Here is a 119520-nt window from a genome sequence, read left to right on the forward strand (position 1 = left end):
GATTCAAACCTGTGTCAGTATAAATAAAGATGTCTTAAATCACAACTGTAGAGTACTTTGTAAAGTGCCATATAAACAAGAGTACTCTTACTAGAAATCTAAAATAGAAAAGACAATATAACATGAAATTTCTTTTACAGACTCAGTATGATAATGAGTATGGGAAAAATTAAAAGTGAATATTTGGTCTTCCATAGGGCTAGGAAGTAGGGAAATGTTGATGATGAGGGAATAAGGGGTATCACTAAAGCCTCTGTCAAGGACAGCAGTAACATAAAGTAATTAAAGCCCAGTTTCAACACCAGATGGGTTTGGATTTTAATCCCAGCTCTGCCACCTGCTACCTGTGCAATCTTGAGCAATTTATTTAACCTTTCTGAGAATTAACTGAATGTTTTGCAGATTAACTGAGATCATATAAAGTTTCTGGAGCATCATAGATGCCCAATAACTATTAATCTTTCTACCCCATTCAAACCCACTTCCCACAACGAGGAGATGGAAGGAGTAGAATCCTGGGCAAATAAAACTGAAAGTACAGAGGGAAAAAGCCGAGATCCAGGCAAAAGTACAAAATAAAAGAGTGAAGGATAAAATACTTTACAGAAGGCTTTGTAGCACATGCATTCTGATAAATCTGAGTAAATGTTTATGTCTAGTCTGAGAAGCCAAGTATTCACATTATTATAACACCCTCTAGATCATCTCCTACTTCCTCAACAACCTCTGGAATCCATAGGACACCAGTGTCCAAACTGGGGACTCTGCTAAAATGATGATTCCCCAGCCCCATGCCCAGAGGTTGTGATTCAAAATATCCTTCTGCATTTTTACAAAAGAGACTAATATTTTGAAACAATAACTGAGATTTCTCTCCCCATTTATCACTCCTATCACCACATTTTCTTGTTGTCCTTTCCCTATTCAGTCAGGCAGCATTATCTCAGGACAAAAAAATTAACAAGAATCTAATTATTAGTTTTTTTTTTTTAATTATTAGTTTTCTTTCTAAAGATTTTATTTATTCATTTGCGAGAGAGAGAGTGAGAGTGTGCCTGAGCACAAGTGGGTAGGGGGCAGAGAGACAGGGGAAGCAGACTCTCCGCTGAGCCAGAAACCTGGTATGGGTCTCAATCCCAGGGCCTGGAGATCATGGCCTGAGCTGAAGGCAGCTGCTTAGCCATCTGAGCCACCCAGCACCTCCAGTTATTAGTTTTCAAGAGAAATTTTAATTCCACTGAGCCCACAACTTTAAGAGATGGGGAACCTAGTTTGAACAGTAATAATCCAGGGATTACAACATAGACAATGGAATTTGGGTAAGAGTCAGATAGCATCCCCATGCTCCCCAACCTCCAAACCAAGAGTAGATGAAATCTGCCCAATTACAGAAACAGAAACCTTGCAGAAGGAGAATAGAATTAGCCGTAATGTGAAATTCCTGGCAGCAAGAATCAAGTTTAGTGGACAATTAAGATCAAAGCTCTGATGCCATGGAATCATTAAAAAAACAATTTTGGAACTTAGATACAGCCTTAGGAAAAGGGGTGGAACATAATACTGAATATGAATAAATTTAAACCTACAATGACAAAACAATTCGTGAATTGCTTTAACTAAATGTCAGTAAATTAATATTTCTGTCATCTATTGGGGATAGTGGCTCTAAGCATAAATTAAATTCAGGTACATGAAAATTTTATGTAAGTTATATTTTCCACAGATGTTGGGAATTGCATTACCTACTACATTTTTAAAAGCTACCTAGGTACTTTTGATGCAGGTGGCCTGCAAACCACACATTGAGAAATATCATGAACTCTGAGTAATTCTAAGTCCCCTGCAGTACAGATCTTCAGTATCTCTTCTAAAATAATACCTACTTCATAGAATTAAGGTAAGAATTTAATGAAATAATACTCGTTACTTGGCATTTAGTAAGTTATCAATTATTAATACATGCTATTAGCAGTGAAATATTTCTTACTTCTTCCTGATATTTTCCTCAATATTGAAAGACCTTAATTAGTGCAACTGCTGTTGTCTTTATTTTTTAAAAAGATTTTATTTATTTGGGCAGCCCCGTGGCCCAGCGGTTTAGCTCCACCTTCGGCCTAGGGCATGATCCTGGAAACCCAGCATCGAGTCCCACGTCGGGCTCCCTGCATGGAGCCTGCCTCTCCCTCTGCCTGTGTCTCTGCCTCTCTCTCTTTCTGTGTCTCTTATGAATAAAAAATAAAATCTAAAAAAAACACAGAGAGACAGAGAGGCAGAGAGAGAAGCAGGCTCCATGCAGGGAGCCCAACATGGGACTGAATCCTGGGTCTCCAAGTTCAGGCCCTGGACTGAAGGCGGCACTAAATCTCTGGGCCACCAAGCTGCCCTGCTGTTGTCTTTAAAAAAACATCACTCCATCTATCCCAGGGAGTGAAATGACTTATCTGACTGGTAGATTTGGGAAGAATAAACTGGAGTTGTCACGTCAGTTCTTTTCCCGTTTCCTCTTGGAAAACTGTTGCTAGTAGCTTCCTACTGGGAACATGCCACCCATGTCTCCCTGAGAGACAAACTCTATCCCTATGGTGCAGTTCCGTATGCTCCAGCACTATTTGTTCTTGGGCAATTCTACTCACCTGGAGTGCTGTAAAAAGGTTGACTTACTTAATCTTCACATGATATAACTTACCCTATCTAGGCAAAAGAGATGCTATTTTGGCCTATAACTATAACTTTTTGCATTAGTATATTTGTTCAAAATTTAGGTAGTGAAGAAAATGGCTACATCACGTGAGTTTCCAAGGAATTCCAGTATTTTTTTTTTTGGTTTATTTTATTTAAGTTTGATTTGTCAGCATATAGTATAACACCCAGTACTCATCCCATCAGTGGTCTCCTCAGTGCCCGTCACCCAGTTATCCCAATCCCCCCACACACCTCCCCTTACAAAACCCTTTGTTCATTTCCCAGAGTTATGAGTCTCCCTCTCTAACTTTTCCCACTCGGTCCTTCTCTTTTCCCTTATAATCCCTTTCACTGCTTCTTATATTCCTTGTATGAGTGAAACCATATGATGATTGTCCTTCAATTGACTTCCTTCACTCAGCATAATACTCTCCAGTTCCATCCATGTCAAGCAAATGGTGGGTATTCATCCATTTGATGGTTGAGTAATATTCCATTGTATATATAGACCACATCTTTATCCATTCATCTGTCAAAGAACATCGTGGCTACTTCCACAGTTTGCCTATTGTGGACATTGCTGCTATGAACATTGTGGTGCAGGTGTCCTGGAGTTTCACTGCATCTGTAACTTTGGGGTAAATACCCAGTCGTGCAATTGCTAGGTCATAGAATAGATCTATTTTTAACTTCTTGAGGAATCTCCACACAATTTTCCAGAGTGGCTGCACCAGTTCATATTCCCACCAACAGTGCAAGAGGGTTCCCCTTTCTCCACATCCTCTCCAACATTTGTGGTTTCCTGCTTTGTTAATTTCGCCATTCTCACTGGTGTGAGGTGGTATCTCATTGTTGTTTTGATTTGTATTTCCCTGATGGCAAGGATGCGGAGCATTTTCTCATGTGCTTGTTGGCCATGTGGAGGTCTTCTTTGAGATATTTCTTTTCATGTCGCTGCCCATTTCATGATTGGATTGTTTGTTTCTTTGGTGTTGAGTTTAATAAGTTCTTTATAGATCTTGGAAACTAGCCCTTTATCTGATACGTCATTTGCAAATATCTTCTCCCATTCTGTAGGTTGCCTTTTAGTTTTGTTGACTGTTTCTTTTGCTGTGCAGAAGCTTTTTATCCTGCTTAAGTCCCAATAGTTCATTTTTGCTTTTGTCTCCCTTGCCTTCATAGATGTATCTTGCAAGAAGTTACTGTGGCCAAGTTCAAAAAAGGTGTTGCCTGTGTTCTCCTCTAGGATTTTGAAGGATTCTTGTCTCACATTTAGATCTTTCATCCATTTTGAGTTTATCTTTGTGTATGGTGTAAGAGAATGGTCTAGTTTCATGCTTCTTCATATGGATGTCCAATTTTCCCAGCACCATTTATTGAAGAGACTGTCCTTTTTCCAGTGGATATTCTTTCCTGCTTTGTCAAATATCAGCTGAAAATAGAGTTGAGGGCCTGTTTCTGGGTGGGTTCTCTATTCTGTTCCATTGATCTATGTGTCTGTTTCTGTGCCAGTACCACACTGTCTTGATGACCACAGCTTTGTCATACAGCTTCAAATCCGGCATTGTGATGCCCCCGGCTCTGGTTTTCTTTTTCAATATTCCTCTGGCTATTCGGGTCTCTCTGATTTCACACAAATCTTAAGATTATTTGCTCCAACTCTGTGAAGAAAGTCCATGGTATTTTGACAGGGATTGCACTGAATGTGTAGATTACCCTGGGTACCATAGAGATCTTCACAATATTTATTCTTCCAGTCCATGAGCATGCAGTGTTTTTCCATCTCTTTGTGTCTTCCTCAATTTCTTTCAGAAGTGTTCTGTAGGTTTTAGGGTATAGATCCTTTACCTCTTTGGTTGGGTTTATTCCTAGGTATCTTATGCTTTTGGGTGCAATTGTAAATGGGATTGACTCCTTAGTTTCTCTTTCTTCAATCTCATTGTTAGTGTATAGAAATGTCACTGATTTCTGGGCATTGATTTTGTATCCTGCCACACTGCCGAATTGCTGGATGAGTTCTAGCAATCTTGGGGTGGAGTCTTTTGGGTTTTCTATGCACAGTAACATGTCATCTGTGAAGAGGGAGAGTTTGACTTCTTCTTTACCAATTTAAATGCCTTTTATATCTTTTTGTTGTCTGATTGCTGAGGCTAGGACTTCTAGTATTATGTTGAATAGCAGTGGTGAGCGTGGACATCCCTGTCATGTTTCTGATCTTAGGGGAAAGGCTCCCAGTTTTTCCCCACTGAGAATGATATTTTCTGTGGGCTTTTAATAAATGGCTTTTAAGATATTGAGGAACGTTTGCTCTATCCCTATAATCTGAAGCATTTTGATCAAGAATGGATGCTGTCTTTGGTCAAATGCTTTCTCTGCATCTATTGAGAGGATCATAGGGTTCTTGTTTTTTCTCTTGTTGATGTGATCTATCACATTGATTTGTTTTACAAGTATTGAACCAGCCTTGCATCCCGGGGATAAATCCCACTTGGTCATGGTGAATAATCTTCTTAATGTATTATTGGATCCCATCGGCTAGTATCTTGGTGAGAATTTTTGCATCTGTGTTCATCAGGGATATTGGTCTATAATTCTCCTCTTTGGTGGGGTCTCTGTCTGGTTTTGGAATTAAGGTGATGCTGGCCTCATAAAAGGAGTTTGGAAGTATTCCCTCCCTTTCTATCTTTTGAAACAGCTTTAGTAGAATAGGTATTATTTCTTCTTTAAACGTTTGATGGAATTCCTCTGGGAAGCCATCTGGCCCTGGACTTTTGTGTCTTGGGAGGTTTTTGATGACTGCTTTAATTTTCTCACTGGTTATCGGCCTGTTCAGGTTTTCTATTTCTTCCTGTTCCAGTTTTGGTAGCATGTGGTTTTCCAGAAATGCATTCATTTCTTTAGATTGCCTAATTTTTTGGCATACAGCTATTCATAATATGTTTTTAAAATCATTTATATTTCCTTGGTATTGGTGGTGATCACTCCTCTTTTTTTTCATGATTTTATTTATTTGAGTCTTTTTTCTTTTTAATAAGGCTGGCTAATGGTTTATCTATCTTATTAATTCTTTCAAAGAACCAACTCCTGGCTTTGTTGATCTGTTCTACAGTTCTTCTAGTGTCTCTTTCATTGAGTTCTGCTCGAATCTTTATTATCTCCCTTCTTCTGCCTAGTGTAGGTTTTACTTGGTCTTCTTTCTCTGATTCCTTTGGGTGCAAGGTTAGCTTGTGTATTTCAGTTTTTTCCAATTTTTTGAGGGAGGCTTATATTGCAATGTATTTCCCTCTTAGGATTGTTTTTACTGCATCCCTAAGATTTTGAATGGTTGTATCTTCATTTTCATTAGTTTCCATGAATCTTTTTAATTCTTCTCTAATTTCCTGGTTGACCCATTCATTTTTTAGTAGGATGCTCTTTAACCTCCATGTGTTTGAGTTTCTTCCAAATTTCTTCTTGTGATTGAGTTCCAGTTTCAAAGTATTGTGGTCTGAAAATATGCAGGGACAATCCCAACCTTTTGGTATCAGTTAAGACCTGATTTGTGATGCAATATGTGGTCTATTCAGGAGAAAATTCCATGTGCACTTGAGGATATGTATTCAGTTGTGTTCATATGGAAAGTTCTGTATATATCTGAAATCCATCTGATCCAGTGTATCTCTTAGGGCCATTGTTTCTTTGCTGATGTTCTGCTTAGAAGATCTGCCATTTGCTGAAAGTGCCTTGTTGAAGTCTCCTACTATTACTGTATTATTATCTAAGTATTTCCTTACCTTGATTATTATCTGATTGGTATACTTGGCAGCTCCCACATTAGGGGCATAAATATTCATGATTGTTAGATCTTCTTGTTGAATAGACCCCGTATGTATGATATAGTGTCCTTCTTCATCTCTTACTACAGTCTTTGAGATAAACTTTGATTTATCTGATATGAGTATTGCTACCCCAGCTTTCTTTTGAGGACCATTTGAATGGTAAATGGTTCTCCACCCCTTCATTTTCAGGCTTTAGGTGCCCTTAGGTCTAAAATGAGTCTGTTGTAGACAGCAAATAGATGGGTCTTGCTTTTTTATCCAGTCTGAAACCCTGCATCTTTTGATGGGATCATTTAGCCCATTCATGTTGAGAGTAACTATTAAAAGATATGAATTTCATGTCATCGTATTACCTATTTAGTCTCTGTTTTTGTGGATTGTTTCTTTGGGCTCCTTCTTTCTTTTACAGGGTCCCTCTTAATATTTCCTGGAGAGTTGGTTTGGTGGTCATATATTCTTTCACTTTCCACCTATTCTGGGAGCTCTTTATCTCTCCTTCTCTTCTGAATGGCAGCCTTGCTGGATAAAGTATTCCTGGCTGCATGTTCTTCTCATTTATGACTCTGAATATATCCAGCAGCCCTTTCTGGCCTGCCAGGTCTCTGTGGCAAGAGACACAGAGACCTATACCTGTTATTAATCTGATATTTCTCTCCATATAAGTTAAGAATCTCTTGTCTCATGCTTCTTTAAGACTTTTCTCTTTATCTTTGAAATTTGTAAGTTTCACTATTAAATGTTGAGGTATTGAATGGTTTTTATTGATTTGGGAGGGAAACCTCTCTATCTCTTCGATCTGAATGCCTGTTTCCTTCTCCAGATATGGGAAGTTCTCAGCTATGACTTGTTCAGATATATTTTGTGGTCCCCTCTCTCCCTCTCTTTCTCTCTCAGTCTTTTCTGGAATCCAAATGAGATGTATACTATTCTTTCTCAAGCTATCATTTATTTCCCTAAGCCTTTCCTGTGGGTTCTTAATTGTTTTTCTCTTTTTTCCTCAGCTTCCTTCCTTACCATCAACTTGTCTTCTGTGTCACTCACTCTTTCTTCCATCTCATTAACCCTAGCAGTTAGAACATCCAGTTTGGATTGCATCTCTTTTAATCTTTTTGTAATTTGGGCCGATTAGATCTCAATTCTGCAGTAACAAAGTCTCCTGTGTCCTTTATGCTTTTTTCCAGGGCCACCAGTAGCTTTATAATTGTACTCCTGAATTGAATTTCTGACATCAAATTGAAATCCATATTCTGTAACTCTGTGGCAGAGAGTGTTGTTTCTGGTTCTTTCTTCTGTGGTGAATTCTTCCTTCTAGTTATTTTGTCCAGTGCAGAGTGGGTGTATGAGTAGGCTGAGTCAAAAATATCAACCATGACCTAAATAAAATACACCCTAGATGATTCCAAAGAGGTCAGAGTCCAGAAAATAAAAGGAAAAGATTAACAGAAAAAAATAAAAGGACCACTAAAATGAAAAACAAATTTTAAAACAAAGGAGTAAAGATTTAAAAAAAAAAAGAAGAATAAGAAAAGAAAAGGCAAAAAAAAAAAAACAAAGGAGAAAGAAAAATAGGGGAAAAAGGAGAAGATGGTGGTGGTGAGGAAGGGGTAGTGGAGAGAGAATATAGTCTACCTGAGTGTCCTAGAGGGTGATCCTCTTGGTTCTGAGTTTATTTTGTTCTATATTTAAAAGATGCTCAATCCTAAATTTATATAAACCAACAATACCTATAGAAAGCCTCAACATTGACCACCAAAACATAAACAAGATAAAAGAGGGGGGCAGAATGGGAAGGAAGAGAGAATATGATCTCATAGAATAAACCAATATTGTATTCCACTTGGTTCTGGGTGTATGTTGGTCGTGTTTTAGAAGGCACTAACTTCCACCCTTATAAAACAGAATGATGCAGGAAAAAAAAATCCCATATCTAGTATATCTACCAGCATTATTTTTAAAGATTTTATTTATTTATTCATGAGGGACACACAGAGAGAGAGGACACAGATGCAGCCCTATCTACCAAAATTAAATCAAATACATTGAAGAGAATCCAGAAGTCAAAAATATATCTACAACATGTAATTGTAGAAATACAAAAGTCAAGAAGGAAAAACCTTAAAAGTGAAGATAACTACAAATAACTACAAAATATTGTAGTTAAGGTGAGAAAAGAGAAAAAGTATTGGAACATTTTAGTCTGAAATAAAAACGAGTCATAATGGAAAAAGAAAAAATAAAAAAGACCCTTTGGTTATATATATTATTTTCCCTCAGTCCTGGAGCTTTCCAGTGCTACTTGATTGATAACCTTGCTCTTCCCTAATTCTTCCAGCTGATCTTCTGGGGAAGGTGGGTCTGCCTTGCTGACTTTCAGGTGTGTGTACCTGGGGGAGATGTCCCCCCTGCCAGGTGCCGGGATCAGTGTGAGCTGTTTACCCTGTGAGTCCTCTGTTCCCTGGTGGCCCCGCCCCTCCCAGGCACACGGTGAAACAAAAAGGAAAAACAAAATGGCAGCAGCCAGATCTCCAGACCTGGGATCAGCTCCCTCTGAGTAACCAACTGCAGCTCCCAGTCCACACTGGCCCAGATACTCCTGGGGGAAGGCGTGAGTACACTGATCTGCACAGATTGGGGACACCCAGTGGCAGGAGAGTTCTTGCTTTCCTGTGCCCATCACACTTTTGCCTGTTCCGGAGGGCATGGAAGATTTCTGACCTTGTCCACTTGGGCACCCTGGGATCCAGGGCCCTGTGCTGCTGGACCCACATTCCCAGGGACTGCCTTTCCCAAAGGGAATGGGGGGCACAGCTACCTCTTTCCACTGCCAGGATATACGGTAAAGGGAGCTCCATAACTGGCCTGCCTAATTGACTGGCTTCTCCCAAATGACCCCAGAGGGCTGTGGTGCTCCAGCTCTTTACTGAAATCGGACCTCGGTTGAGGTCTCCGGGGTGCCCCTCCTCTTGTAGTGACTCTAGCAGTTTTGAGGCTTCACTGACCCCCCTTCTTGCTAAGCACTTTTCCATCAGGGAAAACTCTGGCGCTGATTTTTAAAGTTCCAGCTTCTCCAGGGCGGGCTTTCCTGCCACGGAGGCTCGCTAGTCACGGTTCCCCACCCCGACTTTATTCCCCCTCCCCCCCACCTTCCTATCTTGTTAAAAGTGAAAACTTATCTCTGTAGCTTTCCAACTATTCTTTCTTAAAATCTAAGGTCAAATTCATAGGTCTTCAGGATGTTTTGAAAGTTATCTAGGTAAGTTAGTGGGTCTAGGTGAGTTGAGGACCCTTACTCTTCCACCATCTTGCCCCTCCCTCCGAATTCCAGTATCTATTTTAAGAGAGAAAAGTAATATCCATTCAGTTTACCAAAGAGCCTTGGTTTTTATATTATTTGACCCATACATTTTTATCTAAAAAAAATTAAAGAAGTGTAGTCATATGTATGCATAATTATTTTCTTAATACTTATACATAAGAATTTTTATGATTGGAAAAATGTAAATATCCAACAACAGGTAGCTAGTTAAGTTGCAGTATATCCTTAAAATGGAATTCTATGAACATATTAAAAATAATATTGTAGACTTCAAATTCTGACCAGATGAAATATAAAGACCAAATTTACTCTCCTACTTTAAACGACTAAATACATGGGCAAATAGAAGAAACAATTTCCAGACATAGCAACAAGCAGCATAGGACTGTGATCCTTGAGGGATGGGAAGCAAACATGTTGAGCTGTACATTCTCATCAGCTTACTGCTTGCAGACTGCCATTTCCAGTCCACAAAATAGGAAGGAAGGACAGTAACAGAAATCAAAGCAACAATAATTTGCTGGACAAAGTAATGAAGATAAGGAAGCTCTATACAGAAAGCCCCATAGATCTATAGATGAATCCCACTGAGTCTTTGGCTGAGTATTGATCTGCAAATATGTAAAAGAAAATTATTCAAGGTCAGGAGGAAAAAATACCAAAGAGAGAGAGGCAAAACAATTTTGGAGTTCACACAAGACTGAAATAATCCATCTTCTCAGCAGTCAGAATGGAAGATTTCATAATACATGGTCACTAGATAGAATTCTCAGTAGGGCATCACCTTAGTAATAGAGCTGAATTAGTTCCAGATTAAAGGATTCTTTATATTTACAAAGGTTAACCTAGACAGGATACCACTGATTAACTGTGTACCTGCACAAAATCTATCATTACTTAAAAGAATAAATAAAAATCCATGAACCTACAACTATATGGTCAACTAATCTTCAACAAAGCAGGTAAGAATATCCAATGGAAAAAAGATAGTTTCTTCAACAAATGGCATTGGGAAAACTGAACAACAACATGCAGAAGAATGAAACTGGACCACTTTCTTACACCATTACAAAAATAAATTCAAAATGGATGAAATACCTAAATGTGAGTCAAGAAACCAACAAAATTCTGGAGAAGAACACAGGCAGAAATCTCTTTGACCTTGCCATAGCAACTTCTTATTACACACATTGCCAGAGGCAAGGGAAACAACAGGAAAAGTGTACTGAGATTTCATCAAGATAAAAAATTTCTGCACAGTGAAGGAAGCAACGAAACTAAAAAACCTATGGCATAGGAGAAGATATTTGCAAATGACATATCTGATAAAGAGTTAGTATTCAAAATCTATAGAGAATCTATCAAACTCGATACCCAAAATACAAATAATCCAGTTAAGAAATGGACAGAAGACATAAATAGCCACTTTTTCAAAGAAGACATACAGATGGCTAGTAGACACATGAAAAGATGCTCAACATCACTCATCATCAGGGAAATATAAATCAAAACCACAAGGATATACCACTTCACGCCTGTCAGAATGGCTAAAAATAACAACACAGACAACAACAGATGTTAGTGAGGGTGTGAAGAAAGGGGAATCCTCTTACACTGTTGGTGGAAATACAAACTGGTGCAGCCACTTGGAAAACAGTATAGAGATTCCTCAAAAAGTTAAAAATATAACTACCCTATGACCTGCAATTACACTAGTAGGTATTTACCCAAAGGATACAAAAATATTGATTCGAAGGGGCACCTGCATCCTGGTGTTTATAACAGCATTATCAGCAATAGTTAAACCATGGAAAAAGCCCAAATATCCATAGACTGATGAATGGATAAATACATATATACATATATGTAGAAATAAATAAATACATAATGGAATATTACTCAGTCATCAAAAAGAATGAAATATTACCATTTGCAATGACATGGAAGGAGCTAGAGTGTATTAAGCTAAGTGAAATAAGTCAGTCAGAGAAAGACAAATATATGATTTCAATCATATGTGGAACTTCAGAAACAAAACAAATAAACATATGGAACATATGGAAAGGAAAAAAAAAGACAGGGAAGTAAACCATAAGAGACTCTTAACTATAGAGAACAGAGTTGATGGAGGGAGATGGGTGGGGGATAGTTAAATGAGTGATGGGTATTAAGGAGGGTACTTCTTGTGATGAGCACCGGGTATTATATGCAAGTGATGAAAGAACTAAATCCTACTCCTGAAACCAATAGCATTCTATATGTTAAGTAGCTAGAATTTAAATAAAAACTTGAAATAAAAAAACACCCATCAATCAACCACATATTTTTTAAAGATTTTATTTATTTATTTATTTATTTATTTATTTATTTATTTATTCATGAGAGACACAGAGAGAGAGAGGCAGAGACACAGGCAGAGAGAGAAGTAGGCTCCCTGCAAGGAGCCCGATGTGGGACTAGATCCAGGATTCCAGACCCTAGGATAATGCCCTGAGCATAAGGCAGACACTCAATGGCTGAGCCACCCAGGCATCCTAGCCAACCACATATATACATGTTTGGCATCTAATAAAAAATTACAAGGCATGCAATGCACATAAATAAGAAAATATGACATATAACCAGAATAAAATCAAACTATAGAAACACAGAGAGAAATGACATAAATAATGGAACTAGCAGACAGGAATATTAAAACAGTTAATATGAGTAAGCTCCATATATTTAAGAAAGTAAAGAAAACTAACCATGATGAGGAGAGAAATAGTGGGTATATATTTAAAATTATACTGCTGGAGATGTAGAAATATTATACCTGAAAAGAAAAAAAAATGATAGAATGTAATCAACAGTGGGTTAGACACTGCAAAGAAAATATCAATGAATTAAAGACATAACAATACTAACATTCCAAAACAAAAGACCAAAGAGAAAAAAATACTGAAAAAATTAATGCAAAGAGCATTTGCACTCTGATCAAATATACAAGTGATTAAAGCCCCATAAAGAGAGAAGGAAGTGGAAACAAAACAATATTTGAAAAAATAGTGGATAAAAATTTCTAAATCTGGGGATGCCCGGGTGGCTCAGCAGTTGAGCATTTGCCTTTGGCTCAGGGCGTGATCCCAATTCGGGGATCGAGTCCCACATCCAGCTTCCTGTGAGGAGCCTGATTCTCCCTCTGCCTATATCTCTGCCTCTCTCTCCATGTGTCTCTCATGAATAAATAAAATCTTTTTTAAAAATTTCTGAATGTGATGAAAATACTGATCCCACAAATCTAGCTTAATGAACCCCAAGCAGAACATTCAAATGAAGAAAAACATGCCAAAACGTAACAATCAAGTTGTTGAAATGATCATTCAATATGTGCAAAAGAAATGGTTGACTAAATTGAACACCCATTTATTTCTTTTATTACAGAGGATTTTTATTTTATTTTATTTTATTTTTTTATTGGAGTTCAATTTGCCAACATATAGCATAACACCCAGTACTCATCCCACCAAGTACCCCCTTAAATGCCCATCACCCAGTCACCCCAACCCCCCACCCACCTCCCCTTCCACGACCCCTTGTTCATTTCCCAGAATTAGGTGTTTCTCATGTTTTGTCACCCTCACTGATATTTTCACTCATTTTCTCTCCTTTCCCTTTATTCCCTTTCACTGATTTTTATATTCCCCAAATGAATGAGACCATATAATGTTTGTTCTTTTTCAATTGACTTATTTCACTCAGCATAATACCCTCCAGGTCCCTCCACGTCGAAGCAAATGGTGGGTATTTGTCTTTTCTAATGGCTGAGTAATATTCCATTGTATACATAGACCACATCTTCTTTATCCATTCATCTTTCGATGGACACCGAGGCTCCTTCCACAGTTTGGCTATTGTGGACATTGCTGCTATAAAAGGTACAGGTGTCTTGGCATTTCAATGCATCTATATCTTTGGGGTAAATCCCCAGCAGTGCAATTGCTGGGTCATAGGGCAGTTCTATTTTTAACTCTTTGATGAACCTCCACACAGTTTTCAGAGTGGTTGCACCAGTTCATATCCCCACCAACAATGCAGGAGTTTCCCCTTTCTCCACATCCTCTCCAACATTTGTTGTTTCCTGCCTTGTTAATTTTCGCCATTCTCACTGGTGTGAGGTGGGATCTCATTGTGGTTTAGATTTGTATTTCCCTGATGGCCAGTGATGCGGAGCATTTTGTCATGTGTTTGTTGGCCATGTCTACGTCTTCCTCTGTGAAATTTCTGTTCATGTCTTTTGCCTATTTCATGATTGGATTGTTTGTTTCTTTGCTGTTGAATTTCATAAGTTCTTTATAGATCTTGGATACGAGCCCTTTATCCGATATGTCATTTGCAAATATCTTCTCCCATCTGTAGGTTGTCTTTTAGTTTTGTTGACTGTTTCTTTTGCTGTGCAGAAGCTTCTTATCTTGATGAAGTCCCAATAATTCATTTTTGCTTTTGTTTCTCTAGCCTTCATGGATGTATCTTGCAAGAAGTTGCTGTGACCAAGTTCAAAAAGGGTGTTGGCTGTGTTCTCCTCTAGGATTTTGATGGAATCTTGTTTCACATTTAGATCTTTCATCCATTTTGAGTTTATCTTTGTGCATGGTGTAAGAGAATGGTCTAGTTTCATGCTTCTTCATGTGGCTGTCCAATTTTCCCAGCACCATTTATTGAAGGGAGTGTCTTTCTTCCAGTGGATAGTCTTTCCTGCTTTGTCGAATATTAGTTGACCATAAAGTTGAGGGTTCTCTTCTGGATTCTCTGTTCTGTTCCATTGATCTATGTGAACACCCATTTATGATAAAATTCTCCATAAATTATAGATAAAAAGGAACTTCCTCAACCTCCACAAATTATAGGTTATAAGGAACTTTCTCAACCTACCTAAATGGTGATAGATATTTACTTTTAGTGGTGAATGACTGGTTCATTCTTAGTGGTGAATGACTGGTTACTTTACCTGTAACACGAGGAAAGAATGACCACTATTAGCACTTTTATTCAACATGACCTTGGAGATCCTACCCAGTGAAATAAGGCAATAAAAATAAATACAAGTCGAGGATCCCTGGGTGGCTCAATTAGCACCTGCCTTTGGCCCAGGGTGTGATCCTGGGGTCCCGGGTCAAGTCCCATGTCGAGCTCCCTGAATGGAGCCTGCTTCTCCTTCTGCCTCTCTCTCTCTCTCTCATGAATAAATAAATAATATCTTTAAAATAAATACATACATACATACAAGTCATTCACGTTGGAAAGGGGGGAAATCATTTTTTAATAGAAGACACATGGTCTATGTGAAAAATCCTAAGGAATCTCAAAAAAGCTATTAGCTTCCATAAGTGAGCTAAGCAAAGTCACAAGATAAAAGGCCAGTCTACATATACCAATTTTATTTCTATATTCTATCAAGACACATTTGGAAATTGAAATTAGGGAAGCAATACCCTTACAATAGTATCCAGAAACAGGAAATATTTTAGGATAAATCTGACAAAAAATGTGCAAAACCTAATATAGGAAGCTATAAAATACTGCTGAGAGAAATTTTAAAAGACCTAAACAATTAGATAGATATACCATATTCATAGACTGGAAGATTCAATTATTGTTCAGATGTCAATTTTCCTCAAATTAATCTAAATATTCAACTGAATTCCAATCAACATCTCAATAGTCTTCTCTGTTTAAACTGACAATTTCTAATTCTAATAGAATGTATGTAGTCATGCAAAGAAACTAGAATAAACAAAACAATTTTGAAAAAAACCTCCATGGCAGAGAGAAAGTATGTTCTATAAGATTTGGAAAGAACATTTGTAGAAATCTTCTGAGAATGCCTGAAAATTCCATTCAGTGATTACTCATCATAAGTAAGGCATTCAACTCCAGAAAATGCATAGCTGATAATTGCTACTGGCTTAATTAGAAATGCTAAGACTTGAAACTAATATTTGCTTTGTGCATTTTGTCGGTTTCTTAATAATCCTGACATTTACATATAATTTTAAAATAATTTTTATTATAAGAGAATTAACGTTTAGTGCAGAGCATTATGATTAAGAGAACAAGACATAGAGTCAAATTGTGTGTGATTAAATTCTAATTTCATTATTCACTTGGACAAATTATTCTTACATTAGTCAAGTTACTCACCAATACCTGGTTTCCTCATATATATAATGGAAAATATGATGACATTTATGTCAGAGTGGTTGAGATTATTAAAATGAGATGTTATATGTAAAGTATGCATTTCTCAGTTGATAAGAAATAGAGCCCCTGCAATGTAGACCAGAGCAAGCAAGAGCAAACAGGCAAATAATCCACACTTAAGAGAGCATGGTTCTTTGGTGGATAGTTAGTCATCTCAGCCACACTTTTTATATGAGAAAAATTACATACATAATGATATGTAGACCTTAGCAAATAGAGACTCCATCTTGCTGCAACATGAAAAGAATATGTAGTTGAGCAATCAGTCACATAACAAATTATACCAAATATACTAAAAGAATGAATGTTCCTTTTCTAAATCCAATAAAAGCAGAGATGGATTTCCCATGAAGATAATGAATGTTAAGCTTCAAGACCCTCCCTTGCATGAACCCCTTCCAAGCTCATGAGAGAAACTTTAGAAATATATTTTTTTGGTGATATATTTTGTAAAATTTTTGAAAAAAAAATTTGAACACCTCTATGGAGATATAATTAATATATGAGAAGTGGAACACACTTAATGTATACAATTTCATGAGTTTGGAGATATGCATACTTAAGAAACCATCACTACAATCAAGGTAATAAATCTATTCATCACCTACAAAAGTTTCCTCCCGTCCCTTTTCTTTTTCTGTTTTGTGGTAATAACATGAGATCTACAGTCTTAAAAAATTATTAAGTGCACAATACTGAATTGTTAACTTTAGGCACCATGTTGCACAGATCTCTAGAATGTGTTCACCTTGAATAACTGAAATTTCATACCTATCGAACAATGATTCCCCATTTCCCTCCCCCTCCAGCTCTTATCAACACTATTTACTGTTTTTCTAACTTCGACTATTTTAGATAACTTATATAGTGGAATTATGCAGCTATTTGTCCTTTTGTGACTGGATTATTACACTTAGCATAATGTCTTACAGGTTAATCAATGTTGTCACATGTGGCAGGATTTCCATCTTTTTTTAATTTGACTGTAGTTGACACACAATGCTACATTAGTTTCAGGTGTACAACCTACTGATTTGATAAGTTTATATATTATGCTATGTTCACCAAAAGTATAGCTACTATCTGGCCCATTAGATTGCTATTGCAATATCATTGACTGCACTCCTTATGCTCTGCTTTTTATTCCCATGACTTAGTCATTTTTTATATTGGAAGGCCTGTATCTCCCACTTTCTTTCACCCATTTTTCCCAGCACCTCCTGCCCCTCTCCCCTCTGGCAACCATCAGTTTGTTCTCTGTATTTATAGTTCTGACTCGCTTTTTGTTTATTCATTTTTTTAGATTCCATTTATGAATGGAATCCTATGATATTTGTCTTTCTCAGTCTAACTTATTTGACTTTGCCTAATACCCTTTAAGTCCACCCATGTCTCAAATGTCTCAAATGGCATAACCTCATATTTTTGTGGCTGCGTAACATTTCATTGTATGTATATACCACATTTTCCTCATCCATTCATCTATTGATGGATACTTAGGTGGCCTGCATGCCTTGGCTATTATGAATAATGCTGCAATAAACATAGGGGTGCATATATCTTTTTGAGTTACTGTTTTCATTTTCCTGGGTAAATCCCAATAGTGGAATTATTGGATCATATTGTATTTCTATTTTTAATTTTTTGAGGAACCTTCATACTGCTTTCCACAGTGGCTGCACCAATATACATTCCCACCAACAGTGCATGAGCGTTCCTTTTTCTACACATCATTGCCAACAGTTTTTTCTTGTCCTCTTGATTTCAGTCAGGCTTTCTTTTTCTTTTTCTTTCTTTCTTTCTTTCTTTCTTAGCTACATTTTTTTAAATTTAAATTCAAGTTGCCAACAGATTGTATAATACCCAGTGCTCATCCTATCAACCACCCTCCTTAGTACCTGTCACCCAGTTACCCCATTTCTTTCTTTTTTAAAGCTGAATAATATTCCATTGTCTGCATATATCACATTTCCTATTGAGTGTCTTTCAATTGACCCTTAGGCTGTTTTCATATCTTGGCTAAGTGAATAATAGTGCAATGAACAAAAGAATGCAAATATCTCTTCAAGATCTTGATTTCAGGGGTTTTGTTTTGTTTTTCAAATCTACACCTTTAACTATTTTTCAGTAAATTTAAACCTTTGAGGGGTACAACATCACACAGATTCTGTGGCTTTTGCAAGAAGGTTGCTTTGCAATTTGGCACAAACCAAGCCACTGTTTCCATAAGCATGAATTGCTTTTCCCTAGATTACTCTGATTTTGTTCAGTTTGCCACCAGGAGTCACTGTGTTATTCTTTGCTTTGTACACATAAGTACATCTTCTTACCTAGATAGAATTCAGTTTCATCTCTAACATAAACACCTTCACTTTTATGCTCCCTCTGGTTCTGGACACCCCACTTACAGCCAGCAAAAATGGCCTTGAACCACTGCCTTCCAGATATATTTGTCATTTAGAAGTTCTGTTCCCACTCTGAGAAAGAAACTGAGAGTTGCTGAAGGGGAGGTGGGTGGGGGATGGGGTAACTGGGTGATGGGCATTAAAGGAGGCATATGATATGATGAGCACTAGGTGTTATATGCAACTTATGAATTATGGAAAAATACATCTGAAACTAATGATGTACTATATGTTGGCAAATTGAAAAGAAAAGAAAAGAAAAGAAAAGAAAAGAAAAGAAAGAGAAAGAAAGAAAGAGAAAGAAAGAAGAAAGAAAGAGAAACAAAGAGAGAAGAAAGAAAAGAAAGAAAGAAAGAAAGAGAAAAAGAAAGAAGAAAGAAAGAAAGAAAGAAAGAAAGAAAGAAAGAAAGAAAGAAAGAAAGAAAGAAAGAAAAGAAAGAAAGAGAAATAATAGTTAAACAACAACAACACCTAAGTCCTGTTGCCAGCAGGCCTCCATAGGCTCCAAGGTGGCAGGGAAAAAAAGACCATTATTTTGGATATATACCCAGAAGTAGGATTTCTGGGTCATATAGTAGTTCTATTTTTAATTTTTTTAATTTTTTTTTATTTATTTATGATAGTCACACAGAGAGAAAGGCAGAGACATAGGCAGAGGGAGAAGCAGGCTCCATGCACCGGGAGCCCGACGTAGGATTCGATCCCGAGTCTCCAGGATCTCGCCCTGGGCCAAAGGCAGGCGCTAAACCGCTGCGCCACCCAGGGATCCCCTATTTTTAATTTTTTGAGGAGCCTTCATATTCATTTTCATAGAAGCTATACCATTTTACATCCCCACCAACAATGTAAGTTTTCCAGTTTCTCCACATTCTCATCAACATTTATATTTTTGGGGTTTTGTTTTGTTTTGTTTTGTTTCTTTGTTTTTGATAATAGGTATCCTAATGAAATGGTATCACATTTGGTTTGGATTTGCATTCCCTGCTGATTGGTGATTTAAGCACTTTTTCACATATTTCTTGGCCATTGGTATGTCTTCTTTAGAGAAAAGTCTTTTCAAATCCATGGCCCCTTTTGTAATTTGGTTTTTGGGGCTTTTTGTTTTATTTTGTTTTGCTATTGAGTTGTAGGAGTACCTTATTTATTTTGGGTATGAACCTCTGATCAGATATATGGTTTGCAAATATTATTCTCATTCCATATGTTACTTTTAATTCTATTGATCATTTCCTTTGTTGTACAGAAGCTTGTCTATTTTTGCTTTTGTTGCCTGCACTTTTGGTGTCATATCCAAAAAAATCATTGCTGAAGCCAATGTCAAAAAGGTTTTCCCTATGTTTTCTTCTAGCAGTTCTATGGTTTCAGGTCTTACATTTAAGTAAATAATTCACTTTGAGTTGATTTTTGTTTACAGTTTAAAATAAGGATCTCATTTCTCTGGAAGCTTTGCGGTTCGCGCCGGGCCGGAGTTACTCCTGTCACGAGGGACGGGCTACAGCTGGGCTGGCGGCGAGCAGCCTGCCGCATTGGCTTGTTTTGCCTCTCAATCCGAAACCTTTTCCGAATGGATTAACAGGAAAGCCAGTAAGGGTGAAACTGAAGTGGGGAATGGAGTACCAAGGTTACCTCGAATCTGTAGATGGCTATATGAATATGCAGCTTGCAAACACAGAAGAATACATAGATGGAGCGTTGTCTGGACATTTGGGTGAAGTTTTAATAAGGTGTAATAATGTCCTTTATATCAGGGGTGTTGAAGAAGAGGAAGAAGATGGAGAAATGGGAGAATAGCATCTTTTGTGGAGAATGTTTTTTATATATATTTCTAGACAATAAACATTTTTTTCAACTTGAAAAAAATAAAATAAAATAAAATAAAATAAAATAAAATAAAATAAAATAAGGATCTAACTTCATTCTTTTGCATATTGGATATACAGTTTTCCCAACATCATGTGTTTCCCAACATTATTCTTGGCATCTCTGTCAAAGATTAGTTTACTGTATAGCCATGAATTTACTTGTGGGATCTCTATTCTGTTCCATTTGCCTATGTCTTCCTTCATGCCAGTAGAAAAATATTTTAAATGCAATTGATTAAGACTTCTGCATCTTTCCACTCCAACTCAACACAAAATTGAGATATAAACCCTATGTCAATGCTATGAACTAAATTGTATGCCCCCTCAAATTCATATGTTGAAGCTTTATGTCCCAGAATATGATATTTGGAGATGAGGCCATAGGAGGGTAATTAGGTTTAGATGAGGCCATGAGGACCCTCATGATGGGTAATACCCTCAAAAGAGATATCAGAAAGTTTGACTCTCTTTCCACTGTGGGAGGAAACAACTGACAACAAGCCAAGAAGAGAGCCCTCATCAGAATCCAATTATAATGGCACCCTGATCTTGGGCTACCAGCCTACAGAACTGTATGGAAACAAATTTCTATTGTCTAAGCCACCTGGCCTATAGTATTTTGTCAGGGCATCCTGGACAGATCAATACAGCTATCAAATGCCAATTTTTAAATTATAACCCACATTATAAAGTAGAGATCATGACCACACACACACACACACACACACACATATTTCACACGCAAAAAAAACACTTACAATATGTTTTATATATATATATATATATTATATACATATATATATATATATTATATACACACACACATTCTCTCTCATAGTTTTCTATTCAACTTCATTTTATAAAATGCTGATCACGATCCTATTAATTGATTTATAGCCTCCTAATAGATCACAACCCATCATTGGAAAAGTACTGTTCTTTGTGACTATTTTGTCTTATGTGTGGACTTAAAAATCCATTTCTATAACTTGAATGATAGCCTCCATTAGCTTTAAGAAAGTTTGAACTCTATTGAGTGGGAAATAAAGATATTCAAATCCTAACAGACTCATTCTGCCAATTATTCATGTACATTTTATATACATATACGTTGTATTAGAGGAAATACCTCAACTGTCCCTCTGTATACATACACATGCACACATGCACAAGAACACACACACACACTCACTTATTCACTCACATACTTTCACTCCCTGTATTTATATGATAAATTTGATTGCTTTTTCAGTGACAACTGCAATGAAAGCTCCCTGCAGCGAATCACAGGAGTCTGAGTGAAAGGGTTATTTTAGTGGTTCTTCACCATCCGAGAATTGCACTGAACCACAAGAGTTTTCTGACAGGACTTGGCAAGCTTTTCATTATATTCAAGATTGTTTATTCTGTTGGCAAATTTATCATAAAGGGGTTTGGCTCTTCTCTAAATTACACTGTGCATGTTTGGGTGTATTTGCATATATGTGTGCATGTGTGCACATGCGCACATATATGTAAATATTCTATAAAATATATAGACATAGATGAATATATAGAAATATTTTCTTAATCATTTAATGACAATATTTGTGTCTGAGTTATTATAATGTTAAATAATTATATACTTACAGGGCACCTGGCTGGCTCAGTGGTTGAGCATCTGCCTTCAGCTCAGGGAGAGATCCTGTGGTCCCGGGATCAAGTCCTGTATCGGGCTCCCTGCAGGGAGCCTGCTTCTCCCTCTGCATCTGTCTCTTCCTCTCTCTCTGTCTGTGTCTCTCATGAATAAATAAATAAAATCTTTAAAAATAATAATTATTATATACTTAGAAAATACATAATGTTGATGGAATAATGCTAAAATACTACCTCCTTACTACAGTATATACTTAAAATGCACTTTTCAGCATCAATTCTGGATGTCATAGAAGAAAATGACCCATGAGAACATGTACAGTCATAGTGTACACAGAAAGGATGTTTTAAAATACAAGAATATTAATAAGCTTCTATTTTTCCAGTAGATGATCAAAAGATTTACTCAATTCTTTTCTTTCTGCATCTGATGAAGAAATACCTTTGCCCTTCCTCTTCGTATTTTCTCTTGACTGGAATTCACCTGCTTATTTGCTCACTTTGGTCATTTCAAGAATGGGCAAAATGAATTTGGAGTAAGGGCATGATCAGCAACTTAAGGCATCCAATAAAAGTCCTTGGTGTAACTCCTGGAATCATGCACAGCAATCTGCAATAAAATTAGATGCTCCCAAACCCCCAGCTGTTTAACCATGCCAGAGTACCATACAGAATAGCTACAGAGATATGTAGTCAGGTAAGGGTCAAGAGATGAAGGGAGTGAAGGGCTAAAGAAGTGGAAGAAAACTCAGAATTATATTCACTATCTATTGTCATTTAAGAGCATACCCAATTTGTTCCAATTTTAAGTCAATTTATGCTTTGTACCTACTAGCTGAGTGAGCACAATAACTGGGCCATTAATAATTCCTTACTTTACAAATTACTAATCAAATCTAATTATTGCATTTTCCAAAATACCAAATCTCTATTTTATCTTCATCTGCCTAGTTATCTTTTCTCTAATCCATATTCTATATAAATCTCAATCATTTTTTTCTTGCTTTTTCCAATATAACTCTTTCAAGCTTTCAAACTGCTACATGCTATTTCCTTTGACTATAGTGTCTTCCCTCCTGTTCTGGCAGGCTACTACTCACTACTACTCATCTCTAACAATCAACCTGAGATAATTCTCTTCTGTGAATCCTCCGACCACCCAAGCAAAATCACTCCCTACCTTTTACCACAGCTATGAGTCCATTATAGTCTTTGATCTTTCTCTTCTTCTTCTTCTATTAGATTATAAGCTCCTTGAGAGTTGACACTGTGTCATATTTATATTCCATCTTCAGTGCCTCTTATAGGAGATGGTTTTAGTGTATTGGATTAATTAATTGATTGATCCACTGATGAACATATGTGTTCTAGGTTCTTTACTCTTCTTGGGAGCCCTACTTTATTATGAAGCATTTATCTCTGTCCTTTCTGTATTTTACAAAATGTGTTTATTAAAACTTCATGAGGTTACTTTGTACTTCTTTTGAGGTCTGTCTTCTTTACCTAAGATTGAAGCAGACATCATAATCTAGTCTCACTTGAGAATTGTTATCATCAATGGTGTATTCGCTGGAGTATGTTTACATTATGTTGGTTGCTTTGAATAATCAGAGACAAGTTGTTTTGAAAACTTTCATCACCACTAGTACCTTTATTTCCTAACAAAGGACTTCTCTAGCAGAGCATATATCTCTAATAAGTCTTAGGTCAATAATAAAATCAGGATTAACTATTTGTCATAGTTTCTGCTGAATTTGAGAATGCTTTCCTCTCTAAGCCAGACATCTCTGTCTGAAGATAAAACATTTTAATTGTTAATGGTCCTAGAATTAACATTATTTTCTCAGTAATTATATCCCAATGATAGGGGATTACTTGTTCCTAATTGCTGATTCTCTGCATGTTTGTCCAATATGCCATACCCAGAAGGAGAAAAAGTGCTCTTATATTTATGATTTTTTATAGTTTTTCCAGGCTGAAATTAGGAACTATTTCTCCTACAGTAAAAATTATAATTTCCTTTTGCTTTGTTTGGAAGATAGAGACAAGGTTTTCCTTATTTTTATATGAGGATATATACATATCAAAATACTAATCAAGTATAGTTCCTAACCAAAGGAAACTTTAGAAAGGAATCTTATTCATTTTTTCTTTCAATTCAGTGATGGAACATTTCAAAAAGGAGCCCAGCAACCTTGAGTCACTTTGTTTAAGAAAAATAGGGGGGGGGCAGGGCAAGATGGTGGAGGAGTAGGGTCCCCAAATAACCTGTCCCCACCAACTTACCTAGATAACTTTCAAATAATCGTGAAAACCTATGAATTTGGCCTGAGATTTAAAGAGAGAACAGCTGGAATACTACAGAGACAAGAGTTTGCCCTTCTAACAAGGTAGGAAGAAAGAAAGAAAGAAAGAAAGAAAGAAAGAAAGAAAGAAAGAAAGAAAGAAAGAATCAGGTTGGGGAGGGGCCCCGCGAGGAGCTGGGCTAAGGCCAGGCAGCTAAAGCCTCCAGGACAAGAAAGCCCAGCCCTGGAGAAGCAGGAGCTTTAAAAATCCACACTGGATTCTTCCTGGATGGAAAGGCGCTTGCAGGGAACTCAGGCAGGATCCCAGGAGGGGCAGTGGAGCCTCCAGGTTCCCAGGGTCACTAACAGAGGGTGTGAGCCCAGGGGAGAGCACCCACACCACAGCGGAGCTTGGTAAATGGCTGGAGTGCGCCTGGTGGGGCCTCGGGAGCAGCTCAGACGGCAGCTCTGGGCTGATGGGGCTGTGCAGCCCTGGGAGCCAGATTCCAGCAGTAGGGTCCCCAGATCCCAGGGTGCCAGAAGACACAGCCCAGGATCCTGTGCTCCCCTAAGGACAGGCAGTGGCGGGAAGGGCACAGGACAGTGAGGACACTCCTGCCACTGGGCACCCCAACCTGTGCAGATCAGCGTCCCTACCCCGGGATCATCCAGGCCAGGGTGGACTGGGAGACTGTGGTAGTTACTGAGGGAGCTGACTCTAGGGCTGGAAAGCTGGCCGCCGCCACTGTTGTCGTTCCTCCTGGTGTCACCCTGTGCCTGGGACGGAATGGGGCCCCAGGAAACAGAGGCCTCACAGGATAAACAGCTCCCACTGAGCTGTGCACCTGGCAGGGGGTGGGGCAGCTACCCCAAGTGAACATACCTGAGAATCAGCATAGCAGGCCCCTCCCCCAGAAGACCAGCTGGAAAGACAGGGGAAGAGCAAGTTCTGGACTGAGCAGCATTGGGAAACTCTAGGGGATGTCAAGGGATTTACATTATATAGAACCAGAGGATACACCTCCTTGTTTTGTTTTTTGTTTATTTGTTTGTTTTTCTCTTTTTTTCTTCCTTTTTCCAGTACAACTCGTTTTTAGCCACACTGAACTGAGCAAAATGACTAGAAAGAAGAGCTTGCCACAAAAGAATCAGAAACCATACTCTCTCCCACAGAGTTACAGAATTTGGATTAAAATTCGATGTCAGAAAGCCAATTCAGTAGCACAATTATAAAGCTACTGGTGGCTCTGGAAAAAAAGCATAAAAGATTCAAGAGACTAAATGACTACAGATTTTAGATCTAATCAAGTCAAAATTAAGTACCAATTAAATGAGATCCAATCCAAACTGGAGATCCTAACGATGAGGGTTAATGAGGTAGAAGAAAGACTGAGCAACATAGAAGACAAGTTGATGGCAAGAAAGGAAGCTAAGGAAAAAAAAGAAAAACAATTAAAAGACCATGAGGAAAAGTTAAAGGAAATAAATGACAGTTTCAGAAGAAAAAAAAAATCTACATTTAATTGGGGTTCCAGAGGGCACCGAAAGGGACAGAGGACCAGAAAGTGTATTTGAACAAATCATAGCTGAGAACTTGCCTAACTTGGGGAGGGAAACAGGCATTCAGATCCAGGAGACAGAGAGACCCCCCCCCCAAAAAAATCCATAAAAACCATTCAACATCTCAATATTTAATTGTGAAACTTGCAAATTCCAAACATAAAGAGAAAATCCTTAAAGCAGGAAGAGACAAGAGATCCCTAACTTATATGGGGAAAAGTACTAGATTAACAGCAGACCTCTCCACAGACACCTGGCAGGCCAGAAAGGGCTGGCAGGATATATTCAGGGTCCTAAATGAGAAGAACATGCAGCCAAGAATACTTTATCCAGCAAGGCTCTCATTCAGAATTGAAGGAGAGATAAAAGAGCTTCCAAGATAAGCAGAAACTGAAAGAATATGTGCCCACCAAACCAGCTCTGCAAGAGATATTAATGGGGACTCTGTAAAAGAAAGAGAAAATCCAAAGAAACAATCCACAGAAAGAGGGACTGAATAGGTATTGTGATGACACTAAATTCATATCTTTCCATAGTAACTCTGAACATGAATGGGCTTAATGACCCCATCAAAAGGCGCAGCGTTCCAGACTGGATAAAAAAGCAAGACCCATCTATTTGCTGTCTACAAGAGACTCAATTTGACCTAAGGACACCTGCAGCCTGAAAATAAAAGGTTGGAAAACCATTTACCATTCAATCGGTCCTCAAAAAAAAAAAAGCAGGGGTAGCAATCCTCATATCAGATAAATTAAAGTTTATCCCAAAGACTGTAGTAAGAGATGCAGAGTGGCACTATATCATACTTAAAGGATCTATCCAACAAGAGGACCTAACAATCATGAATATTTATGCTCCTAATGTGGCAGCTGCCAAGTATATCAATTAATTAATAACCAAAGTGAAGACATACTTAGATAATAATACACTTATACTGGGAGACTTCAACACTGTGCTTTCTGTAAAAGACAGGTATTCTAAGCACAACATCTCAAGAAACAAGAGCTTTAAATGATACACTGGACCAAATGGATTTCACAGATATTTACAGAACTTTACATCCAAACACAACCGAATACATATTCTTCTCAAGTGCACATGGAACTTTCTCCAGAATAGACCACATACTGGGTCACAAATCAGGTCTTAACAGATACCAAAAGATTGGGATTCTCTCTTGCATATTTTCAGACCATAATGCTTTGAAACTGGAACTCATCACAAGAAGAAATTTGGAAGAAACTCAAACACATGGGGGCATCCTGCTAAAAGATGAAAGGTCAACCAGGAAATTGGAGAAGAATTAAAAAGATTCATGGAAACTAATTAGAATGAAGATACAGCCATTCAAAATCTTGGGAATACAGCAAAATCAGTCCTGAGAGGGAAATACATCGCAATACAAGCATTCCTCAAAAAACTGGAAAAAAAACCTGAAATACATAAGCAAACTTTGCATCTAAAGGAACTGGAGAAAGAACAGCAAATAAAACCTACACCCAGCAGAAGAAGAATGCTAACAAAGATCCAAGCAGAACTCAATGAAGTAGAGACCAGAAGAACTGTGGAACAGATCAACAAAACGAAGAGTTGGTTCTTTGAAAGAATTAATAAGATAGATAAACCATTAGCCAGCCTTATTAAAAACAAAAGAGAAAAGACTCTAATTAATAAAGTCACAAATGAAAAAGGAGAGATCCCCACCGATACCAAGGAAATACAAACAATTTTAAAAACATATTATGAGCAGCTATACACCATTGAATTGGGCAATCTAGAAGAAATGGATGCATTTCTGGAAAACCACATACTACCAAAACTGGAACACGAAGAAATAGAAAACCTGAATAGGCCAATAACCAAGGAGGAAATTGAAGCATTCATCAAAACCTTCCAAGACACAAAAGTCCAGGGCCAGATGACTTCCCAGGGGAATTCCATCAAACGTTTAAAGAAGAAACAATACTTATTCTACTAAAGCTGTTCCGAAAGACAGAAAGGGATGGAATACTTCCAAACTCATTCTATGAGGCCTGCATCACCTGAATTCCAAAACCAGACAAAGATCCCACCAAAGAGGAGAATTATAGACCAAAATCCCTGATGAACACAGATGCAAAAATTCTCACCAAGATACTAGCCAATAGGATCCAATAATACATTAAGAAAATTATTCACCATGACCAAGTGGGATTTATCCCTGGGATGCAAGGCTGGTTCAACACTCATAAAGCAATCAATGTGATAGATCGTATCAACAAGAGAAAAAACAAGAACCATATGATCCTCTTAATAGATGCAGAGAAAGCATTTGACAAAAGACAGCATCCATTCCTGATCAAAACTCTTCCGAGTGTAGGGATAGAGGGAACATTCCTCAGCATCTTAAAAGCCAGCTATGAAAAGCCCACAGAAAATATCATTCTCAGTGGGGAAACACTGGGAGCCTTTCCCCTAAGATCAGGAACACGACAGGGAAGTCCACTCTCACCACTGCTATTCAACATAGTACTAGAAGTCCTAGCTTCAGCAATCAGAAAACAAAAAGAAATAAAAGGCATTCAAATTGACAAAGAAGAAGTCAAACTCTCCTTCTTTGCAGATGACATGGTACTGTACATAGAAAACCCAAAAGACTCCACCCCAAGATTACTAGAACTCATTCAGCAATTCAGCAGTGTGGCAGGATACAAAATCAATGCCCAGAAATCAGTGACATTTCTATACACTAACAATGAGACTGAAGAAAGAGAAACTAAGGAGTCAATCCCATTTACAATTGCACCCAAAAGCATAAGATACCTAGGAATAAACCTAACCAAAGAGGTAAAGGATCTATACCCTAAAACCTACAGAACATTTCTGAAAGAAATTGAGGAAGATGCAAAGAGATGGAAAAATATTCTGTGCTCATGGATTGGAAGAATTAATATTGTGAAAATTTCAATGCTACCCAGGGCAATTTACACATTTAATGCAATCCCTATCAAAATACCATGAACTTTCTTCAGAGAGTTGGAACAAATCATCTTAAGATTTTTGTGGAATCAGAAAAGACCCCTAATAGCCAGGGGAATGTTAAAAAAGAAAACCAGAGCCGGGGGCATCACAATGCCAGATTTCAGGTTGTACTACAAAGCTGTTATTATCAAGACAGTGTGGTACTGGCACAAAAACAGACACATAGATCAATGGAATAGAATAGAGAATCCAGAAATGGGCCCTCAACTCTATGGTCAACTAATATTCGACAAAGCAGTGAAGAATATCCACTGGAAAAAGGACAGTCTCTTCAATAAATGGTGCTGGGAAAATGGAGAGCCATGTGCAGAAGAATGATACTGGACCATTACACAAAGAAAAACTCAAAATGTATGAAAGATCTAAATGTGAGACAAGAATCCATCAAAATCCTAGAGGAGAACACAGCCAACACCCTTTTTGAACTTGGCCACAGCAACTTCTTGCATGTTCTCCTATGAAGGCAAAGGGAAACAAAAGCAAAAACGAACTATTGGAACTTAATCAAGGTAAAAAGCTTCTGCACAGCAAACAAAGCAGTCAGCAAAACTAAAAGACAACCTACAAAATGGAAGATATTTGCAAATGACGTATCAGATAAAGGGCTAGTATCCAAGATCTATAAAGAACTTATGAAACTCAACAACAAAGAAACAAACAATCCAATCATGAAATGGGCAAAAGATATGAACAGAAATTTCACAGAGGAAGACATAGACATGGCCAACACGCACATGAGAAAATGCTCCACATCACTGGTCATCAGGGAAATACAAATCTAAACCACAATGAGATCCCACCTCACCCCAGTGAGAATGGGGAAAATTAACAAGACAGGAAACAACAAATATTGGAGAGGGTGTGGAGAAAGGGGAAACTCTTGCGCTGTTGGTGGGAATGTGACCTGGTGCAGCCACTCTGAAAACTGTGTGGAGGTTCCTCAAAGAGTTCAAAATAGACCCAGCAATTGCACTGCTGGGGATTTACTCCAAAGATACAGATGCAATGAAACGCCGGGACACCTGCACCCGATGTTTCTAGCAGCAATGTCCACAATAGCCAAACTGTGGAAGGAGCTTTGGTGTCCATCGACAGTTGAATGGATAAAGATGTGGTCTGTGTATACAATGGAATATTACTCAGCCATTAGAAAAGACAAATACCCACCATTTACTTCAACGTGGATGGACCTGGAGGGTATTATGCTGAGTGAAATAAGTCAATTGGAAAAGGACAAACATTATATGTTTTCATACATTTGGGGAATATAAAAATCAGTGAAAGGGAATAAAGGGAAAGGAGAGAACATGAGTGAAAATATCAGTGAGGGTGACAAAACATGAGAAACACCGAATTCTGGGAAATGAACAAGGGGTAGTGGAAGGGGAGGTGGGTGGGGGGATGGGGTGACTGTGTGACGGGTACTGAGGGGGGCATTTGACGGGATGAGCACTGGGTATTATACGATATGTTGGCAAATTGAACTCCAATAAAAAAAAAATTTTAAATAAATAAATAAATAATAAGAGGAAACAATATAGAATTTACCAGTCTTACCTGTAGTTCCATGGGAAAGAAAGTTATTATTACATATTAGCATTTCAGGGACCTCAGGGAGCCCCATTTAGGAATATTTCCATGGAGCGTCCTCTAACATAACTCTATCTACTTTTCTGATTGAAAGACCATGTTCTCAAGCTTTCCTGAGAAAACTTTCCTATCAGTTTTCACTTGTAAATAAGAAGAGGTTTATCCCCTAATCCCAATGGCTGACAGTGAGACCCTAGGACAGGCAATTTTAATAACTGTTCTTTTTCTTTAAAAAAAAAATCTATTCATGAGAGACACTGCAAGAAAGGCAGAGACACAGAAAGAGGGAGAAGCAGGCTCTCGAGGAGGAGCCTGATGTGGGACTCAATCCTCCATCCCGGGATCTCACCCCGAGCGGAAGGCAGATGCTCAACTGCTAAGCCACCCAGGCATCCCATTAATAACTGGGTTTTTAAAAGATTTTATTTATTTATTTATTCATTAGAAACAGAAAGAGAGAGTGAGGCAGAGACACAGGCAGAGGGAGAAGCAGGATCCATGTAGGGAGCCCGATGTGGGAATCGATCTGGGGACTCCAGGATCATGCCCTGAGCCGAAGCAGATGCTTAACCCATTAATAACTGTTCTAATGCAGGTTCTGTTATTTTGTCCTAGAGCTCCCTCATTCCTGATCTTATCTTTTTCTTGTAGAGCTCATAGCATCCGCTTCCTCAGTATTGTTTCTCCTCCCACCTTCTGTTAATGTCCTTTACATCTCTTCATAATTATATCTTGGATCTCAGACTAAATCTGGAGAGAGTTTCCTGATCCTGCATTCCCTATGCCCTAAAATCATTATTGCTGCTGCCACAGAGAATTGCTAGGCTGAATGTTAGATGGAAGAATATTTCAACAATCTAAACAAGAAATGAAGACCTGGACTGAGTCATGGCAGTGGAAATGAGAGGTTCACATTGGTGAGGCATTTCAGAGTTATGATCAAAATAATTTGGTGCCTAACTGGAGGGTAATAGAAAGGGGAAAAGCTATTAAGCAGAAATAGAAATCAAATACTTCTTCTAGTTATTAGTTACTGCTTGAAAGGAAAGGGTGTCAGGTGGGTGTGTTTGTGTGTGTGTGTGTGTGTGTGTGTGTGTTATCATGGGAAGCCATCAAAACAGCTAAGGAGAACCAAGGGAAAATTCTTATATTAAGACTGTTTTTGACCCATAAAAATGGCAATTTCATTTGATTCAACCTAAAAAAGTTAAACCTAGAAAAAGTCATTTTCATTGCTGACCATTTTATTGGCATGTTCACAACTTTCTATTTCCAATTTCTTCTAGGTTTTATGTACACAGAAAAATACTCAGTGGTAAGTAGTACAAGCCTCCTTAGGCCTTTAAACTACTAGTAAATCTACAGATGTTTTCTTTTTAATAATAATAATAATAGATAAGTGCACTTCCATGAAGATTATATCATATTATCCTCACACTAATATCCCCAGGGAAGATATTATCCTCATTGTACATATGGAAACAGGCTCAAAGAGGTTAAACAGCTTGTCTGATGACAAATGGAAAGTAATGACCTCTAAGGATTCTGGCTGCTAGTCTGCCGTTCTTTCCACTTTGTGTGGATTGCCTATCTATGAAACAGAAAGGAGGAGATTAGGTGTGCCTCTCATCAGCTATGTCTAAATCATCAGAAATAAGCCAACAAAACAAAACAAGGTCAGCTTTTACTCTCTAAATTGTGATCATTTTACATGGGCTTGAATGCATGAGGCAGCTTAAAAGTTATTAAAATTATCACTGTAGCCCTTTTTAAAAAATAATTATATCTTCAGGCCTCCTCTCACATTATATCCTATAGAGCTTTGCTGTTGAGAAGACCATGAAACAGCCTTACAGTAAAAAAAAAAAAAAACAAAAAAACAAAAACACTTTTCCTGTTCTGTTCTTCTGCCCAAATTTGCCTTTCCTGGTGTTAGCTGCTGACTGTCTAGAGAACATGCCCAGTGCATTTTCTTTGTTTCACAGAAGAAGCCTAAAGAAGACTTTGGATTTTAATTTGAAAAATAAATAAATGCCCTTGAAAAAGGATGGATGTATTCCCGTAGGCCTCTTTCATTAATATGAGCTTCATGAAATGCAGAGTTCAATCATGGGATTCAAGGTTAGAGGCAGAGGACCACACAAACTTGGAGACGCCTTAAAAAATTAGAGAGGAAAATGTGGTTTATTAGTTATACTAGTTACAGAATGAACAGCATATTGTATGTGCTGTGTTAGAGGTATGTTATGAATAACAAAAGCCCTGGAGCATTTACATATTTGTTTTCAGCAATCCCGGCAGTTGGATTTCACCATTCTATGCCTCTTTGCCAGAATCACTAAACACTGGTACATATGGCATCTGAAGTACCATATGCCATAGAAAATGTTAGCTGATGCCTATACTTCTATATTATATTTCTATTTCAGATTTTTGCAGTTTGAACAAAGAATAGTAGAAAAAACAAAATATTGGACAAGCAGTAAACAGTAAAGTGAAAAAAATGCCTTCAGAGAAAGCAAATAAAGGAAATGAATCTACCATGAGTTAACATGACTATATGGTAATGAATCAGATATGGGAAGTAATTGTTTTGCATGAATAAATTTAGATAGCTTTTCATTCTATTATTTTGGAGCTAAAGGCTGCAACATGAATACTGAGAGCTGACATATTTTTCTTATCTTATTCTTTCTGACATTTCTTGCTAAAATCATAGTCTCCATTTGATTGAAGTTAATTAACATGAAGGCTATAGTCAGTGACATCTAAAAGCTAGGTTAAAACAGAAAATTCAAATATCGGGCATTATTTTGCAATATTTATTTAGATTTTTGACTGAGATTTTTAGCTAGCATCTAGGTTTTTTTGTTTTTGTTCTTAGACACGGAAAGACTCTAAAGTTAAAGTTAACATAATTGAATACTTAGCTCCCTCAAAACAGAGAAACAAACAAAACCTCATGGTCAACTGTGATATTGGGATTTATAAAAAATATACACATTTGATCATTCAGATGACCAAAATATATTTCTCATATATATTTGGTCTTCATCCATAGTTCCTGGCTCACAGTTCCCAAAACCCCTAGAATTTCTCAGCTGTAAGAGCAATGGGAACATCTTTTATTATATTTGTTCTTTTAGCCTCAGTTCCTGAATTTGCTTCAGAGCCACAAAGCTGAAACTGGTGTCTTGTTATTCATACAAACCCCTTTTCCACCACAATATATGGTAATGAAAGTGACTTGCAGAAATCACCTCAGGATGGGGACTGTTTCTAGGGGAACCAACCATGACTAGAGGGTTGAAACTTTCAATTCCATCCCCTAATTTCTGGGGAGGTAGAGGCTGAATCAATCACCAACAGCTAATGAGTTAATCAATCATTCCCACATAACAAAGCTTCATAAAAACCCAAGAAAGGAATTCAGAGAGCTTCCAGGTTGGGGAACCAGAATGCTTCCACATGCCACCATTGACAGTCCCCAAGCTCCACAAGGACAGAAGCTCCTTTGCTCAAGAAGACTCATCTATGTATCTCTTTATCTGAGTGTTGATTCATATGCTTTAATATCTTTTGTAATAAATTAGTAATCTAGTATGTAAAATATTTCTCTGACTTCTATTAACTGTTTTAGAAATTAATGAAAATTGAGGAAGGGGCTGTGGGAACCTCTGACTTAGAGTCAGTTCAGAAGTAAAGGTAACAACCTTGGCTTGCACTTCGCATCTGAAGTAGAAGGCATTTTGTGGGACAAAGCCCTTTACCAATGGAATCTGATAGTATCTATCTCCAAGTAGGTAGTGTAAGAATTAAGCTGAATTCTCAGACATCCTGCTGGTGTAGGCTTCCCATAACAATTACTTGTTATGGGAAGCCTACACACACACACATACACACACACACACAGAGGAATTGGGTCCAGGAACCTGAAAGACCAATATTTTACCAATAAGAAAAACATCAAAATAACTGACTAGCTCTAATATGTAATAGGTAAGTGACAGACCACTGGGAATGATTTGGTGAATATATTAATCCCAGGAGAAAACTGCTTATTCACAATTTTTCAAAGACAGCTTATTCTTTTTAGTATTACCAAAAAACCTCCACAAAATTCTTAGCCTGAATTTGGTGTGGAATAGACACATCATTCAAAATTGTGGAAACCTCTAGGGGTTAGGCTACCTGACTCAGTGACTGAATGAGTAAGCCTACTAGAGTAAGGTATGAGAGGGGAGAAAAACAAAACAACAATGTAAAGCATAAAAGTTGTAATATTTTGACTTAAAAATTATCTAATAATTTTAATAATTTCTAATAATTTAAAAGCAGAGTTGTGTAGTATATTAGAGTTTTCTGGATAAACAGGATGAATACAGAACTAAAACCAAAATAGATAGATATATTTGTTATAAGAAATTGGCTCATGTGATTACAGAAGCTGAGAAGTCTCACAATCTGCCGTTTGCAAGCTGGAGACCCAGGAGAGCCAGTGGTGTGATTTCAGCCGTAGTCTGAAGGCAAAAGAATCAGAGAAGCCAATGATATAAATTCTAATCCAAGGGCAGGAGAAGATGGATATCCCAGCTGAGCAAGCAGAAAAGAAGAAATTCTTCCTTCCTGTTTTTTGTTCTGTTCAACCAATTGAAGGCTGCCCATCTGTATGGCAGGAGGCGTCTACTTTACTGAATCTACCTCATCTCATCCAGAAACATCCTCACAGACACACCTCGAAATTGTGTTTAATCTGAGTACCCCATTACCCAAATTGACACATAAAATTAACCATCACAAGTAGTACTTTACAAGTTTAAAAGCACATTTTTATTAATTCTCCTAAAAATAAACAATTGTAAAAAACAAAACAAACAAAATTCTGCAAGTTGGGCATCACTGCTTTCTCATGTAACAGATGAGGAAACAAGCTCAGATTGTTTTCTTGCTCTTATGTCTTAACTATACATTGGAATTACACTTTATTCTAGAAGTAATCCTTCCCCAAATTGGAAGATTGGTAACCAAATACCCTTTCCAGAAGAACTGTATATTGCCCAGTAAGATGCAAAATTATATGAAACATAGAACCTCAAGTTTTTTCCTAAGAGTTTGCTCTGTATGAGGTCTATGAAGAGATCTATGTAAACTTAGGGCTATATTTTTCATGTCCTAGTCATTCCAGAACCAAGAAGCTCAGGCTCCCACACCTACACAAAGAAACCAAATGTACATCAAGACTCTTCTGTAATGCTAGCATGATCCTCCCTTAACAGACCTCCTAATCCTAAAGCCATAGCAAGGTAGGTATATTTGTTTCCTAGGACTTCCATAACAAATTACTATAAACCTGTACCAAAACAACAGATACGAGTTCTTTCACTGTTCTGGAGGCTAGAAGTCCAAATTCAAGGTATTGCTCTCTCTAAAGTCTCTAAGAGAGGAAACTTCCTGGTCTCTTCCAACTTCTGACAGCTCCAGGCATTCTTTAACTTGTGGCTGCATAACTCCAGTCTCTCCCTCTGTCTTCCCATGCCCTTCTCACAGTCTTGTATCATGTCTCTCTTCTGTGTGTCTCTTATAAGAACACTTGTCATTGGATTTAGAGTCTGTTCAGGTAATGTAGAATGATCTCACCTTAAAATCTTTAACTTAATTACTTCTACAAAACCCTTTTTCCAAATAAGAACACATTCTCAGATTCTAGGGACTAGAATGTGGACATGTATTTTGGAAAGTGGCACTGTTAGACATACTGCAGTATACCCTCTGCCCCCTAAAATTCACATCTGTCTCACATGTAAAATACATTCACTCTATCCCAACAACCTCTTCCAAAGTCTCAATTCCTTACAGCATCAACTCTAAGGCCCAAACCTCATATAATTATCATCAGCTCAAAAGTCCCAAATCTCATTATCTACATCAAGTATGGGTTAGACTCTGAAGATGATCCAACCTGGGACAAAAGTTTTTCTTCTGCGGACATGTAAAACAAGAAAACAAGTTATTGAATTTTAAAATATAATGATGAGATAGGTATAGATATTAGACATAGACAGGGTAGACATTCCCATTTCCAAAGGGAGTCAAGGAGTCACTGGAAGGAATAAAGAGGTCACCAGTCCCGGGTAAGTTTGAAATACATAATGAAAAATTCTGTTAAATTTTAATACTTGTGAATAATACACTGTGACTTAATGCTCTGCCCACTGAGACTCCATAGGCTTCTGTAAACCTGCAGTGGCTCTACCCTTGGAATCATTATTACTTTTTCTGAAGGGTAGCATATGTTTGCAGTTGTAATTTCCTGCTTGAGTAATTTTGGAAGCCCAACAGCTTTCTCTCATTATGTCCTGTCTCTGTCCCTTTCCATCCAAGTTAGCAGTGTTCCTGCTGATATAACATTCTCAAAAACCATGTGGGTCTCTCATGTATGTCACAGGTGTCTACAGCATTAGATATTTTCTGGATAACCCCATCTCTCCTGTCTTCTACTGAGATGATCGAGTGGATCCATGGGTTGTAATACCCTAACTGTTTAAGCAAGAGTTTATCCAGCCATCTCCAGAACATGCTTCCGTAGTAGCAAATTTCCTAATGTTAGCATCCTTTGAAATCTCGACAGGCCAAGAACTTCAGATATCATCAAGTGCTAGCTCCTTTTTGCTTAGCAGTCTCTTCCTTAATTTATCTCTTTCCTCTTGCATTTTACTAAGGAGAAAGAAAATACCAGGCTGAATCTTCAGTACTTTGCTTGAAAATCTCTTCAGCAACATATTCAATTTTATCGTTTACAATTTCTGTTTTCTCCACCACAGCAGAACACAATGCAGCCAAGTTTTATGCCACTATATAACAATTCCTTCAGTTATATATAAAATTCCTTCAGTTTCCAATAATCTGTTCCCCTTTTCCTTCTGAGTCCTTACCAGAATTGCCTTTAGCATCCATATTTCTACCAACAGTCTCCTCAAAGCAATCTAGACTTTTTCTAGTATGTGCTCAGATGTTTTCCAGCCACTGCCCTTTACCCAATTGTTATATACATGAGCCAGAGATGGCCTCCGTATATTGTCTTCTATGTTACTTACTTCTTAACGGGCTGAAACTCATTAGTTCCAAACCCCACTAGAGTCAAACTCAAATTTTTATACAACCAATTGTTTTAAACTTACCCCAAATAAGCAGATTTTTTAGCCATATCAAGCCTGCCTGCTTTGGTATCCCATAAAATTGCTCACAACATGTATTAGCCATAGATAAGACAAACATACTAAACTGTTGCTGCTTTACAGAATTCTCTGACCTAAAGAATCCTGTTGGGATGCTGAGCAACATTACCTCTCCTATCTCCTGGCCCTTAGAAGTTCCCTTACCCTTCTCCCTTTTGAGTGGTAGCCCTCAAAGTGTGGCCTCTGGACCATCTCACACTCAAACCCACCAAAGTGTTGCCCATATAAAGGCCGTTTGTTTATTAAGTCCAAGTTATTTTTCTCTTTTATCACTCATGCTTTTGACATTATGATTGAGAGCTCTTTGCTTAATACCAGTTCATTAGGATGTGCTTCTAAAAGTTTTATAGTTTTTGGCTTTATATTTAGAGCTGATCTATTTTGTATTAATATTGGTATAAAGTGTGAAATTTAGTTGTTTTCTTTTGGAGGTCTTTTTTGGATATGAATTATCCAATCATCCAACATTACTTGTCAAAAAATCTGTTCTTTCTCTAACTTTTGTACTTTTGCCAAAAATCAAATGGTTGTGTTTGTATGGATCTATTTCTGTATTTTCTATCCTGTTCCATTGATCTACTTGTCTGTTTTTTTTTTAAGACTTATTTATTTATTCGAGAGAGAGAGAATGAGAGAGAGAGAGAAACAGAGGCAGAGACATAAGCAGAGGGAGAAGCAGGCTCTTTGCAGAGAGCCCAATGCGAGACTCTATCCCAGATCCCTGGGATCACGACCTGAACCAAAGGCAGCCACCCAACTGCTGAGCCACCCAGGCGTCCCTGCTTGTCTGTTCTTTTGCCAAGATGACACTCCCTTGATTACTGTAGTTTCATAGTAAGTCTTGAATTCAGGTACTGTAAATTCTCTAAATTTATTCTTCTTTTTCAAAATTGGTTTGGCTGCTCTATTTCCTTTGTCTTTCTATAAATATTTTACAAAATGTCTACAAAATATCCTTATGTAACTTTAATCATCATGTTAGATCTATGTATTAATTTAGGAAAAATTAACAACTTTCCTATATTGAGTATTCCAATTAATAATTAAGGAATATCTACTATTTAAATTTTGATTTCTTTTGTCAGCATTTTGTTTTCAGCATAAAGATACTGCACAGTTCAGTTAGATTTATTTGCAGGTATTTTCCTTTCTGTCCAAAACTTCTTTAATTTTAAAAACTTTGGGTATCTAATTGTTCATTGCAGAACAATTGTTTTGTGTACTTATCTTTTGAAGTTGCATCCAGTGACCTTGCTTAACATATATATTTGTCCTAAAATTTTGAAAACAAATTTCTAGAAATTACTTATGTGGGGAAATAACGTCATCTATAAACAGGGACAGTTTATTTCTTTCTTTCCACACCATACATCTTTAATTTCTTTTTCTTGCCTTATTGAAATGGCTAAGGCTGCCAGAATGATGTTCAATAGTAACAATAAAAGTGGACATTTCTTCCTTTTTCCAATCATAGGAAATATTCAAGTGAAGCTCTTTCTGCTCCTGGATCCTGTCCTTGTGCTTTAATAAAACTACCTTTTTTGCACTGAAAACATCTCAAGAATTCTTTCTTGACTGTTCACTCCTGGACATGATACCACATCAAATTACATCGTTTTGGTGTCCAACCTGCAAATTGAGTCCAGTTAATTCCATTTTTCTTTTTTTTTTTTAAGATTTATTTATTTATTTATTCATGAGAAACACAGAGAGAGAGAGGCAGAGACATAGGCAGAGGGAGAAGCAGGCTCCCTGCAGGGAGCCTGTTGCAGGACTCAATCCCAGGACCCTGGGATCATGACTGACCTAAAGACAGATGCTCAATCACTGAGCCACCGAGGTGTCCCAGGAATCCATTTTTCTTTAGTGTCACTTTCATTTTATATATTGCTGGATTCAATTTATTAATATTTTACTAGGGACTTTGTGTCTATGTTCATGAGGGATATTGATCTGTGAAATTTTTTCCTGTATTGCCTTCGTCTCGGTTTCATATCTTAGTCTCACACAATGAACTGTGATATATTTCCCTCTCTTCTATTTTCTGGAAGAAATTGTGTAGAATTTCTGTTATGTCTTCTTTAAACATTTGATATATTCACCACTTAAGCCATATAAGCATGGAGAGTTCTTTTTCAAAATGATTTTTTTTGTTTGTTATTATGAATTCAGCTTCTTTAGTAGTTATAGGACCATTCAGAGTATCTATTCCATCTTGGGTGAGTTTTGGTAGTTTATGGTTGTCACAGCACTGGCATTTCATCTAACCTCATGAATTTGTCAAGTTTTTTATAGTATTAGCTTAGTATCCTTTTATTATCCAGAGTCTGTAGTTATATCTCCTTTTCCATGCCTGATATTAGCAATTTGTGTCTTTTCTTTGTCAGTCTTCCTAGAGGTGTCTTATTTTATCAATCTTTTGAAAGAACCATCTTGTGTTTTCATTGATTATATTTTGTTTCTTTTTAAAGTTTCTTTTATTTCTATTCTTATCTTATTTTCTTCTACTTCTTTTGACTTTATTTTCCCTTTTCTAGTTTAAAATGGAAGCTTAGGCTATTGATTTGAGATCATTCTTCTTTTTTAATATAAACATCTAATGTTATATATTTCCATCTAAGTACTGCCTAAGCTATATTCCACAAATTCTGATATTTTTTTCCTTCATTTCAAAATATTTTATAATTTCTCTTAAAATTTCTTATTTGATTCATAGAGTGTTTAGATATGTATTTGAATTCTAAGCGTCTGGAAATTTTCCTATTAACTTTCTGATGTCTGTTTCTTGCTTACTATCTTTCTGATATATCTGATTTTTGCTTGGTATGGTCAGAGAACATACTTAAGATTTTTCTGATTACTTTATATTTGCTAACTTTGTTTTATGTTCCAGGATATGATGTATTTGGGCAAGTGTATATGTGCATGTGGAAAGAAATATTTCTACTGTTGTTTGGTCAAGTGTTCCATAAGTTAAAAATTAAATCCAGCTGTTTGATGGTGATGTTCCATTATTCTACAACTTTGTTGATTTTCTTTCTACTCATTCTACTATTACTATGAGAGGAATTTTTAGGTCTCCAATATAATTGTGTAACTGCCTATTTGTCCTTTCACTTCTATCAGTTTTGTTTTCTGTAACATAAAGCATTGTTATCAGGTGCACAGATTTAAGATTATTATGAATTATCGATAACGTGTCCCTTTTTTCACTATGATAAGTGATAATTTTTATCCCTGGTACTTTTTTAGCTAAGAAATCTATGTAAGCTATTCATATAGCCACTATAGCTTTCTATTGATTGTTTTCAGGCATTATTTATCTTTTTACTTTTAATCTATATATATATATCATTATATTTAAAATGACTGTTTTTGTAAGAGCATAAATTTGGTTTATGGTTTATTTTTTCTTAATCCATTCTAACCGTCTCTGTATTTTCTACTGATGTGTTTTTTTTAAGATTTATTTATTTATTTATGAGAGAGAGAGAGGCAGACACATAGGCAGAGAGAGAAACAGGCTCTTCAAAGGGAGCCCGATGTGGGACTGGATCCCCGGACCCAGGATCACGCCCTGAGCCGAAAGCAGACACTCAACCACTGAGCCACCCAGGCATCCCTCTACTGATGTGTTTAGACCATTTGCAGTTAATGTAGTTAGTGATATGTTTAAATTTAGGTCTACCATTTTATTATTCCTTTTTTGTTCATTTATCTGACTTTTGTTCCTCTATTTTCCCTTTCCTGACTTATTTTCAGTTATGTAAACATTTTGACTATTCAATTTATCCATTATGTTTTTCACTATATTTCTACTTAACTTTTTAGCAACTGCACTAAGGATTATAAGATAGTCATTTTTTCACAGCCTACTTAGGATGCATATTTCATCAGTTCAAGCAGAATGTAGATATATTACCACAAGTGTCTCTTTACTCTCTCCTACAGTGAAAACCCCATCAGGAAACGTTCCACACTTTCAGTGTGTTGAGTTGTGGTTTCCCCCCACCCACTTCCCCTTCTGCAACCCTTCGCTTGTTTCCCAGAGTTAGGAGTCTCTTATAGTTTGTCTTCTTCTCTAATTTTTCCCCACTCAGTTTTCTCCCTTCCCTTATGGTCCTTTTCACTATTTTTTATATTCCAAATATGAGTGAAACCGTAAGATAATTGTCTTTCTCCAATTGAGTTATTTTACTCAGCATAATGCCCTCCAGTTCCATCCACGTTGAAGTAAATGGTGGGTATTGGTCCTTTCTGATGCCTGAGTAATATTCTATTGTATATATAGACCACATCTTCTTTATCCATTCATCTATTGAATGACATTGTGGTTCCTTCCACAGTTTGGCTATTGTGGACATTGCTGCTATGAATACTGGGGTGCAGGTGTCCTATTGTTTCACTGCATCTGTATCTTTGGGGTAAATACCCAGTAGTGCAATTGCTGGGTCAAAGGGAAGCTCTATTTTTAACTTCTTGAGGAACTCCCACACTGTTTTTCAGAGTAGCTGCACCAGTTTGCATTCCAACCAACAGTGTAAGAGGGTTCCACCTTCTCCACAACCTCGCCATTTCCTGCCTTGTTAATTTCAGCCATTCTCATCCATGTAAAGTGGTATCTCATTGTGGTTTTGATTTGTATTTCCCTGATGACAAGTGATGTGGAGCACTTTTTTCATGTGTTTGTTGGCCATGTGTATGTCTTCTTTGGAGAAATGTCTGTTCATGTCTTCTGCCCATTTGAGGACTGGATTGTTTGCTTCTTGGATGTTGAGTTTGGTAAGTTCTTTATAGATCTTGGATACTAGCCCTTTATAAGATATCTGGTCATTTTTATAGGCATTTTCAGTGCCTGCTTTTTATCAAGTATATAGGTCATACTTTCCTGTTCTTTTTCATGCCTTGGAATTTTTTTTATTGGGAACTAAACAGCTTACACACTACATTGTGGCAATTCTGGGATTAGTTCCCTGACTCAAGTTTGTTATTGTTATCCCTCCCACATACACACACACAATATTAGGTCTCTAATGCTCTGTGATCAGGAAGCACATCCTGAAATCACTCTGGGATGACAATGGTGCTAGCTAGTAAGATTCTCTACCACCCTTTCCTGACCACACTCAGGTATTGAAGTCTAATGGCAAGAAAAGCAAAAATGAACAAGGGGAACTATATGAAACGAAAAATCTTCTGCACAACAAAGAAAACAAATAAAAAATTAAAAAGGTATCTTATGGAATGGGAGAAAATATTTGCAAACCATTTATCTGATATGTGATCAATAATAAAAAAAAAGTAACTCCTACAACTGAATAGCAACAAAATAAATAATCTGATTTTAAAATGAAGAAAACACCTAAGTAGACAGGTACACAAAAGATGCTAAAAAACAAACACATGAAAAGATGCTCAATATCATTAATCATCAGAAGAATGCAAATCAAAATCACAATGAGATATCACCTCACACCTGTTAGGATGGCCATTATGCAAAAAGAAGAGATAACAAGTGCTGACAAGGATGTGAAGAAAAGGCAACACTTACATGTTGTTGGTAGGAATATAAATTGGTATAGCCATTATGGCAGATAGTATAGAGGTACCTCAAAAAATTAAAAATAGAACTATCATAACATCCAGCAATCTCACTTCTAGGTGTATATCCAAAGGAAACAAAATCAGTATCTTGAAAGATAATATGCACTCCCATGTTCACTGCAGTACTGCTCACAATAGCCACGATATGGAAATAGCTAGAGTCTGTCAGTGGATGAACTGATAAAAACATTTGGTACCAGACACACACACAAAACCAGAATATTATTCAGCCATAAACAGAAGGAAATCCTACCACTTTGGTACAATATACCTGGAGGATATTACACTAAGTGAAATAAACCAAAATAGGAAGACATATACTGTATAATTTCACTTAGATCATTTAAAAATACACCAAGACACCTGGCTGGCTTAGTCAGTGGAGCACATGACTTTTGATCTCTGAATTTTGAGTTGAAGCCCCACATTGGGTATAGAAATTACTTAAAAATTAAATCTTTAAAAAAATAAGAAATAGGGGTGCCTAGGTGACTTAGATAGTTAAGCATCTGACTTTGACTCAGGTTATGATCTCAAGGTCCTGGGATTGAGCCCATATTGGGCTCCCTGCTCAGTGGGGAGTCTGCTTGCCCCTCTCCTTTTGTCCCTCCCCCTGCTCACACATGTTCTCTTTCTCTCTCCTAAATAAATAAATAAATAAATAAATAAATAAATATTAAAGAAATGAAAAAGGCCAAACTCATAGAGACAGAAGGGGCTGGGGTGGGGGAGAGAGGAAGTGCAAATAGGGAATTGTTCGTCAAAGATACCAACTTACAGTTATAAAATGAATAACTTTTGAAGATCTAATGCACATTATGGTGACTACAGTTAATAATACTGTATCATATACTTGAAATTTGCAAAGAGTAGGTCTTAAGTATTCTCACCAATAAAAGGTAAGCTTAAGAGGTAATAGATGCATTAATAACTTGATTATGATAATCATTTCACAATGTATATGCATATCAAATCATTCCCATATGTGCTATAAATATATACAATTTCATTTGTCAATTTTAATTCAATAAAGCTGGAAAAAAAAAGAAAAATGAACAGTTCCCAGGAGCAGAATTTCTCCACAAACTAATCCAATCATATTGTGGCTCCTTGGAAAGAACTGTTTCTGAGATCAGTGTTTGAACTCTTATTCTGCAGTTAATTCATACAAACTAGCTGACTTACAGTCTAGGCTATACTAAATCCCCTTTCCAATTGCCTTTTATCACAACCTACATGTTTGTTTGTTTTAAGTAATCTCTCTGCCTAACCTGTGGCTCGAACTCACAACCCTAAGATCAGGAGTAACATGCTCTACCAACTGAGCCAGCCAGGCACCCTACAACCTCTACTGTTCTTGTTCTTCGAAAGTAATTCTTAGGTTTAAACTTCCCCACTCTGTTGCAAATGAAATCTTTTTTTTTTTTTTTTCTTCAGAAAGAGATTAGTAGCTATCTGCTTTAAGACCTGGTTTTCCCCTTCTACCCACAGTCAAAATTTCTGAGCCAGGGCTCTGGGGGTAGGAACAATGAAAAGCTTCTGACTGAAACCTCTACCCTAGGAGATGAGTGCTTGTGGGGGTGGAAGGGGCAGCAGCCAGCAGTCCTCTCAGCTTCTTCTCCTGGTACAGAATCTTTCCCTCAAGGACTGAGGGAAGGGCTCTCAGGATCCAGGGATTCCCAATGTGCCATACCCAAAGTAGAACCTCTATTCCACAAGTAAGGGTTGGTCTTAAGGAAGAAGCTCTGAATCTCCTAACCACACTCACCTGAGACCTAGCCTCAGCAACAAGTAGCTAGGGGCAGGATTAGAAAAGCAGAACTCTTGCTCCCATTGCAAAGAAAATCCTCCAGTAAGGACCTGGAGGATAAAGGGAGCCCTATGTTCTTGGTTGCAACAGTCTGAGTGAGTCAATGCCCAGTGAGTTAGGAAGAGGTAGGAAGAAAGTGGTCTTGGCTCAAATACCACAGACTTTCATCCATTTTACCAAATTTTCATAAATTTTCTTGCTTAGACCTTTCTTAATTTGCTGTTTGCCTTCAGGGCTATTTCCAGAGGCTTTAAATGACCATCTTTTGCAAATATATAATTTTCACTAATTTCCCGGGGGGGGGGGGCGATTCAGGAGAGCTCCCCATGCTATCATGACAGAAGTTGATCAATTTCCATTAGCTGTATTGTTTAGTTGTACATAATATGTCCAGAAGTATTCATCCTTGCTTGTCACTAATTTTTCTAGAGTTAACTTGCTTCTCTCCATTAAAATGGTGACTTCTAAATCTATACCAGTACACTCAATTTCTCAAACTCTTAGTTTCTAGAAATTCCAAAATGAAGCTTTTATGTTAATATCTAGAGTGAACACTCAAAACTGATTCTAGTTATAAAATTTATCTAAAATGAGGAAAGAAACGTGTTCCTCCACTACCGTCCTCTTTCATCATTTTATCTATGGTTTAGTTCAGGTTTAGGAGGAAAAGATAGGGATGGCAAAGTTAGAAAGAGGAAAAGTTACTTCAATATGAAGTCCACATAGACTCTCAACTCAAGAGAAGACGTTAGTAGGACTTTCTGTTGCTGTGGGGTTGATTTGTTATGAGGTAGTCACCTTTTGCAGAAGCTTTGCTGGCTTCCTTGAAAATAACAGTAAGCAAATGACTAACCAGACCTAGCAAGACTGATCTTGACACAGGAAGCCACAAAATGATGAGAGACCTGGGGATACCCAAAAGGAAGTTAATAGAGCGTACTCTCAAATTCTCCCAGGTCTTGGCTTGCAAAGCATGCCAGAACCTCTGGAAATCTCTCATAAGTGCTAGTTGGACCCTTTCAGCCAAAGAACTCTGAGAGATGATTCTTAAAAACTTGGTTGCTTAAGTTTACAAAGCCTGCTAAGTTTTTGCTTTCAGTTGGAAATGTGAATTAAAAATATATTTGCAGAGAGGATTCTCAGAGCATTTTATTTATGAATAATAATAGTTGTGTGCTATTCTCCATTTGTCTCCTTGAGATCTATTCTCCATCCTTCTATGCCCAGCTTTGTGTCCTCAGAAGCTGACCCATGCAGAATTGACCATTCACCATGTTCCAACATGTTACCACCTAGTTTCCAATTGGGTTTGGCCAATGCTAGATGTCAACATGAAACTGGAAGGTTTGAAAAGAGAGATTGGTATTCTTCCCTGTCTCCTCCTTGCTATACTACTGCTTCTCTGGCATTAGCTGTGTCTCTATGATTCTCACTTGGCCCCTCCAAGGTTCTAGTTCTTACTTAGCTCTAGAAACACTAATTTCTCTCATGAGACCTTCTCGATAAACTGTTTCTGTGTGCTTCATCATCTCATTTATTCCCATAACCATGACCACATCTTTGTAAATAGTCTCTTCATTAGGACTTCATTCAATTTCCTTCTGGGTCCTTAATAATTACTATCTTTTAAAATCTATGTGTGACATTATTTCTAAACCTCACCATAACCCTGTAAGACTTTATTAACATTATTACACACTTACAGGTAAGGACACATGATTTAGATGGGTAAAATGCCCAAAGTCACACATCTAGTAAACCACAGAGTTAGGATTAAAGCTCTAGTCCTAAAAACAATAAATAAATAAAAAACAAATAAAACTCTAGTCCTAACAAAAGCCATTTTCCTTATTTCATTTAAATTTGTAAACAGGGGCACCTGGGTAGTACAGTCAGTTGAAGCATCCTACTCTTGGGTTCAGCGGGGGTCTGATCTAAGGATCCTGAGATGGAGCCCTGCATTGGGTTCTATGCTCAGTGCAAAGTCGACTTGAGTTTCTCTCTCCCTCACCCTTGGCACTTCCCCTCAACTTGTGTGCATTCACACACTCTCTCTCAAATACATAAATACATCTTTAAATAAATAAATAAATAATTGTATACACATTCTATTTTTTCCAAAGACTTTATTTAAATATAAATCATATTTTATGTCAGCTATTTTATTATGACTATATTGATTAAGCTTGAGCCCTTATTCTGAAATAGAATTTGATGAAATTCACAAATTGCTAAATTCAAGTACAGCATCCCTAACTGATCAGTTTTAATGACTATAGTGAGAACAAGAGACTCTTATTTAAAACAATGATAAAACTTGATAATCTGCTCTTGCCTGGTGCTAACATTAAGTCTTCTTTGCCTTCAATTCTTTGGCTAACAGTCTGGGCTACAACTCAATAACCATTCTCAGTTCCCTTATCCCTATCTTTTTCCTCCTTCAAGGCTAGTTCCCCCAGACTCCTTCGTGGGTATCTGTGGCCACATGACCCAGGTGTGGCTAATGAAAAATGGACTTTTTCCTTTACTGATAAAAGGAAATAACTTTTTTTTTTTTTTTTTTTTTTTTGCCCCGTCCCCTTCTTCATGCTTATTACAATGGTGTGATGTCTGGAATTATGGCAGTCATCCTGTGACCATGAACCAGTATAAGAATGCCCCAAATATTTTATAATATGTACTTATACTAAAAACAGTATTATAATTTTGTACAAGTACATATTCAATAAATAACTGGCAGACTTAACATAAAAATTTCATTCTGCAAACCCTCAAACCTCTGAATTTTCTTGTTGCTTAAATATGTTGGATGGATAAAAAGAATATTTATAAAATATATGCATTATATAATGAAAAACAATGCACTAACCAGCTAGGTAATCGCCACCCAGCCTAAGGAAAAGGACAACCTCAGAGGCAAGCTTTATTCTAGATTTTATGTTTATCCATCTTTTGCCGTTTTAATAATCCTCTTTGCTTTCTTTTGTTCATCTTTATCCCTTTTGAAAGGCTAGGAATCAAGACCTTTAGCTTTTTTTTTGTCTCCAACCATGCTGCTATTGTATGAAACACTTTAGTCCCAACACACTTTATCATTTTAGAATTCAGGAGACAGCTTGACAGTTTCCTTTCCTTCTCAAATTACAAGGCAAAGAGAATGGTGCAACATTAAAATCAGCAGTTTTAAAAGTTCTCTTAAATTGGTAATAAAGACTTGAGGAGGACCACAGTTCACCTTTTTGGAGCTGGTTATATAAACAGAGGTACACACAGGATGTGGAGGGGGTCTTACAGTTAGAGCTGGGGAGATTGGTGTTTGTATGTAGAGAACAAACTTGAACTTTGGGGTTTCCAAGGGGGTTCCCTGCCCCTGTCTCAGCTCAGACCTAGGCAGGCAGACCCCTGCCCAAGCCTCCCTCCTGATATCCTGCATATGCTTTCTTGCTAAATGACTCTTTGCACCGTTATCTCCTCACGGGATACATCTGTTGGGTGCCTTGCATCCTCAGCTCTGCTTTCATCTCTTCATATCGCAACACATTGTTTCCCCGCAGTCCTGGTGCCAGGGTGGAAGGGAGCCATCCCGCCCGGCCGCTGGCAGCAAATGAATGATTGGCAGCGGGTATCTCTGTCAGGGCTTTGGCATGCTGCAGAGTAGGAGCCCTGTGCTAATGAATGCCATCTACACCTACCAGATGTGCCACTGGGTGACATGCCAGATCTTTTACATAATGCCATTCTGCCGGACACCAGGCAGCTGGGGGAGGGGAATATATTTTAATGCCTTGGGGTGGAAGTGGGTCTGTTTTTTTTTTTTTGGTTTTGTTTTGTTTTTTTAATTCAGATCTCCCGCCACCGCCCATACACCCAATCAGCTTCCCTTACAGTGGGCCGAGGGCCTCTCTGGAGAGCTTGAGCTCCCTGAACAGATAGATCCCTTGGCTCTCTTCCATATTCACACCTTTTTCCTTCCTTGAGTTTGGTCCACTCTTCCATTCGAACTCAGGGAAAGGGATCTCTCTTTTTTTTTTTTTTTTTTTTTAAGCTCAAGATATAAAAACACTGGCAGGAGGATCTGAAATGAAAGGAGGGGTGGGAAGAAACCACACTTCCTACCCCCCCACCGCACCCCCACCCCGTTCTCTCCTTCCCTACCCTAAAGGTGCAAGAGCTTTCTTCACTCCATCCTCTTCCTCTTCCACTGTCCACTGGAAACTAGAGTGTGTTCATCCCCAAGAGTGATATCCTGTCAGTGCCCGTCCCACGTTCTGGCTGGGTAGTTAGTGTGTGGGCGTCCCCAAATCCACGCCGCTGGAGAGGACCGGCTCCTGAAGTGAAACGTGCAAAGTGGGAGGAAAGGGAAATGAGGAAACCGCTTCTCACCGAAAGCGGGCGAGCGCTCGGGTGTTGGGCCCCCGCCCCGCCCCCGCCCCAGCACCCCCGCCCCGCCCCCACCCCGCCCCCCTGCCCGGCTCGCCGCACTCCCATCCCCAGGGGCGACGAAGGGGTTGCCCGGTAGGCCCCTGCGGGTCGGAGCTGCCCCCGGAACTGCGGGCTCGCCTGGGGCAGGCCCCTGCCGCTGCTCCGCGAGAGCCACACCCCCGACCCTCTGCCACACACACTCCCGCCCGCAGACCCCCGTCCTTTGCCCCTTTGCAAAGGCCGAGCCTCACCCCGCCCGCCGCCGAGGCTCCAGATGGCTGCTCCTCGCGTGGGGCTCGGGGCCCCCAGACGCCGCCCAGAGCAGCCGGCGGCCTCGCCCTCCCTCCCCCCAGCTGCTGCGGCCGCGACGGGCACCGAGCGCCGTGCACGGGGGCAGGCTCCGGGCGGGGCGGCCGCGGGGCGCGCGGGGGCCGAGCCCCGCAGGCCCAGGTGAGGCAGCCGAGTCGGGGTGCGGAACGGGGGGCGAGCCTGACCGCCCTCACAGCGCCCCGCCCCCTCTGACCCCGACCTTCCTCCCCGCGCCGCAGGCCGAGCGCCGGCTGCACCCGAGCACCCGAGCGAGGCCGGCGGGGAGCGGCCGCGCAGCCGCCAGGAGGGGGCGCCCAGCTGCCCTGAGCCGGGGCCGGGAGGCGCTGGGAGGCGCTGGGAGGCGCTGGGAGGCGCTGGGAGGCGGGCTCTGCCCAGAGGCTGTGCGGGCCGGAAGGGCGCCCCCTCCTGCCACAGAGCGGTAATGCGCCCGGCCGGGCCCCGCTTCCCGCGCTCCCCTCCCCCGCCCTCCTCTCCTCTCCTCTCCTCTCCTATTTGCTTCTTTTTTCTCGCCGGCCTCCCTACTCGCCGTGTCCCTCCTAACCTTCTGGAACTTTCCACACCTTCCCCGCCCCCTCCCTGGCTCGGGAACGGGTTGTCCGCCCACTGGGGCGTGGTGGGAGGGGGCGCGCCTCCCACGCCTCAGCTCGGCTCCGCTCCACAGACGGACGCTTCTCCGAGTGCCCGCGTAGACGGCCTGAGACCCGCGGGCTGTGGCCTTTCCCGTACAGGCCGGGCGGGCGCCCCCTGACGTGCCGGTGAGTGACGCGTTCGGGGCAGCGCTTGCCCCCGCAAGCCGTCGGGAGTTAACTAACGCCTCTTGGAGGACGCCTTTGTGAAATTCGGACGCTTGGTCCTGGGCTCCTTTCATCCACCCAAAAGCCAGGCCACTCGAGGGCATCGTCCCCTCACACACATCCCCAGACGCCAGAAGCCTCGCTCCCGGGAGGTTCCCACTTTCTCCTCCAAAGCAGTTTTGCGGGGGGAGGGGGAGGGGGCGGGGGGGCGCGTCTGAGGTTCTGTCTAATCCCCCGCGTCCCGGCGCGTGCCCGCAGACCCTCTGCACGCCCCTGCCCTGCCCTGCCCTGCGGGCCTCGGGCATCAGACCCCCCAGAGCGCGCCCCGTAAGCTCCCCGCACAAATCCCCTCGGAAACATTAATCACAACCAGCAGTGAATGCAAAATGTGTGCCCGTGCCGGGTCTGCTGTTAATCCCGAATGTAATTCTGGAAAGCGGCATCGGAAAGGGGTTTTATTAATCCCCTCCACGAACAAATACAATCTCTGACCTACTAGACTTGTCTTCCTGAAATTTCACGAAGAGTCGGTCTCACTAGAGGAATGCTCAAAGGTCAGAAAGCTGTGAGAAACTTGAGGGGCATCGATGCAGTGATGTGGTGCGCTTGAGCCAAAAGGCGCACGGGCCGGGGAGTGGAATCCCTGGTCGGGGGTCCTGAAATTCTCCAGGACGAGGAGGTGGGTGAGGGCCGGTGAGGGCGAGTCAGCTGAGTGGCAGGCACCTGAGGAGGCTGGGAGAGGGAACCCAGTTCTCCTCCTTCCACAGGCTTGCACCCCAAGTGACCTAATCTGGCGGCTGCCTCCTCACGAAGGCGCTAGGGCTGGCGGACGGGCTAGCAGAGGTCAGGGTTTGACACTCCCCCCTCCCCAGGCCTGTTCCTCACACTTGAGATTTCACCATCATATTCAATTAATCATATTTCCCTTCTCCCATTTTGTTCAAACCTATCTTCCAGTCCTTCATAATCATAATTTGCACCATTGCCTTTTATCTGTGATTAATTAGGAAATCGAAAAAGATGGTGAAGGGTCGGGCCAATAAATTAGCCTCAGGGATGGAGATGCAGACAGACGGATGGGGTTGTATGGGTGAGTACTGCCAACGGAGCCTGGTGGGGGCTGCCTCCAGCTGGGCAGGAAAGGGTTGAGAAAAGGCGCTGGGTGTCGGCTGAGTGGAGCGTCTGCTCTGAAATAACCCCAGTGGGTGCAAGCAAAGACTTCTCACCGTACTAAGTGGAGAGTCCCCTGTGATTTTTAGCTTTTCTGTTTGAGTGCAGGAAAAAAAAAAAAAAAAAAACAAGAGAGAGAGCAAGAGAGAGGAAAGGATTTGGGTGGGGTGAGAGTAGGACTCCTATTTCTGTCAAAGAGGCCTCCCTCCTGGCAGATGAACAGACTTAAAGCTGGGTGTTTTTAGGCTGGGGTCTATTTCTTCCCGAGATTGATACGTTAGATTTACTTTCGGATCCTTTCCTTCCCTCTCCACTTGCCTACTCGTCTGAGGGAGAGTGAGAGGAAGGGAAGAAGATAGGGAGGGGGAGAGAGAAAGAAAAAGATTTGGAGATTCTATTATTATGATCATATCATAACTCCCTGGCCAAAGAGAAATGCTTGTACCACGGAGTCCCTCCCTGCTCTGGCAGAGGCGCAGGACGGTTTAGTATTCTTTTCTCCCTCCATGAAATCGATCACGCTTCCCAGACAGCTGAAGTAGGGCACTTTGCCACTCTTCACAGCTTCGCCCCAGCCTCTTTAGCTTTCAATTGAAAACCAATTAAAGGTTTCTATAAATCTGTTAGCTCCCCTTTTATCTGGGGACCCCTGATGCATGCGATACTGCCCTTTAGATGCCTCTTCCGTGTTTTGTTTTACAATTGTTGTATCAATATAATGCGGCCTTTCTTCTCCTGTCTCTATAGATACAGATACACAAGGAAAACCAAAGCTATTCAGTCTCCTCATTTGTCCAGCAGCCTCACAGTGGTGCCCTTTCTCTGCTGCTGCTTTCCCTGCTTCGGGAGCAGCAGTTATGGTAGAAGCAGATGGCTACTGATTGGGGGAGCTTTGTGGCTCTAATACTGAATACTTTATGGAAAAGGACTTTATCATGCTTCGCTGGGCAGAGGAACAAGGGGGTGAGATTTATGGCCAGGAAAAATAAATCTTTTCCAAGTTGTGGCTCCTTCTCACCAGTTGTCTCTTTTGCTGGTGGTGAGGGGGGGGGGGTGGCGGGGAGGTGGAACTACTGAAGAATTGGTTTTATTTTATTCTCTTTTCTACTAATAGCACTTTTTTAGTCAGAGTCTGAGGGGAGAGCAGACTAAGAGCTAGAAGTTTATGGCATAACTTGGGTGACCATTGCTGCATGAGCATTCTCTGCTCCGTTAGTGTGTGTGTGTGGGGGGGGAGTAAAATAGAAGGGTATAGTCTTGAACGTTGTCTGGGGCCAGTTTTCCCGGATGTCCTGTTAGTTCCTGGGTAAAACATCATCCTCCATTATCCTATTATCTATAGAGAACAAAAAGGAATGTAAGTGCTCCCATCCGAAAAATCAGAGAAGGTCACTGGTATTGAAGAAGTGGGGCCCTGATGAGGCATATGGTGATGTAGGTATGCTCCTCTACTCTGAAAGAGTCTGAGCTGCAAGGATGATTAGGGGATGTCTGTGAATGTCAGTTTTTGGACTCCTAATAGAATTTTCAAGCTTATAAGATTATACAGACTCCCAACACTGCACTGAAGGTTTAATTCACCCCAAGATAATTGACCCTTACATCTTTTTTCTTCCCTTCACCAGAGTTTTACTTCTCAAGAGTCAGATATGCCCTATATCTGTTGCAGGAATGCATCCCTCCTGCATATGCAGAAGTCTGCACCCCCTTGCCCCTTCTATTCCCAAACCCTGTCCCCTAGAGCAGTGCCACCCCCTCTTCCATCTCCCCCTTTACAGCTTCCCCTCCTAGGGGCCATAACTAAAGACACAGAAATGCTCCCAACATGCCTACTGGCAGCCAGGCACAGAGACATGGAAGCCAGTTCCAATCCTGGTTCTCCCATTCCACTTCAGACAGACTCCCTGTCTCCTTAATATTTGGAATGACATTTTCTAGTCAAGAAACTTTTGTTCAGAATCTTTCATGCTGTATGCTCCTTTTTCCTGCCTTTCCTATTCTTTTTCCTTTACCTTGTCCCTAGAAACTGAAGCGGAAAGGCTAGAAGGAAAGGCATGCAGCATCCAGAAGTGTCCTCTAACTTTCTGCCACAAGCTAGTTCTTCCCAATTCTGCAGGCACTATCACCCCCACGTAGCCACACACACCTTTGTGCGTTGTTTCTCTTTCAAGAGGAGAAAAAGTGGAGCAGGAAAACCTAGACTTAGAGCTGACATTTACCTAGGTTTCAAAGTGGCAGACATTGAGATACCTTAAATAATTAACTGTTTGGGCTCCTATAGTGTGTTAGACTGAAAGCTCTTCCAGGCTTACTGCATATAATTATGACCCTTTGAGTCGAACATTATTCCCTAGTTCACTGATCCCTTACTTCACAGGAAACGGAAGCACAGAGAGGCCAGCTAACCCAAGCAAGTAGTCAGGCTGGCATCTGAACCCAGGGTGGTTCTCACAATACCCATAGCCACGGGGTCACTGAGATAAATGTTTCCTCTGCCATCTTACAAACGAGGAAACTGGAGTTCAGAGAGGTCGGGTGATTTGCTCAAAGACACACAGCTAGCCGACTGCACATCTGGGCGTTCGAACATTACGTTCATCGCATTACATCTGGGCGTTCGAACATTACGTTCATCACATTACATCTGGGCGTTCGAACATTACGTTCATCACATTACATCTGGGCGTTCGAACATTACGTTCATCACATTACATCTGGGCGTTCGAACATTACGTTCGAATTAGGATCCCTAATTCGGGGCTCTCAACCACCGCCTCTCGAATCCTTCACAAGGAAGAGCAATAAGGACCGCCTCCCCCGCCCCCCAACTGACGTCTGCTACAGAGCATCGGTCTGGGCGGGAGATTCGCCAAGCTGAAGGCCCTAGGCGTGGGCAAACGTAACAGCCTGCTCGGGGCTGCGCAAACCGCGTGGGGGCGCGGAAGGAAGCTCCGCCCGTCAGCCCCGGCCTCCCGCGGGGCGCCGTCGGCCGTGCGGCCCACAATGCTCCGCGCGCAGCCCGCGTGCGGGCGTCGGGGGCGGGGCCGAGGGTAGGCGGCGTGGGAACGTGCGCAGCTCGAAGCCTGGGCGCCGCTTCCCGCCTCGCTCCCGGGACGGGGACTGCGTGTGGAGGCGAAGGCCTGCTGCCGCCTCAGCCCCCGGCCCGCCCGCTGCGAGGCAGAGGAGGGGCGGGGCGCTCGGAGGTCCTGAGCCCCGTCAGGGCGGGCGGCCTGGTTCCGCAGGTTTCCCTGGCCACCGCCTTCACCTCCGTGCCCTGCGTGCGCGGTGGCGCTGCCCTGACTTCCGGGCGTTTCTGACGTGGCGCCGCTGTCAATTCCAACGGAAGGACTCTGGAAGATGAGGAATAGAAGTCTAGTCGGCCTCCCGGCACGAAACCGCTGCCTCTCCTGAAATGAGGGGAGGAAGGAGTAGGACTGCCGCCTGTGCTTGGAACATTCCACTCCCTTTGGCAGTAGAAGGGGTCCCTGAACATCTAAACACGTTCTTCCTGCTTCCTTCGTCGTCCAGTACCTTCTGGTTTCCCTAGAAACTTTGAGAAATCCTTTAGCCTTCACTGAGTGGCTTCGAAAGCGAGGGCACTCGCTACAATTCCCAGATTTTCTAAAAAGGAGAAGCGAAGGCAGTGCCAACGACAACAGCGACCCGATCCGTATTTACTAGGTGCCAGGCACTGTGCTGTGCACAGGCTAGATACCACCTCACGCCGCACGACGACTTTATGAAGAGAATTTCCTTTACCACTCCTGCTCCTCGGTTCTGGGATGAAGGCCTGAAGCACAGGCCGGTTAAACTACCTGCCCGGGCGTCAGTCAGGGGCCAGGATTCAAACCCAGGGAGTTTAGTTCCCCGGGGTTGAATCGGGGTGTGAACCTGACTTGTAGGGTCGGTTCTCCAGACATCTGAGTCAGAAGAAGGTTCCCTCACAAAGGCATTAAGACCTCTCTGGGATGCACAAGGCTGAAATAAAACTAACCCCAGCTCTTGGAAGCAATCCCTTACCATCTGCTCAGGAACTGGCTTTCCTAAACGCGTTCACCCTCGTTTTCAGTCCTCACTGCGACCCGGAAGGCAGCTCTTTCCAGCCTTAGTTTGCTGAGGAGAAAAACCAAGCCTGGGAGAGGTGACTGGCAGTCCAGCACGTAAAAGATGAGAACATAGGCCCACACCTCTGGGAAGGGGGCGGTGTGGACCTACTGCAAGAGGACCTGTGAAGGGGCTGGGGAGGAGGAGCGTGGTCGTGGTCGTGCTGATGGTGGTGGTGGTGGTAAAAAATCAATCAAGCAATCAGTCAAAGCATCGCTGCTCCCTGAAGCCCAGCCCTCAGGACGCCTTTCGGTCCAGAAAGTGCCGCTCAGCACTCAGCAGGAGACAGAAGTTGGTAATAATTCTGGGAGGGGGCAGGAGGCTGCAGAACGCGGAAAACGTGGCACTTCCTCTCTCCTTAGTCCGAGGAGTATGGGGAGCACACCTCGTGGCCTCTTCTCGCCGCCCCCCCCCCCCAGGTTTAAGGTTTGCTTTGGCTGCTTCTAAGAGAGGCACCCTCTCTGAAGTTGGCTAGTCTTGTTCTGCCCAGGTCCTGTCTAGTGTTGGGTCTCTACACTTTGGTGACTCATCCCAAACGTAGTGGGAGCTGTATCTGCCCCTGGTGATACTGTGATACCCAGAGGAAACCTCCTTAGTCTCTCCCAGGGAGACCTCATTAGCCCACATACCCACATTGAAGCCCATCACTGTTATTTGGCCTTGTCTGCACTCTTTGTCACTGAACTGTTTACTGAAACATCAACACCAGGGACTCCAGACATTAGAAATTGTCTGCCTGTAGCATATATAAGAATGGAACCAGCCATACTCAGTACATTGACTTTTCCCAAGATATTTTCACATATTCAGATGATTCCCACTTATCTAGAAACATTAACTTCCTAGGGCCTCAGGTAAACTGAGTCTAAAATGTAGATAACAGTCTGAGGCATCTGATCACACATACAAGGTAGTAGATACTCAAATCATGTGGGAAATATATTCTTTAGAATGCTATTCAGTTTTGCTCCTCTAGGAACAATTACTCTTCTATAGGACTTCACACAAACTATTTTCTCAAAACCATCCTACATGAAAACATGCAACAAGGAGCACTGACTACTCTATAAACATGGAGCCAAGAAAAATGACAGTCTTGAAAGTTTTTTTTAAAGTGCTACCTGAACATTATTCACTCCCAACCTGCTTAAACACGCACACGCACATGCACATGCACACACACACACACACACACACACATTAAAAGACCATACCTGGTTAGGTTTAAAAATTGTTCAGACCTAAACTGAATTCTAGGTCTTCAGGAAATCTCAACATCCGGGTCTTTATATTCAATATGTTTATTTTTCTTGGAATTTTGTGAATAATTTACTTATATTTCTGGATATTATTTATTTTTTAAAATTTGAATTTTCCTCAGAACTTTAGAAGAGATTATAAATTATATCTTGGTTACCTTTATATTAAATTACCAGAAGACTATTGAATCAATCTGGGAACTGGCTTTCCAGTCAGCAAGTTCAAGAGAACAAATGTAACTTTCAATCCTCTTGCCTGTTATTTCTGACTTTTTTTTACGGTGAAAAAATTTATATTTAGATTTATAGCCGGCTGGACTCAGTTTAGATGATCCCAATTTTGTTGGCAACATCCAAAGCATCATAGTCAGGAGCCAGTCGAACATATGCTTTCTTCTCTCCATCAGGCCTGATCAAGGTGTTGACCTTCACAGCCTGTTTGATCGGGTGCTTATTGCCCTTGACATCCACAATGAACACAAGTGTGTTGTTGTCACAAGTGTGTATTTTCTTCATGGCTGACTCAGTAGTTAGGGGAACTTGATGATGGCATAGTGATCCAGCTTGTTTCTGGGGGGGGGGGTGGCGGGGGGGGGGATTGGGATCTCTTTCAAGGATATTTGGGCTGCCTTCTGGAGACGCAGAGTCTTGGATCATTGGAATGTAGGTGACGTGTGGATCTTCTTTTTTTTTGTGACTGTGCACGCCTTTCAGCACCGCTTTCTTAGCTTTCTTACCTTTGCTTTGGCTCCAGCTTTGGGAGGGGCAGGGGTTTCCTTCTTCACCTTCTGCACCATCTTCGTGAAAGGGCATTTCTGACATTTTATAATGTATATACAGTAGTATTGTTTATAGTAGTCATGCAGTTACTATTGTTTGTAACAAGTTGATCTTTGAATTCTCTGAGAGACCACTTTTTCAGTTAGAATTGAAGAAAGACTTACATGGGTAGCTTATAAGTGCTTATGAAAATCCACTAAAAGTTATAGGCTTTCCATATGATGCTTGGGGAGACATTCCCTCATGAATGCTAGATTAATATGCCTGGATTAAATCATGAAACACTTGCAGTTCACTTGAATTGAAATCATGAAAGATGGTTTGCAATCAAAAAGTCCAATATGTGATATGATCAGGGGAGTAGGTTAGGTATGAGAGCATAGTTTGTGAAGAAATCAAACTATATTTTCAAGGCTCTAACAAAGCAATATGAATCACTGGTGCTGTGGTTGGTTACTGATTGATATCTATTTCCTCAAATCCTTTTCATTTTTTTTTTTCTTTTCTGCCTCTCTTTTCCTCAGAGAAAATCAGATATCTGTCTCTCTCTTCAGCCTTCAGGAAAGTATGCCATGGACAAATTCCAAGCTAGAAAGTCCTGGGCATGTGTGCACTGTCCCTAGACTCCCTCCCCAGGAGAGGAATGCTCTATGCTGCTCATCCCCCAGCAGCCCAATTTAAAAGCAAAGTCCATACCTCAGAATGAACTAGCTGGGATCAGATGCTAGGTAGTCTTCCTATTATGAATCCAGTGTATGTCAATCAGCACCTGTCTTTTTAACACAGGAATTATACACAGCCTAAAATGGAGAGAAAAAGAGGTAGAACTCAAGTACTGTTTGGATAATGTCCCTTCTCCTGGCTGTGTAAAGAAATTTGATGTAGAACCTCTCAACTTGGTGACATTCCTAAGGCCTAGAGACAGTCTTCTTAAAATCTAATGCTCTCTCTTATTTGAAACTGGGGATAGCCCTTGGTCCCTAGTTGCCCTGAAAGCCTGACTCAGAGGGTGAGGAAGCTCTGAGTGGCTGACTGTGGCCCTTACATTTCCTTCTGTCCACCCTACTCCTCTGGCTGAGACTTATTCAGGAGCTGTGGTGTCTGAGTCTGGGAAGAACATTCTAACCTACAGATCTGACAAAACCAGGATATTCCCTGCCAGCTCTCTAGATATTGTATAGAGAGTAGCATAAAAGCTGGGAGAATCTAAGGGGTCAGGATGCTGGATATTGGATCTGTGGTTCACAGGTCACACTTACACAGGTGACAATGAGACATTGATCAGATTTGTGGTAGTTGTCTTCAATATCACCTCAGTTTGCTAGGCCTGCCGGAAGTCATACTCAAAAGCCATTAAGTCAGTTAACTACAGCTCCCATCCAGGAGAGGAAATGAACTACACAGTCTTCAAAGATGATCCAGCTCACAGCTGAACTCCCAAAAGAAGGGTGAGTGGAACTTGAGATTCCTCATTGAGAAAGTTATAAACTTGAGAAAGGTAGGTTATAATCATAATGGCAATCATTGTAGTATAGCAGCAGCATTAAAAACTGCTAGCATTTATTGAGAAACAGGAAAAGCTGAAGCAAGAACAATGTGAATCAGGAGTAATGGTCCCTGAACTTGGGAGACTGGGGTCCCTTTTCCCAGACTCCAAAATTATCCATCCTTTGAGAGTCTGGCTATCCCAGGACCAACCCAAGGAAACATTCACTTATGTATCACTGGATGAACCAACTGTAATACTTAGGCAAGGAATAGACCCAAACTGAGATTGCCATGCTCCCCTCCCTGTAAACTTTTATCCAGCTCAGCAAGGCTGTCCCTTGTTGTCTCCAAATTATCCTTTAGAAAGTTTCTTATTCTCTAAGAAAGTTTCACTTCTCCAAGGTGCAATGCAACAACCCTCTGTGAAGTTCCATTCTTTACCTCCCCCAACCTTCAGGGCACCATCCAGAGACTCCCTATGTGACATTAATAAGCTTAGGAAAAAGCCTCCACACACTGTTTCATTGGCCATCCTCTTGTCTTCCAGTGCATTCTCTCTTTCACCATGAGTTGCTCTTTCTTTTTCTTCTTTCTTTCTTTCTTTCTTTCTATTTTTCAGTTGGACAGCTGAGGCTTTGCTGGTGTAGAGCTTTTGAAGTAGGATGAGAGGGGGATGAACCATGACCTGGAAAGGAAGAGAGAAAGAAAAACAATGTATTTTCATTCTTAAAGGGTAATGATTCTTCTAAATAAGTTATTCTTCAAGATTTCACCAGCATCCTATCACAGAAATTGAGGTATTTAGGCCCCACTTCCCTACCCTGGGAGGAGAAAGGGCATTCCCATTCTAATACTAAGAATCAGATTTCTTTTCTTACCCTTTCTCCACCCTCTCACTTAGTTCATAAAAGGCACCACCTTGGGAATCATTCATCAATCTCTCTCCAGCCTTCTCTTCCCAAACAATACCGCAGTTGTCTACATGTGGATTTTTTTTTTTTTTTTACCATAACTGCGCGAAGCCTTGCTAAAGTGGAGCAAGGTGAACATACCTCCACTCTTCATTGTTATCTCCCTAATCATTTAATTGGAAATAAAATCCCAGGGAAAAGAGCTCCAAATATAAACCCATTGTTCCATGTGAACCAGATAAAACTATTGACTGAGATGCATTTTTATAGTACTGTTTGAAACTGAATAAAAATGCCTCAATTCTTCATTTAGTATCAGTGAATTCCAGTAAGGAATAATGCAGAGTGATTTCAAAGTAGTTTATGCACCATTTTAGCCCATAAATTTCTAGAGAAATAAAAGTAATTTGTATATTTTCTTTACATCCTATTAATAATAGTCATTAAGATCATTTATATTACCAGGGAAATGTGCATCACCTAAAATACTGGAAAACCCTCAAAGTAGGAATGTCAAGCTTAATCTTACCCATATTTGTTTTTTGTTATAGCAGTCATTCAATACATTAGACAAAGAGTTGGTTTGGATTCATAGAATGTTAGAAATTCTTTTATTTAGTGTTTTTACCTGAAATCAGTAGGGGAAATCTTAATCAGGGGGCAGAAAAGAGAAACAGTAAATATCTGATGGCCAGACTCTCAATATGTCTCTCCCCTCACTGATGTATAGGATCTTACCTATTTTCTTGCTTGGGATTTGGAAGGGTCAAACTCCTCCACCCCCAATTTAGGTATCAGAAGCATTTTTAATTTTATACAATCTGGAGTCTACATTTCAGAACCTCAAAGGAGACAATGTAAGTGTCCTGTGTATTTAAGAAAAGAAAGGCCAGGGTAAAGAAAAATGTGTCCCATTTAAAGTTTAAGGTTATCTAAATGCCCACACTCTGGAGTGGATGCTTTTATATTTACAATATGTAGAAGTATTTTTTTTAAGTGGCTTAAATAGATGACTTTTCTTGGGAAAGGCAAACTTTCTATTCTCTAAATCACAATCTCTAATTCCATTAAATTGTTGAACAGAGCAATCCGCTCTGTTCAACAGTTTAATGGAACTAAGGTTATAGGCACTGCACACACACTGTTGCTCTATCGGGCTGTAGTTTCTAGGGGACCTCAACGCTCTTGTGGCTAATTCTTTATCTTCACCTGCTGTTGTTTACACCTGTGCCTCTTCTGCCCCTTCTTTTTCCTTTCCTTCTCTGAATTCACTTAAGTGACCACTATTCTTCATCCCTGCGGGTTATTTTTCAGATGTTTGAGGCAATTCTTTTGACGTTTCTAATTCTCCCACCCTTTCTTGAAACAAGTGATGGGGGTGGGAATACTTTCTTGTGAGAGAGAGAGCGCACGGATTTATGAATGAAGCATCCAATCATCAAACAATTAGTGGCTAAAACACTCCAAGATTCTTATATACAGACATGTGAGAGTCCTCAGCATTGACCTTTGGTTGGAATCGCCCTTTGGCAAATAAAAGTGTTCATATGTGCATAAAGAGAAATGATAGGTTAAGATGAAAGACAATTGCAGTTTAAGAAGCTTTGAAAAGTTAGTAGCTAACCTGGAAATGGAGAGAAAATTGCCCTCTTCTTCCCTAATAAATGGGGATTTTGCAACCCTTCTTTTGCGGAATCCCGGTTTACACCGAGGCAGCAGGTCCGTCTGATCAGAAAAACTTGAAACTTAGTGGGGACGTGGGAGCTAACCAAGACTGGCTGAAAATAAAGGGAGAGAAACAGAGGAAGAGAGAGAGAGAAATCAAGAGGAGAACTCACGTAGCGGGAAATTATTCCCACATTTTTATTTCTGCTCAGCAAAATCCTTCCTTGGCCTCCTTGGACTGCGGGCGCGGCGAGGAAGAGCGCCCCTCGCTGCCCCACTGGGTTCCGGAGGGCGGGGCGTCTCACAGTTGCGAGGGGATCAAAGCAACACTGTGCACAACTTTTCCTTCTAAGCCGCTCCTTGCCAACCCCCAAACCACTCACCTTATTTCAACACTGGATAAAAACGAGACTGTCTCCTCCTTAAGTCATGGTTCTGCTCGGTCCACTTCAGCGGGCTACACAATCCGATTTATCCTGAAGCTAAGATTGTCCTCTTCAAAGAAGTGGTGGTGTGGGTGGGGCTAAGAGAGTGGAGCCTTCTACACACTTAAAGGTCTTTCTTTCCTTAGGAGTTGAAAGGCGAAAAAGAACCCAGAGATTCCCCAGCGAAAATGTGTTGCGGCCCCTGTTGAAGGAGTCAACTTCCAGGCTGTTAAAAGTCTTCAAGTCATTAGCATCAGCTGCTGCACTAGAGGGGCAAGCCAGCGCCTCTAAGTGGCTTAGCGCACAAACGAGGCTCCCGAGACTCCCGCGCAACCCCTTCCGCTCTCCCACCACCGCCTGGATGTAAATTGCTCTCTGGAGCCCATCTTGGTAATAATTTTTACTTTGCCCCCCTCTGAGGTCTTAGAATACGGGCTGCCCCCAACATGGGACCTCCTCGGGGACTACGAGCAACGCACCTGGCAGAGAGCGGAAAGGCAGCAACATCTCGAGTCTAGTAACCTGGGTTCTTACCACCCACCTCCTCTCACCCTTCCCTCGCCCAGGTACTCGAGTTCTGGGACCAGATGACCCCAGTAAATCCCCTGCCGAGGTCAGGCGGCATCCTTGCTCCATCCTCCTCACCCCATCTCTGGGTCCCAGGGAAGACTGAGCCAAGTTCTCACCAAAGCGCATCCTTTCTGAATCTCGCTCGGAAGGGCTGGGTAGGGTGAACGCTCTAAGAGAGAGAGCTGGCGCCGGCTTATCACCCTCAGGCTACTGGCTGCGCAAATCAGCGGTGGCTCACAGGCCAGGGAATCCCTCTAGGCTAATCTGCAACCCCCCACCCCCCACCCCTTTACTGAACTCAGACTCGAGAACTGCGCACCGGCTCCGAGGGCGCGCTGGATGGCCAGCTCTCTGCCAGAGGTTCTCCAAGTGCCAAGAGACACGGAGAAAGGCCCGCTCCAGTTCTTTTGGTACTTCCCTTTCCGACCCCGAAACGGATTTCCCCCTCCTCGCAGTCCCAGAGGGCGGAAGCTTTAGGAGGAGACGGGCCGGGCCGCGCTCAGGGAGGCTTTGCCACTTGGGGAAGGTGCTCAGGACCTGCGGGGCGCGGGCAGGCCAGAGAGACCGCTGCGAGGCAGGCGGCGCCGGAGGGAGCGCCCAGCCCAGCAAAGAGTTAAAGGGAGGGGACGTGGGCTGTCACGCGTCATTGGGCAGATTATGTGCAGCAAACAAAAAGTGTGTGTCTGCGTGCCAGTCAGTCACTGCATCGGGTCCATCTGTACAACTCTCTCCGCGCGCTCTCGCTGTCTCGCTCTCTCTTACTCTCTCCTCATCTCTCCAACCCCATCTCTCCATCTCTCCATCTCTCTCTCTCTCTCTCTCTCTCTCTCTCTCTCTCTCCTTCTCCCTCTCCCTCTCCCTCTCCTCTCTTTAGGCACAGCCTACGAGACCGCTACACCAACACCTCTTGACATGGAAATGCACTGATACAATAGGCAAAAGAAACGCTCGCTCGCATCTCTCGGTTCCAGTGGCCTTATTTGGGCGACTCGTTCCTGACCTTATTCCCGGTAAGTCTGTGCTTTGCCGTGGGAGGGGGATGGGGAGGAAGGCAGGCTTGGTAGGGAGAGTGGACGATTTTGTCGTCCGTCTCGTCATCAACCAGGAGAGAGGGGAGCATAATTGTTGAGGGGATCTCTCGCTACTGGCAATAGGATCATACAAAGGGAGGAGCGGGTGGGGATCACTTTGCGAGAGGAGCAAGCGACGGGGGAGCGCGCGGCCGCCAGACAATGCCTGCCTACGGGGAGGGCGAGCGGCCGGCGGCAGCGACGGGCAGTGGGCGAGCCCAGGGGCTCTGGGGAGGGTCCCTCGCGCGGCGGGGGCCGGGGCCTGCGGCAGGCTGCGGAGCTCCGAAGGGCTGGGCGGCGGGGGCGTCCGCGCCGGTGGGCGAGCTCGGGCTCTCGGCCCGGCCCGCGGTTACCGTGGCCAGCTCCAGGCTCGGGGCGGCCGCCGCGGCGACGCGAACCCCTCTCCGCGCGGCGCAGCGAGGATCTTTTCACCGTATTGTTAGGTAGAACCGCATGTTAATGATTGCGTCCCTGCTGTCGCCCGAAGTGACGGGGCGACCTCCCGGCACAATGAAACGCTTGTGTGAAAGAGACTTTTAAAGGGAAGAGAGAAATTGAGGCATAAAATGCTGAATTGAGGAAACTGAAAAGGAGAGAATAGGAATCCATTGAAAAGGAGATGAGAGGTTCTGAAGGGTTGTGTTATTTTTTCTTTTGACGTATTTAAATTTGCAATTAGAGATCAGAAAGGCTACTTTGTGTGGGGGTAAAAATACCCAGAGATAGAGGCTGTAATATAATAAAGTAAGTTTCTACTTTATGGATATTTTCTCTTATTTCTGTCTGGCAGAAAGAAACAGCTCAATACTTGACATTTGGAGGATGTAGCAGAGTGAATGGAAAAAGAGACTGACCAAAGTTTTATGCTCTGTTAGCTAGAAAAGAGGGGGGGAAAAAAGCTCTACCTTGTAATCACATTTGCAAGATTAATTGGTTAATAGACATTAAGATAAAAATGGACATTACTAATATTATTCCATAATGAACAGCTTCTCAAGGAAAGAATTAGGTCTACTCTTTCCTGCTACTTAATTTATACAAAGCATACATAAATTACTGCCTATCGCACCATTACTAGGGAAAACCCAACTTGGGGGAGTCTTTTAATCAGCCAGAGTTAACAATGCAGTTTGTTCAAAGCCAGTTTAAAATTTAAATACCTGCTTTGTTTTTTATAAATAACAAGTTTGTAATGGTGTCCAGTGGTATAGGAAAAAAAAATGTCTGTGACAGCTTAATAGAGCCCTCCATCAAGGTATTAAACATTCTAAATTGCTGTGGATTAAATAGTCAGGGAGCCCACAGAGGTCTACCCAAGTGGGGCTGCCCTCTCTTGCCCACACAGAGTCATATGTGGGGGAGTGAGAACACACCAGTCACTACACATGCAGTATTTCAATCAGGGGACACTTCAGGCCTGCCCTGTACCTGCTCACTTCATGAGGCACATGCAACTCAATCCACCCCCTTGTATAACAAGGTAACTGGGATTCACCCTCATCCATAAGTAAGCATGTCGAGAAAAAAATAATTACCTCTGCTTGCTGCTTTTAATTAAAGCCTCGGAGGGACAGTCTTGGATTATGGTAATGAACAGACGTAGGTCCGTAGGCTGCAGAGAAAGGTTAGCCGACACAGAATCAGTGGCCCTGACACTCTACTTGAAATCCATTCTCCATGCTCCGCTGTCTCTGCCTGCTTATTAAGGCTGCTCCCCTCTTTGGAAGAAAGAAAAAATCAACTCCTGGGCACCCAGTTCAATACAGAAGAAGAGAGGAGAGGAGCTTTCTCCCAAGGGTTGGAAGTTTCTTTCAGTCAGGAAAGTCTATAGGCTAGTAAGAAAAAAAAAAAAAATCCTATTGTTCTCCCCTACCCTTATTCCCCAAATTCTGGCCCATCCTCCCTTAAGGTAATGCAGAAAAGTGGTCTGTCTTTCCTAGCCCCGTTTTCCTTCTCAAAAGCGGTCAGCTCTGAGCTCCCACGATTCCATTTATTTTTAAAAGGCGGCGGGGGGCGGCGGGGGGAGTATTCCTCAGTTGGCATTTTCAAAATATGCCAGATTTAATCTGCCACTGGCTTTATTTTTGCAAAAAGTAGGCAAATTCAAGAAAAATAATGTCTAATAGTTGAAATGTTCTGCTTGGATTCATAGAGGCAAAAGGAGTATAAACAAGGAGTAATATAAGTTGTTTCCTTGTCCTGTGTATCTGTCACCAGTGATGGAGGATTCAGGCATCCAGCGAGGCATCTGGGATGGAGATGCCAAGGCTGTCCAGCAATGCCTGACAGATATTTTTACCAGTGTTTACACCACCTGCGACATCCCTGAGAATGCTATATTCGGTCCCTGCATCCTGAGCCATACTTCCCTGTATGACAGCATAGCTTTCATAGCTCTCAAGTCCACGGACAAGAGAACAGTCCCCTATATCTTCCGGGTAAGTCTTGGCCAGTGCTGCATAGGGTATGAGGGTAATCCCATGTTGAAAACTGACCAAGGATCGTTCTATTGACAAGCTGAGAACTGTTCTGAATGTAGAAAGTGAAAAAATGAGAGACATCCTATATCACACATAAAAAATAGAAAAGGAAAATTAAATTCAAATTATTGTCAACTGATTTCTGGAATAAATGACAAAATTTGATTTTGAATGCCAGGTAGATCTAAATTGCTGCCTCAGTTCTGGGCTTTCCTGGTGATGAACACAACTTCCTTAACTCTTTGAGAGATTTCAACTAGGGTAGAAGCCATTTGCATGCTAAATACTTTCTGTAAGTACTTTTATTATAAGAATTGAGTGCATTTGTGTTCCAAAGGCTTTCCTTTCCCCTAAATGTTACTCTTTCTAGGAAGCTAGCTAGTGTCCAGAATTTGTATTTAATGAAAATGTTAATGATTTGACAATAAAATATCATTAAATTCATATGTTTGAGTTTCAAGATATAAGCCTTCCCGCTTTCTATTCTTTTTATTTTTTTTAAGTCTATTTATTCACGAGAGACACACAGAGAGAGGCAGAGACACCCGCAGAGGGAGAAGCAGGTTTCATGCACGGAGCTGGATGAGGGACTGGATCCTGGGACTCTGGGATCACCCCTTGAGCCGAAGGCAGGTGCTCAGCCGCTGAGCCCACCCAGGCACCCTCTCTTCTTCTTTTTTCACAAAGAAAAACTATTAATTGTTTAATGCAAAATTAGGAAGATGAATGGATGCCACAGAATAATTTCTAAGATCTAAGCTTGCTTTTTAACTTCCGAGGCAAACAAAATTCCTCACACTTTTGTAATGTGGGATAACTTAGAAGTGAATTCTCAAGAGGTTAATACGAATTAGATTGTAAGGAGAAATTTCCTTATTTGATATTCAACCAATAAATGAAACCCAAGCTTAATCTATATGATTGATACAGTGTTTCAAAGGACAGCTATCTCGTCTGCTGGTTACAAACACAAAGATGGATCCCACGTTAAGTCATGGTTAAGCTTGATCTCAGATAATTCTTTGGAGAAGAATATCAAAAAGGAAATAGTCCTGGTTCCCCTGGCTTCATACCCTCACGAGAGTCTCCCTCCTCCCACGCCCCTACCCTCTTGTATCCTTTTTTTTCCCTAAACTGTAGGTAGACACCTCAGCGGCAAATGGTTCTTCAGAAGGTCTAATGTGGCTGCGACTCGTCCAATCAGCCAGAGATAAAGAGGAGCAGAACCTTGAAGCCTATATAAAAAACGGACAGCTGTTTTACCGCTCTCTCCGCAGGATTGCCAAAGACGAGGAGTTACTAGTTTGGTATGGGAAAGAACTGACTGAGTTACTCTTGCTCTGCCCCTCTAGATCCCACAGCAAAATGAATGGTAGGTTGGCTCGAGACCTGCGACCGGGCCCTTGACTAGCGGGGGAGACATAGGGATTGGGGGGGGGGGGGCTCACTCTGGCGCACTGGCGCCTGTCCTCCCTTAGGGCATCTGCTGGGAACCTTCGGAGGTATAGTCTGGGATGAAGCCAGGACAGATAGATGAGAATAAATCGGGGGGGGGGACACTTGGTGTGATTACTGCACTCCCCTCAAATGAGGGGGGAAAGTTAGCTCAGGTCGGACAGGATACTCTTTTGTAGGCGCTCAGGTCCTGAAAGCTGGAAGGTGGATTTTTACAGAGGGTGATGGCAAACTGGTATGGAGACGATGCTTAATAATCATGTGGTGTGCGTGTGTGTGTGCGCGCGCACGCGTGTGTGTGTGCGTGTGTGTGTGCGCGCGTGCGCGTGTGTTTGGTGTTTTCTCACTAAGCAGGGTCATCCCCTTACACATGCCTGGAATGCAGCCAACGTTTCCAGTTTGAGTTCCCCTATGTGGCGCATCTGCGCTTCCGCTGCCCCAAGAGACTTCACAGCGCTGATGCCAGCCCCCAGGAAGAGCAAGGCGGCGGCGTGGGCGCCAAGGATCACGGGGGCGGGGGCGGGGGCGGGGGCAAGGACCAGCAGCAGCAGCAGCAGCAGCAGCAAGAGACGGCCTTGGGCCCCGGCCCCAAGTTCGGCAAAGCCGGCCCCATCCCCCACTACCCGGCCCCCTCCCCCGAGGGCAGTAACCCGCCTGCGGCCGGCGGCGGCGGCGCCAAGCCCTCCACGGACTTTCACAACCTGGCCCGGGAGCTCGAAAACTCGGGGGGAGGCAACAGCTGCTCCCCGGTCCGGAGCCTCGGCAGCGGCGGCGGCCACCAGGAGGCGGAGCTGAGTCCCGACGGCAACGCCAGCGGCGGCGGCAAGGGGAAGAGGAAGTTCGCGGAGGAGGCGGCGGAGGGCGGCGGCGGCGGCGGCGGCGGCGGCGGGGGCGGCGGCGGCGGCGGCGGGGGGCTGGCGGGGGGCCGGGGTCGCTTCGCCGAGCGGCCGGTGCCCGCCTCCAAGGAGGACCTGGTGTGCACGCCGCAGCAGTTCCGCGCCTCGGGCAGCTACTTCAGCCTGGAAGAGAACGGCCGCCTCTTCGCGCCGCCCAGCCCCGAGACGGGCGAGGCGAAGCGCAGCGCCTTCGTGGAGGTGAAGAAGGCGGCCCGGGCGGCGGGTCTGCAGGAGGACGCGGCCGCCGACGGCGGGGGCGCGGCCGGCGACGACCAGGACGCGGGCGGCGGCGGCTCCTGCACGCCGGTGGCCGCTTCGCCGGGGGGCGCAGACGCGCTGCTGGCGCCGCGGCCCGGGGCCCCGCTGCCCGGCCGGCTGGAGGGCGGCAGCCCGGCGCGCGGGAGCGCCTTCACCTCGGTGCCGCAGCTGGGCGCGGCGGGCGCGGGCGTCACCGGCGCGGGCGGGGCGGGCGCGGGCGCGGGCGGCGCGGGGGCGTCGGGCGGCAGCGGCGCGGGCGGCGGCCAGGGCGCCCCGTCGGACGAGCGCAAGAGCGCCTTCTCGCAGCCGGCGCGCTCCTTCCCGCAGCTGCCCCCGCTGGTGCTGGGCCAGAAGCTGAGCGCGCTCGAGCCGTGCCACCCCGGCGACGGCGTGGGCCCCGCCAGACTCTACCCCGCCGCCGCCGACCCTCTGGCCGTGAAGCTCCAGGGGGCCGCGGACCTGAACGGCGGGTGCGGCGCGCTGCCCAAGCAGAACCCCTTCCTCTACGCCACCGCCTTCTGGCCCAAGAGCTCGGCGGCGGCGGCGGCGGCGGCGGCGGCCGCGGGGCCCCTGCAACTGCAGCTGCCCTCGGCGCTCACGCTGCTGCCGCCCTCCTTCACCTCGCTGTGTCTGCCCGCGCAGAACTGGTGCGCCAAGTGCAATGCCTCCTTCCGCATGACCTCCGACCTGGTGTACCACATGCGGTCGCACCACAAAAAGGAGTACGCCATGGAGCCCCTAGTGAAGCGGCGGCGGGAGGAGAAGCTCAAGTGCCCCATCTGCAACGAGTCCTTCAGGGAGCGCCACCACCTCTCCAGGCACATGACCTCGCACAATTGACCGGAAAGGACCCTGGTTTTCCACGCGCGTACACTCACAACCAAGCCACCTACGGGGAAAGCACGCGAGGACATCCACCACCTGCTTGGGACCTGAAACACTGCACCCGGAGACGGACAGGAACACACACGCGCCACCCCGACCTTGGCACTACACGTTTACCGGAGACCTGCATCACGCGCACACACACACACACACACACACACACACACACACACAAGACAGGATGGTGGATTTTTGATTGGGTGGGTTGTTCGAGGGGTTTTCTTTTGAATGCACGCATTTTCACTTTCCAAAAATAAAGGTACATTTTTTGAAATGTCATATATTGCAACATATTGATGCATTTGTCATACGTTTCTACTTAAATTATTAAGCACTTACGGTTTAGATGTAATAATTCTATGTAAGGGCAAAATTTATTTTAGATATAAAGTAAAGGAGGAGGGTGAGATGCTCTCTGCATTTCTTGATGACAGTTTGTGTTCTTACAAAAACAAATAAAAAGAAGAAAAAGGGGTCACCATTCAATTTAAGTTTCCAGGGGGAAGTGCATGTATCATGAAATGATTATGGACTTCAATGAAGAATGTCATCATTATGTAAATATGTATTTCCTTTTAATACAAAGTGTAATTTTGTGCCAGTGAAATGGAGTCTGAATAGTTATGTGTTTCTTTTATCCCTGGAAAGATTTATTAAACTTTATAGATTATCCAGGTATGTTGGATGCTTTGACAATAAATGACTATTTTCTTCAAAGCAATTATGTGGAAAGTGTTTTTAAGTGTAGATACATATATATTGTAGCTAAGGGCTACACTTTGAGTAGATACCATCTATTTTCACTGAATCTCTGGAAAGAAGAGAGGGGTAATAAACCTTGTCCCACATACATTTATTTTCTCTAAGCCAATATGGAATCTAAAAGTGAGACGACAAAGTTTGATTATTGTTTATAAAATCTTTAGCGGGAAAGTATTGGGCTTCTTCATCATAGGGCAGATCATTTAGACAAAGATGCCTGCGGTGAAGCCAACCTGTCCGTGGGATGTCAGCATTCTTTTCAGCAGCAGGATAGTTAGCAGCTTCACAAGTAGCCAGACACCATTCTCGGGCCTTGATCAGAAAAGCTAAATGAGAAGCCCACTTTAATTCTACGGTGATACCTACATGGAGGAGTATTCTATGCTCTGGAACACTTCAGCATTCTGTTGTTATCCATTAAGAGATCCAATGGGGAGTTTCTTTAGAAACAAGGTGAAATGACCATGATAGTCTATGTAATGTTGGGCCCAGCCTTCCTTCTAAAGGCTTGAGCAGCCGCACGGGCTCTGGAAAAAAACCCTGTCCTAGAGCATTATGATACGATACAGAGGAACCTGATAATTTTCCTCCTCTTCCTGTTCCTCCTCTTATGGAAAGTCTTTCTGTACTCTTCATACACTGACAACAATTCTTAGTTAAGTTGTTCAGCAACCATTAGGTGCAAAACCATAAACATGTGATCCTTTGGGTCTTACAGTAGCATGCACTTAGTCCATTCTCTTCAGAGTCATTCTATAATTGCTTTACTAATAGACACTACCCTGATTTATCTACCACAGGAGGTTATTCTTTCCCATTTTTTCCCCTCCACATCTTGCCAGTGCTCTACTGGAAGGAGGACACTTGTGAGAAAGTCTGAAATGGGGAAGTTGCACACTGTCTCAATGATGGCATTCAATGGTTTCCCTTCTAAAAGGATTGTAAAACCTTCATTATCTTAAGGCGACTACCAAACAAGTTATAATTAGGGCATGGAGCAAGTAAAGACCAAGGGTAGGGCAAAGAGATGTCTCCATGGTGTGACCCCCGCTTGGTGAAAAAGTAGGTTGACTTAATCATCTAAGGGCTTTCTCTGTTACATTTCTCTGAGGCCTACTCTCAGTTTTCCTAGTTCAATGATCTGAAACACTAATCCCCAGCAAAGTGGAATGAGAATGGTCCAAAATTTCAGTTTTAACTGATCTTCATGACTGACATCACTCTGTGTCATTACTGGCATCATTTGATTTAGCTGCATTTTGGTTTCCCAATCTATACAATAAGTGAGACAGATTCTGCTATCTTGAAACTCCCCAGCACTGGGGAATTGTTTTTTGCAATGGGCTACTCAGGCCCCAATTAAATCTAAAAGGAGATGTATAGAGAAAATACCGAGATTGGTCATGAAGTAAATTTGATGGCAAGAAGTAAGAAAGATATTTGGGGGCAAATGAAAGATGGACTTGAGAGAGCCTTAAATCACAATGCTTGAGAGGCCAACTAAATTGTCCATACCTGGGATACTAGTGAATCTCTGGAGCAAAAGTGTCTTTAAAACCAGTCAACCAACCAACAACACAGGTCACTTGGGCCTAACTTTCCAAAACAAACAAACAAACAAACAAAATCGCCAAAACTTAAATGTCCCTATGTTTCCGTTCCAATTGTCCAGAATCTCCTCTTCACTAGGTGGCTTCATTACCTGTTGGGGTTTCAGAGATGAACTTAGATCTAGAAAAAGGTAAGCAGATGCTCCTTTTTGTAAAGCTTGGAATCATATAATTTGAAGGATACTAGGCGATTTCGCTTGTGTTTTCTTTTGTGTGGTCATTAACTTAACCACACAATCAGGAAGAAAGACTAATCTTGGCTCAGCTACTGCCCAGACAATCCCCATAGGTAGGTGTGTTGTGGCAGACACTTTAGGGCTAGGCCCCTGTGCTGATTAATCAGCCCACAAGACCTTTTTGGTGGAAATTAGTAGGGGAAGGGTGCCCAGAGCTAGTTTTGCCTTCAGCCAAGGCAAACTGAAATGTTTTGTTGTAATGCTGCCTTTTCAAGCTTTCGGATGTATCTTAACCCTCTCCATGTCTGATTGTTCTCAGATGAGACTCTCTAAGATTCCGTAACCCCACCCACCTACCCAGCTAACCGAGGTCGCTGGCTGAGGCCGCGGCCATAGATGTCTGCACACACCTGCGGAGGTAGCAAGGTCACAGGGTTATGCAGATTTGCAGCTGTCTTGGTCTGGTGAAGTCTAGACTGGTGGCCTGAGCTCACAGCCCGATAGCCGCCGGTGGTAAAGACTGGGGAAATGGAAAAGCAACGGGTTGCCGCTCTAGCATTTGCTGTGTCTCAGTCGGGCGGAATGCCTCGACTTACCGGGTGCCTAGCGCCTCCGCTCTCCAAGCGGGCTCTCCTAGCAGATCCCGAATCCCTCTCCTCTTTTGGCTTTTGTCAGTGCGGGGTAGGCTAAGGGCGGGGTGTGTGTGTATGTGTGTGTGTGTGTGTAGGAGCGGGGGGGGGGGGGGGGAGGGATGCTGCATTTCCCAGGATCTGCTTTCAGGGTATAGTTTACCCTCGTAGGCTGCGCAACTGTAGGGCCCCAGAAGACACTCACACCCCCGCACCTGTTCGCGGGAGCTGTCGAGAGCAGATCGACGCCTGACCTGCTCGGACAAAGTTCCCAAGGTTGCGTGCCCGCCCGTAGGCTCTGCTGCCCTGGGAGGCCCAAGGTCCCGCGATTTGCAGTCGCAGCCCCCTCGGACGGTTGCAGGCGCGCATCTGCGGCAGCCGTTCCGCGCCGCACTGGGCGGGGTGCGAGGACGGGAGACGGGTGCTTTGGGCCGAAGCTTCCAGCATCGACCTCCGAGCGGCGGTGCGCCTGCCTCCCGTCCTCCGTGAAGCCCCCCCGCCCCCCGCAGCTTCTCCCTTAGGCGCCCAGCGCCAGGAGCGCGACCGCGAGCGGGGAAACCCTGGACACCCAGGACCAGACAAACCCGAGCCCCCGCCTGGAGGTGCGCCCCCGCCTCTCCGGATTCCGGAAGGCCCGAGCCCCAGAGCGGCCGAGCCGGGCTAGGTGTGTGTGTGGGGGGGCGTCCGGGGCTCCCAGGGGCTCCCAGGGGCTCCCAGGGGCTCTGTCTCCACCCGCTCTCGGCGCGGAGCCCCCTCAGCCAGCGGGACGGTGCGCAGAGCCGGCGAGGGGTCCCCCGAGCAGACCGCGGGGACAGACTGAGCCGGGGGGGGGGGGGGGGGCTTGCAGGTGTCCCGCGTGGGGGGGGGGGCGAGGCGGGGGGGGGGCAGATTGAGATTTTCTTTCTTTTTCTCTCCTTGTCCAATCCCCCTGGAAATCATTGTTGGCTCACTCCGTGCTCTCTCCCGTTTCCCCTCCCTCAGTCCCTCCTCACCAACACGCCTCTTAAGCGCTTCTGAAGATCTGAGATGTTGCTGGGTTTAAGGAGGAAGCCTGCCCTCCGGGCCACCGACTCCTGGTGGTGGTGGCCGCAGCCGCGCGCAGGACTGCACCGTCGGAACCGAGCACTGAGGTCTTCCCCCACCTGGCCCAGGGATTTGGAAATGAGGCAGCGCCAGTTCCCTCCAGACTTACGCACAGTCGCCTCTAAGGTAGTTCCTCCTCGGAAAGGAAGCAGCTGGCCTGGTGTTTGAACTGATGTTGCTTTTGGTCTTGCTTGGAAATGTCGTCTTCGGAAGGTGCAAAAGCACCTCGACGGGGTGAAAGAAATTTAGCGCCAGAAGCAGAACTGGGAATGGAGTGAGACGCTGGGCCACCTCTTTTTCTCTTCCACATGCGTTTTGGTTGACAGGCAGGCAGGCAGGCCATGAGGCCTACAATGTTGAGGTGGAAAGGTATGGCTTTTTTTTTTTTTAAGATTTTATTTATTCATTCATGAGAGACACACATACAGAGGAGAGAGAGAGAGAAGAAAAAGAAAGAGAAAGAAAGAGAAAGAAAGAAGGAAGGAAGGAAGGAAGGAAGGAAGGAAGGAAGGAAGGAAGGAGAAAGAAAGAAAGAAGAAAGAAAGAAAGAAAGAAAGAAAGAAAGAAAGAAAGAAAGAAAGAAAGAAAGAAAGAAAGAAAGAAAAGACACAGGCCGAGGGAGAAGCAGGCTCCATGCAGGGAGCCCCACGTGGGACTTGATCCCGGGTCTCCAGGATCACGCCCCGGGCTGAAGGTGGCGCTAAACCGCTGAGCCACCCAGGTTGCCCTGAAAGGTATGTCTTAGACTAGTGGGCCCAAATGCCTCCTGGCTTTATAATCTGGCTGGGCAGGGAGAAAGGATGCTCTGCCTCTCTGCTTCACAGACCCCATTCCTAAGGTAGCTTTTGCTTTTCTTACTTTAAATTGGAACTTAGAACTTTTCAGAAACGCATCTCTTCTTCCGTAGTAATAGATGAAGAAAAAGTTCTATTTAAAAAATCCTTTTGGTGGAGACAGAACATGAGAGACTCCTAACTGGGAAACGAACTAGGGGTGGTGGAAGGGGAGGTGGGCGGGGGGGGGGGGGGGGGAGTGGGGGTGACTGGGTGACGGGCACTGAGGGGGGCACTTGACAGGATGAGCACTGGGTGTTATTCTATATGTTGGCAAATTGAACACCAATAAAAAAATAAATTTATAAATTAAAACAAAAAACAAAAAAAAAATAAAAAATAAAAAATCCTTTTCAGGCAGCCCCGGTGGCGTCACTTTTGGCCCAGGGCGTGATCCTGGAGACTGGGGATCGAGTCCCTCATCCGGCTCCCTGCATGGAGCCTGCTTCTCCCTCGGCCTGTGTCTCTGCCTCTCTCTCTCTCTCTCTGTGTATGTATTCTCATGAATAAATAAAATCTTTAAAAAATAAAATAAAATATCCTTTTCTTTCTTTCTTTCTTTCTTTCTTTCTTTCTTTCTTTCTTTCTTTCTTCTTTTTAATCTATAGAGTTAGAAGTCTGGTAAAGCATCCTACTTAAATAGCTAACCTGGTTATACTAATTATTATTTACTTATCCCTTTTCAAGTTATGTGTGTGTGTGTATTGAAATATATATGTATGCATGTTTGCACACATGGCATATATACAGATATATACAGTGTATATTATATACACAGATATATATTTACATATACAAGTGTACATATCCATTTTAGTACACACACACACACACACAGGCACACAACTGGCAGGCACTATTCTCAGTACTTTTTATTTGTTGATTTGGCTTAATTCTCACAACTTACCCAAGAAGAAGCCTACAGAGAGCCCCACTCCTCTGTGTTTTAGGATTGTGTGGTTAGCACAGCTGTCATCTTGGAACAGAAAGATGGATATCATACGGGGTAATGTAAAGAATAGTGGCTTCTAAGTCAGAAGGCCTGCTCCAAAATTTGTGGCCTTTTCAAGCATGGGTCTCAGCTTATTTTACTGGAACTTGTGAATAATACCACCTCTGGTCTTACTACACAGCTGTGTCTTGAAAAGCAAACCAAACCATTCACGTAGGAGGTTTTCACTTTTTTTTTTTTAAAGATTTTATTTATTTATTCATGAGAGACACACAGAGAGAGAGGCAGAGACACAGGGAGAAGCAGGCCCCATGCAGGGAGCCTGATGTGGGACTCGATCCTGGGACTAGATCCTGGGACTAGATCCTGGGACTAGATCCCGGGACTCCAGGATCACCCCCTGGCCCAAAGGCAGGCACTAAACTGCTGAGCCACCCAGGGATCCCAGCTTTTCACTTCTATACATGATTGTCTTCCCTGCTGGTGAAAGAGATACGCTTTTAGCTTCAACTTACCTTTCTCAGGTGGTTGGGATGCTCTATTACCTCTATAAGATATCTTATGTGATCTTAACTTCCATTAGTGATTTTCACTTATTTATAAGCAGAGGTGGGAGTAATAGCTGGTTTGATTTTGATTTTTGATCTGCCAGGGACCCCTGACTCCAGCTCAAGATTTTTAGTGCTTTTAAATGGACCTCAAGCTACAATACATTAGTTTATTATACATTTCCTGACTTTTAAGGAGATTTGAAGAAGATATACAGTATCTTCTTCTTTTCCCCAAATTCTTGAGGGAAATTCTTCAGAGAAATATTAAGATTTTTTTGTAAACCAAAGAAAGGAATGAGATTTGAAAGAAAAATCATGGGACAAACTTAATTAACAGTTCTTTATCTCTTTACTTCTCTTCAGATGTTCAGCTAGCTACCAATTCCAATTCTTCTCATCTTTTTTTTTTTAATCTTCTCTGAAGAAAAGCAGGAGTGTGAGTATGAGGGTTTTTCCAGGGGAGAAATCCAGAAAATAGTTCCACCCTTGAACAGGATCCCAGAGCACACCTGCTTTGGAGGTTGAAATCTGATGTAACACGATTATAGTCCTTCATGAGGATTCATCTCTGCATGGGTGTGCCAGTGTGACACTATCGCTTACTGAACTCCAAGTAGTTTTTTTCTGTGTTTAGTTACTTTTCTTTGAAGTGTGAAACTTTTTTAGAAAAGCTTTTGATGGCTTCTTTTCTCACAGACAAACAAATGAATTAAGATCTGTTTCCCCCTCTGGCAAGATTTCACTGGGTCTTTGAGAAAGACAAACACAGCCAAACAGCGACACCCAGCCCAAAAATCAATGCAAATCATGCAGTTAAAAAACTAGTATCCAGGAGGATCCCGGGGTGGCTCAGCGGTTTAGTGCCTGCCTTCCGTCCAGGGCATGATCCTGGAGTCCTGGGATGGAGTAGTATCCATACACGTCTCTAGGCTCCGGAGTTCAGTGGAGGAGCCAAATGATAGAATGCTTTTGGAGAGAGTCCAGGTAAAACTACTTGCTTTAGCTGGGCTGCTAGAGGTAAACAGTAAATACCATGAAGCTCATTCTCATGGACATTTAATCTGCTCTCTGAATACCATCTCAGAACTTCCATCTTCATTTGCCTCTGCCTTTAGTTCCTAAGTCTCCCTTAGTCCTTTCCCCTCCAGCAAAGGGGTGGTATACAAAATTCCCACTGGTATAAATAAATAGCAAGGAAAAAACATTTGAATTTACTTGGAGACATTTCCCCCTCCATTTGTTTTCTTGAGCTTCATTTCTAATTTTGGAATAGTCTAAAGAAGGATGAGGCATTGGTATGCAGATGTTCTTCTACTCCTGGGGTGATAATGCTTAAAACTACTTCCAAATCTGAAGTCTTTGATTTTGAGGCTGCACTTGAAAGTATTTATTAAGCTTCCAAACATGCCTAAACATAAAACCAGGGAGATATTTAGAAAACTTACCTCTCAAAAATTGAATTCCATGCATAGTAAAGATAATAGCATGGTAAGACAAGTTTCATCAAGTTACATGACTGCTAGCAGCTCACATCTGAATTTCTTAAATCCTTTAAATATTCAAAATACACTTATTTTGGTATTAAGCCAATTTTTTTAAAAGTAAGCTCCACGCCCAACATGGGGCTCAAACTCACAACCCCAAACAAGATAAAAGTCCTATGCTCTGCTGACTGAACCAGCCAGTCACCCCAGTATTAAGTTAATTTTAGGGACGCCTGGGCAGCTCAGCGGTTGGGTCTCTGCCTTCAGCTCAGGGCGTGACCCCGGGGTCCAGGGATCCAGTCCCTGCAGAGAGCCTGCTTCTCCCTCCGCCCGTGTCTCTGCCTCTCTCTGTGTCTCTCATGAATAAATAAATAAAATATATTTTTTAAAAAGTTAATTTTATTATAGCTCAGAAAGAGGGACTTGGGATTTCATATAGCACACATTTCTCTCTTCTCTGGGTTGGTGGCTTTCCTTTGAATACATTGCAGGAGGAGAAATTTGAAGCTTCATATGTATAGTCTCTGTCTCTGTCATATCAGCTCTTCACAATAGCCTGCTCAGGGATCCAGGAACATGGCCAGCTGGAAAAACAGATAAAGATAATGAAAAGTGAGGACCTCTGATAATGACGTCACCATTTCATTGATTCTAAGGAAACAACTCCAAAAGGAGATAATTTTCCCCAAATCTCATTCTCAGAAATATTCATTAGAAATGATACATATTGGGGTGCCTGGGTGGCCCAGTTGGTTAAGCATCTGCCTTCATCAGGTCATGATCCCAAGGTCCTGTGATCGAGCCCCATGTTGGGCTCCCTGCTCAGTGCGGAGCCTGCTTCTTCCACTCCCTCCGTCACTCTGCCTGCTTGTGCTGTCTCTCTTTCACATAAATAAATAAAACCTTAAAAAATGATAGATATTAAGAGCTAATAGTAATAATAGAAAAGTAATATTTCCCAATAAAGCATTAATATCCATTGGATGCTATAGGGGTCCTTGAGGAAGAGATCTCTCTAAATCACCTAGCTAATTGTTAAAAATGCAGATTCTGAGATGCATTTCCAGAAATTGGGTGGATCTCATTATGGGCCCAGGATCTTGTGAATTAAGTAATCATCCTAGGTGATTGTAGAGCAAATAGTTCTTGATCCACACTCTGAGAAACATTGTGAAATGTTAATTTCTGCTTAGAGCAGAAATTAGCCCTATGGAAACAAATTAAAATATATGAGTACCTCAGTCTAGAAAATTGCTATATTTCTGAAATTATAGTGTTACAAATATACAGTAAAAGTTTTTAAAAAAAATCTTCTATTGGTGCTCAATCTTTGTTTCAGATCAATTTTCAATTTCTGGTGATTCATAACATGTCAACATTTTGCTCTTTCATTCCCATTCAGGCCCAGGTCATTAGTATAAACAACAACAACCACAAAATACATAAATGCATAAGAGAGCCTCTGTTTAAGAAATCTTTAAGTTAAATCTGTATGGAAAAATTTTAAATGTTTGTGGATCCTCACCCCATGAGATATTTGCTTTTTATTTTTTTTTGTGTGTGTGTTTTGATACTTTGGGTTTTCTAAAATTGTGTCACAACTTATTTGCTTTTCTGTGTTCACAGCCTTCACCAATCAGGCTGTGACATAACAACCTCCCATGAGCTCGCTTTACCCACCGGTTTTCAAAGGAGAATAGCAACAGAACTGAAAATCTCTTAAGCTATCAGTTTGCTCCCTGTTTGGGTTCACCAATCAACCACTGCTGTTTCTCTGATGGCAGTGTCTGCACAGAGACTGCCACTTTCTGATGGTGAGTGAGTCTAAGCCACCAACTCAGATTGCAGAAGCTACTGGTGCCATGGAAACAACCACTCCTCCACTGGCTTCATCTCACTGAATTTGCTAACTTGGTACTGCCATCTCCATTAGGGACTCAGAGCTAAGTCTGAGGGGTAGGGCCAGAAAAGCCTGGCAGCACCAGATGTAGTGCAGCATTCACTGTAACCCATCAGTTCTGATGTTGCCCATTATCCCTGAACAGGATAGGGGTTCCTGGAATCTTTTAAAAATGTAAAGGTAACTATAACAATCTTGTCCTAGTAGGCTTCTAGATTTGTCAGGTCATGCCTGAATCCAAAGGTAGGTGCAGCTTAATACCAGGGCCAGAACTATAAGATCATTTTAGGTCCAAACAGTTCTTCATTAGCACAGAGAATCTTACTTAAAAAGAGAGATAGAGAGAGGGAGAGAGAGAGAGATCCGATTTCAGGAGACCTAACACATAATCTCCTTCTGACTCTGCCATTTCCCAGCTGTGTGACCTTGGATGAACTAATTTCTTCAAGCTCCAGTCTTCTCACCTGTAAAATGAGATGGTTAGACTAGGTCAGAGCTTCTCAGACTTTAGGGTTTATAATAATTACTAGGGCACTTGACAAATCGATTTGGCTCCATTTCTGGAGATTCGGGATGAAAGGGCAGTGGCCTGTGTGTAAGAATTTGCATTTGACATAGACAGCACAGAGGGACTACAATGTGAGGATACAAGGAGAAGGTGGCAATCTGTAGTCCCAAAATGGAAGTTTCAAAAGAAACTGACCCTGTCAGCATCTTGATCTTGGACTTTTTCACCTCTGAAATTGTGAGAAAATTAATCTTTGCTGTCTCCAGTTTGTAATATTTTGTCATGACAGCCCTAGGAAAACTAAGACATTGGTTGAATAGTTTTCTGAAACCTGACTGACTTTAAAGAAAATGGTATCTATTATTATTGTTCAGAATCAATTTATATCTTGCATGGACACAAACTTTAAAAAAGAAAATGAGTTTTTAAAAAGATTTTTATTTACTTATTCATGAGAGGCACAGAGAGAGAGGCAGAGACACAGGCAGAGGGAGAAATGATGCAGGACTCGATCCCAGGACCCTGGGATCACCACCTGAGCCAAAGCAGACATTCAACCACTGAGCCACCCGGTGCCCCCCAGGAGAAAATGATTTAATGAGTATTTTTTTCAAAGTCCTGACTAAAGATAAACTACGGAAATAATGCAGTTTAAAATACTATAATCTAATTTTGAGGACAATGTTTTAAGTTGATAGGACTAAGAAAGTTTCCAGGGTTTTTTTGCTACCAATCAGAAGTAGCAAGCTTGATTTTAATTAAGCAATAAATTACTACCAAATTTTTGATGTGGTCATGTAAATTTAATGTCAATTTTAATTAAAAGCATACATGAAATGGAATTTATTATTTTAATTTTAATTCTGGGTTTTATAAGACAACCCTGTTACCTATCCAATACATGCCTAATTTCTCATGCCTCTTTCTTAAGATTTCTTTAATCTTAATTTTCAGTTGGAACTACTCAGAGAAACTATCCAAGGATTTTCATCATACCCTGGAAAAACATGGACTATAAAGAAAAAGATATATTGCCACCTAGTGGAAAATAGGCAGAATCATTTGGTTGTCATTCAGTTTTTAAATCACAAAATGGTTAGTACAAGAAATGCTTAAAAATGTTCTTCAGTCATGAATAACCATGCTTTAATCAAATGATGTCTTCCACGTTTAGCTGACATGTCATTTTTTACTTTTAAGTTATGTGTTCTTTATTCTTTCTTAGTATATACTCATATGCATATGCTACTGCTATATGCTGAGTGATAAAGTTGAACATAATTGTTCTCAAGGACATCTAGCTAAAATGACAAAAGTATTTACAGGCAAATATAAAGACTGCTTACTATCCACAGAAAACCAGAAGTATAGCAAACAACTGATATAACTATAGCCAATGGAGCTTGGGCAAATTACAGCTCTGGACCTGTGTCCTCATCTGAAAAAGTGGTGTTGAACTACATAACTGATTAGATATTTTCGATTATTTTTTAAAATATTTTATTTATTTATTCAAGAGAGAGGCAGAGATACAGGCAGAGGGAGAAACAGGCTCCCTGCAGGGAGCCTGATGTGGGGCTCCATCCCAGGACCCCGACCCCAAGACCCCAGGATCATGACCTGATCCGAAGGCAGATGCTCAACCACTGAACCACTGAGGCGTCCCGCTATTTTCAATTCTAATGTGATCAGATTATATATCTATAACACACACTTATAGTTCTATCAAGCCCAGGGTCTTTTTAATAATTAGGTGAGTGCCCAACTTAGTTTAGAGAGTAGCATTGCATTGGTGAGTTAACAGGCGTATGTCTTTGGAGTAGCATTTCAGCATAGAACTAAAAGAAGCTTATTAATGGAAAGGAAGTTCCTATCTATTTACTTGGTTGCCAGGCTCCCAGGGTTTTATTCCCCCCAAGAGGAAGGTGACATGGCTAATTTTAACTTCAGCAATTACATTCTATCCAGTTAAGTTATCCTGGCCACTTCTATGTGGTGATAGCATCCTTTATTGTTTCCTGTCCTAAACTTTTTAGAAGGTTGCTATTAACTGAGTGGCTGTTGCTGACCTTTAGTAAGTAAGCATAAAGGACAGTATTAACCACTTGGTAATTCTTTAAGTCTTTCTTACCATAGGCCAGGAAAAGGAAAGGAGAGTTTAAGGACACTTCCCTTTCTGTAGCCCTTGGTAAGTCCCAAGAACGCAATGAGCCTTAGGAGCTAACACTACTATGTGTCTGCCCCCTGGAAAGATACTATTTCCAAGGATGTAGTTTGGAGGAGCTTAAGTTATCACATTGTTTGACTTAGATACACACTGAATATCACATTCTTGGATACAATTTCTTTCTCTACAGCATTAAGACAGAAGTCTTTCCCTTTCAAATAGGATGTGTTTCATGTGAGAATGTCATTGTGTCTATGGGACATAGGATACAAGTGTGCTACATTGGTAGGTGTCATGAAATACTACAGGTAGGTAGTCCACTATACTCACTCAACTTTTAAATAATTAGTTGTAAGGCACGGCGTTCATCTAAGCACTAATAAAAGGGTTAGAGGACATAGAAAAGATTGATATCAAACTTGTGTTTGAGACTTTGTCCAGGGCTAAGGTACTCAGGAAGGCTTATTATATTATTTCTAGTAAATTCCTTTTCTTTTCTCTTCTTCTGTCCCATCCCCACAGAAGAAGAAGAGGAAGAGAAAGGAGAAGGAAGAGGAGGAAGAAAATGAGAAGGAGGAGGAGGAGAAAAAGAAAGAAAGAGGGAAGGAGGGAAGGAGGGAAGGAAGGAAGGAAGGAAGGAAGGAAGGAAGGAAGGAAGGAAGAAAAGGGAACAAAAGAGAGAGAAATGGTTAGTCTCCAGAGTATATTTATTCTGAATAAAGTCTGGGAGAATTGCTTTTGACAGTTGAGAGGAACAGAGACTTCTAGAGTCCCATTTTTTTTCTTCCTAGAAACTCTTTGTATGTTCTGTTTAGTAATATTTATTCTCAGATACATTTTATGGTGTTTGTTGCCCATTTTACTACTTACTTTCTTTTTTAAATAAGCAAAACAGCAGAAAAACAATGTCCTAGGTATCGAATACAAAGCTGGAAACTACCTGCTTTCTTAGAATGAACAACTATTTCTCCCCTACTGCTTTTTTTATACAAATAGCCTAATAACCAGATCTACCTAGTTGCATAGATAAAAAAAATTCAGTTAATAATGTGAGACGTTCTTTACTCTATCAGATTATATGGCTGCCTCACATCACTTTCATTATCAGTGTTGCCAACCTATTATGTATCTTCTTATTCTTCAGGTAGGTAGGTAGCTTGAGCAATAAAATATGAAAGAGGGTACTGCGTGCTGAAACAATAGTTGGATGTGACAAGGACAAATTAAGGGTCATGACACCTGTCACTAGGGAAGCAATTTCTGTAGGTTTGAAAAAAAACTCTTAAGATTGATGTACCACTTACATTTCAGCATAATTTAATATATCTGCTTTTTGATCACATGCATCTGTCAACTGATGACTACTATTATTCTCTTTAAGATAGCATTTTCCCGGTATTGTAGTGGAACAGTACTAAATAGCATATGTAATGGTTAGATAAGCTCTCTCTCTCTCTAGTAATAAAATTAAAACATTCCATTTCAGTGAAAGGAGGAATCCTGAGTACAGGCCTATGAAAGGAAACTTTATAGGGTAACTTGGTTTTGACTGCATTGATTTTTTTCTTTTTATTATCCAAATCCATGTTCATCGGATACACATTCCAGGGAAGCTGAGTTAAGAAAGTTAAAGGTTTTTGTACAATAAACAAGAAGGGATTTCTAACGTCATACATGTTAAATTCCATACTTTTCTATGGCTCGTAATGAAAGAAGCTGAAATATAATGAAATAATTTGGAAGTATGGCTGGTACTTAGAATTCAGAGAATGTTAAGATGGAAAACTATCTCAGAAATGTAAGGAAAAGCAGCAATGATTCTTTCAGATAAAACATTGGTCTGTATAGGTTTAAAATGTCATATTAACCCTCAATTCTAGTGTATACATTTATACATATGCATGATAATAAACTTATTTATATTTAACCATTCATTTGGCAAGCAGCCTAGAATATTCTAGTGTTCTAAGAGTCAAACAAATACCTCAGAGTTTCAAAGTCTTCGTTTCTTTTTCAATATCTCAAATCATGACAATTTTTTTGTCCTGTATATTGCTGTACTCTAAACAGTGTATTCAGTGACAGGCTAAACCAGGTACCTGAATGCTTTCCATATGTAGCTTAGAGACAGAGCCTTCATTTGGGGTTTATATCTGATATTTTAATACCTCTGTGTACTCAAGTGGATGTATTTGGTTTTGAAGTGGCCTGAGAAAAGTCTGTTTTAGTTTGTTCTGTTATTGGTTGGGTTTTGTTGTTGTTGTTGTTGTTGTTGTTTTGTTTTGTTTTGTTTTTAGTTCATTGGTGGAATAAAACTGAAGTCAGGATTCAGAATTATTGGCTAGGCATTTAATAAGAATGATCGTTCAGATATTGAGATTACTGAGGACTTAAGGAATGACCACTGCATTTCCTTGCTTTTCTAGGCTGTATTGGGAGGTGGGGCATGAAAAAGGAGTATTGGGCTCAGAAAAGCCTTGACATTACCACTCAGTAGTATACTGTTGTGATGTGTACTGTTGGCAAGTCCCCTTGCTTTTCTGAACCTGTAAAGTGGAATATTGAAGGCCATATGGAGTTGTTATAAAGATTGCAGATGAAAGTCTGGGGGCCCAAGTCACATAGTAGGCACTAGACACATACAAATGATCATTTTCATAATTCCCATTTATAGGCTTTTCTGAATTTTCCATAATCTTGTGCTTTCTCAACTTTAGGGCTACCAACTCTTTTCTCCCTTCCGTGAATAAAGGGAGACATCTCCTCCCCTCTTTCTATAAGAAGAGGATGTTGCTGGAAAACTAGGAAAGGAGATATCCTGGGATACAGACTGTTTCTCTTCCTGAGAATTGCAGGTGAGAAGATAAGACAAATGAAGGGGAGTCTCAACCATAGACTCCTCCCTCATCGGCATAGATGGCCTATCTCCCCTAAACATCTCAGGGGAAAATCCACTCCTCCAGACTCTTTCAGAAACTACCACTTGAGAGAGCTCCCTTCCCTGGTGGTCTGATGGAGCCCAGGAATGCTGACCTGTAGGGCATAGCACCAGACCTGTGTGCTCACTCTTGCTTGGCGTGAGCAGCGTGGGAGGTCCTGATAAGCTGGCTACTTAAGGACCCAAGATGCTTTCTGAGCACTCCTACACACTGGTGAGACAAATTGCTGAGTGGTCACTACAAAGTCTGTATTCAAAAAAGGAACAAAAGCATGGATTTTTATTAACATTATCCTATCAGAGCCCTAAAAATGATTCTATATACGACATTTTCAAATATCTAAGTTTGAGTTTGGGGCAGCCCCAGTGGCCCAGCGGTTTAGCGCCGCCTTCAGCCCAGGGTGTGATCCTGGAGACCCGGAATCAAGTCCCACATCAGGCTCCCTGAATGGAGCCTGCTTCTCCCTCTGCCTGTGTCTCTGCCTCTCTCTGTGTGTGTCTCTCATGAGTAAATAAATAAAGTCTTTAAAAAATATATCTAAGTTTGAATTTGGAAAAGAATTACCCTATCTCTTTAAAGAGCCTCTCAGCTCTCTTTGTTTCTAAATTACCTAGGTGCTAGAAGAATTCTAGCCAGTATGGATGGAAAACTCAAGGTTCTGTGGTTTCCCTTTTAAGACAGCTGAGTAAAAAGAAAAAACAAAACAAAACAAACAAACAAACAAACAAAACAGAACACAGATCAGAGGGTAAAATCCAATCCTTGTGTAATTCAGTTTCAGCCCAAATTAAGTTCGAAGAGGATATGAAAAGTAAGTGAAAGTAATACTAAGCTTAGACACCTCATTCCATTTAATATTTCTCTGAATGGGTGCGGGGTTGAATAAGCAGATTTTCAACAGTTACTGAAATCTCATTAGTCCTATAAAATAATATAATTTTGTTTAAAAATTATAATTATAATAGTTATTATAATTTATATTATTAAGAAAGACCTATAAAGTTCTGCTTCTAATTTCAAGATAATTACTGATTTGACAATTTTCTTGGGTTAGAAAGAGTAAAAGGATTATTCAGGGAATTTTCTATGCTCTTTGGAACTTGCACAGAATTTCTGTTTACTTGGATATATGGTTTCTGAATACATTTTCTTTTTATTAATGAATTGCATTTTCATTTTTTTCACTCTCTAAAAAATGGTTATATCTTTTTAAGAAAATTATATTTTATGGTGCTTTTCAAACAAAATCTCATCTTTAACTTGGTGAGGACTTCTACACTTACTACATTACACTACTATAAATAGCGTTTTGTTTCCAAAATATACTTTTTAACAAATTTCCTTCCAGATCTTGACCTTGGAAAACAACTGGTACTGGCTTAGGCACTTTGTTCAGCTGAGGATCTGGGCTCCTACAAAGGATTAGCCTGATTTTCCTTTATTTTTTTTTAATTTTTACATTAAAAAATATTTTATTTATTTATTACTGAGAGACACACAGAGAGAGGCAGAGACATAGATAGAGGGACAAGCAGGCTCCCTGCAGGGAGCCCGATGTGAGACTCAATCCCAGGACCCCGGAATCACGCCCTGGGCCGAAGGAAGACGCTCAACCATTTGAGCCACCGACACATCCCCTAGCCTGATTCTAGAATGTGAGAAACCAGCAATGTGCTGTCCGGTTGGTCTTGCAGGGGATGCCATTGACCAGCAATGTGGGAGGTAAAAGAAATGAACTAAAAGGCCCACAAATACATGTGCTGATGAGCTCTCACCATTCACATCTCCTGAATCTAAACTGTCCATCCTAGCTGACTAGAAATGCTTTTTTGGCCAGTAAATTCTGTTCCATATGTGAAAAGTACTTTCTAAAGTTTATGTTATTTTTAGATATATAATGTTATATCAGGGGAATTTGAGAACTTGTTTTGAAATCATGTTTAAAAATTTTGAATGCTATCAAAATAAATACATAATGTTACTGTGTTTTTAAATACACTGTCCATATTCCATGTCCTCAGCAACTTACATTCATTATAGAAACCTGTATTCTTTTTCACAATGAAAAAGCCAGCTTTATACATGAAGCTAAGAGTCCACTAGAGGTCACTTTTCAACTTATTTCCCTTAAAAATGGAAAAATTCACTTTGATTCCTGTCATTGAATCTTTTGTCATGTCTTTGTTTCCACTGTTGGAAATTTTGCTTTCTCCCAGGAAAATTTCTGTTATTCCTCAAGTTTTTTTTTTTTTTCTGAAATCTTTCTGATTCTGGGCTCATACATTCTTATATATCAAATATAGTTTCTATTGTGATATTTTTAATGACTTTCTTGGATACCTAATTAGGTCTATATTTTTCTTCTGTTTTAATGTCACTATTTGAACACTAGCAACATATGTCTATTTCCTAGGTTTTTAAAAAGATTTTATTTATTTATTTGAGAGAGAGAGACAAAGAGAGCCAGCGTGAACATGTGTGTGTGGTGGGAAGAAACAGAGGGACAGGAGCAGAGGCAGAGGGAGAAGCAGACTCCCCACTGAGCAGGGAGCCTGACATGGGGCTCATTCCAGGACTCCAGGATCATCACTCCAGCCGAAGGCAGACACTTAACCCACTGAGCCACCCAGGCACACCTATTTCCTAAAGTTTTAATGGACTTTATAAGATGTATTAATGTGAAAGAACCAGAGATGTACACCTTCTCAGGACTAAGCAACCGTTCAATTTCTTCTCCTTGCCATAAACACTAGTACTGATGAAAAATATCCAACATCAATATTTGTTGATAAATCTCTGAGTTTTATCTTTCTTGATTTAATTTCTCTTGTAATCCATTTTAGCTATGTTTTGAACTACTTTCTGAAAAGCAATGGCTCTGAAATGTGATGCCTGATATACTTCATCTAACTGGATGCCTAATATACTTTGGCTTATCTTTTTCTCCTTATGCTTGAGGGTTTGAGTAGCATAAAAATGTTCACATGCTGCTCTTATATTGTTAGTATCACTACTCCTAGACAAGAAGTAAAATGACAAACATAGGCATTTTATATGTGTGTGTGTGTGTGTGTGTGTGTGTATTCATAGTCCTGTGTATTTCCTATTAAACCACCTGGAATAAGACCATGATTTCTGGCTTCCCATTGAAAAAAATGCCTGCTACATCTCTCCTGTATCTGTGACTGTATTGATCTTAAAATATTTTTTAGCTATTCTTAAAATTTACCCCAAATAGGCAGTTTTAAAACTCAGAGATAGTGCAATACCTCATTTCTCTATGAAATGGAGATCTTTAAAAAGAAGTCACGTAGGAATTTATTCTTGCTTTCCAAAAGAATGTCTATCTCTTTATACCATTCATGTACCACTAACTTGTCTAAATACACTATAACAGGGATGCTTTAGTATAATTTCTACCACTTATGAAAAGATTTTCTCATAGAAAATATTTAATATCTGAAAACAAAATAAAAATTTAAACACCAGGTGTGCTTTAAATTATAAGCATGATACCTAATTTTAATAGTATTACTTATTAAAGTTATTTTCATGCACAGATGTAATATGTGAATCATTTCCCCATGGAAAATACTGAAATACTGCAGATCAGCTGCAGGTTTCTGCTTACCAGCCCTAACCTCCAAGCTTCCAAAGGTAACTCCTTTTGTGTATTTTCCCATACCTTGTGGTAAGCATTTACATTCAAATGTGTGTACTTCTAGAATATCTACCATACTATTCAGTTTGAAGCACATGTGTGTTTTTAAAATAGATATATGTGATATTGGACAATTTGTTCTGTCACTTCTTTTTTTTATTTTTTTTATTTTTTTATTTTTTATTGGTGCTCAATTTACTAACATACAGAATAACCCCCAGTGCCCGTCACCCATTCACTCCCACCCCCCGCCCTCCTCCCCTTCTACCACCCCTAGTTCGTTTCCCAGAGTTAGGAGTCTTTACGTTCTGTCTCCCTTTCTGATATTTCCCACACATTTCTTCTCCCTTCTGTTGGATTTTTATTCAATAATAGATGTTGAAGTTATTTATATGTCACTTTCTATGAATCTGTCTCATTCTTCTGATCTAGGGCACAGTGTCTTTGAGAATGGACATACCCATAATTTACCCATTTTCCTTGGGAAGTACTATTAGTTTCTTTCTGTCTTTACCCTCTTAGAAGCAATTTGTCTGTGTTTGTCATGCACACGATCAAGCGTTTCACTAGACTGGGTATTGTGAAGAGCATTGAGAAATCATGAAAAGGAGGAATTGAACATTTTAATAGACACCATCAACCAGTTCTCCCAGTGTCTTCAAAAATGTCCTCTCGTCCAGCAACAATTAGAGAGTAGTAGGCTCCCTGTACCCTGGTTAGCATTCAGGATCAAACTTTACATTTCTGTCATTTCTATGACCTCTTGTGTTTGCAGTTGTATTTGCCTAGGTATGAGCACAATTTAGGTTCATCATCTTTCTGTACATTTGTTGAGGTTTCGTATTCTGTGAATTTCTTATTTATACTCCACCCCCTCCCCTTACAATTGCATCATTTGCTTCGTCTTACCAATCTCTAGGAGGTTTTCTATATATTGAATATCAAGTGCTTGTTGGTTACATTCATGCAAATATTTTTCAAGTCCATCTCTTGGTTTTTAACTTTATGATTTATCTGTCATGAAGGATTTTTTTTTAAAAAAGATTTTATTGATTTGACAGAGAGAGAGAGAGAGAGCACAAACAGGGGGAGTGGCAGGCAGAGGGAGCAGAGAAACGGGTTCCTCACAGAGCAGGGAGCTCAATGGAGGGCTCTATCCCAGGACCCAGGGATCATGACCTGAGCCAAAGGCAGATGCTTAACCATCTGAGCCACCCAGGCACTCCAGACTTTTTATTTTTATGCTGTCAATTTATCAATTCTTTCTCATATGACTAAAATTTGGTATCTTGCTCAAGAAGATTGCTCTTACCCTCAAATGTATACCTTAAGGATTTATCTAATATCTTGTATTTTCTTCTCATTCTTTTATGGTTTTATTGTTAAAATTATTGTTTAAGTATCCTGAAAGCTACTTTAAAGCTTGATTTTGTGTCTGTCTACCTCAGTGGATTAATTCTAATTATTAGTTCTAAGAGTTTGTCAGGTGATCATCTTGAGTGGTTTTTACTGCAATGATCATATCATCATCAAATAATGACTTTTTTTTTCTTCTTGAGATATATACCTCTTATTTATTTTTCTGGTTTATTGCATTAATTAGGATTTTGAAAATGTTCAAAATTAGAAGGAATATTGGGCATCTATGTCTTTTACTGGCTTTAACAGGAAAAATTTTAATATGTCATTATGATTTTGCTAAAGCTTAAATAGTCACCCTTTATTAAGTTAGGGAACACAGCATTAATTTTAAATTTGAATATAACATAGTAAAATATTATTCTTGTTATATGGAATAATTACTGTTTTCAAAGTGTTGAGCTATAATGGGTTATTTTGTTGCCCAGTACTCCAAATAAATTACGTACAGTATGAATTAGTCCATTAAACACCCAATGTGAGTGAGGCTGGGGCTAATCCCAGAAAAATATTCAGAGGCAGTCAAAACAGTTAACCTTCAGAATTTCTTTTAATTGAAACCCTTTTTTCCTAAGGTTGCTTGTTGGTGAAATCTGTTGCCAAAGATATAAAGAATATATCACTGGTGTTGATTAAAATATCAAGTACAAAACAATATTAAATTATATAATAATTACTTCATCCAGTTCTTTCCTAGGAACACTGGTGCTTAAGATTTACCAATAGGGACTCCAATATTGGTTCTTGACATTGTTATAATGAATGCTTATGGCTAATGAGAATACAAGGATTCTGAAATTTAATCAATGAACATTTAAAGGATGCTTATTTTGTACCAGGCATAGAAAATGAATATTGAAATTTGGAGGAAAATCATGCGTCTGAAAACCTGAGGAATTGATTCAATTGTCATTCTCATGTTCTAGAAGTAGAAATGGACATGTGAACTAAATATTTAACAGTGGTATACAATGGCAGTTCTAGATGTTCAGAGATCCCTGAGATGCTATTCAGGAGTCTGCAATGTCAATACTATCCCTGATAATGTCAGTCTCTCACACTGGAGTGGAGTGTTCCCGAGGCTACAAGACAGGCTCTATCTCAACAGACTGAATATGGATATGAGAATCCAGCTCTCTTTTAACCCAGAGAGTAAGGAGATCCTTAAAAATGTGAAACAATGCTTTTCTTCCAACTAAATTATTTTTGGTGGTGGAAAGTGTAGTTATTCTTCATAAAATATTTGCTATTAAATTACAACTATTTCTCATGCTAAAACCCGTGGAGTTAATTTTGATTCCACATGCAATCTATCAACAAATCCCATTGGCTCTACATCAACGTGTATCAGAATACAATGCACACCTCATCATCTTTGCTGCGACCAACTTGCCTGGTCCAAGCCACGATGATTTTAAACCTGGGTTATTTATAATAACCTTCCAAGGCTTCTCCTTGCGGAAACCCTTTGCCATCTTCAGTGACTTGATCTGATTTAAATTTCAAAATAATCACTCTAGCAGCTGGGTTGAGTATAGACTGTAAAGGGAGGCAAAAATGGGATCAGTGCGATCAATTAGGAGACATTGCAATCATTCAGATGAGAGGTGATTGCAGCTCCACCTGGGCTAGTGGTGGTAGAAGATGATTAAATTCTGGGCATTTTTCATATGGGAGATTTCAAACATACACATTTGTAGGAAGAACAAAATAATGAACTCATATGTAACTATCTCCTAACTTCAACAATGATTACCAATGATGACCAATTCTTTTTCATCTACAACTTTCCACTCTCTCCTTTAATAGATTATTTTGAAGCAAGTTCCAGATGGAAAACCATTTCATCCATAAATATTTCAGTATGTACTCCTAAGAGATAAGGGATCTTTTAAAAACAAACAAAAATAATAATTACATTTTTAAAAATTAGGAATAATTTCTTAACATCATCAAGTACCAAAATTGGTGTTCAAGTCTCTCTAATTGTCAAACTGATTTTACAATCTGTTTGAAGATTTTTTTAGATTTTTTTTTTATTTATTTGAGAGAGAGAGGGGGAGAGAGAGAAAGCTGGAGCAGACGGGAGAGGGAAAAGCAGGCTCCCTCCTGAGCAGAGTCCTACACAGGGCTCCTGGAATCATGACCTGAGCAAAAGGCAGATGCCTAACCAACTGAGCCACCAATCTGTTTGAATTAATATCTAAACTGCACCCGATTTATATGTCTCTTAAACCTTTAAAATATACAAAACCTTTATTTATTTTTTTCCTAGCAATTTTTTTTTGTGGAAAAAAAAACTGGGCCATTTGTCATAAAATTTCATGGACTGCAGATTTTTCTGATTGCTTATTGTGGTGTCATAAAATTATATTTCTCTGTCATTTTTACTTCCTGTAAGCTGGCAATTAGATCTAGAGACTTGACCAGAATTCTTTATAGGTGGCATTATGGACTTGCTTCAGGAGTCACTTGTCAGGTTGTTTTGTTTAGAAATGATAATGACTATTGATGATCATTGTCTTGATCCATTATTTCATTAAATGTTGAAAATTTAATGAAACTTCTAATCCTAACACTCCTTCCTCAACTCTTAGCTGAAGTTTTTCTGTCTTATCCTGGAGATAGTGGATTCAGAAGATGAAAGAAAGGTAGCAGAGAGGCTAGCCTGAAGAGATAAAATAGTTAACTGAAGATTTAAAAATAAAATAATTGGGATGCCTGGGTGGCTCAGTGGTTGAGTGTCTCTCACATAATGGTCCCCACAGGAAGCCTGCTTCTTCCTCAGCCTGTGTCTCTGCCTCTCGCTCTCTCTGTGTCTCATGAATAAATAAATAAAATCTTAAAAAAATAAAATAATTTATCTCTTGACTAAGAGGTTTCTAGCTGTAAGACAGAGAGAAAGCACATTGAAGAGTAATAGAGATCATTCAGTGACCACAGGAAATAATACAATGACATGTTTATTCAAGTTTATTTTTCTGAAAATGTCTGACAATACCAAATCTTATTTTACTCCTATAAACCAATGAAATACAAAATTTTTATCATTTTCAGCATTCTTATATGTAACTATAAATTTTGTGATTTTATTTTCCATAATATTATTTTGCTTGTAAATGCTTCTTTTGGAGTTTGCAAAGCTCTTTCTCACATATTATCTCATTCAAACGTCAGAACAACACAATGAGTTAGTCTAGTTAAGTAGCATCACTTTATCTTACAAATGAGGGAACCAAAAATATTTTTCTTTCACAGTCTTAAAAAATTATTGCTCATAAGTAGAGCTGTTTGACTTAGACATAAATAACTATTGCATTGCCAGTGTTCATGGTTGTGTTGCAGTGGTCAAGGAATGAATGAGTCAAAGGATATGTATGTGCAACATCACATAATCTTGGCTAATTCGGCTTACCTGGATATTTTGAGTATCAACTTGCCAGGATTGGGTCACAGGTTATATAACTAGTTGGGGTGGAAATGAGCAAGCAGAATTAAGTATTAGAGTGTAATAAATGCAGTAAGTATAAAACTTGGAAGTGTGTTCCTGACTTGCTTTGAGAAATTAGGCATGCAGAGCTGTCTGTCTTCAGTTCCCCACTCGACCAAATGAAGAAATGATGGGTGTTTTTAAAACGGAAGTTTAGGGACACCGTGGTGGCTCAGGGGTTGAGAGGCTGCCTTTGGCTCAGGGCGTGATCCCGGGGTCTGGGAATTGAGTCCCACATCGGGCTCCCTTTAGGGAGCCTGCTTCTCCCTCTGGCTGTGTCTCTGCCTCTCTCTGTGTGTCCTTCATGAATAAATAAATAAAATCTTAAAAAAATAAAATAAAATAAATAAAATGGAAGTTTAACTTTTCCAGGTATATTTGCATTGGTTATAGGATTGATAGGCTAGAAAAAAATCCATCAACTAATGTTCTAAAGAAATTAACTTAGGAAATAAGCAGAATTAATTCAAGCTGGTTTACAAAGAATGTATTTTAGAGATATTAATGAAAGAATTGTAGGATTACAGAATTTCTTTTATATTAGAAAAGAGTATTAACAAAATCATGTTATTTTAATACTGTTTAATGAGTTCAAAATGACCATGTTCATCACTCTAATTACCTCTAAATTTTAAGACCATTTCTAAAGTAATATGAATATATACATAAAATGATTACTAAAGAATATCCAAAAATGGGGCACCTGGGTGGCTCAGTGGTTGAGTATCTGCCTTTGGCTCAGGTCATGGTCCTGGAGTCCTGGGATCGAGTCCCACATCGACCTGCTTCTCCCTCTGCCTGTGTCTCTGCCTCTCAATCTCTCTGTCTCTCATGTAAATAAATAAAATCTTAAAAAATAATTTCATGATGGCAATAGCATAGCTTTAAACCATGTAGGTCATTTCTGAGTCTCGAGCCCTGTGCAACCATACAGGTCATACCCATGAAACTGACCTTATTTACAACGGCTTATGTATGCAGTGGGACCAATAGGTTCTGTTCTTTCCCCTTTCCCTCATTCTTTCAAGGAGTTTTTTCTCAGAAACTCTTCTTTCACTGCTTACAGTCATCTTCTACAGAGTTTCCATTGCCAATTGAACCTTCTACTTTATTTTATATTCTTTGTTTTAATTTAATTTTTATTTAGCATCATTGTATGCCAGTCATATAAATTATTTGAGGCACTATGTCTGCTTACCATCCTATCCCATCTTTACAAAACCATTCATTATTAACATTGCTCATTATAACAACAATACTGTGTCAATTTTTCTTACTCTTTTTTTAAGATTTTACTTATTTATTCATGAGAGACACACACACACACAGAGAGAGAGAGAGAGAAAGGCACAGACAGGCAGAGGGATAAGCAGGCTCCACGCATGGAACCCGATGTGGGACTTGGTCCTGGGTCTCCAGGATCACGCCATGGGCTGAAGGTGGCACTAAACCACTGAGCCACCCGGACTGCCCAAGTTTTCTTAATTGTACTGAAATATGTCCTACAAATACAAGGCATTTCTATGCAAATTTTTCCCCATGAGTAAATATAATAAATTTCCATGTTGGGTTGGTCATTATCTCCTTAGAAGAGTATCATTGGTCAACATTCCTTGTTCTTTTTTTTTTCTTTTAAATATTTGCAATGTCTTCTAAATTTCATTTCTCTCTACATGTGTAGGAACTGAATTATCTTTCTTCAGATGTATTTTATCGTTTAGTGTTTTCATTTAGTTGAGCCATCAGTCAGGCACATTTATAATGACTTATTTCAGGAGCACTATGAATAATAAGTGTTAAAACCTCTGTAGTGTTTATATTTACCAAAGCATTTTGCATACTTTTCATACAAATATCTTTTCATTTGATCCTCATGGCAACCCTGAGAATGATCTACAAATGTATTTTTATTCTTAAAAGTTAACAATATAATACATTAGATAGCATATTAGCATACTATTCCCCTATTGTTAGGTTTAAACTTTTATAAGAATTTCTTTTTTTTTTTTTTAGTTTAATTTATTTATTCATGAGAGACACACAGAGAAGGGCAGAAACATAGGTAGAGGGAGAAGCAGGCTCCCTGTGGGGAGCCTGATGCGAGACTTGATCCTGGACCCTGGGATCAGGACCTGAGCCGAAGGCAGATGCTGAACTGCTGAGCCACCCAAGTGACTCTTTTAAAAGAATTTCTTTGGAAATTATACACTAGCCCCTCCCTTCCCTGCCACTGCCAAGTCTCTAATTGAGGGAATATCAGGCCTTCATTGCAAACAAATAAAATAGCCATTTGGGGGGTCATTATAGTCAGTTGCATTTGTAGTCTATTATGGTTAGTCTGAATCACAGTTAGAGTGACTTTAGGGATCCCTGGGTGGCTCAGCGGTTTGGCACCTGCCTTTGGCCCAGGGCGTGATCCTAAAGTCCCAGATGGAGTCCCATGTCAGGCTCCCCACAGGGAGCCTGCTTCTCCCGCTGCCTGTGTCTCTCCTCTCTCACTGTGTCTCTCATGAATAAATAAATAGAATCTTTTTTTAAAAAAAATGACTTTAAAATAAATGATTCTTTATTCCTATTCATTTTAAATTTGCCAGGTGCTTGCTTTCTTGGTCAAATGTAGAGTGTAGTAAAAAAGGAGGATAAGTAATCAGGCCTGGCCCTTTTGTAGTGGCCTCTGTTGTCAAGCAAAACTCAGCATTTTGTTGTTACAAAACATGGGTACAAACATATCATAAAACCAAACCCAAGCCCCCAATTTCCTTGAAAATACTGAATAAATTTTCTTCCTCAAAATTTAAATTATACATATTCATTCTTGAAATCAGAATGGCTGCCAAATATTCTTTCTTGCCATGGCAACATATAAGAATCTGGAAAACCGTTTAAGTTTAACTGCTGGCCAAACGAATCAACATTCCCTGTTCACATAGCAGCACAGTTAGTAGAATGCTCAACATACTCCAGTTTTGACCATGTTACCTGTTCAACTCTCTGGGAGATTATATATGTACTGTAATATTTATGGTTATATGATATCTAATATCTAATATATAAATATATCTCTATAATTGTAAGATTTTGATAGAGCCTCTAAGCTAGCTATCTTGGGTAAGTTTTAACAAAGGTCTCACTGCTTGCTTCCTTCTTTAAATTTTATTCTGATGACCATTTTCTATTTTAAATCTTTCTTTTCCTTCTGCTCACTTTCCATTCCTTCAGTGGAGATGCACCAATGCTTGGAATACCTTTCCACATTCACACTTCCTCTCTCAGTAGTTCACTTTCCTTCCTTTTCTTTCTTAGGTGTTCAATTTCCCTACTCGAAGGTCTTTCTATCCCTTCCCCTCATCACTCCCTTCAGTGGGTATAGCTTGGCTGGGAGTTGCCAGTTCCCAAAAAGGAGAAAGAGTGAGCACGTTCATATCCTATAACTTTGGGCTTCTTTCCTGCTGTTGCTTCCCCACTACTGTTTCTGCCTCCCCAACACATATCTTCCTACTATGAATACTAATGTCTCCCCTCCCTCTTTCATATCAACGAGTTTTCCCTCTTATCTGACCATTCCCACCTTCATACACATATACCATTAGTATCTCCCACCCTAAGATTTTTGGTTTCACTTATAACAGGGAATATAAGAAATAGTGAAAGGGGTTATAGGGGAAAGGAAGGGAGCTGAGTGGGAAAAATTAGAGAGGGAGACAAACCATGAAAGACTCCTAAGTCTGGGAAACAAACAAGGGGTAGTGGAGGGGGAGGTGGGCAGCAGGATGGGGTGAGTGGGTGACGGGCACTAAGGGGGGCATCGATGGGATGAGCACTGGGTGTTATACTATATGTTGGCAAATCGAACTTCAATAAAAACAAATGAAAAGAAAAAAAAAGATTTTACTTATTTGACAGAGAGAGAGCACACAAGCAGGGGGAGCAGCAGGCAGAGGGAGAGGGAGAAGCAGGGTCCCAGCCGAGCAGGGAGCCTGACGTGGGGCTTGATCCTAGGACCTGAGATCATGACCTGAGCTGAAGGCAGATGCTTAACCAAGTGAGCCACCCAGGTGCTCCAATATCTTCCATCTTAAAAAAAAATTCTCTCATTCTTGCATTCCCCTCCAGCTACCTCCCCATATCTCTGGTCACCTAAGAAACAAAATTCATAAATGAGTACAAGTTCCCTCAATCCTTTTCTCATTCTTTCCTGATCCCATTGCAATCAAGCTTGCTTTCTTTTCCTTCGCTGATGAGTATCGTGTCATCAAATTTAACGGTCAATTCTCACTTCTCATCTGACTTAACTATTGACATTTAAAACGACTGATCACTTTCACCTTCTTGAAATCATTTCTTTCCTGGGTTTCTCGGCCCTATCTCAGTGTTTCTTTCAGCTCACTGGCCAGAGGTTGGCATCTCTTTTTTTTTTTTTTCTTTTTATTCACAGTTTCATTTTGAAGTATTTACACCTCTTTTCTCTCCACATTAGTTTCCTGAGTGATCTCATTTGGTGCCAAGGCTTTAAATTTCATCTATATACACATGGCTTTTGAATTTATATCGCTAGAGCTGATTTCTCCCTAATTCCAGGTTTTTATTATCAACACATGGTTACCCAATAGGTAACCAAAATGGATCCCCTGATTTTCTCTTCCAAATCTACTCTTCCAGCAGCCTTCCCTATCTCTGTTAATAGCAAATCCATTTTGTTAAGTTGCTTAGTTCAAATATCCTGGCATGCTTTCTGGCTCCCTCTGTTTTCCATATAATCCACACATTCTATCCGTCAGTTTCTCTTGTTGTCTAATCTTCAAAATGTATCCAGCATCCAACCACTTCGATTCCCTCCACTGAAAATACGTCAGTCAAAGACACATCATCAGACACATATTCCAGCACTGGATTATTTCAGTAGCCTCCTACTGGAACTTCTAGCTCCAACCTTTGTGTCCCTTACAACCTATCCTGTACTCAACAACCAGAGTGATCCTTTGGAAAATTAATTTAGATCACACTATTTTGCTTAGAATCCTTTGACAGTTTCCCTTCTCTCAGAATAAAATTCACAATCCTTACCATCAGCTACAAGGCCACACAGGATAAGCATCCCCCTTGGACCTTTCCTCCTACCACTCTCATTCCCACTGCTTCCATCACATTGACCTCTTTGTTCTTCCTGAATTACACCAAGCCTGTCTTTTCCAGAATATTTTTTCCTCTCCGTATCTGTACAGCTTGCTTCTTCGTTTTTCTGTCTTGTCCAAAGGCAATTTGTCAAAAAATGCTGCTGCTCTTGACCACTCTGTATAAAATAGCAACATTCTATCTTCCAACCTAATATCTCCATCCTGTTTACCATATGTAATATTTTTAGTGGTTTATTTACTTATCATTTGCCTCCTTTCACTGCAATGAAAGTTCAGTAAAGGTTATGGCTGTTTTGTTGTTTATTATGACATCTCCAACAACCAGAATAACACCTGGCACAAAGTAAGCACTAAGGAAAATTTTTTCTGAATGAATAAACCAATATTTTCATTGCTACCACTTGGCAATTTTAAAACCACTATCTTTAAAATTATCATTAAGTATATCAAAAAAATTAATACATTGTAAGCTACTGAAACTAAACTTTGCAACTCAACTCTCCCTTGAGCAGGATTAACGCTTTGGAATACTATCCTCCTCCAGGAATGTCTTCTTTTGTGAGACAATTTGTCAAAGCAGACATAGTAAAATATTGATGGAGTTCTGTCACATTGAATTAAATGTCTTCACACTGTATAGTTACATAGTGTCAAGGCAGTATCCAAATCCAGCAGAGCGGCAGTCCTCAGTGGCTCCCTGTTGTGCAGATTTTTTATGCAGTAATCTGGCATCAGTAATATTTATTCAATTGAATCATATGAGAAAGGCATTTTACCATCATGTATCGTTGGCCATCATGATAGCTGGTCTCAGAGGGCTATAGAGCAAATAGAACTGAGGCCATAACAAGATATTCAATCTCTGGTTCTGAAGCTAAGAACTCTGGGTTCTTAGAGTATTTGGGGACCCCCAGATGCTCCTCTCACATCACTGTTCCTTGGATGGAAAAACAAAAGCAGTATCAGCAGTAATTGAAAAATAAAATATCACCAAGTTTCCTTTCTCTTTGTTCTCTTTTCTCCGCGGTGGCTGCCGTGTGCGGGCTGCCTTCTGCCGTGTGAGCTCTGGGTGACTCGCACATCGGCTGGAGGACTGCAGGCCTCGCTGTCATCACCGTGTGATCCTCCCAAGCCGGTCTGGGGCTGTGGGCCACCACTTCCACTCTCATCACATTCCCTATTTGTGCTTGTTCAGGGGGTACCTGTCATCCTGCTATGACAGTCTGTTCTGCCCTGCTCCTCTATCCCCATGCCACCATCTCTGCTCTTTCTCTGCTCTCAGTAGTTCCTGAACTCTGGTTCCCGACAGCTTGCCAACAGCACACTCGGTGCCCTTGTCAGCTCTCGCCTATCACACCTGCTGCTGCCACCTGTTCCGGTACTTTGCCAACACCTCCCCTACTGCCTTCAGTGCTGGCCATGCTCCTTCAGGGGGAGGAAGGATTTTTTGTTTTTGTTTTTCGAATCAGTGGCTGCTACTGGACAGTGACACAACTAAACAGTGACATCTGGGAAATATCATGTCACCTGTCCTTGAGATGGTGTACTAGTCTCATTGCTGCCAAGATATTTAACCACTAAATTCTGAGGTCTGTGGTGTTTACTATTCTACGAATGCTGTCTTTCCTTGGCTTTCTAAGAACTGCATCCTCTACCAAAATAAAAGCTGTTAATTGAAACTACTCTAGCTTGATTTTAAAGACTTCTCCTTGATTTTCATATCAAAATTTAGTTATGGGGAGAGGAAGGGAGAGATATATTGTAAAAGCCTGGTTTCAGTATCACTGACATTAGCTAGGGCATAGAAATATGTCTAAATCAAAAAGCCCTATTATGTTTATGGGTAAGTCTCAATTAAATTTTTAGATTTTATTTATTTATTTATTTATTTATTTATTTAGATTGAATTTATTTATTCATGAGACACACAGAGAGCAAGGCAGAGATGCAGGCAGAGGGAGAAGGACGCTCCATGCAGGAAGCCCGATGCAGCACTGCATCCTGGGACTCCAGCATCACGCCCTGGGCCTAGGCAGACGCCCAACTGCTAAGCCACTCAGGCATCCCTAAATTTTCAGATTTTACAATGAATATTAATTTGGTATATAATATGTAAAAATATAAAGTTATTGATGAAATACCACATACTTCTGGATGAATGATGTGCCCCATAATATTCTGTTCTTCCAAAATGCCAAAGTGAAAAATTGGGGATGAGAGAGAGAGAAAGTAAATGAAACAATATATTTGGGAATAAATAAAAATTTTCAGGAAACAAGATTTTTTTAAAAAAAATTGTGTATACATACAATGGATTAATGGAGATCCAAAGATGAATGGAAATCAAAATATATGAATGTGCTATGTAAACTACAAACTACTATGCAAATGTAAGGGTTATTTTTAACCAGGTTATTTCCAAAGCACAGTTTCCAGAAACAGTAAACTGAGTTCTTAATAAGGCAATCTATTTCATTTATGAACAGCTCTAATCGCTAGAAAATTACACCAAGCTAAAAGCTAATTTCATTTATACTAGTTCTATGCTCTAGAATTATACAAAATAGTTCTATTTTATTAGCAAATCCCTTTAAATAATTGAAGACAGCTTTACAAAAATGTAAAATTCAGAATATCCATGCTTCTGTACAATTAGAGAGTCAAAAGTTTCATCCATTGTTAGAGGGGTCTGTGGAGAGCTATACTACTTTTTGAAAAGTAATCAATATTTATTCAAATAGGGGCAGCTCTGGTGGCTCACAGGTTTAGCGCTGCCTTCAGCCCAGGGCATGAACCTGGAGACCTGGGATCGAGTCCTGTGTTGGGCTCCCTGCATGGAGCCTGCTTCTCCCTCTGCCTGTGCCTCTGCCTCTCTCTCTCTCTCTGTGTGTCTCTCATGAATAAATAGATAAAATCTTTAGAAAAATACTTATTCAAATAAAAATTGCACATAACATTTGATCTAAAGCTATTCCAGTTTGGGGAATCTATCTCATAGAAATATAATAAGCGGTACACTTGAATGTTTTGCATTGTGAGTAGTTATGGTAAAAAAATACTAGAAAAATTAAATAACCATAAAATATATATTAATTATATATTATTCCATGGACATAAGGCAAATATTTGAGGGAGTTAATTAGATCTACACATGTTGATCTATATGTAGTCAAAGGGAGCTACTCTTGGTATATTTTTATGTGAGGGAAGCACAACCATATGTATTATAAGGTCTCATTTTTCTTAAGATTTATTTATCTATTTGAGAGAGAGCGAGAGAGCCTGTCACAGGGGGGTGGAGGGAAGGACAGAGGGAAAGGGGAGAGTCTTAAATAGGTTCAGTGCTGAGCTCAGAGCCAGACATGGGGCTCTATCTCATGACCCTGAGCCGAAACCAAGAGTCAGATGCTTAGCCAACTGTACCACCCAGGAATCCCTAATATCTCATTTCTTAAAACAAACAAGAATCAACCCAAATATATGTTTGAAGATCAATGTTTGAAATAGCATTTAAAAAGCATGGTAGAATGTACCACATATCAACAGTAATTATATATTTAAAAATATATGGGATCCCTGGGTGGCACAGCGGTTTAGCGCCTGCCTTTGGCCCAGGGCGTGATCCTGGAGACCCGGGATCGAATCCCACGTCAGGCTCCCGATGCATGGAGCCTGCTCCTCCCTCTGCCTGTGTCTCTGCCTCTCTCTCTCTCTCTGTGACTATCATAAATAAATAAAAATTAAAAAAATATATATCCATCTCTTTTGCTTGAATAAGTTTGCATTCCTCTTTTAACTTAAATGATCCGATATTTAAAAACACAAAACATTTTTTTTTTTTGTAAAGTTCAATCTATGCAGTTCTGTAATTGTACGTGCTTCTAGGATTTCATTTGGTTTGGAAATTATGGGCTGATTTTCCCAATCACAGTGACAAACATACTGAAGGAACTCCAGGTTTTCATACATGAATCATTAAAAGATCTTGATGAGTTGTTCAACTCTAACAAAATTATGGCAATAAGTCCACTTATTTTTTAAGTACTTACTTTTATATTTAGGTTGAAATCAGAAATACATCCAAATAAATGCTGTCAAAAAGTTTTAATTCCAAAAAAATATATAGTCCTCCAATTCTATTTTCTATGCTAGACATCCCCAGATCTTTCGATCAAATGATAATATTCTCAGATCTTTTACACCATATTGGTTGTAACTCTGTTTCTATTTTAAAATATGTTATCCTGCCTTGGAAATATTTATCTATATATTTCTTAAAGTATCCCAATATTTCAATTGATATTAGAAGGCTTATTTCAGTAGAGATTTATATTGAGGTTGTGGCAAATTAATGGCCCCAGATCTCTTACTTGTGTATTGCATTTGTGAGGTTTTAGTTTTTGTTTTGTTTTTTAGATTTTATTTATTTATGAGAGAGAGAGGAGAGAGAGAGAGGGAATGAGCAGGGGGCAGGGGCAGAGAGAGAGGAAGAAGCAGATTCCCTGATGAGCAGGAAGCCAGACATGGGGCTTGATCCCAGAACCCTGAGAACTTGAGCTGAAGGCAGCCACTTAACAGACTGAGCCACCTAGGTGCCTCATGTTTGTGAGTGTTTTAGTAGAAACTATGTAGGTCCTCTAATGTCTATCTTGTACTTGAGCTCTTGATCTTTTTTTTTTTGACCTATGTGTTTTATCGCATTTTATCTATTTTCAATTTGATTGTGTTTGCCATGTTAAAATAAAAAGGAACTATATTGTACATACAATATTGTTGTCATTATGTGAAAAATACACTTCCTTATTAAAATAAATAAAAAAGAAAATAAACAGACCAAACGTATTGACTTTGGTATGGTTAGGTGTTAGAATCATAAGTGATTGGACCTCCTCTGCTTTTTGACAAATTCTTTAATTATATTCAAATGAAAATTTATATTATTTTAAGTAAAAAATTAAAAGGGGGAGATAGTGACATCACCGAGATGGTGAAAGAGATTGTCCCTGACTTTGCTCCTTCTCACAAGAAGAACAACTAACAACTATTAAAGAATAAGACACTGTGAGGTTGAAGTGACCCCTCATGCCCCATACCTCAGAGACCAGACAGACTGTATTAGGAGTGCAGTGCTATACAATGACCCCATTGCCTCTCCCCCAGGCCAACGTAGCACCACTCAGAGAAGTCTCCCCCGAGCCACCAGTTCCTGCAGTGGGGAAAAAAATCAACCAGTCTCCCCCAGTACCGTGGGTCACACAACTTCCAGGAGTTTTTGCCAGCCCCTCTGGTCAAAGGGGGCCAGAAAATACTGTCCACAGCAGGTGGGGCTATGACTCAGTACCTTGGCTACACACGGGCAAACGGGGGTCTTGGGCAAGCAACACCCCTTGTTTGAAAATTCAAACCAGGCAGATCTGTACCCCACTGAATTCCCTAGTCAGAGTGTGCCCCCAACCTGGTTCTACAAATAAGCAAAGCCACAGGTGGAGATTACTATGTGGGCACTACCAGTATGAACTCAGTCTGCCAAGATCCACATACAGGTTGTTTCCAGCCTCTCCCCTCTCTCTGTCCCAGTCACATTTGCAGTGGTTGAGCCCTGCAGATTCCTCCATTCCCTATAGTGTGGGATCAGAGGAGGGGCTCCTGCGAAGTGACCCACGGTACTGGGGGAGACTGGTTGATTTTTTTCCCCACTGCAGGAACTGGTGGCTCGGGGGAGACTTCTCTGAGTGGTGCTACGTTGGCCTGGGGGAGAAGCAATGGGGTCATTGTATAGCACTGCACTCCTAATACAGTCTGTCTGGTCTCTGAGGTATGGGGCATGAGGGGTCACTTCAACCTCACAGTGTCTTATTCTTTAATAGTTTTTAGTTGTTCTTCTTGTGAGAAGGAGCAAAGTCAGGGACAATCTCTTTCACCATCTCGGTGATGTCACTATCTCCCCCTTTTAAGTGAAGCTATAGCATGAGGTCTATGGTTGCCTGGATTCTCTGGTCAGGCTTGCTAAATGCTCAGGACTGAGTACTATATTCAGTAGTAGCTGGGGATATGAATTAGCTTTCCTACCCTGGCAAGCCAGCAAGCCAGGGCCCAGGGCTTGCACAGTTCATTGTTTGGGGACCTAAATCAGGCTTGAGTATGCACTGAGTTCCTGGTCAGGTGGGGCCACCGATTTTGTTCCACAGAGGAAGAAGCCATGGATAATATTCTCTTCTCAAGTGCACTATCGATAGAGCTATTGAATGGGCTGCCTAGCTTCCCATGTGCTTTGGTTAGGTTTGTCAGACAGGCTAAAGGTTGTATTCAATGATGAGAGGGGCTATGAATTAGATTTTCTGCCCAGGTGCAGTGGGAGAAGCAGCTCTAAAATTGATAAAGCTCTTTGTTTTCTTAACTCCAGCTGAGTCACACTCTAAGTTCTCTGACCAAACAGAACCACTGGCTTTGCTCTACAAGCCATCACTCTGTCTGCCCTTCTCTTGGCTTGAGTGCTGTTGGGCTGCACAGCTTCTAGGAACTGGTCAAATGGGGCTGCAGGTCTTTCTCCACAGCATGTAAAAGTATGTCTCAGCCCCTTGGGAAGGTGGTGAAGGAGGTGGAACACTAGTCTCAATTTCTCAAACATGCTGTGTATTTGGAAGGGGCTGGAAGTTACCCTCAGACTTGGCTATGAATTAATCCCCCTGCCTGTGCCCAGCATGGGAAACATCCAGGCTTAGTACTAGCTTTGCTTGGGGGGTAATCTGTTCTGCTTGCCTGCCTCTTGGCTCAGGTACTGAGCAAAGCTAGTCATAAAGTGGTCAATACATCAAGAAGCTATAATAATTGTAAACATTTATGCACTCAAGATTGGAGCACCTAAATCTATAAAGCAAAAACTAACTAAAAGGAGAAATAAACAGCAATAGCAATAGTTGGGGACTTCAATATCCCAGTAATACCTTTAATACTTCAACAATGGGTAGATTATCTAGACAAAGGATCAATAAGGAAACGGTGAATTTGAACAACTCTGCAGACCAAATGGATCTAACAGACATGAATGGAACATTCTATCCAACAAAAGCAGAACATACATTCTTCTCAAATGCACATGGAACATTTTCTAGGATAGATCACACATTAGGCTACAAAACAAATCTTAGCAAATTTAAGAATACTGAAATAATTGAAATCTAATATCTTTTCTGACCACAGTGGTACAAAACTAGAAGTCAATAACAAGAAGAAAACTGGAAAATTCATAAACACATGGAAATTAAAAAACACTCTCCTGGGATCCCTGGGTGGCGCAGCGGTTTGGCGCCTGTCTTTGGCCCAGGGCGCGATCCTGGAGACCCGGGATCGAATCCCACGTCGGGCTCCCGGTGCATGGAGCCTGCTTCTCCCTCTGCCTGTGTCTCTGCCTCTCTCTCTCTCTCTGTGACTATCATAAATAAATAAAAATTAAAAAAAAAACACTCTCCTGAACAATCAATGAAGTAAAGGAGCAGTAAAGGAGAAGTAAAAATGTTTTCTGAGACATATAAAAATGAAAGCACAATATACCAGAATTTTTGGGATGCAGCAAAGGCAGTTCTAAGAGGGAAGTTCATGGCAATAAATGTCTACATTAAGAAGTAAAATGGATCCCAAATAAACAACCTAACTTTACGCCATCAGGACTTAGAAAAAGAAGAATAAACTGAGATCAAAGTTAGTGGAACAAAAGAAACAAATAAAGGTTAGAGCAGAAGTAAATGCCATAGAGAACAGAAAAACCAGAGAAAAGATTAACCAACATTAGAGTTGGTTCGTTGAAAAGATAAACAAAATTGACAAACTCTTAGCTAGCCCATCAGAGAAAACAGAGAAAGGACCTAATCAACAAAATTATCAATTAAAAAGGAGACATTGAAACTGACACCATAGAAATTCAAAAGATCATAAGGGCTACTATGAACAGCTATATTGCCAACAAGTTGAACAACTTAGAAGAAATGGAAAAACTCTCAGAAACACACAACTTACCAAGACTAAATCGGGAAGAAATAGAAAATCTGAAAACAGACCAACTACTAATAAGGAGATTGAATCAGTAATAAAAAATCTCCCAAAAAAGAAAAGCCCAGTATCAGATAGCTTCACTGGTGAATTTTACTGAACATCTAAAGGATTAACATCAATCCTTTCCAAATTCTTCCAAAAAATCAGAGAAAGGAAACACTCCCACACTTAATTTATGAAGCTAGCATTATCTTGATAACAAAACTAGAAAAATGCACTACTAAAAAAGAAAATCATAGGCCAATATCATGGATGAATAGATGCAAAAATTCTCAATAAAATACCAGCAAACCAAATTCAGCAGCACAATGAAAGTATCATTCATCGTGATCAAGTGAAATTTATCCCTGAATTTCTAAATCGATACAGACACTATGGAAAACAATATGGAAATAGAACTACCATACAATCCAGAAATTCTACTTCTGGAAATATATTCAAAGGTAGGAAAAACACTAACTCAAAAAAATATCTGCACTTCCATCCTCCTAGCAGCATTGTTCACAATAGCCAAGACATGGAAACAATCTAAGTGTCCATCAATGGATGAATGGATAAAGAGGTAGTGGGGTACATATACAATGGAATATTATTCAGCCATAATCAGTGAAATCCTGCTCTTTGTGACATGTATCTTGAAAGCATTATGCTAGTAAATAAGTCTAACAGAGAAAAACAAATACTGTATTATCTCACTTCTGTGTGGAATCTTTAAAAAAAGAAAATTAAATTCATAGAAAAAGAAATCAAAGTGGTATCAGAGGTGGAGGATGGGATGGGGTGAGTTGGGGGAGGAGGAATTGGAGGAAGGTGTTCAAAAGGTACAAGCTTCCACTTTAAATAAGTACTAGGGATGTATCTATTGTACAACTTGATAATAGCTAACACTGCTGTATTATATACAGCAAAGTTGTTAGAAAATAAATTCTAAGTGCTCTCATCACAAGGAGAAAAATATTTTTCTTTCTTCATTTCATATCTATATGAAAAGATGGGTGGCAGCTGCACCTATGGTAGTAATCATTTCATAATATATGTAGATCAAATCATCATAATGTATGCATTGAACTTCTGCAATGAGGTATGTAAATTATTTCTCTAATAAAACTGGAAAAATAGTAAAATGACCTTCATCTTTTTTTAAACAAATTGTTATGTATTCAATGATGATATAAGAAAGATAACTTAGAAATAGTTATTGTGGGGACGCCTGGGTGGCTCAGCAGTTGAGCATCTGCCTTTCAGCCCAGGGCGTGATCCTGGAGACCGGGGATTGAGTCCCATGTCGGGCTCCCTGCATCCCTGCATGGAGCCTGCTTCTCCCTCCTCCTGTGTCTCTGCCTCTCTCTCTCTCTCTCTCTCTCTCTCTATATATATATATATATATATATATATATATATATATATCATGAATAAATAAATAAATCTTTAAAAAAATACAATCTTAAAAAAAAAGAAACATTTAATTGTGGAATGGCAAGAATTCCTAGCTGAAAGGATCTTGGCTACTGATATGGCCTGTTCCCCCACCTTTGGTATAAAAGGCAAATGTTGTTGTTTTATGGGGATAAAGTTTCGTTTTGCAAGATTAAAATTTTTGGGAAGTCTATTTCACAGCAATGTAACTATATTCAACACTACTGAACTAATATTACTTTAACATGGTTAAGATGGTAAGTTTTATGTGTGTTTTAGCATAATTTTTTTAAGTATGGAAAGAGCAAAACTTCTCAAAACTAAGTATGGGAGATGGGAGATGTATGATGTTATGCAAAGCATTCTGCTTTGGATAACTCAGTACAAGGTGATTGAATTTAGTGGAAAAAGTGAATATGAGGTGGAGTAATTTGGAGTGAAGATACTAATAGAAAAGATACTTTGCACCATCTTTTCTTTGCCCAGATGATTTCAGCACTGCTGGAAGAAGCAGTTATTGTGTATTGCCAGGGTCCTATCCCAAATAGGAACTATTATACCTGTCTGTGTTTCTATCTCAGGTGTTTCTTCTAAGGGATGGGCAGCACACAGCACACAGCACACAGATGCAGCCTGGAAGGAAGAGGAAGTGGAATCAGTGAATGGTTGCTCCATCTTACCCATACTTGTGTGAGACAATTTTGTTGTAGGTTCCAAAGGAAGCTCATCATGTCCCCAGTGGGTCTGAACCCCAGCCACTGATGCTGGTAACCAGTTTAATAATCCACCCCCTCCCTTTCTTTGGCCTTTTCTCCATTTCTGGTTTCATTCTCTTGACTCTTTTCTGCTTTCTAGGATCATCTTTCAAATAAACTATCTAGACCCAATCCTTGTCTCAGGCTCTGATCAAATCTAAGATAAAGATAATGAATCAAAGGCACCTGGGTGGCTCAGTCAGTTAAGTGGCCAACTCTTGATTTAGGCTCAGGTCATGATCTCAGGGTTGTGAGATCTAGCCCATACCTGGCTCCATGCTGGGCATGGAGCTGTTTAAAATTCTCTCTTTCTCTCCTCTTCCCTCACTCTAAAAAATAAAAAATAAAAAAGATATTGAATGATATCTAGGACATGTAAAACTTTAGAATTCTTGAAAAGGTTAGTTGAAGATGTCCCTTAGAAAGCTATAAATTGTTTAGGATTTTATTTATTTATTCATGAGAGACACACCAGAGAGAGGCAGAGACAGAGGCAGAGGGAGAAGCAGGGTCCATGCAGGGAGCCCAATGCGGGACTCCATTCCGGGACTGTGGGATCATGACCTGAGCCAAAGGCAGACACTCAACCACTGAGCCACCCAGGTGCCCCAGAAAGCTAGAAATTAGTGTCATTTCATAAATAACTTCCATTGTCTTGATCTACTTAGCTTTTTATCCTTCCAAAAATTGTTCTTTCTGTCACTCATTTATTTTTTGTTTTGTTCTATGCCCCTTCTCCTATTTTACTATTTTTTTTAGAGCCTGAGTTCATGGAAGAGGAAGGTTGTTTAAAATGCTTCATCTTTTTCTTCCTCAAATGGATTATATGTAACTATATACAGGTCTAGCTTCTTTTCAGAGAATCTCTGTCCCTCTTGAGTTTCTAGCCTTAAGACCACATCTAATCTTTTTCCCAATCTAATTGCACTGAGTAAGGGCATGTTCCTTTACCTTCTCTGTGTCTTTCTTTCATCAAATGCAAACTAACATTCTTTAAAAAAAAGTGTGAAAGATATACAATAAAAGATAGTTTGATCCTGCCTGGTTTTGTCAATCTCCAAGAGTTGTAACAAAGACGTTTCATTTCCTTTCTTTTTAAAAAAATACCTTTAGGAAACCATTATGTCCATACGCCCTATCTTATTGGATGTACAGTGTCAGAAATGTGGTTGAAATCTGGAGAAATCCTGGATCTTTAGCACTTTTCCAAAGACTAAAAGAAATCCTTGCAGAAATGAAAGCTATTTGTCCTAGGAGAAGTAAAATTGTTCCATTTGAATCGTTGAATCTGCTTGAATTCCCCCAGCCTGAAAGTAGAAAATCCTTGTCTCAAAGAGAACAAAAAATGGAAAGTTTGGGAGATGAAATGATGATTAACCCACTCTTGTAAGTTAGAGAGCACTCTTCCTCTTCCTGTCCCAAGGATGCTCTGATCATGTTTCCTTCCCCTAATCCTTCTGCAGGCACAATAATCCCCAGGGTATCTCCTAGGGTATCATATACCTCTATGCTTTGTTTCTCGCAGTTTTATACCTACTTTCTATTGTCTTTTTCAGAAGTAACTTTTTCCCATAATATATATCCTTTTCATGAGTTTTAGAGGACTTGTTCATTTGACTTAAGTTTAAAGAAAATCATCAGAAATCGGGCATTCAAAAGACATTAATTCAAGGATTTTCACACGAAAAGGAACAACTTTAAACAAAACATATTAAATAAACTAATCAGGGGATCCCTGGGTGGCTCAGTGGTTTGGTGCCTGCCTTCAGCCCAGGGTGTGATCCTGGAGTCCCGGGATCGAGTCCCACGTTTGGCTCCCTGCATGGGGCCTGCTTCTCCCTCTGCCTGTGTCTCTGCCTCTCTCTCTCTCTCTCTGTCTCTCATGAATAAATAAATAAAATATTTAAAAATAAATAAATAAACTAATCAAATGTTGGCGATTTTAAAGAAGGTCAGAAATGTTCTCATCCTTCTTATATATAAACATATATAAGAAAATGAAAAAAAAAGAAAACGGAGGTCTATGAAGTTTAAGTGATATGTTCAGAGACACAGTCTAATAATCAGCATCGTCAGGACTAAAACATACTCTTCCTGCCCTTTAATGTAATTTAGTTGAGATAAGCTTCATGGTCAGTAAAGCTCAAGATTAAGAATAGAGATAAGTGACTTCCTATTGATCTTGTTTATGACATTTGCCTTGTTTTTATAAGAATCTTGGTAACTATCTAATCTAATCACTTTTACAGATTTTACATCATATGGCTGAGGAAAGCCTGAAACATTGATAAAGTAAGTAATTTGGCTAACCACAGGTTAATAAATGGCAGGGCTAGAACCAGAACCCATTCATTCATTCATTCATTCATTCATTCATTTCTTTGCTCGTGTAATACATATTTCCTGAGTGTATTCTCAGTTGCGGGCATCATGCTAGGAAATGCATGCAAATTCTAATAGCGACTAAAACAAACAGTTCCTGCCCTCATGGAGCTCATGGTAGTCCATAGTTGGGTTGCTATATATCTGTTGATGACATAAGAAAGAGAACTTGGGAACATTTAATTGTGGAATAGCAAGAATTCCTAGTTGATAGGATCTTGGCTGCTTATGTAGCCCATTCCCCCAGACTGGAAGTATAAAAGGCAGAAATAGGCTTATGTTTTTTTGGGGTCCTCTTACCTGACTGGTTCCTTAAGGGACTGAATAAACCAAACCCCTTTGCACACACTAGCATGAGGAATTCAGCAGAAATGATCAGTCACATACACTCCCTTGTAAACTTTCATGGTATATGATCTTTACTTACCTTGATTGCTTGTTTTTTAGTAAAACAAAGTAAAAGCTGCCTTTGTTAGCATCCATATTGGCTTTCTTTCCAGTATTTGAACCCAGATTAACCTTTGTGGACTATCCTGGCTTACAGTTTATTGTCCAGCAAAAACTCCTCCCAAGTGTGGCTAACTCCTTATCCTAGGAGAAGTGAAACAGGTGGCAACTTTTGTGCCATTTGCTGATTGGAAACAAGTCCATACAAGAAAGCTTCCAAATTTAACTTTGCTTATGCACATATAAATCAAACTGCTGATTTTCAGTTGTACACATTGACCTTTCTTCACTTTCACAGCTTTTACCTAACCCCTGGAGGGAGGTTTGTACAGTGTAGTTTAGACCTTGGTGAAAGAATGAGGCTAGTGCCTGGAATGTTTTTTGAAATGAATGCTGTTTTTGGAGAGACTAGCAGGACCAATCACACACTCAAGTACTTTTTTAGCTTACCCAGTTTAGGAGACAGACATCAGACTCATAAAAAGCTATGTAGAAAAAAAGCTGCATGGACAGCATTGTGTCCATACAGGGAAACTTTAAAAGGAATAGAATACTTTGAAAACACATCATGGAAGGGCCTAACTTGGATCTGGGTTGGGAGATAAGTCAGGGAAGGCCCTTGTGAGAAAGCAGCTCACACGAAGCTGAGATATTTTTAAAAATAAATAAAGGAATAAAAAAGAAGTTAGACAAGGAAAATTGTGGGAAGTGGAAGGAACCATCCCCCTCTCCTTCTTTGTGTTTTCCATTTAAAGGACAGAATCACTTACACCTTGTCATGTATATGACATTACATTGCATTTATCTTAGGGCCAATTAAAACCCAATTAAGATCTTGACTGTGGTGATAGTTACATGTTTGTTCATTTGCCAAAACTTAGATCGGTACACAAAAAGAATGAATTTTACTATATGTAGGTTTTTAAAAAGAAACGAAAACAAAATACAAATTAAATAGAGCATTGACTACTGTTGTACAATTGCTTTGGTTTCATGCTGAGTAGCAAAAGTAACACACAATTGTGCACAGGATTATGTGTGCTTCCTGGCAATTGTAATCTTCCCCTTGCGATTGGAATGTTTGTTTTTGTTTGTCCTTGTCTGAATATTTTGTTTCTAGCACAAGAAGGACTCTTTAATATGGCCTTCATTTTGAAAAATCCCTAGAAGAAAAATGTGTTTTGTAACATAATGATCTGACAAATGGAGTGTCATTTGAAGGCTTTATTCTGGCATTACATGACAGGTGTCTTTGTTATCTAGAAGAGATGCAGCTTCACTCACTGGTAGAACACATGATATAGGTGCCTGAATGTCATCACTCCAGTAATGGGGAGACATGTAAGATCATATTTCATAGTCTGCAAAACTTTTGTACCATTGTTGTGCAATCGGAGGCCTGTCATTTCTCCATGTGTCATCTGATGACATTGTCTCTGATATTTATGACAAAAGAAACTTCTTGTGATTTTTTTTAACCACTCATTTTCTCTCCCTTTTACAGAATTGAAGAAGTCTGATTCAGAAAAGTTCATTTAGATGCATTTGTTGACTAGCACCAAAATGTAAATCCACCTCTCCTCCAAAATGATTTTTCTCCAAATTCTGTAAGAGGAGAAAAGGAGATTGTATTTTGATGGTTAATGGTCTGGAGGCACCCAATGTGCCAGGAATGGATAATTTTATATGCAGTAATTTCTTGATTTTCACAGCAATCATTAAAACAGAAGAGATTATTATGACTATTGTACAAATGAGGAGAGTGAGGCCCTGAGAGGTTTAGAAACTTGCTCCAGGTTGCAGAGCTAGGAAGTGCTCTGAGCCTTGCTCTGGTTGTGGAAGGTTGATTGCGTGTTTTATGTGCCAAGGTCAAGTGTGCTCATAGAGAGGAATAATGCTGAGTAATTCACTAGAGCATCTTCTAATTCTCATGTTTAGGTCCATGCTGATTTCTTACTGTTGGATGCCTGTGTCTTGTTTCAATTCTTATTGAAACCTCAGATCTGGGCAGCCCGGGTGGGTCAGCGGTTTAGCAGCCGCCTTCGTCCCAGGATGTGATCCTGGAGACCCAGGATCTACCTGCAGGGAGCCTGCTTCTCCCTCGGCCTGTGTCTCTGTCTCTCTGTCTCTCTCTCTCATGAATAAATAAATAAAATCTTAAAAAAGAAACTTCAGATCTGGTTCCTAACATTTACATTGAAGGTGGTTTCCTGTGATTCCCTTTAAGAAGCTATAAGAGGGAGTGCCTGGGTGGCTCAGTGTTTGAGCCCCCACCTTCAGCTCAGGCTCCGCGGGGCAGGATCCCTGGGTCCTGGGATCAAGTACTGAATTAGGCTCCCCACAGAGAGCCTGCTTCTCCCTCTGCCTTTGTCTCTGCCCCTCTCTGTGTCTATCATGAATAAATAAATAAAATGTAAAAAAGAAGAAGAAGAAGAAGAAGAAGAAGAAGAAGAAGAAGAAGAAGAAGCAGCAGCTATAAGAGCCCCCAAGGTTTTGATTAGTTACCAATCTCTCTTCTGGCTTTCAGTGTTGCCATTGAAAAGGCCACAAGGTTAGGTATGAAACAATTACAATGGGAAGTGGCAAGAGTTTCCTTCCTTACTAATTCATATAAAACCAATATTTTAATTACAATTTCAAATGTTTCAAGATGCTTTACTCGCTTTGGTTACAAAGCAACAAAGCATCTATTTGCCTTTGAAATAGATGATTCTTTTATGATTTTATTTACCTTATGATACATTGACCTTTAAAATTTTTAATCTTAGACATTTCCCAAAACTTTGATTATAATGCTTTGTTATATTAAGCATACAATCTTGTTGTTCATCTTTCTCCAAACAAAGCACATTACAGATGAAACTTAATGGAGTTAAGAAGCCATAAAATACTTTTTTTTTTCCTATTTAAAATGTAATCATGTATGAGAAACCATCTTTAGGCTAACAAGTTTGTATCTCAGATTTACTAATGGAGAAAAAGAAATGGAAATGGGTTGGAGTTTGTTCTAAGTGATTTCTAGCACCTCAGCTACTGTGAGGTTATTTGATTCAGTCATTGTGAGATTATTTGCTTGATTTTAAAACCCATAGCTTTGACCACTATGGCAACAGGTGGCTGCTACCAACGTATTCTGATATGGAAATCTGAAGCAAAATTGCTTTCCTGTTAAGCGGGAGGCAAGTTATTTGAACAGATCCTTACATCCTGTAACTTGCATTGTAGTGGCCGGAGGCCTCACAGTCAGAAAAGATGACACACTAGGGGCTCTTGCTGCTTTCATATCATTCTAGCAATAAAAGGGATTACTATTATTTGAGGAAGAGAGCTGAAAATGCAGATGGGCTTCTGCACTTTGATATCTACCTTTAGTGTTCTTCAGGATAAAGCAGATAAACCTCCTTCCTCCTATAATTCACAAATGTTCACTGAAATTGCCTTTCAGCTGCTGAAAAACCTGTCAGCAGTCATAATCCAACCTTGTAAACACAGACCAAACCATGCTTTTCTGCCACAAGGTATGATATATGCACCATTAATTTTATTTATTTTACTATCTGCATTTTTCAAAGGCAAGATGAACTCATTAATTTTTTTTTATTTTTTTAAGATTTAATTTATTATTTATTTGAGAGAGAAAGCATGAGCAGGGGGAGGGACAGAGGGAGAGAAAGAAGCAGACTCCCACTGAGCAGGGAGCTTGAGGAGGAGATGATCCCAGGGTCCTGGGATCATGATCTGAGCCGAAAGCAGATGCTTAACCCACTGAGCCACCCAGACTCCCCTCATTACATTTTTTTAAAGATTCATCTATTTTAGAGAGAGAGAGCATGCAAGCAAGGGGAAGAGCAGAGGGAGAGAGAGAGAATCTTAAGCAGCCTTCACCCCCAGTGTGGAGCTGGAGCTGGGAAAGAAGGCTCAGTCTTCCAATCCTGAGATTAGGACCTGCGACAAAATCAACAACCCGATGCTTACCCTAGTGAGCCACCCAGATGCCCATAATTAAAATATTTTTATACTCATACATTAGTCAGACTTTTTTTTTGTATACTAAGGAAATGCATTATATTGACAAATTTAACATAAACAATTGCAATTTTTATGATTATGTAATTTTAATTATAAATTGAACTTGCGTAGGGATGCCTGGGTGGCTCACTGGTTGGGCATCGGCCTTTGGCTCAGGTCATAATGCCGGTGTCCTGGGATCAAGTCCCTCATTAGGCTCCCCGCAGGAAGCCTGCTTCTCCCCTGGCCTATGTCTCTGCCTCGCTCTCTGTGTCTCATAAATAAATAAATAAATAAATAAATACATACATAAATACATAAATACATAAAATCTTTTAAAAATTAAATTTGTGTAATGATTTCACATTCATAGTCACACATGTATTCTTATTTCCTTCTCAAAACAAAGAACATCAAACAGAAATGATCACCCCTATTTTTACAGAGAATGAAAATGAGGCTCCCAGGTTTAACTAATGCTACCCTGTTACTCTGCATGCGTGTGTGTTTATATGCAGAAGTGAGCTGCAGAATCAGAATTCATAGACATTGATTCTCATTAGAGTGTCTTTTCCACCACCTCCCCAGTGTCTTTACAATATGAACTAGGTTTTGAAGCACCACAGGTTTCCCCTCTATGGTGCTGAAATTTTAAGAAATTTGGATGTATAAGGTTTGCTTTGTTTTGTTAAGTGTGGGTACCACAAAGAACCAGCCACATTTCTGTCACATAGTCCCCATTTGCTGCTTCCAAACCTCTCTATCTGTGAGTTGCCATTACTACAAAATTCTTACAGGAAACAAAGTTGAAAAGGTTAGCTGGTGTTTAGTATGTGTGTGTAAGAACAAGAGTGAGCCTCCTGCTCCTTTGCATGTTCACCCCCTCCCACATCTACCCATTCCAAATACGGGGTGGAGAAGGTAGATGGAATTGTAAGGGGAACTTAGGGTGGCAAAAATTCAGAGGGAAATAAAAGCAGCATCACTGAATAAATAAATAAGATCTAAAAAAAAAAAAAAGAAAAGAAAAGAAAAGCATGTGGGTGTTAGGGAGTGCATAGAGGGTGTAGTTTTATACAGGTTGGCCAGGTGACATTTGAGAAAAAATATACAAGGAAGCCTTGAAGGAGTCAGTCAGCCAAATATGCTGCGGAAGAGCAATCCCAACAGAGGGAGTAACCTTTGTAAAAGTCCTAAGCTGAGCATGTGGCTGCTGAGTTGGGAAAACTGCAAAGAAGCCAATGGGGTCTGAACAGAGGTAGCCTGGAGATCACGTAAGGCTGGTTTTTAGCTTTTATTTTAGGTGAGAAGTGAGAAGTGATTGGTAATTATAAGAAGACGGGTGGCATAAACTGACTTTTATCTTCAGAAAGATTACAATGCTATACTGAAAATGAAGTGTAGGGAGGCAAGGACAAAAGCAGGGAGACGAGCCATCTGGATGAGAGGTGATGATGGCTTAAACCTGGGTGGTTGCAATGGAGGTCATAAGAAATGTTTGGATTCTGCACACATTTTGAAGATGAAACCCAAAGGAGTTCCTTGGTAAATTGCATATGGTGGGTGTAGGACAGGAAAAAAAGAAAAAAAAAATGAATCCAAGATTAAAAGTCCTCATAATGACTTCTCCCATCTGTCCTCCTTCCTACCTACAATTGTATCCATCCCCCTCCTCTGCTTTTCTCTCCAGCATTATTTATTTCATGCCAAGAGAGCTCCTAAGTCTAGGAAAAATCATAACGTAAGGAAAGGAGGTGGTTTTGTGAGAGACAGTGGGGTAGAAGAGAGAAACAAACTCCATCTGGAGGAGGAATTCAGACTGGCAACTCCTCCCACGGAGTATCCTGGGTAACAGCCCCAGCTAGAAAGAGATACAAATAGAGAGGCTCAATGGCCCCATCCATAGAATGCCCAGCTCTGTGGGTAATCTTCTATGGGATGAATCAGGATCAAGATATCTTTCTGAGCTGGTATGGATTTCTATATATCTTGGACATGGGGAACAGAAGGTTAGGAAATTTAAAAATAAATATTGATGCTAAAAATCTATCTTTGAAAAATGTAGGATTTTAATCTCCAATCTCTCTCTCTTTCTCTTTCTCTCTCTTCTTCCCAGACCTTTTCATCACTTTTTTTCCTATTCCTCTCCATGTATGGGTATAAGCCATATATAAATATCTTAACTATCAAAGAACAACTGATTACTTCAGGAACTGGCACTGACTATTCCAGTCATGCCTATTAGACTAGATATACCTATTTCTACATAGAGCCAGGCTCATACCACCAATGTACTCAAAGTGGTGGTATTCTTTTAAAAAAGACTTTATTTATTTATTTATTTATTTATTTATTTATTTATTTATTTAAGAGAGAGAGAGAGAGAACAGGGGGAGGGACAGAGGAAAGAAAGAGAGAATCTCAAGCCGACTCCTGCTGAGCAGGAAGTCCAGTGTGCCTTCTCATAACCCTGAAATCATGACCTGAGCAGAAATCAAAAGTCAGACACTTAACCAACTGAACCACCTGGGTGCCTCTCAAAATGGTGATTTTTTTTTTTGAAGTAGATTATCATATGGAAAAAATCTTCTTTGCCCCATTTTTTCTTTGTTGTTTTTAAATTTTATTTATTTATTCATGAGAGACACATACACACACAGAGAGAGAGACAGAGAGAGAAAGAGAGAGAGAGAAAGGCAGAAACATAGGCAGAGGGAGAAGCAGGCTCCATGCAGAAGCCCAATGTGGGACTCGATCCCGGGACTCCAGGACCATGCCCTGGGCCGAAGGCAGGCGCAAAACTGCTGAGCCACCCAGGGATCCCCCATTGTTTCTTTCTATCTTCTCTTTTTTTCTTGGTTCCCTTCCTCCATTCTTATCAACTGGATATTTGTCCATGGAAGCCACTTAGAGTTTGATGCTTCAAAGCCCTCATATGTGTTAAACTCCAGGTCCCTTTTTAAAAGAATTTTCCTTGAATCTGACCACCTTCATTTACTAATTAACAGATGTTGCAGCCACAGGCTGCATTTCTTGGGAGTAGGCAGAGGAAGGGGACTGATTTCTGTCAAAAGTCAATGAGCAATCATTCAGTCCTCCTGGGCCCTAAGCAGGTGCTCCTTCCTTTCTGCTGACAATT

At 40.6% G+C, this 119520-nt stretch overlaps 1 protein-coding gene, 1 long non-coding RNA gene and 1 pseudogene across 5 annotated transcripts; 2 read left to right on the top strand and 1 right to left on the bottom strand.

Moving 5' to 3' along the window:
* Positions 1 to 12678: 12678 nt before the first annotated feature.
* On the bottom strand, positions 12679 to 63091 carry LOC140623909 (uncharacterized). Of its 2 annotated transcripts, none has more exons than XR_012023440.1 (5): positions 62370 to 63091; positions 61946 to 62099; positions 58619 to 60095; positions 49219 to 49391; positions 12679 to 14803 (listed from the first exon to the last, which is right to left on the bottom strand). It is a non-coding gene; the product is annotated as an uncharacterized lncRNA (long non-coding RNA). The 2 variants fall into 2 exon arrangements; XR_012023439.1 differs by lacking the exon at positions 12679 to 14803 and adding an exon at positions 35219 to 37128.
* LOC140623518 (small nuclear ribonucleoprotein F pseudogene) lies at positions 14850 to 20307 on the top strand (annotated as a pseudogene).
* PRDM8 (PR/SET domain 8) lies at positions 50151 to 70746 on the top strand. 3 transcript variants are annotated; one of them, XM_072810651.1, is made up of 7 exons: positions 50151 to 50233; positions 50477 to 50570; positions 62558 to 62801; positions 63856 to 63991; positions 66269 to 66489; positions 67672 to 67903; positions 68341 to 70746. In XM_072810651.1, exons 5-7 carry the CDS (start codon positions 66271 to 66273, stop codon positions 69978 to 69980), a joined length of 2091 nt encoding a protein of 696 aa, XP_072666752.1. In that variant the 5' UTR covers positions 50151 to 50233; positions 50477 to 50570; positions 62558 to 62801; positions 63856 to 63991; positions 66269 to 66270; the 3' UTR covers positions 69981 to 70746. The 3 variants fall into 3 exon arrangements, with proteins under 3 accessions (XP_072666752.1, XP_072666753.1, XP_072666751.1); XM_072810652.1 differs by lacking the exons at positions 50151 to 50233; positions 50477 to 50570 and adding exons at positions 54878 to 56178; positions 63284 to 63391; XM_072810650.1 differs by lacking the exons at positions 50151 to 50233; positions 50477 to 50570 and adding an exon at positions 54878 to 56178.
* Positions 70747 to 119520: the final 48774 nt, after the last annotated feature.

The sequence above is a fragment of the Canis lupus genome, chromosome 33, assembly GCF_048164855.1.
Source record: "Canis lupus baileyi chromosome 33, mCanLup2.hap1, whole genome shotgun sequence".
NCBI classification, from domain to species: Eukaryota; Metazoa; Chordata; class Mammalia; order Carnivora; family Canidae; genus Canis; species Canis lupus.

Excerpts from the sequence above, each read along its gene's own strand:
- PRDM8 (XM_072810651.1), top strand. The coding sequence starts at position 66,271 with ATGGAGGATTCAGGCATCCAGCGAGGCATCTGGGATGGAGATGCCAAG. Across the intron at positions 66,490-67,671 it reads CAGTCCCCTATATCTTCCGG|GTAGACACCTCAGCGGCAAA; the intron begins GTAAGTCTTGGC and ends CCTAAACTGTAG. Across the intron at positions 67,904-68,340 it reads ATCCCACAGCAAAATGAATG|GGTCATCCCCTTACACATGC; the intron begins GTAGGTTGGCTC and ends CTCACTAAGCAG.